Source organism: Rhinatrema bivittatum, chromosome 19 (assembly GCF_901001135.1).
Source record: "Rhinatrema bivittatum chromosome 19, aRhiBiv1.1, whole genome shotgun sequence".
In the NCBI taxonomy this organism is placed as follows: domain Eukaryota; kingdom Metazoa; phylum Chordata; class Amphibia; order Gymnophiona; family Rhinatrematidae; genus Rhinatrema; species Rhinatrema bivittatum.
Window position 1 is genome coordinate 23,807,177 of NC_042633.1, and position 140,558 is coordinate 23,947,734.

The 140,558-nt window shown below is 49.9% G+C and overlaps 6 protein-coding genes across 18 annotated transcripts in view; 3 read left to right on the plus strand and 3 right to left on the minus strand.

Annotated features, from left to right (window-relative positions):
• The window catches only part of LOC115080300, a 226,983-nt gene extending 222,307 nt beyond the window's left edge, over positions 1 to 4,676 (plus strand). Inside the window, exons 120-123 of the mRNA XM_029584450.1 lie at positions 1,545 to 1,653; positions 2,312 to 2,404; positions 2,690 to 2,760; positions 3,712 to 4,676. Of these exons, the coding sequence (XP_029440310.1) occupies positions 1,545 to 1,653; positions 2,312 to 2,404; positions 2,690 to 2,760; positions 3,712 to 3,936 (498 nt within the window). The 3' untranslated portion in view covers positions 3,937 to 4,676. The remainder of the gene's footprint in view (positions 1 to 1,544; positions 1,654 to 2,311; positions 2,405 to 2,689; positions 2,761 to 3,711) is intronic.
• Positions 4,677 to 31,358: 26,682 nt separating this feature from the next.
• FLT3LG (fms related tyrosine kinase 3 ligand) lies at positions 31,359 to 58,556 on the minus strand. 3 transcript variants are annotated; one of them, XM_029585433.1, is made up of 10 exons: positions 58,254 to 58,556; positions 51,417 to 51,539; positions 50,401 to 50,499; positions 44,585 to 44,638; positions 38,029 to 38,172; positions 36,136 to 36,283; positions 35,223 to 35,357; positions 34,547 to 34,779; positions 32,486 to 32,556; positions 31,359 to 32,233 (listed from the first exon to the last, which is right to left on the minus strand). In XM_029585433.1, exons 2-9 carry the CDS (start codon positions 51,483 to 51,485, stop codon positions 32,527 to 32,529), a joined length of 912 nt encoding a protein of 303 aa, XP_029441293.1. In that variant the 5' UTR covers positions 51,486 to 51,539; positions 58,254 to 58,556; the 3' UTR covers positions 31,359 to 32,233; positions 32,486 to 32,526. The 3 variants fall into 3 exon arrangements, with proteins under 3 accessions (XP_029441293.1, XP_029441294.1, XP_029441292.1); XM_029585434.1 differs by lacking the exon at positions 58,254 to 58,556 and adding an exon at positions 53,663 to 53,925 and having other exon boundaries at positions 34,649 to 34,779; XM_029585432.1 differs by lacking the exon at positions 58,254 to 58,556 and adding an exon at positions 53,663 to 53,921.
• On the plus strand, positions 50,436 to 104,561 carry PIH1D1 (PIH1 domain containing 1). 7 transcript variants are annotated; one of them, XM_029585440.1, is made up of 11 exons: positions 50,436 to 50,538; positions 95,010 to 95,095; positions 95,507 to 95,573; positions 95,917 to 96,102; positions 96,410 to 96,471; positions 96,789 to 96,870; positions 97,222 to 97,318; positions 97,610 to 97,657; positions 97,804 to 97,894; positions 97,996 to 98,139; positions 98,271 to 98,306. In XM_029585440.1, the coding sequence occupies exons 2-11, from the start codon at positions 95,012 to 95,014 to the stop codon at positions 98,304 to 98,306; spliced, it is 897 nt and encodes a 298-aa protein (XP_029441300.1). In that variant the 5' UTR covers positions 50,436 to 50,538; positions 95,010 to 95,011. The 7 variants fall into 7 exon arrangements, with proteins under 7 accessions (XP_029441300.1, XP_029441295.1, XP_029441301.1 ...); XM_029585435.1 differs by lacking the exon at positions 50,436 to 50,538 and adding an exon at positions 93,433 to 93,522; XM_029585441.1 differs by lacking the exons at positions 50,436 to 50,538; positions 98,271 to 98,306 and adding exons at positions 93,650 to 93,788; positions 103,514 to 104,561.
• Positions 62,771 to 93,986, minus strand: ALDH16A1 (aldehyde dehydrogenase 16 family member A1). 5 transcript variants are annotated; one of them, XM_029585428.1, is made up of 17 exons: positions 93,830 to 93,986; positions 87,142 to 87,244; positions 86,788 to 86,914; positions 81,959 to 82,137; positions 81,534 to 81,611; positions 81,076 to 81,260; positions 80,758 to 80,910; positions 80,129 to 80,326; positions 79,864 to 79,962; positions 79,527 to 79,663; positions 79,317 to 79,422; positions 75,892 to 76,061; positions 75,505 to 75,672; positions 74,407 to 74,611; positions 74,122 to 74,307; positions 63,550 to 63,675; positions 62,771 to 63,046 (listed from the first exon to the last, which is right to left on the minus strand). In XM_029585428.1, the coding sequence occupies exons 1-17, from the start codon at positions 93,926 to 93,928 to the stop codon at positions 62,873 to 62,875; spliced, it is 2,493 nt and encodes an 830-aa protein (XP_029441288.1). In that variant the 5' UTR covers positions 93,929 to 93,986; the 3' UTR covers positions 62,771 to 62,872. The 5 variants fall into 5 exon arrangements, with proteins under 5 accessions (XP_029441288.1, XP_029441287.1, XP_029441289.1 ...); XM_029585427.1 differs by having other exon boundaries at positions 86,788 to 86,938; XM_029585429.1 differs by lacking the exon at positions 81,534 to 81,611 and having other exon boundaries at positions 86,788 to 86,938.
• LOC115080592 (prolactin-2-like) lies at positions 99,055 to 102,859 on the minus strand. The gene is made up of 3 exons (XM_029584848.1): positions 102,614 to 102,859; positions 99,489 to 100,079; positions 99,055 to 99,243 (listed from the first exon to the last, which is right to left on the minus strand). Exons 1-3 carry the CDS (start codon positions 102,857 to 102,859, stop codon positions 99,055 to 99,057), a joined length of 1,026 nt encoding a protein of 341 aa, XP_029440708.1.
• A 27,840-nt stretch (positions 104,562 to 132,401) lies between the features above and the next one.
• Positions 132,402 to 140,558, plus strand: part of SLC17A7 (solute carrier family 17 member 7) — a 26,768-nt gene continuing 18,611 nt past the window's right edge. Inside the window, exon 1 of the mRNA XM_029584451.1 lies at positions 132,402 to 132,463. Within this exon, the coding sequence (XP_029440311.1) occupies positions 132,402 to 132,463 (62 nt within the window). The remainder of the gene's footprint in view (positions 132,464 to 140,558) is intronic.

Genomic DNA, 140,558 nt, shown 5'->3' on the forward strand with positions numbered 1-140,558 from the left:
CTCATGTGCGTGAAGGCCCACAGAACCAAATCCAACGTGGAAGCCATGGACCCCAGGACCTGCAAATAATTCCAGTCCGTTGACACAGACATCTGCAACAGACACGTCACCTGCGCCTGTAACTTTGTCAACTTGTCCGGGGTCAGAAACACCCTGCCCTTCTGGGTGTCGAACACCCCCAAATACTCCAACGACTGGGTCAGTATTAGCTGACTCTTTGCCACATTTATCACCCAACCCAACGACCGCAAGGTGACCATGACTCGCTGAAGCGACCGCACACATTCCTCTTCCGTCTTCACACGAACAAGCCAATCGTCCAGATATGGATGCACCAAAATCCCTTCCTTTGTGAAGGTTTGTGGCACTGTGGCCAAGCTGAAAAGGAAGAGCTTGAAACTGGAAGTGCTGTCCCAATCCCATGAACTGAAGAAATGCCTGATGGTTCTTTTGAATAGGAATATGGAGGTATGCTTCCGTCAGATCCAACGATGCCAAGAACTCTCCTCTGCGGACTGCCACAATCACAGTTTGCAACGTCTCCATTCGAAAACACAGAACCCTCAGGGCCCTGTTCACTTTCTGCAAGTCGAGGATGGGCCGATAAGCTTCCTTCCTTCTTGGGAACCACATAATAAATGGAATACCTTTCCCGCCCCTGCTTCTCCCGCGGGATGGGGACTATGGCGTTTAACACAAGAAACCTTAAACCACACTCGCAGTGAGTGAAGAGGTTCCCTGACGCCAGAATCGGCGCGCTCAAGCCCTCCCTCAAAACCCCCGGGGAGAAGGGAAGCCCCCTGAATCTTCCCCTCCTAAAAATGCCGACAGCTACAAGGCACAAATGCCGACAGCTACAAGGCACAAAACAGGGTGTTTCCCTGACAAAACGGTGAACCTTCAGGAGGAGACCTCGGAAGTCCTGAGTGAGCCAGTCCCCTGGCTATCAGGACCTCTGGCCAGCTGAGGACGAGCACCAGCCAGGGGTTTCCAAGCCCCCAGTCGCCCTGCTCCACCTCCGGGATGGTCCACGAAGGAGCCTAACACCTCAGTGAGCCAAACGTCTCTAAACTGTCTCTCAATTTCTTTTTCTTTTCCTATTCTCAGACTGCAGGTTTGCACCTCTACCATCTGCTGGAGACAGAGAAATCCTGAGGGGGCACTCTCGGTCATGTAGCAGTGCCTCAAAGGTTTTGTTCTCTGTCTCCACCTGCTGGTAGGGATGCAAAACCCACTTGTCTGGACTGATCTGGGTATGAACAGGAACACTCCTATGCTTCCTTCCAACATCCCATACTGAAGGTCTGGTTTGCCATCCTTTTTTTTGTAAGTAATGTCTGTGACAGTACTACCTGGCTTTTCTAGTTCTTTATGACATCCATAATAAGGTGAACCCTCCCCCCTGCAAAAAAAGATCACTTACTGGTAGTGTCTGAGACCCCACCGCTTCCTCCACCAAAGTTAATGGGCTCAAAACATCTGGAGGAAGATTCCTTTAGGTCTGCCTCGCCACACTGACACTTTCTCCCTCTTCTTCCCTTCAGCCGGGATGCCAGAATGCCACCTGCCTTCAGACCAAGGAATGCCCCTTTGGCAAGAACCTGGTCAAGCGGCCGAATCCTTTCGATGCCTGCTGCCCACTGCTAGATTGCAGTAAGTAGAGTATCACATGGCCTAACAGTGCATTATAGATATTCAGTGTCTCCACTCTTCTATGCTACCTGATAGAGAATAATTTAGGAAGATAATGACCACAGGCACATCCAGTTTCTGCATGTTCTCCCATCTACAACAATACTGCAGATCCCACCCCAGCTCCCCCACCCAAGGATCCTCTATGCCTGATCCAGATTCCCCCACCCACCATTAAGGATCCTCTGTACTTATCCCAAGCTTTACTTCTCACTGCCCTCACCACTTAAGATCCTCTGTACCTGTCCCAGGGTTTACCCTCACTCCCACCACTGAGGGTCTTTTGCTTCTGCCCCAGGCTTTAACCTCACCTCCCCCATCCTCAAGTATCCTTTGTACCTGTCCACGACTTTATCCTTCAGCTCCCTACCACTGTGCCCATCCCAGGCTTTCCCCCTCACTCCCCCACTACTGAAATTCCTGTGCCTGTTTCAGGCTTTACCCTTCACTCCCTTACCTCTGTGGATCCTCTGTGCCTGTCTCCTTGTCTCCTCTCCGCCCTGCCCCCTCACTCTGGCCCTTCCTTTCCAGCCAGGACAGTGTGACTTTCCCCAGCCAGTGGCCTGCTGTGCCAGTTGCAGGCTAGACTTACCCCTTCTTTTTCCCCCACTCCCCACAGAGTGCAGCTGTGACTCAGTGCCAGCATGTAACAGCGATGAGAGGCTGGTTCCCGTGCCCCAGGAGGATCAGTGCTGTCCGGAATTGAGATGCGGTATGTATGTATAGAGTTACCACTTCCCCCAGGACAACTCAAACAGGTTGATTTAACCTTGTTTTCACTCCAGGGCTTGCAGGAAAATGTAGTAATTCCTACTTAGGGAAATCAGGACTACATTTACCTGCATGCATTGAGGGCCAAATCAGGACTGATTCAACCTTTGTAGGTTGACCTAGGTGAGCCCTTTCCCGAGTGACACAAGCTATCTGGCTACCTTCCTACATTACCCAAAGCCAAGTGTCTTTGCTCACGAGCGCCCGCCTCTTCTTCCCTTCGCAGAACGAAAGAATGATGAGTGCAGCCCCGTGTACCAGGAGGTGCAGCTCACAAATGGCCCATGCATGGCTACGGTAAGCGGCTATCTCCAGAGCTCACTTGGTAGCAGGGTGGCATTCATAGCAAGCAGTCATTTGCACATTAGCTCCGTCGGTAGTACTACAGAAACAGTAAACAGGTGCCTTAGGAGCCGAAGGTGCCCTGGAAACTCTCCAAACTTTAAAGAGTTTAGAGGTGGATTCTGGATCTCTTTATAGGGGTGGGTGGATGAATGTCCGGAACTGGACTTTTGCTCGACTCTCCTCGGGAATTTATCGATATCCCCTGGCCAGCTCTGGACTGTAATCCGCAAATGAGGGATATTTGCATCTTTTATTTTGGGTGGGAGAAGAGTGGTATTTTGATAGTGAATTTGGTGTTGGTCCACAGTTGACTGAGCTGAATAGTGAAAACAGGAGCAGTGAAGGTGCAAGCTCCTTCCTTTCCTATCACCTTGCCAGATACCCTTCCCTGGAGGCACTTCCTGCAGTGTAGGAAGGGACCTCAGTCTCCATGCCAGTCTCATCCTGCCTAAGGGCACTGCCAGTTCAGGTGCCAGTAACACTGTAGGTTTCTGAAGAGTTCCCATCGGGGACTGTTTATAGAGGGTGCCACCTGCTCCCAAGGGATGCTTCACCTTCAGGATTCATCAGGCACATGGTGGCTAGGAGTTGGATCGAGAGAGTTACAGTTTATTAAATTTTACAAATCACCAGATGCACAATGGCTCTTGGCTATATGCATAGTCATTAGACATACCCATAAAATACAATAAAAATAAGATGCTGAGAATACACAGACCTGCCTCTCATTGCAGATTATTTGGCAACAAATTTTGACCACTATAAACCTTTGTCATTTCTGAAGTAGATGAAGTCGTCCCGAGCCACATGATGATCCATTATGTCAAGAAATCCCCTACGGCCCCATCCTTCTCATTTCCCCATACTGACTTCCCTCCCCCCCTTCTCGCTCTTTGTCTTCAGGTGAAAGTTGCTGTCTGTGGCGGCTACTGCCACTCCAAGTCCCGGTACAATGCCTTTTGGAAGCTTGAGCCACAGTGTCGCTGCTGCTCGGCCATCACTACCCGCTCCACTGACTTTGAAGTCCCCTGCCCCAACGACACACACATCCAGCTGAGCGTGGAGGAGGCCGTAAGCTGCAGCTGTGAGCCCTGCTCGGAAGACGGGACGCACAGCAGAAGAGGGTGAACGAAGGGAGACTTACCGGGATGAGGTGGGGTTACCAGGACTATGAAACAAGAAAGCACATTTTGATCCCATAGGAGGTGGCTCAGAGAGTAGATACAATTGTTGACATAGAGACTGGAGTAAATAAGCTTCAAAAATTTTTTCCTGGAAAAATCTGGGTGCCTTATTGATTTGGAATAAAAATTCCTTCTAGAGCACTTCTGATATTGGCTGCATGGATTACATGTAATTCTTGTACTTTTAGGGTTTATCTGTATCCCCCAGGTTTTAACATATCACTGGACAGCTGCTCCTGCACTTAACATTTTGGAAAGTTCCTTGTCAATGTTTTTTCTATACTGAATGACAAAAAGCAGCAGGAGGCCTGTTCTCTAGGATGGGATCCATTGACTATAGGAAGTATCCCCTCTCCTTCCTCTTAAACTGGCTTTAAAGGGCCACAGCCTGCTGTGATCACATAGTTTTAAAAGCTTTGTAAGTTATTGGGTTAGCACAGTGCTGCCCACATCAGCTAACAGTGAAGCTTAGTAGCTCAAAGCCCAGTGCGTGATCCAGGGTACCAATCAGGTGCATCTTGATTTTTCCTGTCCTTATGGCTTAGTTAATTTTTTTTCACCTTTCTGCTCTTTAAGTACTGTGGAGAGAATGTTACTGATCAGGGCATGGACACTTGTAGCAAGAACATGTTCAAAGATGTGTAAAAAGCAGTTCTATTTTTCTGTACTGGAATAAATATTTTACAGCACCCAAAGAGTCTTAAGGTGTGGTTTATAAAAATGACTTTTTTCCCCAACGTAGTTAAAAAAAAATTATTTTTTTTTTCTCATGTACTCTTGCAGGGTTTTGAAATTCACCCCCACAATAAGAGCAATACCTTTCCTTCTAAATCAGTCCCCCTTTCAATCTTTCTTTTCTTGTTATATGGTTGACTTTGTTATTCCCCTCATGTTATCTGTAAACCGATCTGATATGAATTCTCTTTCATGAAGGTCGGTATATAAAAATGTTAAATAAATAAATAAAATAAATAAATCCTAGGGGTGGCCACATTGGAAGATGTCCCTGCTGAGTGCAAAGATAGCAGACCTCACACATCACCTAGATAGGATTTCAGAGACTGCTGTCATGGTCTGTGTGGGCACCAATAACATAGGAAGATACACGAGTGAGTTTCTGGAGGATAGACTTTTAGGTAATAAACTAAAATCCAGAACCTCCAGGCGGTGTTCTCGGACCACTTGCAGGACCTTAGAGGCAGGCAGAGCTTTGCAGTCTCAATGTGTGGAGGCGATGATGGTGCAAGGAAGGGCACTTTAGATTCATCAGGAACTGGGACAGGAGGATGGTATTGGGCTTCATCATAACCAAAGGGGAACCTGGCTGCTGGGGCTAACCATTAAAAAGGAAATACAGTGGATTTTATACTAAACCTTGGGGGAAAGCCAACAGTAGTTCAGAAGTGCATGATTTGGAGTGGGGTATCCAAAGGATACTTTTAAATAAAGGAAATTAGATAATCATGACCAAGAAGCTGTGGAAAAAAGTGATTCCACATTACCTAGATCAACTGCCAGTAAGAGGAAAAGTAAAACATTTAGATGTCTGTATACAAATGCCAGAAGCCTACACAATAAGATGGAAAAGTTAGTGTAGTCTCCCAATCAAAATTTACTAAATTCTAAAAAAATCACATAATAAGGAGAAACGGTATCACAGAATCCAAGTGCCTTCGATTTTAATCCACTGTCTCTCGCCCACAAAGGGCCCCAGGCAGTATCAGCTTTTATGGCACCATAAATTTTAATCATGTACCATCTCCCTAATGGGATTTTTTAATTTTTATTCATTTTTTATTTCGTTGTATTTAATTCTTTTATTAATCTTAATTACCTAGAACTTTATTTGTAAACCTATAATTTCATAAAAATCAGCATATAGTTGTGCTATTCGACACTGTATCAACCTGATTGATAAAGTTAGTGTATTGACATAATAGGAATCTCAGAGACCTGGTGGAAAAAATGCAACCAGTGGGACACAACGATACAAAGGTAGAAATGATACCAAAATGACAGAGCAGATAGAAGTGGTGGTAGTATGGCATTATGTGTCAAATTGTGACATGCTTAAACAGATTAGCTATCCTACTAAACATGGAAAAGCAGTAAAATGGGGGATTTCAATTACCCCACTATTGATTGGGTGGATGTCTCATCAGAGCATGACAAGGAAATTAAGTTTCTAGACCCGATTAATGACTGGTTCTTGGAGCAACTAGTCCTAAAACAAACAAGAGGGGAGGGCTACATTAGATTTAGCTTTTACTGGAATGCAGGATCTGGTACAAGAGGTAACAGTGGTGGAAACACTTGGTAGGTGATCATAATGCAATCAAATTTGAAATAGCCACTGGAAGAACAATACACTAAAGGGGAGATTATGACAAGATGAGGAAGCTAATCAGACAAAACCTAAAAGGAGCAGTTTCAAGGGTCAAACGTCTGCATGAGGCATGGAGACAGATTTAAAAGATCATTTTGGAAGCCCAGGTAAAAGTATTCCACAAATGAAAAAAGGGCAAAAGAACAAGCACAAACCAGCATGGCTAAATGGTGTTGTGAAAGAGGCTATCAAAGTGAAAGAGGCATTTTTCAAAAAAATGGAAAGCAGGACTTAATGGGGAAAATAGAAAGTCACACAAGCACTGTTTATTAGATGTAAAAGACTAATAAAGCAGGCCAAGAAGATTTTGAGGAAAGATTTGCCAAAGAGGCAAAAGCAATAATAAAAATCTTTTCAAGCATATTAGAAACAATACATGTGCAAGGGCCACTAGATGACCAAGGGATAAAAGGAGCATCAGGGAGGATAAGGCTATAATGGAAAAACAATTTTTCACTGCTCACCTGAACCATTTTTTCTAGGTAATGACTCACAGGAACTGAATCAAATTAATGTGATCTGTAAGTAGTGCTAGGACAATATGACAAACTAAATTGAATTTAGTTTGTCATATTTAGTTTCAAATAAACATTTGAATTGGGAAATGTTTTACTATGTTATTCTCTGCCTTTACTCACATTGTTAATTGTAAACCGGGTTGATGTGATTCCTATCATGAAACTCGGTATAATAAAAATAATAAATAAATAAATAAATAAATAGTAGCAAATCTCCAGGACCTGATGGTATTCATCCCAGAGTTCTAAAGGAATCAAAATATATTTCAGACCTACTACTGGTAATCTGTGACCTATCATTTAATTCTACCTCTACACCTGAGGATCGTAGAACTGCAAATGTAACATCAATTTTCAAAAAGAACTCCAAGGGAACCCAAGTAATTGCAGACCAATTTGCCTGACATCTGTGCCTGGAAAAATGGTGGAAGCTATTAAGAACAAAATTGCTGGTCATATGAATAAACAGAGCTTAATGGGAAAGAGCCAGCATGGATTTAGCAAAGGGAAGTTATTCCTTACTAACCTATTAGAATTCTTTAAGGGAGTAAATAAGCACATGGATAAAGGTGAGCCAATCGATACAGTGTATCTGGATTTTCAGAAGGTATTTGATAAATTCCCTCATGAAAGACTCCTCAGGAAAGTAAAAAGCCATGGGACTGGAGGAATGTCTTACAGTGAATTAGTAACTGGTTAAAAAATCTCCCAGCAGAGAAAGGTAAATAGTGGAGTACCCAAGGGATATCTCTCCGGAAACTGGGTTGTTCAACTTATTCATTAATGATCTGGAAAAGGGAGTGACAAGTAAAGTGATCAAATCTGAAGATGATACAAAAACATTCAAAGTAATTACAATACAGGCAGACTGTGAGGAACTGTGAAGGACGATTAACTTTGGGGGAGGGGGGGCACTTTATGTCCAGGAGGGTATAGAGTCCAACAGGATAAAGATCATACAAGAGACTAAATGCTCAATAGAATCTTTATGGGTAGAAATCCCGTGTGTGTTGGGTAAGAGTATAGTGATAGGAGTATACTACCATCCACCTAGCCAAAATTATGAGACAGACAAAATGCTAAGAGAAATCAGGGAAGCTAACCAATTTGGCAGTGCAGTAATAATGGGAGATTTCAATTACCCAAAAACAACAGAAGCAACCTTGCACATAAGCAAGTATCCACATAAACAGGTGCAGGAAAGACAATAAGGTCCCATTCAAAATTTCACCATGTATTTATTATATGTCCAAAAAGATCACAGTTCGTTCAAAACGGCAACTCCTTCAAGTAAACAAAAAGATTTTTTATAAATCTGTCCCCCGACACGGTCCGTGTTTCGTGTAAAAAATCTTTTTGTTTACTTGAAGGAGTTGCCGTTTTGAACGAACTGTGATCTTTTTGGACATATAATAAATACATGGTGAAATTTTGAATGGGACCTTATTGTCTTTCCTGCACCTGTTTATGTGGAGATTTCAATTACCCCAATATTGACTGTGTAAATGTAACATGCTAGAGAGGTAAAGTTCCTGGATGGAATAAATGACTGCTTCACAGAGCAATTGGTTCAGGACCAATGAGAGAAGGAACTATTTTAGATCTAAGTCTTAGTGCAGTGCAGAATTTGGTGAAAGAGGTGACAGTGGTGGGGCCACTTGGCAATAGTGATCATAACCTTCAAATCTGAACTAATGATTGGAAGGGGGACAATATGTAAATTCTACAGCTCTAACACTAAACTTTCAAAAGGGAAACTTTGAGAAAATGAAGAAAATAGAAAAAAACTGAAAGATGCAGCTGCAAAGGTTAAGAGTGTACAACAGGCGTGCACATTGTTTAAAATTACAATCTTAGAAGCGCAGTTCAGATTTAATCCATGCATTAAGAAAGTTGGAAGGAAGGCCAAACAATTGCCGGAATGGTTAAAAGGTGAGGTGAAAGTGGCTACTTTAGCCAAAAAACCTTCCTTCAAAACTTGGAAGGATTCATCTGAAGACAATAGGAAAAAGCATAAGCATTGTCAAATTAAAGGTAAAACATTGGTAAGACAGGCAAGTGTTGCAACCGTCCCTTCCCGACGGCTTCACTCCACCTACCTTTCTTTCTTTGCTCCTCCTCTTGTTGTGGTTGGATGCCTGGCTGCTGCGGCGTCTGCCTGCCATCCTCTCCTGCGTCCCCGGACCGGCTTGGGCGTTGCCTCCCGCCATGCTCTGCTTGTTCCTAAGGGCACGCATGCCGCGTGGCCCTCACTCTTATTTCCTACTCGGCGCGTACCTCAGGGGCTATTAATTGCATCAGTAGCATGGGATCTTCTTGTTGTTTGGGTAATTGCCAGGTTCTTGTGGCCTGGTTTTAGCCTCTGTGGAAACAGGATGCTGGGCTTGATGGACCCTTGGTCTGACCCAGCATAGCAATTTCTTATGTTCTTAATGGCCCATCCACCAATAGATTGATCAGCTCTGCAAACCCTGGCCGTCAAAGCCACTCTGGTGCCAGATTAATCTCTACATATTGCAATATTTTGCCCACCAGCGGCCACAGCAGAAATACATAAAGGAGAATACCCCACAGCCAAGGAAGAACCAAGGCATCAACCCCTTCTGCTCCGCATTCCCTTCTGCGACTAAAGCACAGTGTCTTGGCATTTTGCTGAGTTGCTATTAAGTCCATGTGAGGTCTTGCTCCATCTGCAACGGATGAGATGCCTTGCTTCCTCTGACAACTCCCATTCTCTGGGATCCAGCTGTTGTCAACTGAGAAAATCTGCTTGCACATCGTCTATCCCAGCTATGTGAGAAGCCACTAGTAACGCCAGATGCTGCTCTGCCCAGCAAATTAACTCTTGGGCTTCCTGAGCCACTGTTTGACTTTTGGTACCACCCTGTCAGTTGAGGTAAGCCACAGTCGTCGCATTGTCTGACAAGATCCTTACTAGCTGCCCGCGCAAGAGGGGTAGAAAGTCACACAGCGCGAACCACACTGCTCTAGTCTATAAGCAATTGATAGATCACAACGCTTCCTACGCCGACTGAGCTTGGCATACAGCTCACCATCCGGAGAGACTGGTATCGGTAGTAACAACTATCCACTCTGAAGCTTCCAAGTCCACTCCATGACACAACTGGTCCCAAGCCAAAATTAGGCAAAAAGTTCCCTCCTTCGTTGGAACCACGAAATGAATGTAATACCAACCCATCCCTTGTTACTCTAGGAGGACAGGAACAATGGCCCCCAGCATCTATAGGCAGCTGATGGGTTCCTGCACCACCCACCTTTTTGCCATGGAAGCACAAGGGGAGACCATGAATAAGTCCATTAATGGACGAGCAAATACTAAAGCGTAACCTTGCCTTATCACGCTTAAGACACACTGGTCCGACGTGATCTTGGCCCACTCCTCGTAAAAAAAGTGTCAACCGACGCCCTATGACCGGAATTGAGGAGTGGGCAGGCCTCGCTTCATTGGGCGGACTTGGCTCCACCACCATCCTGGCCAGAGCCATCTCCATTTGGCTTTCAACTGGAAAAGGACTGGTTCCAGGACTGCTGCCTCCCCGAGATCTGCATCTGGATGCCTCCTGAAGCCCTATTCTGCCGAAAATGCCTATTCTCTCTGAACCGAGAATGCAAAAGAAAAGATCCTTTTCCCCCTTTTGGCTTATCCTCAGGTAATTTATGTCCTTTATTCTCTCCCAGATTTTTTTTTATCAACTCCTCCAAGTCTTCTCCAAAAAGCAGCTTTCCTTTGAAAGGTAACGCTCCTGAGACTTGGATGAAACAGCCGCTGACCATTTTTTCAACGAAAGAAGTCGCCTGGTCAAGACCACAGACATCATTGTTCTAGAAGAAGTTCTAATGAGGTCATATACACATTGGCTCCATAGGCCACCACAGCCTCCAGCTGCTCCGCCTGACGCAGACATTGATTTATCCGCCTGCAACTGCTGCACCCACTGCCGCCCAGCCCGACGCACACTGCAGCATGTGTGCCTAAGGCAGACACTTCAAAAATCTTCTAGAGATTGTTATGGTTTTGAGGTGTTGGAGTGGATTCTTGGGTACTGTGGTGATGGTCACTCCCACGGGGAGGAGCCCTGTGAGGATCCACAGTACTAGGCTAGACTCTAGACACGCAGACACAGACATTTGTCTTTTATTATACAGCAGAATGATACCACCAGAGGTGGCAGTAGTGAGGTGACCCAGAGGTAGCAGTCCAGGGGCCCTCGGCAGAGGAGACCCGTCTCACAGTGATAGTATAGGGAGTTCCAGATGCAGGTTCCCAGTGCTGAGCTGTAGATGAGACAGACTGACAATGTTAGATTACTCACTAAGTTGGTAGCTGTATAGATGGAGATCCCAGCAGGCAGAGGTAGTTGAAATCAGGCACTGAGCCAGGGAGAGCAGGCCCTCGAGAAGCGAGAACCTGATCCCTGATGGGCACCTGAACCTACAGTCATCTTCTATTTCCCTGTATGTACCCAGATCAGTCCAGACTCCTGGGTTTTGCCTCTCTTCCAGCAGATGGAGACAGAGTTTTGCTGAAACTGCCACATAACCTGGTGTGCCACCTGCAGTCCCTCAGTATTTCTCTGTCTCCAGCAGATGAAAGAAAGCAAAGGGCCCCCGAGGAGCGGGTACCCAGGTTACAGAAATACCCTGAAGGGCAGAGAGAGCTTCCAGCGGCAGCAGGGAAGCAGCAGAGTAGCTTAGACCGGACAAGTCCAATCCTTGCTAACTCGATTTGTTAGCAAACGAAGGGCAGGCTAAATACCCGGATGGCATGACGTCGCTCGAGGGGGCCGTCCCCGAGGTTCCCCCCATGATGTGGATAAAGACGTGGGTGGCATGCGCGCGCACTCCCTAGGAGGCCCTCAGGAGAAACATGGCGGATTGCCTTGCCATTGCCGTTCTGGGGACGCCGGAGAGAGCGGCATGCAGATGCGGCGGTAGCCATCTTCCCAAGGCTAGTGGGGAGAGCAGAGAGAAAGGTGAGGCACAGAGGTCGAAGCCGTCTGAGACCGACGGACACAACAGAGATGAACTTCCAAGCTTCCTATCCTGCAGATCCTTCAGCGCTGCAGAACCGTCCACCCGAATGGCTGTCTTTTTAGTAACCGCAGACACTGAGGCATCCACCTTTGGTACCCTCAACAGCTCAAGCCTGTTTTCTGAAGCAGCTGCGAGAGAAGATAAAATGGCTGCCGTTCCTGCGCTAATCGGGAAGGGGCCCACTGCTTCCCCCGAGAGCCTCCCAGGCCCATGCTGCCTTTCTGACACTGCCACGGTTGTCCCCAAGCTGCCCTCTCCCCCAGAGAGGCAGCGGGAACAAAAGCCGGCCCGAGAGATCCACGCACGGCATGCTCTCAGCCCATCCAGACGACGAGTGCAGTCAGCCACATGAGGAGCCTAAGATGCAACAGCCGCTGCAGCTGAGCCCCTGCCGAGCTTCAGCATCACTCTCACTCCAATTTGACCAATAAGAGAAAAAAAATAAAGTGAACTTTTTTTTTTTTTAAATAAACTTTACAGTTTAGAAGAAGAGTGGCAGCAGGCTCTGCAAGTCCTCCTGGGGGAGAGAGAACTGGCCCCACCAAATTTCTACCCCCAGCAGTGAAGGACTGAGTAATATAAGGGTTCCCAACCACCTGCTCATCCACTTCAGAACCAGGAGGATTGGCCCCAGCAGGACCTGCCAATCCCTGTGACCTTGGGCAAGTCACTTTACATCCCCCATTGCCTCAGGTACAAACTTAGGCCTGGATTTATCAAAATGCGGTAAGCACCGCATGCGATAGCAAAAGGGGTGTGTTTTATGTTAATATAACAATTTGTGGTAATTACCTGTGTGAAGAGCTAAGTTAGCGATACCCTTTTCAGATTCTGCGATAAGTGCTGACCTGTTGTATTTCCTGGCCGTAATGTCATGGTCCATAGGTAGGTATTTGTATCCCTATGGTAGGCCCACCTAGTAACTCGAGGTGGGGATTAGGTAAGAGTGTAGGGGGTTAGGGGCCACTTTACCTAATCCCCACCTCGAGTTACTAGGTGGGCCTACCATAGGGATACAAATACCTACCTATGGACCATGACATTATGGCCAGTCTCTCTCTCTCCCTCCAATTCACCTGAAATCAGTGTTACGGCAATAGCTATTTGCATTGCACCATATGATATGATGCAGTAATGGGGCTTTTCGCATGCAAAAACACCTATTGCATTTTAATAAATGACCCCCTTAGATTGTTAGCCTTCTGGAGACAGAGAAATAATTTCAGTACCTGGATGTAATCCGCTTTGAAGTGCTGAAAAGCAGAATATAAAAATCTGATAAATAAAACCTCCTGGGAGAAAATCTCCAAGAATTTAACCTAGTTTCCAGACTGCAGGTTTTGCACCTCTACCATCTGCTGGAGACAGAGAAATACTGAGGGACTGCAGGTGGCACACCAGGTTATGTGGCAGTTTCAGCAAAACTCTGTCTCCATCTGCTGGAAGGGAGGCAAAACCCAGGAGTCTGGACTGATCTGGGTACATACAGGGAAATAGAAGATGACAGATGAAATTTAATGCGGGTAAGTGCAAAGTGAAGCACCTAAGGAAAAATACCAAAAGCTGGATCCCACATTAGGCATTAACTACTAAGGAAAAGAATCTTGGAATCCTTGTGGACAATACATTGGAATCCTCAGCTCAATGCACGGTGGTGATCAGAAAAGCAAAGAGTGCTAGGAATGATCTGAAAAGAAAAGGCAAATGAAACAGAAAATATATTGCTTCTGTATCAAGCCATGGTGTAACTGCACATTGAGTACTGTGTGCAGTTCTGATCATCCCATCTCAAGAAAAACAGTGCAGGACTAGAAATGGTGCAGAGGAGGGCAACCACAATGAAAAAGGGGTTGGACCTACTCTCCTATGAGGAGAGTTCTTTGGCTTGGAGACGAGATGATTTGAGAGGAGATACAATAGAATTTGATAAAATCATGAGTAGGGTGTAAAAGAAAAACAGGAAACAGTTATTTATCCTGTTAAATAATACTAGTAGAGAGCACCATGAAATTGGATCTAGTTTTTGCAATGGGCCACTTTTGAGAGACAGGATGCTGGGCTCGATGGACGTTGGTCTGACCAGGCATGGAACTTTTTATCATTACTAGGATGGCCAGAGTAAGGCTCCGGGCATGCCTGGAGTCAGCAGAGTCTGGCATGGTTTTACCCCAACGCATCTGTGGGATCGTGGCTCCTGGGTTTGTTTTTATCACACACACTGGAACCTCAAGTTTATAGATGGGCAAAACTAGGACTGACCCGACTGGTCCCTGCTGGCTCTTTCAGTAATACCATGTATCCTCTGTTTGGTAGGTGGGTTCCAAGCCCTGCCTAGGTTACGGCTCCCACCCCAGGGAATCACTCGCAAACTGGACCCCTCTGAGCATCAGCAAAGGGGGTAGAAATGGTGAAGGACCCTCCCCCCTCCCAGGGTAGAATGGGTGAGGGTCCTTCACCATTTCTACCCCCTTTCTCTGTCCTGGGCCCTTCACCAGTTCTCCCCTCATCTGGCTGGCTGTAGGCCTAGGAAACAGAGGACCCGACAGCGACAACGGAGAAAGCCGGCGCGGGGCCTCCATCCCCAGCTTTCCAGGTAACATGAGGAGGGAGTGGCCCACGGCCGGGCCCTCTGGAGAGCTAGCCTTCTAGACAGAGGAACACGGCCCCCCCGGTATGCCATACGGCTCCAACTCGTACCGTGTCGCGGCGACCGTAAACCGCCGGTTTCACCACCACCTGCCAGAAGCTGAGCGTCTCCTCAGCGCTGGCCGCGCAGCCCCTCCCCCACCGCCTTCCCTGTGCAGTGAATGGAGGGGGCGGGACTCAGCGAGTCCCGCCCCCCGTCCCCCCGGGTTTCCTACGTGTCCCGCCCTCCCCGTGCCACGCGATTGGAGGGCATGGAGGGAGGAGGCGGGGGCCAGCGCCGCTGCCGGTGGCTCCGCGGGTCTTCGCTCGCCCCACTGCCTCTCTACTCCAGCACAAGGCCAGGTTGACAGGAAATCCAGAGGTCCCAGGTATGCAGAGCGGGGGGATTGAGTTTTAACTGTCGGATGTCATTGCTGGTTTGCAATATTTCTTCTTTTTCTTCCTCCGCTTTTACTGTCGTGATTGATGTGTCACACAATGCTCCTGTAACGCCATGGAAGATGCAAGAAGGTACATTCTTACCCTATGACGTGTCACGCTGTACTCGTGTCGCACCACGGAACGTGCGCAGCCTGTGACATTATAACCGTATAACGTGTCACGCTGGACTCGTGTCGCACCACGGAACGTGCGCAGCCTGTGACATTATAACCGTATAACGTGTCACGCTGTACTCGTGTCGCACCACGGAACGTGCGCAGCCTGTGACATTATAACCGTATAACGTGTCACGCTGGACTCGTGTCGCACCACGGAACGTGCGCAGCCTGTGACATTATAACCGTATAACGTGTCACGCTGTACTCGTGTCGCACCACGGAACGTGCGCAGCCTGTGACATTATAACCGTATAAAGTGTCACGTTGTGCTCGTGTTGCACCACAGAACGTGCACAGCCTGACATTATAACCGTATAAGGTATCACGCTATGCTCGTGTCGCACCACGGAACATGCACAGCCTGACATTATAACCGTATAAGGTGTCACGCTATGCTCGTGTCGCACCACGGAACGTCCACAGCCTGTGACATTATAACCGTATAAGGTGTCACGCTATGCTCGTGTCGCACCACGGAACATCCACAGCCTGTGACATTATAACCATATAACGTGTCACGCTGTATCCGTGTCATACCATGGAATGTGCACAGACTGTGACATTATAACCATATGTGTCACACTATACTCATGTCAAACAAGGAAACACGCACAGACGGTGACATTACTACTATATAACGTCACACCACAAGAGGTGCACATTCTGACATTCTTACCGTATATATCATACTATGATACATGTACAGACTGTGACATTCTTCCCATACAGCGTGTCACGCTGTACTTCTGTTATACCAAGGAACATGCAAATACCTGACATTCTTAGCATATCACACTATACCCCAGTAATGCCATGAAATATGCAAGGAGGTGACATTCTTACCATATCACATTACACTGTATTCATGTCACACATGCACACACATTCTTACAGGCACACACATTCTTACTGTATAATGTTTCACACTATATACCATATCATACACCTTGGAACATGCACACACATGGCATTCTTACCATGTGTCACACTATATCCATGTCACACCATGAAGCACACACAGCCTGTGACATAACTATATGTCACACTAAATCCGTGTCCCAGCATGGAACATGCATACAAACCTCCAACCTCAAAAAGATATATAGTAATACAAGATTAGTATTTGAGTGACTTCATACTGGGCATCATCGTGAATGCTTGATTGCATATATGGACTCTGCCGTTCTTTATAATCATAGGTCAGACGGGATATAATTTTTCAAATTGCTTTACATAGTGTTAAATTAAGTGAATATCTCAACTTCTTCGTAGTGCAAAAACATTTTTTAATTTTTCCATAGGGTTATTATCACCAGACTTCTTTAGTAAAATAGCCACTTAGCTTTTATGGAGGAAACACATCAAAGCCCAGCGTTTAAAGAGGCTTAGTATGGAAGTGCCCCATTTTTTTTTTGCTCTACAAAGAAGTTGAGATACTCACCAAATCTTTTTTGTTTTTCAAATTTTATTGCATTTAGTCAGAACATAACATCATGTGACAAAAGTAATACAAGTGTAGAGAAGTAACAAGCCAATAATTTGTTCTAAGTTATATAACTCTTCATCATTCTGGTCAACGTGATATCCCCACAGTTCCTGACAAAGTTATGGTCTGAAGTTTAATTCCCCCGCCCCGGTATTGTATATCAGTCCATCTAAAATAGATTGCTATAATCGGTATGACACTTTCATGATGTATCTGTGTGGTTCCATCCAGTAGATGCAAACTGATCTTACTCATAAGCAGTGGATGGAGGCATTGATGTTGTGCTGCATTATTTTGCAGGATCGTGTTCCCCGAGTGTGGAAGAATCGTTAATATATCAGACCACTCATTCCAATTCTCTTTCAGTTCTTCAAGAAGTAGATAAGATAATTAGTTATTTATGGTGTTATGAAGTGATACCAAGAACCCGCAGGTATAAGCCAAACTGCTGAGATTATATTTTAGGACGATAGCTCCAGGTGCTATGATAGGAGGCTAGCCGGTTTCGCCTGGTGGCCGTTAAGTAGTCTAGTCTCTGGTGTTGGCGCAACAAGGTGATGACTTCTGCTACGGAGGGTAGAGTCTTGGTTTTCCAATGTCACGCGATGAGAAGTCGCGAGGCTAGCCAAATCTGTCTGCCAAATCTTTGTTGGTTCTTGTCAAATTCTGGGACAGGGCTGTAGAGCAGAGCCACTTTTGCAGTCAGCCTTATTTGAGTATGAAGGAGGTTATTCACCCAGTTTTCCAGATTCTTCCAAAGCAATGCTACACTTGTGCAGGACCACCAGATATGTAGGAACGTTCCAATAGAGCCACAATCTCTCCAGCAAAGAGGGGATTGCTGGGCGTAAATAGTATGTAATCGCTCTGGTACCAGGTGCCATCTAAAAATTAATTTGTAGCAATTCTCTTGAAGTCTCGCAGAGATGGAGCTTTTACTTGCCATTTAAAATATAACTTCCCACTCCTTGGGGGCCAGGGTCTCTCCCAAGTCTGTTTCCCATTTGGTAAGATGTGGCAAAATAATTTGTTCAGAATTGCATAGCAGGCTATAGATTTTTGAGGAGGTCTTGGTTAATTTATCTGCTCCCATGCAAAAGTTTTCAAAAAGAGTCCGTGTTGTTTTCAGCTCGTTCATTTGAACCAGGGAGCTTATGTAGTGATTAACCTGCGCATAGGCTAGGAAGTCGACCTTGTCCAGACCATATCATGTGCAGATCTGCTGTATGGACAATAGCTTCCCTCCCTGGCACAGATGGCCAATGGTAAAGATACCTGCTCGCTGCCATAGGCCAAAAGTTACTGATTGGATCCCTGCCGGGAACTTAGTATTGTGGAATTTATTTATTTATTTATTTATTTAAGGTTTTTATATACCGGCAATCATGAGAACATATCTTGCTGGTTTACATGAAACGGGAGTGCATTAAATACATCAAACTAGAACTCAGGTGACCGAAAGTACAGTTACAATTAACAAGGGTGGCAGAACTTGGTGAAGAGGAAGAAAAAGGAAAGAATAAATGGTTAAACGATATACAAGTCACATTACAAGTTATGTACAAATGGCATGATTAATGGCTGAATGTTTTGAGGAATAAGCTTGATTGATAAAAATAAGAGAAGTTCCCGACGATCTTGGCTTTCCAAGTTGTCCAGTCCTTTAAGGTGGTCTGAAGCGCCCATGGGATGCAGTTGGTTGGTTGCCAAGTATGGCGCAATTGCCAAAACATGGCATTAATAGGCATTTTGCCCACCATTGCTTGCTCAGCTTGTGCCCACTGTTTGGGTGCAGATGTTTTGTCTAGGTCTACTATAGCCTTTAGCTGGGAAGCTGCATAATAGTATGGAAGATTAGGTACTCCCAAGCCTCCTGCCAGTTTGGGCAGAAACAACGTTCGACGTGCTATTCTGGGAGGTCAGCGTCGCCAGATGAAATCAAACATTTTTTTTCTGTATTCTTCTCAACAGGGAGGGTGTCAGGAACACTGGTAGTGTGGCAAATAGATATAGAAGACGGGGGAGGACATTCATCTTTATGATGGCTATCCTTCCTAGCCAAGTGAAAGGTCATTGATACCATTTGATGAGGTCTCTGTCGATGGCCTTTAGCAGCGGGGTATAGTTTAAGGTGTAGAGGTCCTCTAAGGATGAATTTAAGTAAACGCCTAGATATTTTATCGCTTTTTTTGCCCATTTAAAAGGGAATATGCTCTTAATAACTTCAATTTCGGTTTGGTCGAGGTTAATATTGAGGAGTTCCGATGTTTCAAGGTTCACCCTGAATCCAGAGACTTTACTAAAAGCAGCTATTTCATGTCGGACCCCTTCCAGTGATTTGGCAGGATCAGAGAGAGTGAACATAATGTCGTCCGCAAAAAGTGAGAGGAGGAAGTTGTGGCCACCCAGTTCTATTCCTTTAATGTTCTGAGACCGACGTATGCGGGTTGCAAATGGCTCTAAAAATATGGCGAAGAGTAGAGGCGACAATGGGCAACCCTGCTGGGTGCCTCTCCCGATCTCAAAGCAAGGTCCATATCTTCCATTAACTTTCACTGTTGCTTTCGGTGAGGCATAAAGCTGGCTAAGCCATTGGAAGAAGGGTGTGCTGAAATTCATTGCTTCCAAGGTATGGAATAGGAAGGGCCAATGAACCAAATCGAAAGCTTTTTCTGCAGAGCAGAGCTGCCGGAGTATGTTCGCATTTTCCCACCACATAAGGTCTAAGATCTTGTGGACGTCTGCGGCCATGCGTTGGGGAATGAATCCCACTTGATCTGAGCATATTAAGCCTGGCATATGTCGGTTGAGCCTCACTGCCAGAATACGAGCCAAGATTTTCAGATCTTGATTAATGAGCGAAATAGGTCTGTATGACCTGCAGATCGAGGGGTCTCTTCCCGGTTTAGGAATTATTGTTATGCCAGCAACGTTGGATTGGGCATGAAAAGAGCCCCTTCTCGTATATAGTTGAAGAGGTCTACTAATTGGTCCACCAGTGTATCTGATAACGCTCGATAATATTCACATGGCAATCCATCCAGTGCTGGCGACTTTCCATTTTTTAAGAACTGGATTACCCATCTTACTTCTGCAGCATTAATCGGTGAATCCAGCGAAGATTGCTGTTAGGCCATCAATGAGGGAAGCAGTACGTCTGCCAAGTAGGACAGAATGTCGGGTTCTTGAATGTCCACATCCTTGCTATAAAAGTGAGCATAAAAATCCATGAAGCTTTTCCGAATCTCGCTCGGATCAGTAGTAAGAACGTCATTCTGTTATGGTTGTGGGGTGTTGGTGGATTCTTGGGTACTACAGTGATGGCCACTCCCACGGGGAGGAGCACTGTGGGGAATTGCAGTACCAGGCTAGACTCTTGGCACACACACAGATAGGATAATCTTTTATTATACAGCACGGTGGCACTGCTCGAGGAGCAGACAGTGGTGATGATAGTTAGCTCCAGCAGTATCAGTCCAGAGATCCTCAGCAGGGAGAACCCGTCTCACAGTAGATAGAAGGAGACAGCGCAGAGAGCAGGAACAGGTCCCGGATGTAGCACTGTATCTGTAGGTGAGATAGACTGAAGATAGTACTCACTGAAGCAGAGGCTGTATCTGTGATGGTTCCAGCAGGCAGAAGTTGTTGAGTGGCAGGCACCAGGTCTAGGGAGTGCAGGCCCTCGAGGAGCGAGTACCTGGGATCCCAGGATAGGCACCTGAAAAGAAAGTAGAAGGGCCCCCGAGGAGCGGGTACCCAAGTTAGTAGCAAAGCCCCGAAGGGTAAGGAGAGCTTCCAGCGGCAGCTAGGAAGCAGAAGAGCAGCTTAGACAGGAGCGATTCCAATTCTTGCTAACTTGGTTTGTTAGCAAATGAAGGGTAGGCTAAACACCAGGATGTGATGACGTCACTCGAAGGAGATGCCCCCGAGGTTCCCGCCATGACGTGGATAAAGATGTGGGTGGTGTGCGCACGTGCACCCTAGGAGGCCCTCAGGAGAAACATGGCGAACGCCGTCGCCGTAGCCAATCTGGGGGGCCGGGGAGAGCAGCAAGAAGATGCAGTGGCAGTCAACTTCCCAAGGTTTGAGGAGAGAGCAGGAAGAAAGGTGAGGCACAAAGGTCAAAGCCATCTGAGACCGACAGACACAACAGTACCCCCCTTCAAAGGGCCCCCTCCAGAGCCCCAGCTGGTCTTGGTTTTTGGGGATGCAATCGATGAAATTGACGAAGCATCTCTTTGTCCATGATATTAGCCAATGGTTCCCAAGAGTTTTCTTCTGGTCCATATCCCTCCCATGACAGGAAGTATTCCCAAACTCTGCCTCTCTTTCTTACATCAAGGATGGCATCTACCTTGTATTCGATGTCTTCTTCTGCATCAACAGGTGTTGGATCAGGTGTCTTAGTAGAGAACTCACTAAGAACAAGCGGTTTCAGCAGCGATATGTGGAAAGCATTATGAATGGAGGAAGTTTCAGACTATAGGTGAGTGAGCCCAACCATCGGAGAATAGGGAAGTGTCCGACAAAGCGTGGAACAAAACGAGCACATGGAAGCTTGAGTCTCAAGTGTTTGGTAAAGAGCCAGACTTTATCACCAGGCTGGAATTCAGGAGCCTTGCTATGGTGAACGTCATAGCCTTTTTTTGCTCTTTGTCCTGCTTTTTGGAGCATCTCTTTAGTCTTTCTCCAGAGCTGCTGTATATCTTTGGCAGTAGATTGAGCTGCCGGGGACGACACTGAAAGTGGAAGTGGTAAAGGTGGTAATGGTTGTCGTCCCTATACCACTTCAAAAGGTGTAGATCAGGTAGATGAAGCTGGATGAGAATTGATGGCAAATTCAGCCTAGGGCAACAGTTCAGCCCAGTCATTCTGGCATGAACCGACATAGGCGAGGAGGAACTGTTTGAGAGTTCTATTCATTCTCTCTGTTTGGCCATTCGACTGAGGATGGTACGCTGAGGTGAAGTCAAGTGTGATGTCGAATTTCTTACACAAGGCTTTCCAGAACATCTGTAAGAACATCTGTAAGAACATCTGTAAGAAACAATATGTTTAGGCATGCCATGAAGGTGAAAGATGTGGCTGATGAATAACTTAGCAAGTTCCATGGCTGATGGCAAGCCAGTGAGGGCCATGAAGTGAGCCATCTTAGAGAATCGATCCACTGTAACCCAGATGGTATTTTTACCTCCAGAGAGTGGCAGGTCTACCACAAAATCTGTTGCAATGTGGGTCCAGGGCTCATCTGGTGCTGGCAAGGGTTGAAGCAGGCCCCAAGGATGTCCAGGCGGAGGTTTCTGTCTGGCACAATTAGAACAGGAAGCAACGTAAGCTTGAGTGTCTTCCTTCATGGTGGGCCACTGTTATTGTTTGTAAGGTTTTGGGTGGACCCTTGGACACTGTGGCAGCTGACCACGCCCATGGGGGGAAGTCCCGTGAGGGGCCACAGGTCAGGCTCAGCTTTGGGACACACAACACAGAGTTATATCTTTTATTAGACAGATTTGATAAGCCACCAGAGGTGGCAGTAGAGAGTAGAGATGAAGCCCGGCTGGGCTAGGGTTACTCAGGATACTGGAACAGCAATTCCCTCTATGGCTGTGCTGTAGTGGAGAAAACTGAGATAGTGAGTACAGTGGAGCATACACAGAGTTCTGGTATGGAGCCTCATTGGTAAAGTTACTCACACAGCGGTTTCTCCCGGAAGGTGACACAGAAGCTGGAATAGAGGCAGGCCCTCAAGGAGCGAGTACCGGTTCCTGACAGCGACCTGAAAGAAATGAGAGAGGCCCCCGAGGAGCGGGTACCCTGTTAGGATAAAGTCCAAAAGTTGGAGAGGCAGAGTAGCTAGGTACGGAGAGCGAATCCCATCCGTAAGGAGATCCCGACCTTGCTAACTCGATTAGCTAGCAAAAAGTGTAGGTTTTTGTATCCGGGATGCGTGACGTCATCACAGGGGGATGCCCCTGAGGTTCGCGCCAAAGAGGGAATAAGAAGCAGGGCCGCGCGCCCTATGGTACCTGGACAACATGGCGGGATGCAGTGCCCCAGCTGGACCGGGGACACCGGAGAGGACAGCAGGCAGACGCCGCGGCAGCCAAACGTCCATCAACCGTGGGAGGAGTCGCAAAAAAGGTAAGGTGGGCAGAGTGGAGATGTCGGGCAGCGACAGTTGTAACAGCCACCAGTAGTACTTTTGTAGCTTGGCCAGTGTTCGCTGTTGTCCAGGGTGTCCAGCCAGTTTCAAATCATGAGCCCATCTTAGAAGTTTCTTCCTTAAGTTGTGAGGTACAATGGTCTTGCCTGGGGGTACCAGATGTGTAGCTGAAAGGACCACTCGCTTCGGGTCAATGATATGCTGTGGTTCATCAGGAATGTCCTCCAAGAGGAAGGACCGAGATAATGCGTCTGCTCTGACATTCTTGTCACCAGGGCTATATTTCAGTATGAAGTCAAATCTGTTGAAGAACAGGGACCATCTCATCTGTCTATGGTTGAGGCGTTGAGCGTGACAGAGGTACTCCAGATTTTTGTGATCAGTATAAACAGTAATCTGATGTTGTGCACCTTCAAGCTAGGGGCGCCATTCTTCAAATGCCATTTTTATTGCCAAGAGTTCTTTGTCCCCAATGCCGTAGTTCTTCTCCGCAGGCAAGGAGCGTCGGGAAAAGAATGAACAGGGGTGCAGAGTCTTTGAATCTCCAGTCTGGCTTAGCACGGCCCCAACTCCTACAGCAGAAGCATCGACCTCCACAATGAAAGGTCGTGTAGGGTCAGGATGTCGAAGGCATGGCTTGCTTTGAAAGGCATCTTTCAACTTCTGGAATGTGGTCACCGCTTCCGTAAACCAGTTAGCGGTATTGGCTCCCTTCTTAGTCATTGCTGTTAGTGGAACGGTCAATGAAGAATAATTCTTGATAAAGGTCCGTAGTAGTTGGTAAATCCCAAAAATCGTCTTAGAGCTTTCAGACCAGTGGGTTATGGCCATTTTTTAATACTCCAGCTTCTGAGGGTCCATTTGAAATCCCTTGTTTGAGACGATGTACCCTAGAAAAGGCACGGATTCTTTATGAAATTCACATTTAGCCAACTTGGCGTACAAGTGGTTCTTGCGAAGTCTCTGCAGAACTCTTTTGACATCTTCTTGATGGGAATGCAGGTCCTGAGAAAATATCAAGATATCGTCTAGGTAGACAACGACACATCGGTAGAGTAAATCACGCAGAATATCATTCATCAAGTTCTGGAAGACAGCTGGGGCATTGCACAAGCCGAAGGGCATCACCAGGTATTCAAAGTGTCCATCCCGGGTATTAAACGTCATCTTCCATTCATCGCCAGAGCGGATGCGAACTAAGTTATACGCTCCTTTGAGATCAAGCTTGGAGAATATCTTGGCTCCCTGAAGTCTATCAAATAGCTCCGAGATGAGAGGTAAAGGATAGCGGTCCTTTATGGTGATCTCATTCAGACCTCTGAGTCAATGCATGGACGTAATGTTCTGTCCTTCTTTCCTACGAAGAAGAATCCTGCGCCAGTGGGAGACTTAGAGGGTCTTATGAAGCCTTTCTGGAGATTCTCCTGGATGTACTCCGACATAGCCTTACTCTCCACAACGGAAAGGGGGTAGACCCTTCCTTTGTGTGGCTCTGTATTGGGCTTCAAGTTGATTGTGCAGTCATAGGATCTGTGTGGCGGTAACACATCAGCGGCTTCTTTTGAAAACACATCTTGATAAGATGTATACTGAGGCAGCAACCCAGGCAACAATGGGGTAGTTGGCATGCATGGTATGGGAAAGACATCCATTAAGCATTTGCCATGACAGTCTGGACCCCAACATGAAAGTTCCAAGGTGGTCCAATTGAATTGTGGCATGTGTATCTGTAGCCACGGTAACCCAAGTACCACAGGATGCATGGCCTTCTCTAGCACAAAGAAGGAAATAGTCTCTGTATGAAGAGCTCTGGTGCGCAAGCTCACAAGCTCAGTAAAAAGGGTTACTTCACCTGGTAAAGGCTCTCCATGAATAGAGGACGTAGTAATGGAGACATCATGGTAGTGGTAGGGATCCGCAAGTGCTCCACTAGACATTTCAAAATGAAATTTCCCCCTGCCCCAGAGTCAAGGGTCTGATATTCCAAAGGCCCGCAGATTAAGGATACTGGAAGAGAGAGTGGAGGAGAGGGTGCAGTTAGACCTAAGAAGAGTCCTCCCACAGGACTTAGGTTTGCTAGTTTCCCGGACATATAGGGCATGTTTGTACAGCATGATCAGCTTGTCCACAATACATACATAGTCCCAACCTCTTTCGGAATCTTCTCTCTTTAGAAGTCAGATGGCTGCAGCCTAATTGCATTGGTTCTTCTTCGCCAACAACAGGTCCTGAGAGTGTAGGCTTGGGTGCGGGCTTGACTCGAACTTCTCCCTGGACTAGTCTACTGGGACTCTTGACCTCTTGAACTTTGTCACGAATTCGGCGGTCAATCTTCTCTGCCAAATTCATAAGGTCTGCTAAGGTCTCAGGCATCTCACGAGTCACCAGTTCATCTTTCAACCGGGAGTTCAGGCCTTTAAAGAATAGTGTCTTCAAATACCTAGGGTCCCAATGTACCTCAGAGGCCAACGTCTTGAGTTCTATGGCAAAGTCTGGCAAAGGTTTGTTACCTTGTTTTAGATGAACCAAAGCTGATCCTGCAGTTGAATACCGGGCAGGGTCATCAAATACTGACTTGAACAGTTCAAGAAACCCGGTAAGATCCTTCAGGATAGGATCATTGCGTTCCCACAGTGGGGAGGCCCAAGCCAGCGCTCTTCCGTCCAGGTACGACAGAATATAGGTAGTCTTGGCATACGCTGTAGGGAATTGGTTAGGTTGCAGAGAAACGTGCATGCAACATTGATTAATAAATCCTCTACATTTTCATACTTCACCCGCGAAGCGCGTTGGAGCAGATAGAGGCACTGTAGTCTTGACCGTCACTTCTGGTGGTGGAACTTCTTTACCTGCAGTAGCCAGTATATTCACCTGTGCGTGCAACTGGTTAAAGGCAGCAGTCAAATTATCCAGCGAATTCTGTTGTTCGGAGATTCGCTGGGCCAGGCCCGGAATGGCCTGCAAAGTGGTGAGCTGAGCCGAATCCATGGAGTTAGCAATCTGGTATGGTTGTGAGATGTTGGAGTGGATTCTTGAGTACTACAGTGATGGCCACTCCCACGGGGAGGAGCCCCATGGGGAACTGCAGTACCAGGCTAGACTCTTGGCACACACACAGATAGGATAATCTTTTATTATACAGCACGGTGGCACTGCCCGAGGAGCGGACAGTGGTGATGGTAGTTAGCTCCAGCAGTATCAGTCCAGAGATCCTCAGCAGGGAGAACCCGTCTCGCAGTAGATAGAAGGAGACAGTGCAAAGAGCAGGAACAGGTCCCGGATGTAGCACTGTATCTGTAGGTGAGATAGACTGAAGATAGTACTCACTGAAGCAGAGGCTGTATCTGTGATGGTTCCAGCAGGCAGAAGTTGTTGAGTGGCAGGCACCAGGTCTAGGGAGAGCAGGCCCTCGAGGAGTGAGTACCTGGGTCCCAGGATAGGCACCTGAAAAGAAAGTAGAAGGGCCCCCGAGGAGCAGGTACTCAAGTTAGTAGCAAAGCCTCGAAGGGTAAGGAGAGCTTCCAGCAGCAGCTAGGAAGCGGCAGAGCAGCTTAGACAGGAGCGATTCCAATCCTTGCTAACTCAGTTTGTTAGCAAATGACGGGTAGGCTAAATACCAGGATGTGATGATGTCACTCGGAGGAGACGCCCCCGAGGTTCCTGCCATGACGTAGATAAAGACATGGGTGGCGTGCGCGCGCACACCTAGGAGGCCCTCAGGAGAAACATGGTGAATGCTGTCGCCGTAGCTGATCCGGGGACACCAGGGAGAGTGGCAAGAAGACGCAGTAGCAGCCAACTTCCCAAGGCTTGAGGGGAGAGTAGGAAAAAAGGTGAGGTACAAAGGTCAAAGCCGTCTGAGACCGACGGATGCAACACATTCAAGTCTTTTATCTTAGGTATCATGCTCTGTAAGGTCCGCAATTTAAGTTGACGTGCTAGTAATCTGCCTGCTCTGTCGCTACCTTCAAAGTAGACTTTTTGGTTCTTTCAGGCTGGTAGGCTGTCAAGTCTACATGCAATTGTTTTAGGCGATTTCAAGCATCATTTAGTTTGATATATGTTTTTGGAGATAAAGATGCATGTGTTGTTTTGCCAGTTGGTCTATTTCGGTCTGCAGGGCCTTGTGTTTTGCTTCTCGTTCTTTCTTGATGGCAGATGCTCTGGAGATGCACAGTCCACGTACCACCGCGAGCACTCCCAAACAGTGCTAAAGGGGACTGAGGATGCGTTATTGATTTGAAAATATTCCTGAACATGTGTGGTGAGCGTTGCCTTGAAGTCTTCATCTTTGAGTAGTGAATTATTTAATTTCCATTAAATTTGTCCCCCGTCCCCCCCCATCTTATCGCCGAATTCCAAATCTAGCTCTACTGCTCCATGGTCGGACAAAGTAATGGGTAGGATGTCTGTTCCGGAAGTGTTGGGCAGGAGGCATTGATCGAGCAAGAAGAAGTCAATGCAAGAATAAGAATTATGGGGATTTGAGTAAAAAGTGTATGTCCTCGTGAAGGATTGCGATGCCACCAAATGTCAGAGAGCTTCCACTTGCGCATTATAGCTTGCAGGATTGAGCGGATTTTATTGCCTGCATTCAAGGAGGCTTTACTAAGGGTATGAGAATTATCCTTTTCCGAGTTTAATGTTATGTTGAAGTCTCCTCCCAGGATGAGGTAACCCCCGACATCTGTTTCTAATATGTTCAGTATCTGCTGCCAAAAAGGTATCTGGTCTTGCACAGATGCATAGATAGATAAAAGAGAAAAGATATCATGTCCTATCTTGAGCTTAAGAAAGATAAACCTGCCTGAAGCGTCGATTTTCTGAGATAATGTTTCAAAAGTTACTGCTGCTGAGATCAAGATCCCGGTGCCTGCATATTTGGAGGTCTTACTGGCAGCCGCTAAAAAGGTTTGCGGGTATTCTTTGTATCGTATCAAGTGTTCATATCTCTTACGGATGTGGGTCTCCTGGATGAGGGCAATGGCAGCTTTCCAGTCAATCAATTCCCTGCGGAGCATATCTCGTTTCCTGCGGGTGTTGAGACCCTTCACATTAATCGTAATAAATCTTATCATTGTGAGATAATGGGGTTAGAGCGGTGACCTCCCTGCTGAGCACGCGAAATAGTGGCAGCTGTTGCAACAATGCCTGAGAGACTCCTTGTATTGTTTGCTTCTTGCTCTCATCCCTCTCTAGGGACATGAAAGGTGTCATTGATAAGTTTGCCGTTCCAGGATAAAGAATCCCCCACTTTGAATCCATACATCCTCCCTCACGGATTCCCTCCTTAGGGGTTAGTTCACCACTACCCAAGTGGGCCCCACGCCCCCCGTCCCCCTCACCCCGAACAACTCTTCAACAGCGAAACATAGAAAAAAGCTAAACAGCCAGATAACACATACTGATATCTGAATTTAACAACTTTCAGTATAGACATTGCATATAATCGGATACGGCACCTCCTAGATGTTGGTACTTGACATAATAAATGTTTTTGTATATGGACTAGCGAGGTTCATCCCTGGTCTGATAGAGCCTCGGCTGGTGGTTCAGGTTGATTTGTGTGCTTGCGCTTCGCCTTCCCAACTCGTTGCAAGTTTGTCTTGGCGCCCTGGGCATTGGCCCGTGGGGCTGGTGGGGACGTGGGGATAGTGAGCTCCAAACCCGCTTGGCGGAAAGCTGTCACGGCTTCCTGTATCGTTTTCATCCGGTGTGTGATGCCCTGGTGTTGAAAAGAAAGGGCAAATGGAAAATGCCAGCGGGAAGGGATAGCGGCGTTGCGAAGGGCCTGTGGAACGGGCCTGAGTTCGTACCTCTTTTTCAATGTTGCTGGGTGCTAAGTCCTGGAAAAGAGCAATCTCTAGGCCTTTCCACGGCCAAGTTTGTTTGGTTCTAGCGATCGTCACAATTTTTTCTCTTTGTAAATAATTATGTAGATTAATTATTTTGTCTCCTGGAGTATCAGGTCTGCGTGGCCCTGGAGATCTATGCGCACGTTCAATTTGAATGTTACTATCCCCGTGCTCTCCTTCCGGAGTCACTTCATTTGGGCCTTGTGCTGTAATAAAGGCACAGATCTCCCTGGCACTTGCCAGGCAATCAGTGTATTCAGCGGTCTCCGGGACACCTTTAATTCTTATATTAGACCTTCCGATTGCGGTTCTCCAATTTGTCATTTAGGGTATTAAGTTCATGCTGCATGTCAGTGCTGGTTTTAGTTAATGCACAGTCGCCTCGTGGCCCTCCACCCGCGTGTCTAATTTGTCAACTCTCTGCCCCAGCGCTCGCATCTCCTCCCGGTTCTCAGCAAATGAGTTGAGAAGCTCTTCTTTATGCTGCCTCATTTCCGATCTAAGGTCCATTAACCATTCCCGCAAAAGGGATTTGGTGGGCAGGTCGGAGGAATCTGTTCCCTTGCCTGGGATTTGTTGCGGGGACAGGATCGGGGCCTCCGAGTCTGAGCTGTCCGCCTCCCCTTGCTTGCCGTTTGCTCGTTCCGGCCCAGGGTCCTGCAGCTCCATCGCGGCTTTATTTATTTATTTATTTTTAGTTTTTCTATACCGATTTTCCTGCATAAAATGCATATCAAACCGGTTTACAATAAAACTGAATAAGCAGGAAGTAAAATTCCTTAGTCTAATACATTTAAACATCTGTAACGAAATAATTTTTTTTAAACAGTGCAAAAAGATAAACAACATTAATAAAGATTAGATTGTTAACCAGAACATATACATACAGTTATGATATAAGGAGCACAAAGGTTAGCACGAAGGGGAAAACCCCTTTGTCGCGCCCCTTCGTCGTGCGACGCCCGGCGTGCGACGCCTGGTGTAATAGCGCCGTTAATCGGGTCGCCGCTGGCTGGTCATCGTGACGTCGGGGGGGGGGGGGGGGGTGTCTTCACATCGCTGGATTTCCCTTTCTCACATTTCACTTCAGTTTTTCAATTTTTTTGTTTTTTTCCTTTAGTGAAAGGAAACCGCTGGCGCTTGCTGATTTTTTGTTTTGCCGATATCGGGGCGCAGGCACAGTAGCCGCGTGTGCAGATGGTGAAGCACTTAAGTTGTGCAGGCTCTTAAATCAGGCGTTCGGGGTGAGGTTGTATCGGGAGCTTCAGGCACGCGCAGCCATCTTGTTTCGCGGCGAAACCACACCCCCGAGATACTCACATAATTTAACACTATGTAAAGCAATTTGAAAAATTATATCCCGTCTGACCTATGATTATAAAGAACGGCAGAGTCCATATATGCAATCAAGCATTCACGATGATGCCCAGTATGAGGTCACTCAAATACTAATCTTGTATTACTATAAATCTTTTTGATGTTGGAGTTGTGCTAGTTACATTGTTTCTGTTGGCTATTGTAATGACTACTACCTCATACACAAGTCTTCATAGAGATTTGGACTATACACATGCATACACATGACATTCTTAGTATATCACGGTAACGCTATGCAATATGCAAAGAATTACCGTAGCATGTGTCACACCCGCGCAGATTGTGACATTATTACCATATAATGTATCACACTCTACCCGTGTCACACCACAGAACGTGCACACACTGACATTAATGTATAACGTGTCCCTCTGTACTCGTGTAACAGGTGTGACATTCTTACCATGTCACAATCACATTCACAGCACAATCCACCTTCCTCCCTCCACAGCACTCCCCTACTTATCAAACACCCAATATCCCTTCTATCCACCCTACTCTCCCTGGTATGCCCCTACTCTCCACCCTACTCTCCCTGGTATGCCCCCTCCCCAGTCTCGCGACACTAGTCACCTCGATTGCCGTGCCAGAACATCTGTATCAGTTTTATCCTCTTGCTATTCCGTCATGTCCTGTTAAGTTATTATCGCTTGTCATAGTTACCCCTGGATTCTAAGACTCTCAGTTACCACACCCCTCACATAACTGTTATATATTATACTTATAAGTTCTTACGTATAATACTGTTCTTGATTTCTCATGTATAACATTCTTGAATTCTCATGCATAATGTCCTTGAATTCCTATGTACAATACTGTTATTGAGTTCTCATGTATAATATTACTGAGTTCATATGTATATTGTTCCTGAGTTCTTATGTATAATGTTGTTCAAATGTGAACCGGAGTGAAGGCCAACACTAATACTTCGGTATATAAAAACAAACAAACAAACAAACAAACAAATAAATAAATAAATAAATAAACAAATGTGTAGCATTATACCCAAATAACACCAAAGAAGATGCACAGACGTGACATTATTATCTTATAATGTGTAACAAGTCTGCAACATGCACAGACGTGACATTATTACATAGATATAGTTTATCCTTGCAAAACCCTGTGAAAGTGCTCCAATCAAGGTGGTTATTTTTGTGTTATCAGCAAATACTTCCATCAGAAAAGGAGGAAAAGCACATTTTAAAATCATTTATTTAAAAAAAAAAAAAAAATGTAAGCGCAAACCAAGAAAAAAAAACCAAACAAACAAACTCAAGCCGGTGAGGAAAAAAAACACTTTATAATATAAAAATAGCTTCATCTATCTTTGTAAACCAAGAGGTGCCATGTGCTTCTACGAAAGGGACATCAGGACTGTCCCATGGCAGCGAAGGATATTAGAGAAGGGGAAAAGATGGCAGGGCAAGCAGCAGGGAACAACCCTTGACCCGGCCTTCCCTGGTGTTGGACAGACTTCTGATGCTGAACAGCGCAGTGGCACAGCGAACAGTGGCTTAAGAGGCGGGGGGGGGGCATCCAAAATCCAGCTCGATGGCTCTCCTCGTCAAAGGCTGTCATGGCAGGGGGAGCCCCCACCCTCCTGTTTCATGTCCACAGGAATGAGCCAGCTCGGAGAGAACGGCTGCATGGTGTGAAAGTGTCCTGGGTGCAAGAAGCAGAACTCTGCACAGGCCACAAGTAGATTTTTTTTTTTTTGGTCTTTTCAGAAACGCCCTTTCGGCCTGTAGGAAAGGGACAGGCGTCCTCAGCTGGTTTCCAGATCTGTCCAAGGGGTTTTTTTAATGGGTTTTTTTTTACTAAATATATCCAGGGTTCTGAGAGTATACTGCAACCCTCCAGGCTTGAATCTCATCCTCCTCTCCGCTCTGCCTTCTGTGATGGCCTAGCCTCTCCCCTGTGGAACTCGTCATCCCTCAGCAGGCGGTGAGGAGAAGGCTGACGCAGCTTTGCAGTCCTTCAGGGTGAGGAGGGCTCATGGCTGCACAGAGGGGGCAAACAGCGCACGCCGGGTGGCAGCTCTCCTGGAAGGGCGTGGAAGAAATAGATGGGGGGGGGAGAGTTTATTTCAGCACAGCTCTTGCCTCAGTGGGACTGGTTGGCCGTACCAGACCTGGCAGGGACAGGCTCCAGTGGCTCTGAAAGAACGCAGAAAAGAGATGAGAAATGTGAAAGTCAGGACATTAAAATACAGGAGTCCCAAGGCAAGCAAGAGGAAAACATAGCAGTTTATAAAAGCTGCACCATACCCTGTAGGCACAGGGTGATGATTCTGAACGATGCCACTGCTTGCTGAACTGTTAGTAACAGGGTGACCAGCACCCCAATCACCACCCGCAGCCATGTTCAGAAAGTGCAGTGTACACAACACACCATCCAGGAGTAGGTACCTGGTTCCTCGGCTCCATCTCGGCTCCTTGTCTTCCTCCGTTCACGAGAGCGAGTGTAATTCCAGTGTGACCTGAAGCAGGAAAACAGGGCATGAGTGGGGCAAAATTGCCAGCCGCAGACAGTGAAACCCACTCCAGGTCCAGAGCAGAGACTCATAGACTGGCTTACAGCCCCAGCAACTGGGCTTTGATAAGGGTTTCATGCAGTGAATGGTCACAAGGCATCAAGCTCAATTGCAACAGACAATTTGCCTTTCTAATTCTATGTTCAAGGAGAAAAGAACTAGCAATTTCTTTGAAAAAGATAAACATGTCTGAAGATGGTCTTTATTCCCTGCACCGTGTGATGCCGTGATGTACTTGGACCAGTGCTTTTCAATATATTTATAAATGATCTGGAAAGGAATACGACGAGTGAGGTTATCAAATTTGCGGATGATACAAAATTATTCAGAGTAGTTAAATCACAAGCGGACTGTGATACATTACAGGAGGACCTTGCAAGACTGGAAGATTGGGCATCCAAATGGCAGATGAAATTTAATGTGGACAAGTGCAAGGTGTTGCCTATAGGGAAAAATAACCCTTGCTGTAGTTACACGATGTTAGGTTCCATATTAGGAGCTACCACCCAGGAAAGAGATCTAGGCATCATAGTGGATAATACTTTAAAATCGTCGGCTCAGTGTCCTGCAGCAGTCAAAAAAGCAAACAGAATGTTAGGAATTATTAGGAAGGGAATGGTGAATAAAACGGAAAATGTCATAATGCCTCTGTATCGCTCCATGGTGAGACCACACCTTGAATACTGTGTACAATTCTGGTCACCGCATCTCAAAAAAGATATAGTTGCAATGGAGAAGTACAGAGAAGGGCAACCAAAATGATAAAGGGGATGGAACAGCTCCCCTATGAGGAAAGGCTGAAGAGGTTGGGGCTGTTCAGCTTGGAGAAGAGACGACTGAGGGGGGATATGATAGAGGTCTTTAAGATCATGAGAGGTCTTGAACGAGTAGATGTGAATCGGTTATTTACACTTTCGAATAATAGAAGGACTAGGGGGCATTCCATGAAGTTAGCAAGTAGCACATTTAAGACTAATCAGAGAAAATTCTTTTTCATTCAATGCACAATAAAGCTCTGGAATTTGTTGCCAGAGGATGTGGTTAGTGCAGTTAGTGTAGCTGGGTTCAAAAAAGGTTTGGATAAGTTCTTGGAGGAGAAGTCCATTAACGGCTATTAATCAAGTTTACTTAGGGAATAGCCACTGCTATTAATTGCATCAGTAGCATGGGATCTTCTTAGTGTTTGGGTAATTGCCAGGTTCTTGTAGCCTGGTTTGGCCTCTGTTGGAAACAGGATGCTGAGCTTGATAGACCCTTGGTCTGACCCAGCATGGCAATTTCTTATGTTCTTATAGGATGGGATAGAAATGTCTGGAGCTGGTCTTTACTCCCTGCAACGTGTGATGCCGTGAGATAGGAAGGGATAGAAATGACTGGAGATGGTCTTTATTCCCTGCACCCTGTGATGCCGTGAGATAGGAAGGGATAGAAATGTCTGGAGATAGTCGTTATTCCCTGCACCGTGTGATACCGTGAGCCAAAAGGAATAGAAACACCTGGAGACAGCCTGTATTCCCTTCATAGAAACATAGACATGATGGTAGAAGAAGACTAAACGGCCCATCCAGTCTGCCCAGCAAGCTTTCGCACTTTTTTTTTCTCTCACATACTTATCTGTTTCTCTTGGCTCTTAGTAACCTTTTTTTATTCTTCCCTTCCACCCCCGCCATTAATGTAGAGAGCAGTGTTGGAACTTCATCTAAGTGAAATAGCTTAATTAGTTAGGGGTATTAACCACCGCAATAAGCAGCTACACCCATGCTTATCTGTTTATTCAGACTATGTAATTCAGTCCTTCTTGATTGTTGCCTGAATATAGATCCACCTTTCTTCATTCCCCCCTGCCGTTGAAGTACTGAGGCTTTTTCCCTAAGGCTGAACAGGGACCCCTGATATCTTTTCACAGTGGTGGAGGGGCCAGAAGCACTTTGCTTACTGAATTCCAGTTTTTTCGCGATGACCAGAAACGATAGGTGGCGAGAAACAGGATGATGAAGGTGAGGAGGAGGAGGATGGGAGTGGAGAGCCAGGCACGTACTCGCCACCCCTTGGGACCTGCTGTGGCCAGGTTTCTCCAGGCGTTCTTGTCTCCATCGATCTCCAATGTCCTCCGCTGGCGTGACCCTGCTATGCTGGAAGTTGTGATCCAGGTTGCAATGATGTCAGTAGCTGAGGAGACAGAATGGCGAGAGAGAGGAGAAGAGAGAGACACAAGCATTTTATGTCAAAAATACTCATCTTTCATTACTCAGGATGGCTCCCCCTATTATGTGTGAGGCCCCTGGGGAAAAAAGGTTCCCCTTTCTGACTTTGACTTTACGTGGGCACCCACACTGGAAAAGACATATTAGCCACAGTCAGGCATTTCTCCAGTAGTGCTGCCAGTTGACTTCAAGTTTTCCCCTATGGCTTGACCCAGGCCTGGCTTTTCCCTATTCCATGCTGTGATTTGGTTTCCCCATGCAGGTAATGGCAGGAGGTAAAACAATATGACACAGCCTTGTTGAGAGGGGAGCTGAGAGGGAGGGCGGGGGAACATTGAGCCAACTGGGAGCCCTCATGCCGGATAGAGTGTGAACGCAATGGGAGACCCGTTAGTTCAGGGCATCAACCTGTGTTTGCTTGATAATCCTCCTGGTTGAGTGGGGCTTCCTCGCCATCGCTCATCCCTTCCTTGTGAGGCCAGCCTGGTCCAGCAGAAGTCATGGAGTCAGAGCCAGGCCTCTCCTCCACTGAGCCATTCAGGGCTGGGGTTAGGGGCAAGAAGAAAGACAAACAAGACATCAGAAAGAGGTTGAGGCATCAGGTTTTCAAAATCCAAGTGTGGTTGTGTGTCAGGAACACAGATGTTTATCCAACCTATGATGTATTTGGGGGAAGGTGGGGAGGACTCTAAACATGCACATAGTCAAAAACTTAACCAGGCTCAAGTCAAGGGTCTAAAACAATGGACAGGATGGAGGTGTGGTGGTTACAGTTTTAACAGCCATGGTAAGACTGCATTGAGTTTCCAAGAAGGCCAGGGCAACCTGCATGGAGGGGACCCTAGTTAAGATCCAAACAGCCATGAGTGTGAGGGAGTACAGTGTTTCTGACCAAGAGCCTCACTGATTTTGATGACTCTGGCAATTACTACAAAACTGGATAATGAGAGATGGAAGGGGGCCTGGGTGTAACAGTCATAGAGGAAGATGAACAAGGCCTGAAATGGCCACCCAGGGACAGGCTTGGGACCACTATGTAGGGCAGTGGTAGGAAAGGGGTTGAAAGAACAAGTAAAAGACTTTGGGAGGAGTGGGGCATTGAATATGGGTGCTGTAGGCATATCTAAGCAAAGCAGGAGAATCTCAGTTGGGCAGACTAGATGGGCCAATCTGGACTTTTTCTGCCATCATTTACTATGTTATGAACATGAGACGGGCAAACATTAAGCCAAATTTTCAGTCACTTGGACATCTAAGAGATACATTTATGTACAGGGCAACAACACAAGCCTGTGCCTCCACCTAGTAGCCAGGAGCATACCTGACACGCATAGGATCCGGGTGCAGTTAGAGAAATCTAATGTACTGTCCCCTGTTAACTTGCTCTTCAGGATTTTTATCTGTTGCTCAAGAAGACCGAGGAAGCGGGAGATGTTTATTCGCTCTGCCATGAGGCAGTCGGCAGATACCTATCAAGGGGAAAGAAAAAAGGGGAAAAAGTAAACATTAAGAGGTAACACAGTGAACACAAACATGGGCCTGCTGAGCTGTGGCCTCCATCTGTACTCCATCTACATGCACTACAGATTCTATATCCTTCACACCAGTAATCTGAGAATCAGAGAGAGGAACCTCAGGGTGTCAGCTGGAATCATAGAAAGATGGGGCTGGGAGGGAACTCGAAGGTGGCCTAAAATCAGAGAAAGAAGGGGTTGGGAGGGACCTTAGGAGGTCATCTAGAATTAGAGAAAGATGGGGTAGAAAGGACCTCAGGGGGTCATCACGAATCAAAGAAAGATGAGGCAGGGAGGGATCTCAGGAAGTCATTTAGAAGGATGGGTGTGGGGTTCATCTAGAATTAGAGAAATATGAGGCTTGGAGGGACCTGAGGATGTGACCTAGAATTGGAGAGAAACAGGGCTAGTAGGGGACTTTGAGGCCTCATCTAGTCCTCCCCCTACCATCAGCAGGACCCCTTGAACCTAAATTCTCTCAGACCTGTATCAAATCTGCTTTCTAAAACTCTCCAAGGACAGCCATCCTTTTCCTGGGTAAGTCCTTCTGGTGCAGGACTCCCCTAACATCCAACCTCCGTCTCCTCAGCAGTGTTACAAGGCTGTGACTTCTTGCTGTTTCCTGCATCACAAGGGGCGCTCTGCCACTCGCAGCCTGCCACTGCCCTCCAGCTTGACCCAGCGCAAGCACTCCTTAAAAGCCAAAAAGAGTTTCTGTTCCTAGCCTAGAGGCAATCATCCATGCAGGGAGGGTCTATTCTCATGGGTCACGTGCTAGGTCCAGGGGTAGGCAGAACCAAACTGAGTTTTACACCTCAGAATTCCAGCTTACTATCGGGGCGATACAATAAAGTCCGCGGGAGAGCAGACGAACGCCCGCTCTCCCGGCGCACGCACCGGCCCTTCGCCGGTGCGCGCGATTCTCTATTTAAATTAGGTGACGCGGTAGTTCCGGGTAAAAGGAGGCGCTAGGGACACTAGCGCGTCCCTAGCGCCTCTTTTTTGACAGGAGCGGCGGCTGTCAGCGGGTTTGACAGCCGACACTCAATTTTGCCAGCGTCGGTTCTCGAGCCCGCTGACAGCCACGGGCTCGGAAACCGGACGCCGGCAAAATTGAGCGTCCGGTTTTCGGCCCGACAGCCGCAGGCCGAATTCAAATTTATTTTTTTTTTACTTTTCGGGACCTCCGACTTAATATCGCTATGATATTAAGTCGGAGGGTGCACAGAAAAGCAGTTTTTACTGCTTTTCTGTGCACTTTCCCGGTGCCGGAAGAAATTAGCGCCGACCTTTGGGTAGGCGCTAATTTCTGAAAGTAAAATGTGCAGCTTGGCTGCACATTTTACTTTCTGTATCCCGCGCGCATACCTAATAGGGCCATCAACGTGCATTTGCATGTTGAGGGCGCTATTAGGTGCCGGGGGTTGGAAGCGCGTTTTCCTCCCCTTACTGAATAAGGGGTAAGGGAAAACGCGCGTCCCAGAGCAGGCTAACAGTGCTCTCCGTCGGAGCGCACTGTACTGTATTGGCCTGTATGAAAAGTAGTAAACTACAAGTCCCAGCATACAGTGTGGGAAAAGAAGGTCTGGATCATTCTGTCTCTTATGACCCTTTAGAGAGCTATATCTCAGCTCCAGCACATGCAAACGTCACTGGGAATATGGTCAGGACACCGTGCATCACACCCAGCCGAGTCTTACGGTGAAATTGCAGCGGCCCAGGAAGGCGATTTCTCTCCACACGGTCTGGAGCGTATTGTTCAGGTACTCGCCGGCCACAGCTCCCATCCTTTCCAGCTCTTCCTTTACGAGCTGCAGCTGCCATATCTCCGAGCACCAGCTGTCCTGGGGCCAAAACAATGCAACAGATAGTAAAGCGAAGCACGGGGGAAGAGCTGTGTGTGTCTTGGGGCGGGGGGATCTCTCTCAGTACTGGAATAGCAGGAGATGCTGCAGCTAGACTGAGGTGCATTGGCAGTGCCATGGGGGGGGGGGTCTACTGGCATAGCAGGGGGTGCTGTGAGCAGGAGTGAGGTGCAGTGACAGAGCGGTGTGTGTGTGTGTGGGGGGGGGTGTCAGTACTGGAATTGCAGGGGGAGGGCTACAGGGCAGGCGTGAGGTATGTTCCTTGTACATACCCAGCTCAATTCAGACTCCTGGGTTTATGCCTCTCTGCTAGCAGATGGAGACACTGCTTCATAATCCCTGCCTCTCTGCTAGCAGCTGGAGACACTGCTTCATAATCCCTGCCTCTCTGCTAGCAGCTGGAGACACTGCTTCATAATCCCTGGTGCCACCTGCAGTTCCTCAGTATTTCTCTGTCTCCAGCAGATGGTGGCTGGTGCATAAACCTGCAGTTCTGCAGTCTGGCGATTTTTTTTTTTGTATTTTTTTGTGAGCCTTTCCTCCCAGGAGTGTTTGGGTCCTGGTGGATCCTTCCTTATTTGGTGGAGGAGCTGGAGATCGGTGACGTTTTTGTAAGCTCGCTCCGTTAGTCCGTGGGGTGTAAATCTGGTGGTCCAGATCCCTCTCCTTTACAAGGCTGCTCAGGTGGCTGTAGGCTCAAGGCGGCTGGTATTTTTTTGCTCCTTTAAGATTCTGGTTTCAGCCTCTCTCCTTATTTTTTGATTTTGGCTGAACTCGAGTTGGACAACTCTATGTTCCATACTGAGGAGAGGCTGGCCAGATTTGTAAAGTTGTTTAAAAAAAAAAAAAAAAGGTAAGGCTGTTTCACACAGGTGATGCTCTTCCTCCCATCCTTGCTAGTAGCTGGGGGACAGGCTTTGTTTGTCTCTCCCAATCGCTGTGTCGCTCTGGGCTCAGCAGAGGGGGGGGGTTTCCCGCCGAGTAAAGCATGGTTTACTCGGCGGGAAATATAACTCATGTTATATTTATACACGTTTATAATGTATTGATCACCCCTGTTTTATGTAAACCGACATGATACGAATCTCCGTGAATGCCGGTATAGAAAAACTCAAATAAATAAATAAATAAATAAAATGGTTCACGTCTCCGTTTGCCGCGCGTGTGGAGTGGAGCGGTGCCGGCGTGGCTGAGCCATTTAGGCCTATGTGCGGCCTACATTTCAGGGGGAGAGGGACCATCGGAGCCCCCAGCGGGCGCGAAACGTAGGAAGCGACGTTCAGACTCCCCCACGATGGCTACTTCGAAGCGCCGAAGTGCATTCCTCGTCAGGCCCCCGATGTAGGAATGGCGGCCATCTTGGCTGCTCCTGCAGCACTGCCCGCACAGGACGGAGGAGGAGGGAGATTTTCCTCTGCGGCTTTCTCCGGCCCACCTGAGCGCTGTAGAGGGCCTGGGGAGGGGGTTGATGCAGATCTGCCCGTACCTGCACCCGCTGTTACTGCACCCACACAGCTCCCACAGGCTCCTCGCACTTTCTCCGCGGATTTTGTCCTCCTGCTGCATGAAGCTTATTTAGCTCAGCAGGCAGGGCTGGGTAGCCCTCTCGGGGTCTGGGCTGTACTTTATTTATTTATTTAGAATTTTATATACAGACATTCTCGATAGACATATCGAATCAGGTCGGTTTCCATAAAACAAAACAGTCGCTGATACCTCTAGGCCTGAGCAGTCCCGTTGTAAAAGGCCTCCTTTGGGGCAGCGTTTGCTGCATCCTGTGCTTGCTGGTGAGAACTTGGATGACTTTGTTGGGTCGCAGGAGACCCCCAGGGTACAGGAGGCATTGTTGTCGCTGGACCAGGGTGTTGATCCAGATGTGGCCGGCTTGTCTCAGGGGGATGATCCGAATGATATTCCAGTTTCAGAGGGAGATGACCCCCAAGGTCCTCCGCTTGTTCTGGAAGGAGGAGTTAGGCCCTTTGATTCCTCAGGTCTTAGAGGAACTTGGGTTAAAAGTCCTACAGGAAGACTCAGATATGGAAGAGGTGGATCCAGTCCTGGATGGGTTTCGGGATCCCCCATGAGCCTTTCCCTATCATAAATCGGTGAAAAAAAATGGTGGATCGAAAATGGGGAGCTCCAGACTCTGGCTTGAGAGTGGGAAGGGCGATGGCTAAGCTCTATCCCTTGCCGGAACAGACATTGGAGCTCTTTTCCCTTCCAAAGGTGGACGCTGCAGTTTTGGCGATCACAAAGAAGATGACTATCCCCATCGTGGGTGCTGCGGCGTTGAAGGATGTTCAGGATCAGAAGTTGGAGATTCACCTCAAAAGGATCTTTGAGGTATCGGCCCTGAGTCTGCGGGCGGCTGTCTGCTCCAGCTGCATGCAAAGAGCTTGCCTGCTGGGTAAAACAGCTCCAGGATGGGCAGGCAAAATCTGGTAATGAGGCGGATAAAGCCGAGCGTTTGGAGCCATCAGTTGCTTTTGTGATGGATGCCTTATATGACTTGGTGAGAACTTTGTCACGTATTATGGGATCTGCTGTGTCAGCCCGGTGGTTATTGTGGCTACATAATTGGGGCGGATATTTCGTTTTAGTCACAGTTGAGGTTGTTGCCTTTCAAGAGATGCCTCTTGTTTGGAAAGGATCTGGAGCACTTGATGAAGGATCTGGGGGAGAATAAGATGCATAAGTTGCCGGAAGACAAGCCTAAGGGCAAGTGGCCTTTTCAGTCTCGGTTGCGTTTTCATGATATTAGGAGGTTGCATTATGCGAGAGGAGCCCCAACCTCGCAAAAGCAGTTCTCTTCCCAAGGTCAGTCCTGGAGCAGTCCTTACGAGGCGGTTGAAAGCCATTCAGGGCTTTCTCAGGAAGCGGGGCTGCAGGAGCCAAATCCTCACAATGAGGCGAAGCTGGTTCATTCCTCTGTTTCTTTTATAGGGAGTCGACTAGCACAATTTTATGGGGAGTGGGCCAAGGTCACTCAGGATCAGTGGGTCCTCAGCATAATGAGACTGTTACGCATTAGCATTTGACGGCCTGTTCGCAACCTGTTTCTAGTTTCCTCCTGCGGGGTGTTGGAAAAGTATCGGGCAGTGCGGGCGACGTCAGACAGGTTACTGGAATGGGGCAAAGGTCGGTATTCCATTTACTTCGTAGTTCCAAAGAAAGAAGGCTTTTTCTGTCCCATTCTACATTTAAAAAGGGTAAATGTGGAGCTAAAGGTCTTGAGGTTCTGGATGGAAACTCTACGGTCGGTAATCGCGGCAGTGTGCAAGGACGAGTTCCTGGCTTCTTTGGATCTGACGGAGGCGTGCCCACATATTCCCATTCGCTGGGATCACCAGTGGTTTCTGGGTTAGCATTTCCAGTTTCAGGCTCTCCTGTTCGGGCTAGCCACAGCACCCCGCAAATTCACCAAGGTAATGGTGGTGGTTGCAGCAGCATTGCGGCGCGAGGGAGTGCTGGTGCACCCTTATCTAGACAATTGGCCCATCAAGGCAAAGTTGGAAGACAGTTGTTGTTCTGCAGTGCAGAAGGTAATAAACACTCTGGAATCTCTAGGCTGGGTAGTGAATTTGGCAAAGAGCCACCTGATTCCGTCTCAGACTCTTGACTATTTGGGGGCTCGGTTTGACACGCTGAAAGGCAAGGTGTTTCTGTTGGAGGAGAGAGAGTGTGCAAGTTACAAAGGCAAATCTGGCGCTCATTGGCTTTGCAAGTCCCTAGAGCCTGGGATTTTTTGCAGGTGCTCGGCTGAAAGGCTTCAATGCTGGAGTTGGTAACGTGGGCCTTTGCACATAATAGACCGCTACAGAGAACTTGTTGGCACAATGAAATCTGTTGTCAGAGAAGTTTCATATGCCCGTCTCGCTCAAGGGTTATGCGTGGGACAGTCTGTCTTGGTGGCTCCTGACGTCCAGTCTAATTCGTGGTGTCGACGTGGAGGTTCCAGACTGGGTAATTCTTACTACTGATGCTAGTCTTTCTGGATGAGGAGCGGTATGCCAGCGACAGTCAGCCCAGGGCTCATGGTCAGCGGAAGAAGCCTCTTGGTCTATCAATCGTTTAGAGACCAGAGCAGTGAGATTTGCATTGCTTGCTTTTCTGCCTTTGGTTCGAGGCCGATCGGTGAGAGTCTTGTCAGACAATGTGACGACCATAGCATACATCAGTCGGCAGGGAGAAACCAAGAGTCGATCGGTGGCTCAGAAGGCTCAGGAGTTTATTCTTTGGGCCGAACAGCACTTGGTTCAGAGAGCGACCTTACACATCGCAGGTGTCAAAAACATCCAAGTGGATTTTCTAAGTCGCAGGATGCTAGATCCAGGGGGACTGGGAGTTGTCCGAGTCAGCAATGCAGCTCATCTGAGAGGTGGGACTGTCCCCATGTGGATCTAATGGCAACTCGTCTCAACGCGAAGGCATCTCACTTTTACAGCCGAAGGCGAGAATATGGGGCTGAGAGAGTTGACGCTCTGGTCCTACCCTGGCCACGGGGATTCCTGCTTTACATTTTTCCCCTTTGACCTCTGGTAGGCAAGATGTTGCGTCAAATAGAGAGGCACCCAGGTGAAGTGGTGTTGGTAACCCCGGAGTGGCCACGTCGGCCATGGTTTGTGGATCTGATCAACATGGCAGTGGACAGACCGTTACGCTTCAGTCATCTTCCACGCCTTCTTCGGCAGGGACCCATATTTTCAGAACAGGCAGATCGCTGTTGTCTAGTGGCTTTGCTTTTGAGAGGCGGTGTTTGAGACAAAGAGGGTACCCAGAGGCAGTCATTACTACTCTACTGCAAGCTAGATGGACGTCTACTTCGTTGTCGTATGTCTGAGTCTGGAAGGTTTTTGAAGCATGGTGTATATCTAAAGGCGTACAGGCCTTACGGACTTCAGTGTCTCAGATTTTATCTTTCCTTCAAGAAGGTTTGATCAAAGGCCTGGCTTTCAATTCTTTCAGAGTTCAGGTAGTGGCTCTGGCTTGTCTGTGAGGTAAAGTTGAAGGTTGCCCGTTGTCCTCTCATCCCGATGTGGTTAGGTTTCTTAGGGGAGTTAAAAATTTGCGCCCTCCAGTGAGAAGAGTTTGTCCATCCTGGAATCTTAATCTCGTTTTCAGAAGTTTGTGTGAGGCTCCTTTTGAACATCTTCGCAGAGCGACACTTAAGGATTTAACTTTAAAGGTTGTCTTCTTGGTAGCCATTTGTTCTGAGAGGAGAATCTCTTGAGTTGCAGGCTCTATCTTGCCGCAATCCATTCCTTCAGATCTCGGACTCAGGAGCATCCTTGCGGACAGTCCCCTCATTTCTTCCAAAGGTGGTATCAGCTTTTCATGTTAATCAGACCGTGGAGCTTCCGGCTTTTCCGGATTTGGATGTTTCTACGCCTCATGCACAGGAGCTTAGGTTGTTGGACGTCCGTAGGGCTTTGCTGAGGTATCTCAAGGTCACAAATGATTTTAGGAGATCTGATCATCTTTTCATGTTATGGAGTGGTTCGAAAAAAGGTACCCAGGCTTCCAAGGCTGCCATTGTGAGGTGGTTTAAGGAGGCTATTGGGTCAGCATACATTCTCAAAGGCCGTCAGGTACCAGAAGGTTTGAGGGCTCACTCTGTTTCAGGCGGCTTCGTGGGCAGAGACCCAGTTGGTTTCACCACAGGAAAATTTGTAGAGCAGCGACTTGGAAGTCGCTACATAACTTTGCAAGGCACTACTGTCTAGATGTAGGAGATCCAGAGTCTCGGTCATTTGGCGAAAATGTCTTGCGAGCGGGACTCTCCAGGTCCCACCCTGGTTAGGGAAGCTTTGGTACATCCCAGGAGTCTGGACTGATCCGGGTACGTACAGGGAAAGGAAAATTGGTTATCATCTGCTAATTTTCATTCCTTTAGTATCACGGATCAGTCCAGAACCCGCCCAATCTAGGAAGGGGGAGAGTTGTCCGCTCAGCTGTAATTTTTTGAACTGTGAATTTTTCAATGTATGGAATACAGACTTGTTGGTAAAGTTTTTGTTTCAAGTTTTTACAAGTTTTGCAAGTGTTTTGTGCTTGGGTGCAGATCAATCCTGAGGAACTGCAGGTGGCACCAGGGATTATGAAGCAGTGTCAGTGAAACTTTCTCTGTCTCCATCTACTGGCAGGGATGCGTAAACCCAGGAGTCTGGACTGATTCGTGGTACTACAGGAACGAAAATTAGAAGTTAAGAGCCAATTTTCCTTTGGCAGAGCTGTGTGAGGTTCTGAGTACTGGAATAATGGAGTGCTGTGGGCAGGATTGAGCTGCATTAGCAAAGCTGTGTGGAGACGGAGGGGTCTCAGTACTGGAATAGCAGGGGTTGTTGCAGGGCAAGAATGAGGTGCATTGGCAGAGAGGCACCCTGGTACTTACCGGTTTGAGATTAGAGGTTGTAGAGACAGGGTAGTCCAGGAGTAGGTTCTTAGACTGAGAGAAAAGACAGAAAAGGAGACTGTTATAAAAACTGTTTTGTTTTTGTCTTTTCAAATTCTGGAGTTTACATGAGGACATGCTTTCTGGCAAGTTTTGCCCTAGTAAGGGAATAGGAAAGGACATGGAAGAGGAGAGAAAGACAGGGAGAGGACAGAGGGCAAGGAGGAGAGGAGGGAGGGTGGGGGAGGGCATTGTGCAAGAGGTAGGAAAGCTTTTTCCTGTTTCGCAGAGCATCCAAAAAGCTGTGTTGCCTGTGAGGAATATACATTATCAAATCAGCAACTTCTGTGACCAGTGCACAGTCCCTGCTGCCTCCTGACAGGATGTATCATAGGGACACTCAGTCCTTCTGCACAGTCCCTAATGTCTCCTGGCAGGATGTATCATAGGGACACTCAGCCCTTCTGCACAGTCCCTAATGTCTCCTGGCAGGATGTATCATAGGGACACTCAGTCCTTCTGCACAGTCCCTAATGTCTCCTGGCAGGATGTATCATAGGGACACTCAGTCCTTCTGCACAGTCCCTAATGTCTCCTGGCAGGATGTATCATAGGGACACTCAGTCCTTCTGCACAGTCCCTAATGTCTCCTGGCAGGATGTATCATAGGGACACTCATTCCTTCTGCACAGTCCCTAATGTCTCCTGGCAGGATGTATCATAGGGACACTCAGTCCTTCTGCACAGTCCCTAATGTCTCCTGGCAGGATGTATCATAGGGACACTCAGTCCTTCTGCACAGTCCCTAATGTCTCCTGGCAGGATGTATCATAGGGACACTCAGTCCTTCTGCACAGTCCCTGCTGCCTCCTGACAGGATGTATCATAGGGACACTCAGTCCTTCTGCACAGTCCCTAATGTCTCCTGGCAGGATGTATCATAGGGACACTCAGTCCTTCTGCACAGTCCCTAATGTCTCCTGGCAGGATGTATCATAGGGACACTCAGTCCTTCTGCACAGTCCCTAATGTCTCCTGGCAGGATGTATCATAGGGACACTCAGTCCTTCTGCACAGTCCCTAATGTCTCCTGGCAGGATGTATCATAGGGACACTCAGTCCTTCTGCACAGTCCCTAATGTCTCCTGGCAGGATGTATCATAGGGACACTCAGCCCTTCTGCACAGTCCCTAATGTCTCCTGGCAGGATGTATCATAGGGACACTCAGTCCTTCTGCACAGTCCCTGCTGCCTCCTGACAGGATGTATCATAGGGACACTCAGTCCTTCTGCACAGTCCCTAATGTCTCCTGGCAGGATGCATCATAGGGACCCTCAGTCCTTCTGCACAGTCCCTAATGTCTCCTGGCAGGATGTATCATAGGGACACTCAGTCCTTCTGCACAGTCCCTAATGTCTCCTGGCAGGATGTATCATGGGGACACTCAGTCCTTCTGCACAGTCCCTAATGTCTCCTGGCAGGATGTATCATAGGGACACTCAGTCCTTCTGCACAGTCCCTAATGTCTCCTGGCAGGATGTATCATAGGGACACTCAGTCCTTCTGCACAGTCCCTAATGTCTCCTGGCAGGATGTATCATAGGGACACTCAGTCCTTCTGCACAGTCCCTGCTGTCTCCTGACAGGATGTATCATAGGGACACTCAGTCCTTCTGCACAGTCCCTAATGTCTCCTGGCAGGATGTATCATAGGGCCACTCAGTCCTTCTGCACAGTCCCTAATGTCTCCTGGCAGGATGTATCATAGGGACACTCAGTCCTTCTGCACAGTCCCTGCTGCCTCCTGACAGGATGTATCATAGGGACACTCAGTCCTTCTGCACAGTCCCTAATGTCTCCTGGCAGGATGCATCATAGGGACACTCAGTCCTTCTGCACAGTCCCTAATGTCTCCTGGCAGGATGCATCATAGGGACACTCAGTCCTTCTGCACAGTCCCTAATGTCTCCTGGCAGGATGTATCATAGGGACACTCAGTCCTTCTGCACAGTCCCTAATGTCTCCTGGCAGGATGTATCATAGGGACACTCAGTCCTTCTGCACAGTCCCTGCTGTCTCCTGACAAGATGTATCATAGGGACACTCAGTCCTTCTGCACAGTCCCTAATGTCTCCTGGCAGGATGCATCATAGGGACACTCAGTCCTTCTGCACAGTCCCTGCTGTCTCTTGGTAGGATGCATCATAGGGACACTCAGCCCTTCTGCACAGTCCCTGCTGTCTCCTGGCAGGATGTATCATAGGGACACTCAGCCCTTCTGCACAGTCCCTGCTGACTCCTGGCAGGATGTATCATAGGGACACTCAGCCCTTCTGCACAGTCCCTGCTGTCTCCTGGCAGGATGCATCATAGAGACTCTCAGTCCTTCTGCACAGTCGCTGATATGGGCTGGCAGGATGCATTACAGGAACACTCAATCCTTCTGACGGCCTGTACATAAGTCCCTCCTGTTGTCACTAGGGAGGAAGTTAGTTAGTTAGTTAGTTATTTTATTAGGTTTTTCCAAATATAATACAAGGTTAAGATATAGGAACACAAAATAATAGAAATCAAATTACCAAAGCAATTATTATTCATCCTTAAATTATCTTCACCATTCATAATGCAAAGTAAATAGAGACATACATTACATTATACTGGAGCAGTTCATTAGGAAATAATGTAGCAAAACATAACTGTCTATTCTTCATCTTACTACAAATATACCCATCTTCTATGAGGTTCTTTAGGAGTGAGAATCCAGGTAACCCCTTAATTGTTCTGGCTGATTAAAAATATATCGAGAACTTTGGTATATGATTAAACATCGGCAAGGGTATCTCAATATAAACTTTGCCCCTCTCTCAAGAACTTCTGATCTCATAGTGATAAATTTTTTCCGATGTAATTGAGCAGTAGATGTACTGCTTTATGTGTTTCCTCCTTGGCCGCTCATAGGTCGAACTCTTTGCAGAATAGAATTACATCCGGCGGAGGTGATTTTAGTAGCTCCCGAGTGGTCGAGATGACCATGGTTTGCGGATCTGGTCAATATGGCCATCGACGGTCCCCTCAGGTTTCCGGAGATACCGGACCTACTCCATCAGGGTCCGATTTGTTTCGACCAGGTCGAACGCTTTTGTCTAGCGGCATGGCTTTTGAGAGGAAGCGATTGAAGTCCCGGGGGTATTCGGATGCTGTGGTGACTACATTGTTGCGGTCCCGTAAGGTCTCTACATCTTTATCTTACGTCCGAGTCTGGAAGGTTTTTGATGCTTGGTGTCTCGCCAGGAGTGTTGTGGCTACCCGGGCGGGACATCTTGAGCTTCCTTCAGGATGGTTTGTCAAAGGGCTTGTCATGGATTTCCTTGGGAGTACAGGTGACCGCGATCGGTTCTTTATGTGGTAACATTCATGGGGTGGGCCTGGCGGCTCATCCGGATGTCTCCTGGTTTTTGCGGGGAGTGAAGCATTTGAGACCTCCGGTGAGAGCACCATGTCCGTCTTGGAATTTAAACTTGATTCTTAAAGCCTTGTGTGCGGCACCTTTTGAACCCTTGCGTAGAGCTACCTTGAAAGATCTCACGTTGGTGGTATTTCTGGTGGCGATTGCCTCTGTGCGCCGGCTGTCGGAGATTCAAGCCTTGTCGTGTAGGGAGCCCTTTTTGAGAATTTCGGATTCTGGAGTTTCCCTGCGTACAGTTCCTTCCTTTCTTCCCAAGGTGGTGTCATCTTTCCATTTAAATCAGTCGGTGGAGCTTCTGGCCTTCTCTGATCTAGAGAGGTAGGATCCCTGTTATAAGGATTTGCGGAAGCTGGATGTTCATCGAGCTTTACTGCGCTACCTGGAAATTACTAATGGTTTCCGGGTATCAGATCATCTCTTTGTGCTCTGTAGTGGACCTCGACGGGGTAATACGGCTTCTAAGGCTACGATAGCTCGCTGGTTGAAAGAGACCATAAATTCTGCTTATTTGTTGAGCGGTCGGTCATTACCCATGGGCCTTCAGGCTCATTCTACTCAATCTCAAGCAGCTTCCTGGGCAGAATGTCAACAGGTTTCCCCAGAGGAGATTTGTAGAGCGGCTATGTGGAAGTCGCTACATACCTTTGCCAGGCATTACCATCTGGATGTTCAGGCATCAGGGACAGGGGCTTTCGGAGCAGGTGTACTGTGAGCGGGCCTCTCTGGATCCCATCCCAAGTAAGTGCAGTGCTGGTACATCCCAGGAGTCTGGACCGATCAGAGTACGTACAGGGAAAGGAAAATTAGTTTCTTACCTGATAATTTTTGTTCCTGTAGTACCACAGATCAGTCCAGAGTCCCGCCCTATTTTGGGTCTTATCGGAATTTGGAGAGTCCATACTATTCTGTCATGAGTTGTTATCTTTTCTTGCAGATCAGTTGAGTTCTTCCGAGTACCTTGGGTACTGTTCCCATTTGGGGGTTTCATGAGTTGGTTTACAGTTGTTAGGTTACTGTATATAGTTAGTTTGGGTTTTTGGAATCCATTCTGCTTTGACATTAAGTAATACTGCCAGACTGTAGGTGGCACTCTCCTAGATAAGGTGGAGTTTTGTTGGTAAACTTCTGTCTCCATCTGCTAGAGGTGGGGCAAAACCCAGGAGTCTGGACTGATCCGTGGTACTACAGGAACGAAACTTATCAGGTAAGAAACTAATTTTCCTTTACTGGTGGTCAGGAGATTCCAGAGGGCTTGCGAGCTCATTCTACGCATTCGCAGACGGCCTCCTGGGCAGAGGCGCAACTGGTGTCTCCTCAGGAGATTTGTAGGGCAGCGACTTGGAAGTTGCCAAATTCCTTTGCGAGACACTATCGTTTGGATGTGGGAGATCCAGGCTCCCCTTCCTTTGGTGAGAGCGTTCTGCGAGCGGGACTCTCCAGGTCCCACCCCAGTTAAAGCGGCTTGGGTACATCCCAGCTGTCTGGACTGATCTGGGTACGTACAGGGAAAGGAAAATTGGTTCTTACCTGCTAATTTTCGTTCCTGTAGTACCACGGATCAGTCCAGAACCCTTCCAATTTGAGGAGGTGGAGAGTCACCCGCTCAGCTGTAGTATTGTTCTTATGCATACAGATTTGTTTGAAGCAGTTTAGTAGTTTTGAATCTTTTACACTTAGTTGTTTTGCATTGGCTTTTCTACTGAATTTTCTGCTTTATGCTTGGGTACAGATCAATACTGAGGAACTGCAGGTGGCATTGGGGCTTATGAAGCAGTGTCAGTGAAACATTCTCTGTCTCCATCTGCTGGCAGGGAGGCATAAACCCAGGAGTCTGGACTGATCCGTGGTACTTCAGGAACGAAAATGAACAGGTAAGAACCAGTTTTCCTTTATATGAATTATATGAATGCTTTCATATGACCCCATTATATGAAAGCATTCTCCAATACAAGTTAAGTACTTGTTTCATATGAAAAAGTTTTGAAAATGTAAAAAAATATATAAATCAGACCAAGAATTACTTATAAGGCGAAGAAAGCACATGTATGCTGGTAGAGCTTATTATGAGGTCTAAAGAGAATACTTTTGTTAAAGATAACCAATATTTTCTCCTACAAGGTTGTTAAAACAATTGTTCACAATGCAATAGCCAGAGGATTTCCTGCATATATCTATATATTCCTTGGGGTTGGACATCTTGTATACCAGTAATTAGAGCATTTATTTAGTTATAATAATTTATATATACCGCCCATTTCCAGAACCTGTTCTGGGCGGTTTACAGCATATTGACAATAAGCATTAGAAACATAAAATGGTAAACTATAAACATATGCATGGGATACTCACCAGGTTCTGGATCTGCCGGCTGAAGGTGGTGGATATCGGATTTTGGAAGTGACAGCTATGGCAAGGATCCAGCAGTGACACCAGTAAGAGGGCTGCCACCTACAGACAGGAACCAGAACAGAGAAATTCAGGATGGAGGTAGGAATTGGCCTTCAGACACAGCAAGAGCTGGGCCTTAGAAAGATCAGAAAAGAGAGTTTTGGGGAAGAAATAGCAGATCTGTGCCTCAGCTCTAATCCCTGGCTCTGTCACTGACTCTCTGTGTGTGACCCTGGGGGAGTCACTTTATCTCCCTGTGCCTCAGCTCTAATCCCCGGCTCTGTCACTGACTCTCTGTGTGTGACCCTGGGGGAGTCACTTTATCTCCCTGTGCCTCAGCTCTAATCCCCGGCTCTGTCACTGACTCTCTGTGTGTGACCCTGGGGGAGTCACTTTATCTCCCTGTGCCTCAGCTCTAATCCCCGGCTCTGTCACTGACTCTCTGTGTGTGACCCTGGGGGGAGTCACTTTATCTCCCTGTGCCTCAGCTCTAATCCCCAGCTCTGTCACTGACTCTCTGTGTGTGACCCTGGGGGAGTCACTTTATCTCCCTGTGCCTCAGCTCTAATCCCCGGCTCTGTCACTGACTCTCTGTGTGTGACCCTGGGGGAGTCACTTTATCTCCCTGTGCCTCAGCTCTCTGTCACGGACTCTGTGATCTCAGGGGAGACCCTTTCTCTCCCTGTGCCTCACTTTTCTGCCTGACTACAACTGGAAAACCTGTTTAATTGTCAAACTAAGAAAACCTCTTTGTTACTATGAACCATTTGTCAGGGCAGAGGGATAACAGTGACAGAGATGAGATCAGCATCCAGAAGCGTGGGACGCCTCTTCCTCTGGGCAGCGCACTGGCACAGATGCTCACATTCTTGGGATGCCAGCCCTGCAGGGAGTAACACGTGGCAAGCACACTCTGTTACTTTATCTTAAGATAGGGGGATTTCTCCAGAAGGGATCGGAAACAATTGTGTACTCACCGGGAAGAATCTGAGGGTCACGGAGCCAACAGGAGAGAGTGTGTCCTGCGAAGCATGACACAGAATCATCTCAACATTGCCCACTGGGATCACATCCTGGGACTGGAGCCAAGGAGCAATGACCTGCAAAAGCAGGGGGAGGGGGAGGGGAGAGAGAACAAGACGGAGTGTTTTCAGGTTCTGCTGCCCCTGCTCAGATCCCGGTTCAGACCCCCACAGATCCTGCGGCTCTGGCTGCTGTTTCTCCTCTTTCCCCCAGGATCAGACGCAGTTTGTCCTGCTCCTTCCTGGCTGGGAAGTCCTGGATTTTCTCTCTCTTTTCTCAGTGCAGGAGGAAATACATTTCTGCTTCTCTTTTATCTTACTGTTATTCTTGGGATTATGCAGATGTATTTTGTCTCCATGTTAACCACACTGGGGGAATTTTTAAAGTCGCCGCAGGCCAGTAATGATAATGCACTGTGGACTTTCCCATTGAAAGTTTGAGTTGGCTCGCACCGCGGAGGGCTTGAAGCAGAGGCAAATGTGTGAAATGCAGGGGGAGTTTCAAAATGCAGGCCCCAGGCTTATTGTCCCCTCTGCTGACCGGTGGAAATGGGCTTCAGAATTGTCACCTCAGTGGGCAAAGGGTCAGTCCAAGAATGATGGCTGAATCTGAGACAGAGAAGGAAGTGCAAGAAGAGAGTGAGAGAGAGGAAAAAGAATGGAGGGAGTGAGGAGACTAGAAAGGAGGGAATGAGGGAGAGAGAGGAGAGAGGAGCGAGGAGCGGAAGAAGAGTGATAGGAAGAAAGTGAGAGAAGTAGGGTGGGGGAGAAGGAAAGAAGAAAAGGAAGGGAGTGAGAGAAGGAAAGATAACGTGAGAGAGGAGGAGGGAGTAAGAAGAAAAGGAGAGAGAAAAGAGTGAGGAGGGAGTGAAAAAGAAGAGAGAAAAGAAAGAGAAGGAAGGAGTAAGAAGAAAAGAGAGGGAGGAGAGTGAAAGAAAAGAGGGAGGGGGAAGTGAGAAGAAAAGAGTGAGAAGGAAAGAATGAGAAGAAAAGGGAAAAGAGTGAGGAGGGAGTGGAAGAAAAGAGTGAGAAAGGGAAGGAAAGAAGGAAAGAGCTGCCCAACTAGACCTGACGATCGAGGCCCTTCTCTTCCAGATAACCTAACATTCTCAAGAAAGCCCTTCCCATTTACCTCTTTAACCACGAGTTGCTGCTTTTTCTTTTCTACTCTTACACATTTTATTCTTGTTGCACTTTTGTTATTTACTCTGCATGCACCTTGTGTAAACCACTTAGACCTACTTCCATTGCCTTAGCGGCAGATGAAGCTTTCTCTAACCCAAAGAAATAAAAGAAGCGTGAGAAGGAGGAGTAAGAAGAAGCGAGGAAAGAAAAGGCAGCGTAAGAAGAAAAGAAAAGGAGAAAGTGAGAAGAAAAAGTGAGAGAAGGAGAGGAGGAAGTGAGAAAGGAAGGAGAAGAGAGTGAGAGGGGATTTCTTGAGGGAGTGATGGGAATTAAAAAGCTGAATTCATTGGGCAGATGGGCAGACTGGATGGGTCATGTCTCTATGAGAAAGGAGGGAGTGAGAAGAAAAGAGTGAGAAAGGAAGAGGAGAGAAGAGAAAAAGGAGGGAGGGAGACAAGGAAAGGCATAGGGAAGGAGGGAGTGTGGCAGACAGACAGCCACAGGTCTCACTAGTCCCCGGGGTAGGCAGCTCCGGTCCTGGAGCGCCAGGTTTTCAGGAGATCCTCAATGAATATGCATGAGAGAGCTTGGCATATAGTGGAGGCAGTGCATGCAGCCTGAAAACCAGGACCGGAGCTGCCTGCACAGCAGCGCTGCTCGGCTTTAACTCAAGGCGCAGCGCCCTTCCCCCCACCCCGGGAGCAGAAACCCTGCAGCAATTCTCAGAAACCGGTTTCCAGGTACAGAAAGTGGCAGTGGCGGAGCGGATGTGGGAAGGTACAAGGGCTACAGAGAACAAGAGCAGAGGAGCTTAGGGTTAAAGGACAGCATCACAGGACATTATAGGCCCCGGGCTCTGAAGGCGGAGGGGGGGAGACGGGGAACACCTTCCTGGCAAGTTTTCACAGCTCCACTACCCCGGGGAGGTACTTTCCCCAAAAGTCAAGCCTTAACAGAAATCAGCCCCGGCCAGGCTCCCCACCTAGCTAAGAAAGTCATTATCCCGGGACTCGGCTGGCACTGGCTCCCACAGACCAGAGAAATACACGTGAACACACTTCTAAAGAGGAAAGTACCGAGTATCCCAAGTCCATTCCATCCACCAGACCTGCAAAGATTTCACAAGCTTCAGCTTCTCTCCTCCGGCACGGGATTCTCCAAAAGAAGGCAGTGTGCCTGTCATCAAACTAGCAACAATCAGGACTCCATAAACCCTGAAAGGAAACTACATTCCGCCACAGTTCTGATTTGAATGGATCACCTTTACAGCAATCCAGGCTGCCAACAACTGCCTGGAGACTACTCATCCAGTGTCCCAGCCTGGTGTTAGGGGTCACTCTCCCCTCTGAGCCAGCACTCATCCAGTGTCCCAGCCTGGTGTTAGGGGACACTCTCCCCTCTGAGCCAGCACTCACCCAGTGTCCCAGCCTGGTGTTAGGGGACACTCTCCCCTCTGAGCCAGCACTCACCCAGTGTCCCAGCCTGGTGTTAGGGGACGCTCTCCCCTCTGAGCCAGCACTCACCCAGTGTCCCAGCCTGGTGTTAGGGGACACTCTCCCCTCTGACCCAGCACTCACCCAGTGTCCCAGCCTGGTGTTAGGGGTCACTCCCCTCTGAGCCAGTGTCCCAGCCTGGTGTTAGGGGTCACTCCCCTCTGAGCCAGCACTCACCCAGTGTCCCAGCCTGGTGTTAGGGGATGCTCTCCCCTCTGAGCCAGCACTCACCCAGTGTCCCAGCCTGGTGTTAGGGGACGCTCTCCCCTCTGAGCCAGCACTGACCCAGTGTCCCAGCCTGGTGTTAGGGGACGCTCTCCCCTCTGAGCCAGCACTCACCCAGTGTCCCAGCCTGGTGTTAGGGGACGCTCTCCCCTCTGAGCCAGCACTGACCCAGTGTCCCAGCCTGGTGTTAGGGGACGCTCTCCCCTCTGAGCCAGCACTGACCCAGTGTCCCAGCCTGGTGTTAGGGGACGCTCTCCCCTCTGACCCAGCACTGACCCAGTGTCCCAGCCTGGTGTTAGGGGACGCTCTCCCCTCTGAGCCAGCACTGACCCAGTGTCCCAGCCTGGTGTTAGGGGACGCTCTCCCCTCTGAGCCAGCACTGACCCAGTGTCCCAGCCTGGTGTTAGGGGTCGCTCTCCCCTCTGAGCCAGCACTCACCCAGTGTCCCAGCCTGGTGTTAGGGGACGCTCTCCCCTCTGAGCCAGCACTGACCCAGTGTCCCAGCCTGGTGTTAGGGGACGCTCTCCCCTCTGAGCCAGCACTGACCCAGTGTCCCAGCCTGGTGTTAGGGGACGCTCTCCCCTCTGACCCAGCACTGACCCAGTGTCCCAGCCTGGTGTTAGGGGACACTCTCCCCTCTGAGCCAGCACTGACCCAGTGTCCCAGCCTGGTGTTAGGGAACGCTCTCCCCTCTGACCCAGCACTGACCCAGTGTCCCAGCCTGGTGTTAGGGGTCACTCTCCCCTCTGAGCTAGCACTGACCCAGTGTCCCAGCATGGTGTTAGGGGACGCTCTCCCCTCTGAGCCAGCACTGACCCAGTGTCCCAGCCTGGTGTTAGGGGTCACTCTCCCCTCTGACCCAGCACTCACCCAGTGTCCCAGCATGGTGTTAGGGGACACTCTCCCCTCTGAGCCAGCACTGACCTAGTGTCCCAGCCTGGTGTTAGGGGACGCTCTCCCCTCTGAGCCAGCATTGACCCACTGTCCCAGCCTGGTGTTAGGGGTCACTCTCCCCTCTGAGCCAGCACTGACCCAGTGTCCCAGCATGGTGTTAGGGGTCACTCTCCCCTCTGACCCAGCACTCATCCAGTGTCCCAGCCTGGTGTTAGGGGACACTCTCCCCTCTGAGCCAGCACTGACCCAGTGTCCCAGCCTGGTGTTAGGGGACGCTCTCCCCTCTGAGCCAGCACTGACCCACTGTCCCAACATGGTGTTAGGGGACGCTCTCCCCTCTGAGCCTGCACTGACCCAGTGTCCCAGCCTGGTGTTAGGGGACGCTCTCCCCTCTGAGCCAGCACTGACCCAGTGTCCCAGCCTGGTGTTAGGGGACGCTCCTCCCCTCTGAGCCAGCACTGACCCAGTGTCCCAGCCTGGTGTTAGGGGTCACTCTCCCCTCTGAGCTAGCACTGACCCAGTGTCCCAGCCTGGTGTTAGGGGACGCTCTCCCCTCTGAGCCAGCACTGACCCAGTGTCCCAGCCTGGTGTTAGGGGACGCTCCTCCCCTCTGAGCCAGCACTGACCCACTGTCCCAGCCTGGTGTTAGGGGACGCTCTCCCCTCTGAGCCAGCACTGACCCAGTGTCCCAGCCTGGTGTTAGGGGACGCTCTCCCCTCTGAGCCAGCACTGACCCAGTGTCCCAGCCTGGTGTTAGGGGATACTCCTCCCCTCTGAGCCAGCACTGACCCAGTGTCCCAGCATGGTGTTAGGGGACACTCTCCCTCTGAGCCAGCGCTGACCCAGTGTCCCAGCATGGTGTTAGGGGACACTCTCCCTCTGAGCCAGCACTGACCCAGTGTCCCAGCCTGGTGTTAGGGAACGCTCTCCCCTCTGAGCCAGCACTGACCCAGTGTCCCAGCCTGGTGTTAGGGAACGCTCTCCCCTCTGAGCCAGCACTGACCCAGTGTCCCAGCCTGGTGTTAGGGGACGCTCTCCCCTCTGAGCCAGCACTGACCCAGTGTCCCAGCCTGGTGTTAGGGGACGCTCTCCCCTCTGAGCCAGCACTGACCCAGTGTCCCAGCCTGGTGTTAGGGGACACTCTCCCCTCTGAGCCAGCACTGACCCAGTGTCCCAGCCTGGTGTTAGGGGACGCTCTCCCCTCTGAGCCTGCACTGACCCAGTGTCCCAGCCTGGGGTTAGGGAACGCTCTCCCCTCTGAGCCAGCACTGACCCAGTGTCCCAGCCTGGTGTTAGGGGACGCTCTCCCCTCTGAGCCTGCACTGACCCAGTGTCCCAGCCTGGTGTTAGGGAACGCTCTCCCCTCTGACCCAGCACTGACCCAGTGTCCCAGCCTGGTGTTAGGGGACGCTCTCCCCTCTGAGCCAGCACTGACCCAGTGTCCCAGCCTGGTGTTAGGGGACGCTCTCCCCTCTGAGCCAGCACTGACCCAGTGTCCCAGCCTGGTGTTAGGGGACGCTCTCCCCTCTGAGCCAGCACTGACCCAGTGTCCCAGCCTGGTGTTAGGGAACGCTCTCCCCTCTGACCCAGCACTGACCCAGTGTCCCAGCCTGGTGTTAGGGGACGCTCTCCCCTCTGAGCCAGCACTGACCCAGTGTCCCAGCCTGGTGTTAGGGGACGCTCTCCCCTCTGAGCCAGCACTGACCCAGTGTCCCAGCATGGTGTTAGGGGACGCTCTCCCCTCTGAGCCTGCACTGACCCAGTGTCCCAGCATGGCGTTAGGGGTCACTCTCCCCTCTGACCCAGCACTCACCCAGTGTCCCAGCATGGCGTTAGGGGACACTCTCCCCTCTGAGCCAGCACTGACCCAGTGTCCCAGCATGGTGTTAGGGGACACTCTCCCCTCTGAGCCAGCACTGACCCAGTGTCCCAGCCTGGTGTTAGGGGACACTCTCCCCTCTGAGCGCTGACCCAGTGTCCCAGCCTGGTGTTAGGGGACACTCTCCCCTCTGAGCCAGCACTGACCCAGTGTCCCAGCCTGGTGTTAGGGGTCACTGTCCTCCCTCTGAGCCAGCACTGACCCAGTGTCCCAGCCTGGTGTTGGGAACCTCTTCTTTTAAAGGGGGGGGGGAGCCTGGGACAGTTCTGAGGAAGCAGGAAAGTAAATAAAAAGCAGGAAAGTAAATACAATTTTGGTTCTTGTAAAAACTCTGATCTCTTTGTGACTGCCGATTTTATAAAGTGCATGTTGTAGTTTGTACTGCCAAGCTTTAATACTTAGTGAAAAACAAATAGCATTTACTGGACCCTGGTGCCCTGTGCAATTTGGAAACCATCTCCCAGGATCTTGCCAGAGGATCTGGAGCAAAGGCAGAGCTGGAAGAAGTGAAGGGAGACACAGTAAGGAAGTTAGGTAGAGGATTGCGGAAAGAGACCTGGCTCATGCAATGTGCCCCAGTTTTCCCAGTGCATGCGGCCAAGGATCTATCCCAGCTGCCAACCTAGGCGCTCTCTCCGGGACTGCAGATGGAGGGATGTGACTGGGGTGGGGGGCATGACGATGGAGGGGGGGTCAGATTACAGCCCAGCCTCCGCAGGGAAGGTGTGAAGGGTGCAGGTCCCACTGTCCCTTTTAGGCAGTGCTGAAAGTTTATGGGTCGCACTATCGGGTGTTAAAAGCAATAGATTGAGCAGAAGGCTCTGCCGTGTGTGCGTTTGCACTCCCCACCCATGGCCCCAGGGGCTCATGGACAAGAGTTGAGCTCCTATCGTGCTCCAGTGCGGGTTTATCGGACTCTCCCCCTCCCAGCTGACCACATTACTCCCCCTGCACCCCCAAACGCCCATCCCTTCTGACACCCCCCCCCCCCCCGTCCCTTGTACTGTAAAAGAGCTACTGCCCCCCCAAGAAGTGCCACTCTGCTGCCATCCCCTACCCACTTCACGATCACCGGCACGATCGGCTCGGAGGGGGGGGGGGGAGTTCCCCCCGGGGTGCGATGAGCACCTGGCAGCGCGCTGGGGCGACCTCGGCAACTTTGGGGACTCGGCTCACCTGCAGGGCCCGGGACCGCGCCTGGTGCCGGCTGAGCTCTGCTCCTGTCCCGGTGCCGCTTCCCGATCTGCTGCGCTTAGGGGCCGCGTGGCTCGGGCCGGTGCTGCTGCTGCTGCCGCCGCCCCCTCAGCCTCCGCCGCTGCCACCGCCTCATGCTGCAGCGGGAGCACCGCCTTCTCCGCCGCGGCCGAGCGGAGAAAGCGAAAGTGAGAGCCAAGGTGGGCAGGGGTTGAACAAGACATTAGGGCAGGGAGCAGCCCAAACTATAGGGGGGGGGGGGGGGGGGATATGAAAGCGAAAAGGATAGGAGGGGAGGGGCTGAAAGGCATTGGAGTAGGGAATAGAGGGGATAGGAAAGCAAAGAGGAGGGGAGGGGCTGAAAGAGACATCAAGGCCGGGATCAGAGGAGCACAAAGGGGAGGGGCTGAGCGAAGCATTGGGGTAAGGAATGGAGGGGATAGGAGAGCAAAAAGGGGAGGAGGGGAGGGGAAGGAGCTTGAGGACAAGTAATAGGTGAGAGGGCAGAGAGGAAAGGTCCTTAGGGTAGCATTAGCAGGGGCACAAAGCGGTCAGCATGCAGCTCGTTCAGGGCTCCGGTGCAGGCAGCTTCACCTCCCCCCTCCCCTCAGCACCTTGCTGGCGGAAGAGCGCAGGCCAGGACTACATTATCCACAATGCACTCCGGGCCGTCCACTCCAAACTCCAGTCCTGGCCTTATTGGTTAGAGCGCAAGGACCCGGCCGGCAGGATGCTTAGTGCTGAAGTGGAGGGGGAGCTCCGTCTGCTCAGGAGCTGGAAAACATGGACTGCAGCTGGCAAGGAGCCGGCTGACTCGAATGAGACCCTGTCCCAGGGAGCAGAGGGGCAGTGGGAGAGGGGATGGCCAGACAGCTACAGCTCATGGTCTCTCTGCTGCGGAGAACAGGGGCTGAAAATACCAGAGATTGCAACACGAAGCAGGCTCTCTTGGGTCCGCGTCCCGGGCCCTGCGCTTCCCTTCTTGTCTGCTTTCTGGCAGGAAAAGAGAAGAGAACAAGACAGGGAGCTGGAAGCTGAGCCGTGCAGCAACGGAGGGTGGAAGAATGAGGGGAAAGCGCTCTTAAGAGGGTCTCCCACATAAACCAACTTTTCCAGACTTGGCCAGAGTCTGGAGCCGCAGCAGGCAGAAGCCGTGGAGCAAGACAGCAGCGTTCTGCAGTCAAGAGGCATCTGTGCACATGGCACTTTGCATGACTGCAATGCCCATGCCCCAAAGACCTTCCAAGGCAGTGTAGGAGCATGGGAGGAGTTCAGAGGCAGGGGCTCCAGGCTGCTTTCCCTCTGGCTGGTTATAGATTAGCACGCTGGGCCTTTGGCTAGAGTGCCTTGTGCCAGTAGTTGAACCTTTGCACACTGTATGAGGAACTATTGTTAAAGCTCCAAGTCCATCACCGATAGAAATCAAAGGCCAGATCAGCGCAGAAGGAGCTGACCATGTAGGCTGCAGAACAGCAGCAGTGTTCATTTTCAGAGCTAGGAGTTGTAAAGTTTAAAAAAAAAGAGAGAGAATGAGGGAGAGGTTGGGTGTTGGGGCTCTGCCAGCTCTCACGCAATTATAAAATCCATAGGTAATGGCTGGTACGTCCAGCCTCAGCCCCTCCTTTCCAGCTCTGGAAATATGCACATGCTAAAGTAGCAGCCGTCTCTAAGGGAGGTAGGGTATGAACAGGGTCAGTGGAGTCCTGGTCTGTACGGGCGACTCCACCAAGGCAGGGGGGGTAGTGTAGTGGGGCAAGGGATAGGGATTAGAGAGGGGCCCCTCTGCTTTTCTGCTGCTGTCCTGCAGCACTTGTGACTTGTGAAACACCTTCTTATGACAAAAGTCGTCCCTTGCTCCATCTCCAAAAGCAAACTGAGCTCCTTCCCTGGGAAACACATTTTGGTTCCATGAAGTTTGAGTAGAGCAAAGCAGACCAAGGGTCGATCAAGCCTACTAGCCTGTTTACAACAGTGGCCAATCCAAGTCACAAGTACCCAAACCTTAAATAGATCCTATGCTACTAATGCCAGCAACAAGCACTGATTATTCCCCATTGCTTAAAAGCAGTTTACAGACTTCTCCAGGAAATTATCCAAATCTTTTTTAAACCCAGCTACATTAACTGCTTTAACCACATCCTCCAGCCATGAATTCCAAAGCTTAACTATGTGCTAGGTGAAAAATAATTTTCTCCAATTTGTTTTAAATGTGCTACTTGCTAACTTCATGGAGTGCCCCCTAGCCCTTTTATTGTCAGAGTAAATAACCACTTCACATTTACCCATTTAAGTCCTTTCATGATTTTGTAGCGCTTCTGTCATATGTCACGCTTGAGTGGCTTATCCAGTCCTGATTTAGGCCTCACCTGTTGCATGCAGGAAGAGGGGAGGGCACCGGATCCTCTGGGCCGAGCTGACATGGTGTCACCGTAACTGAGCACGATGCCATCCACACCGATCATGCTGTGTGAGTCCAATGCTGACCACAGTGCAGTAAGACTCCCAGCCCTGCCTGCTCTATTTCTGGCCTTCCTGCTCCTGCAGGGGGGACTTCTGCTGCTCACAGTCCAGCCTCTGTGCTTTACTTCTCCCTTTCATCCTGCAGCAGATCATGTTTATGTACTTATTTGGGGAAAAATTGCTGAAGTGCGGAAAAAGCTCCAGGGCAATGCTCGCTCCCTTCTACTGCTCATTTCCCAACCTCAGCATCACCACGGCGGACACATTTTAAAAATTCTGATAGCACTACAGGCTGGGTTGGTTTCTTGTTTTCTTTTTTGGTGGATTTGGCCATGGCCCCTGTGGCTCCTAGGTCAGGTACCAGCACAGAGTGCTGGGTAAAAATAACCAGCCCCCTGCCTGCCCAGCATGGCTTTTATTCAGGCTTTAGGGCTTTTCCAGGCTTGCTGGCTAGCTGCACTTTGCAGTTCACCACCAACCCTGCACCCATAGGTCAGAGAAGAAGGGGGGGAGGGGGAAGAGGTCACTCACCCAGAAAAACCCAAGTCACTTCCTACATAAAACAGAAAAAAATGCCTCTGCTCTGGCTGGTGGAACAGCACAGAGGAAGGACGAGAGCGGAAACTCTAAAAAGGCAGGCGCTTCATCAGTCACCCACACCCCTACCTGTCCCTCCTCCTCCCTCGTAGTCACTGTGAGGCCTACGCACTTTCCCTTGGCCCCGAGAGATGAGTCACAGCCGGCTCAGCAGAAGGAGCCTTGTACCGTGTGCGTGCAAAAGTGCTAGGCCTCAAGGGAACCACAGCAGAAATGAAGCACCTCAGCGCTGCCCACCGCTCTCCTGACCCCTCCCCGCTTAAACCATGCACTTTCCTAGTGCTAAAAACTGACAAGAATGAAGCAAATTAAAACAAACTCCTGCCTCTCAGGATGCCTGCACTTCCCCTCACTGAGAATTCATGAAAACAGAGAAAATCCCGGGGGGGGGGGGATCCATTTAGCTCCAGCATCTAAGGGCACTTTAACTATCTTATTACCGTGCACTGGCCAGGAGGCGGCAGCTGAGTGCGTAACTGCCCCCCTCTAGGCACAGGGCAGCAGGGAAAGTGTAACCCCCCCCCGTCCCCAAACTATGTATGGGGAGAGAGTGTATTCCCCTACAATGTATGGGGCAGCAGGGAGAGTGTAACCCCACACACACACACACACTATGTACGGGGAGAGAGTGTATTCCCCTACAATGTATGGGGCAGCAGGGAGAGTGTAACCCCACACACACACACACACACACACTATGTACGGGGAGAGAGTGTATTCCCCTACAATGTATGGGGCAGCAGGAAGAGTGTAACCCCACACACACACACACACTATGTACGGGGAGAGAGTGTATTCCCCTACAATGTACAGGGCAGCAGGGAGAGTGTAACCCCACACACACACACACACTATGTACGGGGAGAGAGTGTATTACCCTACAATGTATGGGGCAGCAGGAAGAGTATAACCCCACACACACACACACACTATGTAGGGGAATACACTCTCTCCCCGTACAATGTATGGGGCAGCAGGGAGAGTGTAACCCCACACGCACACACACACACACTATGTACGGGGAGAGAGTGTAACCCCCCATCACCTCTGCCACTAATTTGCATTGTCTACGTCGTGGGAAGCATTGAGGGCTGTTGGAAACCTTTACCAAACATGGTGGAGGTTGCCTTAGCATCAAATCTGAGCTACACTCGTATTAAAAGGACTGCAGGTAAATGCAGAATGCAGCTGGAAGGTGGAAGGTACCGGATGAGGGAATTGCATTACGCCACTGCTCGCCCATGGTCTGGTAAATTCCTCGAGCTAGTTCATAAAGCACCAAGCACCGAAGTGCCAGTAGGCGAGAGGACAACATTTATCAGCCATGAAGAGCATCAAGATCTGCAGGGAGCCCGCTGCCAGGTCATGGTGAAAACACCACCCACCTGCAGCTTGGATCCCACACACCACCACAAAATATAAAAAAACTTACAGGACGTTTGTGCGCATTTGACAGGGCTTTAATTCTTTGCTTGCACAGCACTGGATGTCACGGAGGCAGAGAAAGGCCCCTTGCCGTCAAAAGCTCGGTCCAAGGGGGTGCGTTAGTTGGCAAAGATCTCCCCCATGGGTATCCAGATGTTCTTGCACTGGGTGGCGTGATAGAGGAACTCTTCGCCTGCCCCCTGCTGCGGGTCAGCCCAGCTTCTCGCAAGTCCGTAGCTTACCCAGGTCCGCTTCACGTTCTCCGCTGAAGACCACTCCACAAACTTGGAACCCTGTAGGCAAAAAGATGGCAAGTTATGTCCAAAAGGCACACTGCCACCAGCCCTGGGGAGCAGCCAGCTCCTCCGCACGCTGTCTAAACCCAGGAAGGAAAACGGGGCTCAGAGCACAAGCTCAGCAGGAGGGAGATCGGCCAAGAGAAATCAACATCACCCTGACACCCAGTGGCCAGACTCCTTTACAGGTACCTCGTTACTATTCTCCGCACTGGGCTGAGAAGGCCTACGGGGCTCAGAACCGCAGTCCACATTATACAGCTCTGGTGTCTTTGTACAACTGCTCATGTGTGTGTGTGCAGTGCTGAGTTCACAGAAAGCACTCCCCCCCCCCAGTGAACTCCACCTTGGACGGGAAGAGCACACCAAGGTTCCTGGCCACTCTGCACTCCAGCAAGTCACAGGCCAGGGTCCATTCTGAACCAGATGCCTTCACAGGAACTTACAGACTCCCATCTGTGCCAAGCGCATGGCAGCTACTGCCCAGAGAGGGCACGCACCTGCTCAGAACCGAAGTACCACATGGCCTGCACGTCCTGGTGCTCCACCAGGTACTTGGTCAGGTGATCACGGCTCCCGGTCAGGATGTTCACCACGCCCCCGGGGAGGTCCGAGGTCTCAAACACCTAATATAAAACAGGGGACAGCGAAAGTCACACGGAGATGCTTGTGAGGCGATGAAACAAGTTCTCCAGGGAGATAGGGAAGCTGCCATTGAAAGGTTACAAAAGCAGCCCAAGCACACATCTGTCTGGGAGGGATTCATGTTGGCAGGTAGGGGGATGGATTACATGAACCCCCTCTCTCAGATTCTAGGTGACCTCCTTCGGTTCTTCCCAGCCCTAGTCTCCCCCACTGTGTCCTTAGCAAACCGGGGAGCTGCTGTACTGTTAGTCATGAGGCACTTTTATCTAACAACTCTCCCCCCACACTGCATCCCAAGTCCAAAACACAAGAGAAGCAGGCAACTGGGGGGGGGAATGACCCGAAAGCTTTTTTCCCCCTAATAGATTTTACCAACATGGAAAGCTTGGTATGTGTTTGCATTTCAAGACTTCACACTATCAAGATTGGTTCCAAATGACTGCCCTTTCATCACACAAAGATGTAGTCAGAACACATCCAGAATTTCCTGCTCTGTTTCGACAAAGTAGCAAAACACATGCACAAATAAGTTTTTGTCCCGAGGGTGGCTACTAAAACAGTCAACGGCCTTCATCACAAAGCACATGGGGGACAGACTTCAGATCCAAACATGTCCACCCTACAGGAACGGGGAGATACAAGAGAGAGAGCATTTAAACACCTCCCAGGTTTCCATGCACGGGAGGCTGTGGCAGGAGGGTGAGAGGAGGGCAGATGCAAGAACGGTAGGACGCATGGAACAGGCTCCCAGAGGAGGTGGTGCAGACAGAAACGGGCTGAAGCAGTAAGGCGCGCACTCAAAATGGGTACTCGTAACACACACGCAGCCACATCCCCTGGGTACCTGACGCGGTATTTAAACGAGAGGGAAAGCGGGGCAGCGTAAAATGAAGGCACGCTAAAGGAAAACGGGCTCTTCCCTGCTAATTTTCATCCTGTGGTACCACAGATCAGTCCAGACTCCTGGGTTTGGCCTCCCTGCCAGCAGATGGAGACAGAGTTTCGCTGACACTGTACATAACTCAGTGTGCCAGCTGCAGTCCCTCAGAACGGACCTATACCCAAACCAAGATAGCAACAATACAAATACCAACAATGAAAAAATATCCCCTGAAGGAACAGTGGGAAGTGGAAACCTGTAACAGATAACCTTGCCCACAGTAAAAACCTGCAGGACTAAAAAAAACCCTGTGCCATTCTTCAGATCACTACAATAACACATCGCATGGACTCTCAGATTTTCCCCACATCAACTGGGCAGGACTCTGGACTGATCTGTGGTACTACAGGGACGAAAATTAGCAGGTTAACAACCTATTTTCCTTTCCCTGTACATACACCCAGATCAGACCAGACTCCTGGGATATACCTAAGCTTCCCTTAACTCGGGTAGGACATGGAGAGTTCTGCTCAGAAACCTCTCACTAAAGCATAAAAACATAAATTACCATTCTGGGTCATTCCAAAAGTCCATCAAGCCCAGCATCCTGTTTCCAACAGATGCCAAACCAGGCCATAAGAACCTGGCAAGTACCCAAACACCAAGAAGATCCCATGCTACTGATGCCAGTAGAAGCAGAGGCCATTCCCTAAGTCAACTTGATTAACTAACAGCAGTGAATGGACTTCTCCAAGAACTTATCCAACCTTTTTTTTAAACCCAACTACACTAACCACATCCTCTGACAACAAATTCCAGAGCTTAATTGTGCGTTGAGTGAAAAAGAATTTTCTCCAATTAGTCTTAAATGTGCTACTTGCTAACTTCATGGAGCTCCCCCTAGTCCTTCTCTTATCCGAAAGTGTAAATAACCGATTCACATCTACTCATTCAAGACGTCTCATGATTTTAAAGACCTCTATCATATCTCCCCCTCAACCATCTCTTCTCCAAGCTGAACAGCCCTAACCTCTTCAGCCTTTCCTCATAGGGGAGCTGTTCCATTCCCTTTATCATTTTGGTTGCCCTTCTCTGTACCTTCTCCATCACAACTATATCTTTTTTGAGATGTGGCGACCAGAATTGTACACAGTATTCAAGGTGCAGTCTCACCATGGAGCAATACAGAAGCATTATGACATTTTCCGTTCTATTAACCATTCCCTTCCTAATAATTCCTAACATTCTGTTTGCTTTTTTGACTGCTGCAGCACACTGAGCCAATGATTTCAATGTATTATCCACTATGATGCCTAGATCTCTTTCCTGGGTGGTAGCTCCTAATATGGAACCTAACATTGTGTAACTACAGCAAGGGTTATTTTTCCCTATGTGCATCACCTTGCACTTATCCACATTAAATTTCATCTGCCATTTGGATGCCCAATCTTCCAGTCTCACAAGGTCCTCCTGTAATGTATCACAGTCTGCTTGTGATTTAACTACTCTGAACAATTTTGTATCATCTGCAAATTTGATTATCTCACTCGTCGTATTTCTTTCCAGATCATTTATAAATATATTGAAAAGCACTGGTCCAAGTACAGATCCCTGAGGCACTCCACTGTTTACCTCTCTCCACTGAGAAAATTGTCCATTTAATCCTACTCTCTGTTTCCTGTCCTTTAACCAGTTTGCAATCCATGAAAGGACATCGCCACCTATCCCATGACTTTTTAGTTTTCCTAGAAGCCTCTCATGAGGGACTTTGTCAAACGCCTTCTGAAAATCCAAGTACACTACGTCTACCGGTTCACCTTTATCCACATGTTTATTAACCCCTTCAAAAAAATGAAGCAGATTTGTTAGGCAAGACTTCCCTTGGGTAAATCCATGCTGACTGTGTCCCATTAAATCATGGCTTTCTATATATTCTGTGATTGCGATCTTTACAATAGTTTCCACTATTTTTCCTGGAGCTCAGTCATCCAAGCAATAATGTCTAGCAAAAGTGGGCCACGACTTCCCAGTAGGCACCCAACAAATTTCATGTGGAGACACCTGATGATGTGACTTAGTGCAGGTAGTTGCCTGAGAACACGTCAAGTGAGCCCCTAAACCCCCGAGCAGCGGGCGCCTTTTAGAAATAGAAGTTGACTCTATCGCCTCCTTCAGCCACCACACTATTGTAGGATTAGATGACTTATTTCCCTTCTTTGGACCACTCCACAGTACAAAAAGGTGATACAATCTATGGAAATCATAAGTGACCTTTAGATATCTCAGTAATGTATGCTTCCAATCTAGGAGCCTAAGCTCCCCCACATGAGGCTTAGAGGAATCCCAATCCTAAAAGCTGAAAACTCTAAGATGGAACGCAGAGACTACCTCAGGCAGAAAAGAGGGCACCTGCATAAAGATACCCCCGAATCAGACATCTGCAGGAAGGGATCTCAACACGACAGCACCTGGAGCTCTGAAATTCTCCTGACTGAACAAATAGCCACCAAGAAAACCATTTTAAGAGTCATGTCCTTAACCGTAGCTCTCTTTAATGGTTCAAACACAGCCTCACACAATCCTCTAAGGACTAGATTCAGATTCCAAGATGGACAAATGTTCCGCACCTGAGGACACAAGTTCTTAGCTCCTTGAAGGAACCATAGAACATCCGGATGTGCAGACAGAGGATACCCTTGCACCTTACCCCAGACACAACCCAATGTTGCTACCTGGATACTCAGAGTTAAAGGCCAGTCCCTTGACCAGAACCTTTCTGTAAAAAAGCCAAAATATGCAACACCTTAGCCTGAACAGACTGAGGCTGCACGCCATCAACGGCAGACAAGACTCTAAGATCCTCCAAATTCGCAAATACGTCAAGGATGTAGAAGGTGAAATAACTGCTTTGGAATATCCCCTCCATCTCAGTTGTCTCCTCTCAGAAGCAAAGCTACCTGACCCAAAAATATTGGACCCTGGTGGAAAACAGTCAACCGATGTACAAACCTCAGGGGCCCATCTATAGCCAAGTTGATCAGATCTGGGAAGCATGGTCGATGTGGCCACTTTGGAGCTACCAGGATCACGTTGCCTGGATGTTTCTCTATTCGCCGTAACCCCTTGTCCACCAGAGGCCACAGGAAGTAAGAAAGAATAATCCCTCGAGTCCACGGCAGCACCAGAGCTCAGATTCCTTTGTACCGTATTCTGTTCAGTGGCATAAAACCGAGACGCGGTGTTCTCTTTGGTTGGGATATCCCCATCTTCTGTGAATGAGACACAGCGCCGCCTCCGACGGCACCCAATCCTTGGGGTCTAACATTCTCCAACTGATAAAATCCACCTGAACGTAGTTCACTCCGGTGATAAGAGACACTGCCAGCCCCTCCAAGTGCTGTTCTGCCCAGAGAATCAACTCCCAGCCTCTTGAGCCACTGCCCAATTCTTGGTTCCGCCTTGACAGTTGATGTAGGCCACCATCATTGCATTGTTCTGATAGGATCCATACTGGAAGGCCGCGTAACCTTGGCAGACGGCAAGCAACAAGAAATACACCGCTTATCTCTAACCAATTGTTAGACCATGAGGCCTCCTGTTTCGACCACTGGTCCTGCACTGACTGATCTTGCCACATCGCCCTCCATCCAGAGAGGCTTGCATCAGTGGTGACTATAGGAAAATTGGTTCTTACCTGCTAATATTCATTCCTGTAGTACCACAGATCAGTCCAGACTCCTGGGTTTTGCCCCACCCCTCCCCCCTCCAGCAGATGGAGACAGAGAAAGTTTTACTGACACCGCAACAAAACCCGAGGTGCCACCTGCAGTCCCTCAGTATTGATAAGTACCCAAGCCAAGATGGAAACACTAAGCACAACAACCAAGTTATATTCCCCTAAATGAGCAGTGGAAATCTGAAAACTCAGAACAGATAACCTTGACCTCAATAATAAAAATCATGCAGAACTACATACAAAAACCTGCGCCATTCTTCAGACTGATTACTATAAGAGATTGAGCGGACTCTCCAAATCCAAGACCTCCTCTGGGCGGGACTCTGGACTTATCTGTGGTACTACAAGAACCTATAACGGATTACAGCAGGAGAAGAGCCCCCTACAGAGGCTGTATACGTGCCAATGCCCAATGCATTAATTCCAATGTCAATGCTATAGAACCCAGACCTGTAAATAGTCCCAGATCCTGGGCACCGAAAGCTCTAGCAGAAGCCTAATCTGACTCTGCAATTTCAGCACTCTCTCTCCGTGAGAAATACTCTCGCCGTGAGCTCCCAGATACGTCAGAGTTTGTAAGAGGACTAAATGACTCATTACTAGATTCACCACCCATCCTAGAGAGACTTCAAGCGCATCAATACCTTTTGTACTGATTGTCGACAGAGGTCATTTGATTTCGCATGAATGAGCCAGTCGTCCAGACACGGATGCACCAACACACCCTGCTTTTGTAATGTGGCCACCCCCACCACCATCACCTTGGTGAAGGTAAGCGGAGCCGTCGCCAGCCGAAGGGAAGAGCTCGAAACTAAAAAATCTTCCCTTAGGACCATGAACCTCGGGAATCTCTGGTGCTCCGGCCTGATGGCTGTGTGCAGATTCACCTCTGTCATGGCGAGGGATGCCAAGAGCTCTCCCTTGGGAACCACCGCTATGAGGGACCTCAGAGTCTCCACATGGAAACAGGGAACCTTGAGCGCTGCATTTACCTTCTTTGAATCCAATATCTCTTGAATTGGATACAGGGGGAGAAAGAAACAGGACGCTTAACTTAAAATTGACCTCCGGCCACACCGAGTGTGTTCAGGGTCTGAGCCAACAAACTCAGCAAGACATCTCCGTGAAAAAAAGAAAAATCTGAGCAGAGTCCGAAGCGGCTCTCAATCATAAGCAATTTCTCCCTTTTCTAGAGGTGAGAAAGCCAATTCTCCATCTGAATCCTCTGATGTCTCATGATCCACATCCCCTTGAACATTGCCAGGGACAGCCTCCCTGCGGTGTTTGCCCGCCGTGACTGACAAATGGGAGGCCCGAGCACGCGATCCCTACATAGTAGGCTGCTTCGCCTTCGCTGGGCGCTCCTACAGAAAAGGTCTGCAGGCCCTGGAAACATTTCACCCAGGAGGAGGATGGATCTGTACTGGAGCCCATAGGCCCAACCTTGCTCTCTCCAACCTTTCTCTCTCAGGGAAGTTTCTGCCCTCAGGAACAAGGGAGAACTAATCATTGCCTCTCCTCCCACTCCCCCTCCAGACACACCATAGGCCGAGGGGGATGTCCCAACACGGGCAAAAGCTGTAGTAGCAAGTCGCTTTGAGCATCTAAACAGCGCTGACACAGAGCGTGAGGAGTGAATTGCTATCAGACCGCAAGCCTCACAGATAGCAAGGCACGTGGACCTGTTCGTCCCTGGTGCCGGCTCTCCTGAACTTCGGCTCTTCTAAGCAGCCTCCTGTTCGCATACCAATGCCACTTGGGCATACACGCACACCCCTCCAGGACGCATGCAAATACGCGCTCAAGACTAGGTCACGGTCATACAAAGCACAAGTACATGCGCAAATACGTGCTCGTATAGGCCATGGTCGTACGCGCACAAGTAGCTGCGCAATCACGCGCTCAAGCCTGGGTCGCAGACGTACGCGCTCAAATCTAGGCCACGGCCTTACACGCACAGGCCCCAGCACGTGCAACCGCCACACGGTGAGAATGCGGGCACACACCTACGCCCGTGAGAAAAGCAGCGTTGCAGTGGCCTATCACACGGCTAAGTAAAGCCTGCCCGCACCTTCAGCACGTTTAGGCTCGGATCCGTTTAACATCCAATAACGAAAATCATCGGCCTGAAGAGCTTCTCAACAGCTCAGGCCTCCTGACTGGCCGAGAATCCACAGAGACTGGGGCCGAGAGCCAGCATCCCGCTAAATGCGCATAAGCAAATTAAAACCGGCAGAAGACCTCTACTCTTCCTCAGTGCAAGTGCCTCTCTGCGGGACAAGGAACTGCCAGCGATAGCTGAGGAGGGAATTCCCCTGCCTCTCTCCCCACAACGCTGCTAGGGAACTGAAAATGGCCGCCATTTCCCCGCTGATGGGGAAAGCCTCAGCGCTAGACCCTGTCATCCGTGAGCCTTGTTCTACCGGCGCGGCCATGCTTGACCCAGACCCCTGAACGCTTTTGCTGCACGCACACGCTTTTCCCCCCCTGCACCCTTGGCTCCACCAGCGCCTCAACAGCAAGCAGGGGAACAGTCCCTCAGCACCACTGAGCCAAAACTCGGTCTCCCTCCATAGGCCGAGAAGCTGCTGAAAAACCCCATTGCTGTGCTCGGTAGCTTCCCCCCCTGGAACCTTGCTGCTGGCACAGATTCCTCTATTTAGTTCTTTGTTTGCTCTTTTTTTTTTACTCTGAGAACAAATAAAGATACATAGAAACCAACACTTTTTTTTTTTTTGGTGCAAAATTTCAGGTTCCAGGAGTGCAGGCCGCATGACAGATCAGAAAAAAGCCAGACCTTTATTTCTTCAAAAAACTTTACCAAAATTTACAATCCCTGCGCCCTAGAATGGAACACAGAGCTGCTAGCAGAAAAAAAGAAAAATCCGTCAAATTAAAAAAAAAAAGGTCTGACTAAAATCAAAGAGCTGCCCTGAGCCTGTAGCTGCCTCAGCAGCATCGTGAAAGGAAGGGATCTGGACCACCAGATTTACCCTCCACGGAAGAAAGGAGCGAGCATACAAAAGGGTCACCAACCCCCAAGCTCATCCACCTCAACCAGACAGGGAAGGACCCACTAGGACCCAAAAACCCCCTGGGAGGAAGGCTCATAAATCCAAAACAGTCTCCTGACTGCAGAACTGCAGGTTTTGCACCGTCTACCATCTTGCTGGAGACAGAGAAATACTGAGGGGACTGCAAGTGGTAAAGTAGTAGCATCAGTGAAACTTTCTCTGTCGCCATCTGCTGGCAGGGAGGCAAAACCCAGGAGTCTGGACTGACCTGGGTACGTACAGGGAAAGGAGGAATTGTGTGCCCGTTAGGGATGTGCATTTGTTTTTCACAAAATTAAAAACATTTCAACGATGGGAGACAGAGAAAGTTTTACCGACATTGCCACATAACACGGAGGTGCCACCTTACAGTTCCCACTCGCCGGGTTCAGAAAATCCACCTGCACGGTGTCTGTGCCAGCTATGCGAGAGGCCGCTAACCGTGGTAGATGCGGCTCTGCCCAGCTGATTAATTCCTGGGCTTCCTGAGCCACTGCTAGAGACTCTTGATGCCTGCTTGTCCGACAAGACTCTCACCGGCTTCCCCCTCCAACAGGAGCAGAAACGCCTGGCGTGCCAAACGCACCGCTCTCGACTCTAAGCGACTGATGGACCACGAGGCTTCCTCCGTTGAGCACTAACCCTGTACGGACTGGTCCCGACACCCCACTCCCCATCCGGAAAGACTGGCATTGGTGGAAACGATCTTCCCTCATCTCAACTTGTCCGGAATGAGCCACCATGAGAGACCTGGACCTGGCAAGCTCCGTAAGAAGAAGTGGCAGGTGAAACTGCTCCGACAACGGGACCCAGCGGGATAGTAAAGCAAACTAGAGAGGCCTCATACGAGCCAATGCCCATGGAACCAACTCCAAAGTGGAAGCCATAGGCCCGAGAACCTGCAAGTGATCCCAAACTTTGGGCACCTGCTTCTCCAAACAATCCATGAACGTTGAGCTTGTAATTTGGAAATCTGCTCTTTCATATTGAAATGCGCCCCCAGAAAATTCCAAAACCTGTGAAGAGGAAAGAGGAATCTTGGACAGATTAAGCACCAGAGAACTAAGTCCACTGCCTCCCAGTAAAAGGAACTCTGCTCGAATCAGCCAGCCATCCGGATAGGGCTGAACCAAGACCCCGTCCCTCCAGAGAGCTGCAGCCACCATGACCCATCACCTTGGTGAAGGTCCTGGGCGCTGTCGCCAGACTGAAGGGCTGGGCACAAAACTGAAAATGCTCTCCCAGAATCCTGAATCTTAAGATCTCTCTCTGATGGTCGGGCCAGATTCTTATGTGCAAGTACGCGTCGGTCAAATCCAGAGACGTCAGGTACTGCCCTTTCTGCACCGAGGCAATCGCCAAACGCAGCGTTTCCATCCAAAACAGAGGAACCTTCACAGAGCCATGTTCAGCCTTTTTAGATTGATTACTGGGCAGAACGTGCCCTCCTTTATTCTTTATTTTTTGAGGACTATGAAATAAATGGAATAGCGGCCTGTCCCATCTGGGGGGCAGAAGCAATGGCTCCCAGCATGCAAAGACGACAGAGTTTCCTGCACTGCTAACTTCTTTGCTTCGTAAGTACACGGGGAGCCCATGAACAAATCTCTTAGTGGCCAGGAGTCTGGACTGATCCGGGTACGCAGTTGTTAGGGCACACGGTTTTGGACGTGCTCATTTTCAAAAGCATTAGGCGCTAGTCTTGTGCGCCCGACTCTGAGTAAACCTGACCGTGTCTGAATTCAAGAGGACACGGGATAAGATTGGGGGGATCTCGGAGGGAGAGGAGCAGATGCAGACTGGATTGGCTTTTTTTTTTTATTTGCCATCATGTTCACTGGTGCTCAGGCTGGCTGTGTGCAGGCTCCAGGAATTCGGACCTGAACTAGACCTGATGAAAGGGCAATCATGCAGTGCAAAACCTACAGCAGCTGGCAAGCAAGCAGCCCGCTGCTTGCCAGTTCCTGGGGCGGTGCTCCCTCCCCACAGACCGCCGAGGAAGGAAAGTCCCTCCCTCGGCCTGTACAAGTAAGCCCATGTTGGGCGGAAAACTGTGGTCAGGTCTTTGAATGTCCCCCAAATTTACCTCTAGTCCTAACGTTACAGTCAAGTTCCTCAGTCACCACAGACAGAAAAGGGCAGGAGGGGGAAGCCACAAAGGGAAGGGGGTACGAGGGTAGCACGGGCCTTTAGACTGAGCACAAGACCTCGTGCTCCACACACAGGGCAAAAAAAAAAAAAAAAAATAATAATAATAATAAGCGCCGAGTGAGCAGGGATCTCTCGTGGGCAGAGCATGAAGAAAGCAGACGCTGCTGGAATCCGTCCTTCCCCAGAGCACTGCTGGGAGGATGGGCTCCAATCACTGCCCAAACTGTGCTGATGCCAACCCCACCCCCAGGGGCCTCCCTTCCCCCACCCTCAGACCCTGCCACTGATTGCTTCCCTCACGACACCTGTGCCGGCTGCTCCCCTGCGTGTATGGGCACGCTCACGGTCCAGGCGGGCTGGGCGTGAGCCTGTGCAGGCAAACGTGCCGCGAGGACCATCACTGGCAGGGAAACGTTTTGTAAAAGGCAGAGAGAGTTCACTTTGGCCTATGCAACTGTCTGGAAGGAGACCAATACATTAAAATAAAAACAAAACCCAAGAGAGAGAGAGAGATGCACACACACACACACACACACACACACACACAGAAGCAGGTTGCATCTGGGGAGCTTCCCTGCCCGGTGCCGTGGAAAGCCCGAGGGGGTACCTGATAGAAATCCAGGGCCGGCAGAGGGTACCTCTCGCTGGGGATCACCACCACAGTGTTGCCCCTCACCACAGCTGGGGCAAAGAGACTGACGAAACTCAGCAGGGGGCTCTCGTCCGGGCAGGCGATGGCCACCACGCCCAGGGGCTCGCGGATCAGCACCGTGGCGCCATAGAGGAGGGTCTCCTGTGCCGTTCAAATCACAGACAAGAGTGAGGGAGATCAGCGGTAGGAGCGTGCTCCCGCAGCCCACCACCCATCCCCGGGGGGTGGGACGGGACTCACCTGCACTGTACCCCCATACTTGTCACAGTAGGCACCCCAATGGAAGAGGCGCTGGATGCTGGTGTCCACCTCCCGCAGGGACTCCGGCTCGGGCAGCCCCGTCAGGGCACTCAGCCTGCGCGCCATCTCCTCGCGCCGAAGCTCCAGGTTCTCTGCCATGTAGTACACAATCTGGGCCCGGTTGTGCGCCGCCCGCTTGCCCCAGCTGGGAAAGAAGCAGGACGGGAGGAAGGGGGTGGGGGAAGGTCACTGCCCACCTGAGCTTAACAGCAATCCTCAAGACACCCTCGCCTCGACATATCTACTCCCTCTGCCTTATCCTTTCTGCCCCCTCCCCCCCTTGACGAAGGCACGACATTTACCGTCTACCCTAAGGGAGTCCTCCCCGCTGACCAGAGAGCAGCATTAGGAATTGGCCAAGATTCATACCATAACAACGGGCAGGGTCATGGCTCTTTCCTCTAACTTCTGGAATGGGGGGGGGGGAAGGAAAACTGTGCTACAGTGACCGCACAAAAAAAAGACGTCAGCTAAATCTTTGTGCAAAGGTTGCCGCGGATCTGAAGCCAGCCCGGTAACCCAGTGGCCCAGGCCAGGGCTCTGCTAGGCTGCTGACGGAGGACTCTTAGCCCCCCTTCTCCTGGGCCCCAGGAGCGGGCCTGATCTCTGCTCTTGGTTAGGCAGCCAAAGTTCAGGAAGCAGGGGAGGGCAGGAGAGAGAGAGAGAGAGAGAGCGCGCTGCAGCAGGAACGGAGGCGGACTTCAGCCAGCCGGCTCAGGCCAGTCCCTCCGTGGATTCCCAGAAGCTGAGAATCTGGCTGGGGTTGGGTTTTGATTATTTTTGTGAGGGGGATTTTTTTTTTTTTTTTTAAAGGGAACTTCCTCTTAACGTTTGCCTGTCCTGCTGCTCTTGGGAGGAGACCGTGACAAGGCTGTAGGGCTGCCAGGCAGCCAACCGCCCTCTCCTAGCCAACGCTTGTCAACGGGCAGCAAGCTACCATCTTTACTGTGGCACCCCCTCCCCCCCTTCCTGCCGTGACAGATTCGCCTGGGACTGCGCCGGGGAGGGGGGGGGGGCAGCCGAAGTGTTTGCACTCACCCCGGCGCCGCCTTGTGCGCGGCCTCCACCGCATTCCGCACATCTTTCCTGTTGCCGTCAGCCACGTACGCCAGGACCTTGTCGCTCGGGCTGCAGATGGGCCGGGAGTACATCGCATCCGGCCGCTTCTGGGCGCCCGCGCAGTACAGTTTGTAGGTGCGGTCCACGCTGCAGAGACAAGCAAAGGAGAAGCGGGAACAGCTCAGCAGACCAGAAGATGCCCCAGTGAAGGGAGAGAGGAGGGGGGGTCTCAAGGATGCACCAAGCAGGGAGGGGAGGCAACTGGGAGGAGCAGGGAAGTCTTCCAGAGAGTCTGCTGGGAATGCACCGGCAAAGTGAGGGGAGAGATGCAAAGCACACAAAGGAGAAGAAGAAGAAGTCCATTACCTGGGGATCTTTGCTTCCTGGACACAGACCCGGGAGTGGCTGACCACCTTCTGGCCAGGAACCGGAGGCAGCTCTGTCCCATAGGAGGCACCAAAGGTTTTGTAGTTGACGTCTCCAGGGTTAGGATGAGGCGCATCCTCCCACGCTGGTCTCACATACTCATACAGGCCCTGCCAGAAAAGTGGGAAGAAGAGAGCGAGACTGAGGGAGGCTCTCAGCCAGAACTTCCCCAGCCCCTGGCCAGAAACGTTGAATTTAACAGACGGCATTCTCCCTGCGGAGAGGAGAGCCGCTGTGTTTACACGACACCCTCACCCAGCTCCCGCCCATGCCAGCACCCTCAGGACCAGGACACCTCAATGCACCAGGGACATGGGAGACCCGGGACCTCCACCCTGCTAGGTGAACTGAATTCTCCGCTGCCCCGGCCCCTCCCCGTGCCTCTCTGGCTCCCTCTGCCCTACATGGGTTGTAACCACCCCACTGCCTGTTCTTGGAAATAACGCAGGCATGGCCAGCTCCTCATACAATGAAGCAAACTAAACATAACGAGGGGAGAAGCCTTCCCTCAAGAGGCAGAGACGGCAGCTTTAGAAGGAACAAAAGGAGAATTTACTACTTAGCTGATAATTTCCTTTCCTCTAAGGAAGGCAGGCCAATCCCCACCAGTGGGTTATGCACTCCTACCAGCAGACAGAGAAGGAGTAAAGCTGACTCGCTGATGTCACGGACATATAGCCCTGCCATCAGCCCGCCAGTATCTCTACAAAAGCCAAACTGCGGACAAACTGACTACACTTGAACATAACTATTAACCACTCATGCTTCCAACCAATTGGGAAACCCTGAGTTTAGTGCAAAAAAAAAAAAAAAGTTAACACCAACTAATCTGAGGAGCTGATTATGTCACCAGTCCTTCAAACAAATGAACAGAAATAATACTGTTCATTGTCAACATATAAAGGACAAACTAAAAGCAAGTAGGCAGCCCAGGGTGGGTTGTGGATTGGCCTGCCTTCCTTTGAGGAAAGGAAATTATCAGGTAAGAAGTCATTTCTCCTTCCTCTGCACTCAGGCAGGCCAATCCACACCGGTGGGATGTACCAAAGCTACTCCCGAAAAGAGTGGGATTCTGATCTGTGGTCCCGTCAACATGGCACGTGCGAAAGCCGCGCCCTCCCGAGCCCTAGTGTCCAAGCGGTAATGCTTGGAGACAGTGACCAAATCGCTGCTCAGCAAATCTCAACGGGAGACAATCACCGAAGCTCCACCGACGAAACCACCTGAGCTCTAGTGGAATGCGCCCAGACCTGTCAAGGCAATGGAACATCTGCATCCACATAGGCAGCCGTGATGACTTCTTTCACTCAATGGGCTACAGTCACCTGCATCGATGGTTCTCCTCGTTTACCTCCACCATGGAGCACAGTCGATGAGACTTACTGAAAGAGCAAGTCATTTTCAAGTACACCAGATGCCGCTTGACATCCAAGACATGCAACAGATGATAATCACACTCATCCCTATCCCTGTCCAGCGTGGACAGGGAACTAGACTGATTCAAATGAAATTCCGAAACCACTTTTGGCAAAAAGGAAGGTACGGTCCTAAGCTGTACTGCCCCCCAGGAGTCATTTGTAGAAACAGCTCACGGCAAGAAAGAGCTTGCAGCTCGGAGACCCATCGTGCCGAACAAATTGCTACGAGAGAAGGAGAAATTACTACGTACCTGATAATTTCCTTTTCCTTAGTACAGGCAGGTGAATCCAAAATAGTGGGTTATGCACCTCTACCAGCAGGTGGAGACAGAGCAAAGCTGATATCATACCCCTGCAGTGACATCAGCCTGCCAGTACTCTCTGCAAAAGCCAACTGTGAACAAACTAGCAAAATTTGATTACTAACAGACAACCATTCCAGCACTCAGCCAACAGGACACATTGAGCTCAGACTAGCCTGCCCCAATTTGTGTAGGAAGAGTACCCCCCTCAGCCACCCTAGGAGAGCATCTCTTCCAAACATATTGGAATTTTTTCCTGTGGAGAGTTCGGAAGAAGGTCTGTGGAATCTCTATTGAGAGAGTCTGAAAAGGTATAGCCATTTAGGTAAAATATTAATTCTGATGGAGGCAATGCCACCCAACCATGAGATATAAGGGGACTATATTTCCATGTCCCTGGATGCGTTCTCCCAGAGTGGCAAATAATTGCTTCTCGTCTGTCCCCACCTGAATTCAGAGATATTCAATGCTTTGTCTTGCCCATTTAAAGGGAAAACTCTCTTTGATTGATCTGTTTGAGTTGAGGAGAGCGAGATAGTTCATATTTCTGATTTCCCCTTATTAACTTTAAAACCAGAGACTCTGCTAAATGTATCTAGTTCTTGGATTACAACTGGCAGGGATAGGTGTGGGTTGGCTATGGTAAATAGAACGTCGTCAGCGAAGAGAGAGAGATTTTATATTGGGTTTGGCCTATAGCGATACCTTTGATGTCGTTGAGGCACCTTATTTCTTCTGCTAGTGGTTCCATGACCAGGGCAAATAGTAAGGGTGATAGGGCTGCCCACTATCTTGTGCCCCTGCCTAGTGAAAACATATCAAGAGTACGAGCCATTTACTTTTATGCATGCCTTTGGGTTGGAGTACATGGCCTTCAACCAGGTTATGAAATTGGGCCCCATTCAAACTTTTTGTAGTACTTTGAACATGAAGGCCCAGTGAACCTGGTCAAATGGCCTTCTCAGCGTCTATAACTAGCAGAACTGAAGGGATTTTCTGTCTTTTAGCATTCCATATTAAATTTACAATTTTTTGGATGTTGTCTGCCAGGCATGAAGCCAGATTGAGCAGTGGGCTATGAACCAGGAGACCTTCACTGCCGAGCCTTCCCTCGACCTTGTTTTTGCTTTTTTTTTTTTTTTAGTCTACGCCAGTCAGGCTTCCAGACTTAAAAGCGCTCAACTGAGGGAGGGACCAAACAGGTGTCACACCTCGGGAACTCAAGCAAGCGGTCGTCTTAGGTTTTTGTTTTGTTTGTTTGTTTCAACCACAAGCTATCCCCACTAGGGAGAGGCATGCCCACCATCTGCTGGAGACGGAGAATACCAGCAGGCTGATGTCGAAGCAGGTCTGTGGGTCAGTGATCCGGCTTTACTCCGTCTCCGCCTGCTGGTAGGAGTGCATAACCCACTGGTGAGGACTGGCCGGCCTGAGTGCAGAGGAAATTCTTCATCTTCGGAAAATAAAAGCGAGAGAGAGAGAGAGAGAGAGAGAGGAGAGTCTCATGAGATCTCTGATAACTCGCAGTACAAGGGGGGGGGGGGGGGGGGGGATCATGCCCAGAGATAATCTTCAAACCCACATCTCTTTCTACCAGACCAGGGCCTTCCCATACCTCAGAAACCAGGAGGAGGCCCATCCTTACCTCTTTACCCCCATCGCGGCCAAACCCGCTTTCCTTGTACCCGCCGAATCCTGCTGCGGCATCAAACATGTTGTGCCCATTCACCCAGACGGTGCCCGCTTTCAAGCTGGGAGAGGGGGGGGGGAAAAAAGGAAAAAGTCTGAATGGTGCAAATTCACAAGCTCCGACTACAGGACGCGGGCAGGAGGAGTAAAGGGAACGGGATATTACCTGAGGGCCACCTCCAGGGCCAGAGGCAGGTTCTCCGTCCAGACGCTGGCCGCCAGCCCATAGGGCGTGTTGTTGGCCAGAGCTATGGCCTCTTTGGCGGTTCGGAAGGTCATGGCCACCAGCACGGGCCCAAAGATCTGTGACACAGTAAGAGAAAGAGAGGGGAACAAGCTGCTCTGAAGCTGAAAGGGTAGAGGCAGCCTGCCCGAATCAGAGACATGGGAACAAGCTCAGGCCCTCGCTCGCTAGACGCATCGTGTTTGCGTTTACGGGGTCCCTCGTCCAGTCTTGCAAAATCTACACAGATCAGAGGAAGGGGGTGAGATGCAGCTATTACCTCCTCTCGGACACAGCGGGAGGTGGAGTCCACGCCGGTGATCAGGGTGGGAGGGTAGAACAATCCGGTCCTCGGGAGAGAGTCCGACGCTTGGAAAACCTGCAGGGGGGACAAGGAGGCGGCAGCCACTGATCCGTGCCCATCAGCAGTGAGTCAGGAAAGAGGAAAAAAAGGGGGCCGGGCAAGTATTGCACACCGAAGGGAAGACGCCCAAGGGACAGGAGGAGTAGAAAAGAGAAAGGGTCCCCCCTCCACCCGTGGGTACCTCGGCTCCCTCTGCCCGGGCCTCCTCCACAAACTCGCCGATGGTCTTCCTCTGCGACTCGTCCACCAGGGCCCCCATGTCCACTGCCTTATCCAGGCTGTCGCCCACCCGCAGGCGCCCCATCCGCCGCTTCAGCCTGGGCAGCAGGTCGCCGGCGACGGCCTCCTGCATCAGGAGCCGGGACCCGGCACTGCACACCTGCGGGAAGAAGGATGTTAGACAGAGAGCCTTGGCCGGCAATCTCCCCGCCCCTCCTCCTTTCAGGAGGCACAGATCTAAGAGCTCGGGCAGCTCGGCTGCTTCTGAACCTCCTCCTGCTGCTGCACTGCACGATCAGTCACCGGCCTACACCTTACAATGCAGAGAGTTTGATTGCAGGAGAGACACGGGACGGCCTGAAGGCCAGAGAGCAACGGATTCCCAAGGCCTTTCAACTCCGCAAGTCCAAAAGGTGCCAGTAATAAGCAAACCCGATTCCTGGCTCACTGGGCAATACTGGTACGGCGTCCTGAGAGAGACCGAGGACAGGCTGCTGCTGCCCATGGCATCTAGGAGGGGGGGGGGGGGGGGGGGGACAGAGGCCAGGTCTGGTGACCTCATGCCCGCTGCCAATCGCCAACGCTACTCACCTGCCCCTGATTGAACCAAATGGCATCCACCAGCCCCTCCACAGCACTGTCCAGGTCCGCCGTGTCGAAGACCAGGAAGGGGGACTTGCCCCCCAGTTCCAGGGACAGCTTCTTCCCCGTGCCGGCCGTTGCTCTCCGCAGCATGCGGCCCACCTACGACGACAAGAAATCCCCTCTGTGTGCGACACAAATGGGTCCCAGTCTCCACCCGGCTCCCTCCAACATCCTTTCTCCTCGGGTCTGGGGGGACGCAACCACGTCACTGCTTTCCCCAGAGCAGGCAGAGCGCCGGCAGAAGCCTCTGCCAGGACGGCTTACCTCTGTGGATCCGGTGAACGCCACCTTGTCTACCCCGGGGTGCATGGCCAGCTTGCTACCAAATGCCCCGTTGCCCGTGACCACGTTGAAGACGCCAGGCGGGAGGCCGGCCTCGGCGCAGATCTCGGCCAGCAGGAGGGCGGTGAGCCGGGTGTAGGTGGCCGGTTTTAGCACCACGGTGTTCCCTGTGCAGGAGCGAGAGCACGGCAGGGCTTAGGCAAAGGGTTTGAGAAGGGGAGGGGGGGGAGAGCTCTGCAAGACGAGGGTCCTCTATCTCCCCGTGCCTCAGCTCGGTCCCGCACCCCAAGCGTGTGGCAAGAGGACGCAACCAGCTGGGTTATCATTTGAGATTTTAGCACAGATGAGAAGGAAGAGATATCGCTGGTGGTAACGGGGTGCAGTTTGCTTTTCTGTGATGAACGTGTGCTGTGTGTGTGGCGCATCAAATCACAACCTACCCATGGCCAGGGCCGGGCAGATCTTCCAGGTCAGCAACATCAGGGGGAAGTTCCAGGGTACAATAGCGGCGACCACACCTGTGGGGGGGGGGGGGGGAGGTTGGAGGAACAATGAGCCGTGCTCGGTCAGACGCCAGCATCCTAAAGCCATCCGGTATAGGGTTACAGAGATTCTTCGCAGGCCTGACGCCGCCAGCGGAACCAAGAGGAAAGAAGAGACCCTCGTATGAAGATGGACGCAAGACCACATGGGCACCATTCGCCCAGAGGGGCCAGACCGTGCAGGCCAAGCCACTCCCCCTCCTCATGAGGGGGCCAGACCATGCACAAAAATCCACTCCCCGTCACCAATACGGCAGCTATGCCTCGGCACCAGCCACTCTCCCCACGACCGACACCACCCTGAAGGTGCAAAGGAGACTCACCGAGGGGCTTCCACTCCCTCATCTCCACCTCACGGAGCTGGGCCCAGCCGGCATGGTGATAGAAGTGGCGCACCACGAGCGGCACGTCGCAGTCCCGGCTCTCCCGGATGGGTTTCCCGTTGTCCAGGCTTTCCAGTACACTCAGCAGTCGCTGATGCTTCTGCACTGTCCGGGCCAGGCTGCAAGGGGAGCAAAGGAGGAGAAGTTACTCCTTACCCGATGATTTCCTTTCCCTGAAGTAAGGCAGGCCCGTCCACACCAGTGGGTTGTGCACTCCGACCAGCAGGTGGAGACAGAGAACAAAGACGCGCTGATGTCACCCTCTTAGCTCTGCTCAGGCACCAGCCTGCCAAAAGCAGACGGTGGACACTAACAATAAGATCACATCCTACAAACATCATTCAACTTAACCTTGTGGATTTTTTCCTTTAATTTTTTTTTTTTCTTTTTAAATGGAAACACTGGACTCCGCTAACAATAGTCCCTTAGGACAATCAGAGTTTCCTAGATAAAGAACGGAACTCACTTACCCAATTTGTGGGAGCCCAGCTGCTTGAAAGATCCTGGAACCTCACTCCTTTCTGGACAAGGAACTAGCAACACAAAAGAAAGAGTCGACAGCCTCAAGGCAGCCCCGGGCAGGAAGGTGGACTGGCGTGCCTTACTTCGAGGAAAGGACATCGTCAGGTAGGAAGTAATTTCACCTTCCTCTTCATCCAGGCAAGCTGGTCCACACCAGTGGGATGTGCCAAAGCTACTCCCCAAAGGGCGGGAGGCTGCCCTAGCAAAAGGTAGAATCCTCCCGCACTACCACATCCATAATATCTGGCAAACCCTCTAAAAATCTCTGCCGGAGAAAGCAAAACGCAATTCTGCCCAAGAAACCTCCTGAGCCCGGGTCGAACGCGCTCCGACGTGTCTCGGAAGAGGCTTCCCGGATTTCAACATAGGCCGCTGACTCGACTTCCTCAATCCAACGAGTCACCTTGCCCCGTGAAGCTGCCTCCCCCCTTCTTCACCCCTCCCCCCAGAACAAAAAGCCTATCTGATTTCCAAAACTTGTTCGTAACTTCCAGATAAAGCAATATGTGCCGCCACACTTCCTATGGCCGCAATTTCCTGTATTCCTGACCATCCACATCCTTATCCAAGGATGGTAACACAACTGGTTGCTTTAAATGAAACTCCGAAAGGCCAAGTACCGTCTGAATCTGCACCTTATCCGGAGTGAGGATAATAAAAAAAAAAAAAAAAACAAGGCTTGCAATTCCGAAATCTGCCTTGCAGAACCATAGTGAGCAAACGCACTACCTTCAGGGTCAGAAAACCCAAGGAAATAACCAGCCGAGGACGAAAGGTCGGCCTCACCAGAAAGGAGAGAACCAGATTCAAATCCCGCCCCCCCCAAGGGTACCAGGAAATGCAAGAGAGGTCCAAGGCGTTTTTCTCCCCTCAAGAACCTAGATATATGTCTGGGTGAGAAGAGAGCGGTCTCCCCTGCACACGGCCCCGATAACGCACTACAGCGGCCCCCTGCACCTTCAGCGGGTCCAAGGCTAATCCCTTCCTCAGACGTTCGTGTAAAAATTCCAAGATTAAAGGGAACAGATGCTGAAGCCGGCAAAGAGGCGGGATTCTGACACCAAGGCTCAAACAGCCGCCAAATGCGAATATGCGCCAAGGAGGTGGAAAACTCGCAAGCTCTCAAGAGCGTTTCCACCACTGTCCCCGAGTAACCTCGCTTTAAAGAGCTTCGACCTCTCAAGGGCCAAACCGTAAGACAAAACTGACTCACATTGTTGTGAAAAACTGGACCCTGCCGTAACACCCCCCCCCCCCCCCCCACCCGAGAAGAGGGAGTTGCCAAGGGGCCCCCATCAGAAGATGACGCGGATCCACACACCATGGCCTGCTCGACTAATCCGGGACCACCAGAAGCACCATGCCTGGATGTTGCGCTCTCTTCTAACAAATGGCTGATCACGGGATATATTTTTTTTTGAGATGCGGCGACCAGAATTGTACGCAGTATTCAAGGTGTGGTCTCACCATGGAGTGATACAGAGGCATTATGACATTTTCCATTTTATTCACCATTCCCTTTCTAATAATTCCCCACATTCTGTTTGCTTTTTTGACTGCCGCAGCACACTGAACCGATGATGTCAATGTGTTATCCACTATGACGCCTAGATCTCTTTCTTGGGTGGTAGCTCCTAATATGAAACCTAACATCGTGTAACTACAGCAAGGGTTATTTTTCCCTATAGGCAACACCTTGCACTTATCCACATTAAATTTCATCTGCCATTTGGATGCCCAATCTTCCAGTCTCGCAAGGTCCTCCTGTAATGTATCACAGTCCGCTTGTGATTTAACTACTCTGAATAATATTGTATCATCCACAAATTTGATAACGTCACTCGTCGTATTCCTTTCCAGATCATTTATAAATATATTGAAAAGCACCAGTCCAAGTACAGATCCCTGAGGCACTCCACTGTTTACCCTTTTCCACTGAGAAAATTGACCATTTAATCCTACTCTCTGTTTCCTGTCTTTTAACCAGTTTGTAATCCACAAAAGGACATCGCCTCCTACCCCATGACTTTTTAGTTTTCTTAGAAGCCTCTTATGAGGGACTTTGTCAAACGCCTTCTGAAAATCCAAATACACTACATCTACCGGTTCACCTTTATCCACATGTTTATCAACCCCCTTCAAAAAAATGAAGCAGATTTGTGAGGCAAGACTTCCCTTGGGTAAATCCATGCTGACTGTGTCCCATTAAATCATGGCTTTCTATATGCTCTGTGATTTTGATCTTTAGAATAGATTCCACTATTTTTCCCCGGCATTGACGTCAGGCTCACTGATCTATCGTTTCCCGTATTGCCCCTGGAGCCCTTTTTAAATATTGGGGTTCCATTGACCAACCTCCAGTCTTCAGGTACAATGAATGATTTTAATGATAGGTTACAAATTTTAACTAATTGATCTGAAATTTCATTTTTGAATTGCTTCAGAACCCTGGGGTGCATACCATTCGGTCCAGGTGATTTGCTACTCTTTAGTTTGTCAATCTGGCCTACTAAATCTTCCAGGTTCACAGTGATTTGGTTCAGTTCATCTGACTCATCACCCTTGAAAACCATCTCCGGAACTGGTATCTCCCCAACATCCTCATTAGTAAACACAGAAGAAAAGAATTCATTTAGTCTTTCTGGAATGGCCTTATCTTCCCTAAGAGCCCCTTTAACCCCTTGGTCATCTGTCCAACCGAATCCCTCACAACTCCTGGGCAGCCTTGTGCAAAGGAAAAAACCAGGATGCCTACCGCAAGCCGATCATTACAAGGTTCCACTTCAGATCTTTGGCTGCTGCCGGCAAGATCCCCTCATACCCACGGGTTTTCAAGTTCTGAAAAATTAAACTGGACATGTCGTCCCTTTGAAAAAGCCGCAGCATAGTTCTATGAGGCTCAGCGTCAGGGGGGGGAATCTCCCCCTCTTCCAATAATGGATTGTCAGGAACTCCCTCCGAGAATTCTGACTCACCACCTGAGAGTCTTCCAAAGGATCCCTGTCCTCGCCTTATTCTCCCTCTGTCTGCCTCCTCCTCTACCTGGGAGGAGACAAGGACTCCTTGGAACACTTCCTAGGTCCTAAGGAGGGAGACTTCTGAAGTGGGCGATCCCTAGCCTCTTCCCGGGGAGCCCCTCGCTCCTGATAAAAGGCCTGGAGGCCCTTAAATTCCACCCACGAAATGGCAGAAAGATCCATCCCTGGCATACGCAAAACCCTCTCCGAACCCACTCCCGAGGGGGATTGGCAGGAGAGGGGGGTGGCGAGGAAGGCTCCTGAGCCGCTCTGGGAGGAGTCGCAGCCACAACCTCTGCCTGTAAAGTGGGGGCCTCTGAGGAACAGACTCTCCTGTAGAGACATCCCTCTAGGCCTGTACACACTTTGAGACCTCCTGGGACCAAGGACCCTCATATGGCATGCTGAGCAGATGCAAAGCTTCTTCCCGCCCTGCTCCCCCCCGATGCCACGTCACACTCTCGCTCTAAACGCTGAGCGAACGCATGTCCCCCCCCCCCCCATCGTGCCTCAGCAGCTCCTGCCAATGAAAATGGCGTCTGCCGCGTGTGGCTTTGCTGCTAAAACTTTGCCGGTTCTAAAGTTAGCCCCGCAGCCCTCTGAATCGCGCAGCTCGGCGCGGCTGCCCAGCCTGCAAAAGATCACGCAGACACCTGCTCCCAGCACTGCTCGACGTGTACGTTTTTTTTTTTTTGTTTTTTTTCAAATAAACTTTCTACAGGAAAGAAAACAAACTGCAAAATAAGAAAGACAGGGAGAGAGCAGAGGGCAGAAAGCAGGAGCAGACAGAGAAGAGGACCATGCAGCAGGGCTGAAGCCAAGGCCTCCTTACCCTACCGGATCTCCTCTCCTGTCCATAGAAGGGCTACGGCCACAACCTTCACCTCACTCCTGTCCTGTCTGTCTCCTGAGATTGTTTTCCAGACGCTCAACCGAGGGAGGGAGCTACAGGAGGTCAAACTGGCCTGTTCCAGCCAGGCAGGCCAAGATCCACAAGCACGGTCGCATGTCCAGCACCTTCTAGAGATGGACAAAAACAAGCTGGCTGGCGCCTGAGCAGAGCTATACGAGGGTGACGGCAGCGAGCGGTCACTCTCCGGCTCCACCCGCTGGTTGGAGTGCACAACCCACTGGCGTGGACTGGTTTTGCCTGTCTGAAGAGAAAAAAGGGAGCATATTAACGGAAGGCTGCGCGGTCCGACTGGGATACTGCCACGTGCGGTTTCTCACCTGTATAGGTGCCTGGCCCGGACATGGCACGGCAGCTGGCTCCAGGACTCCAAGGCCTTCCTTGCCGCCTGCACCGCTATCTCCACATCTTCATCCTCCCCCTGAAGGGTAGTGGCCAGAGATTCACCTGTAGGAAGAAGGACCAGGAGAGCTGGAGCAAAACAAAAAAAAAAAAAAAAAAGCAAGAGTTCCCTCTCTACCCACCTACCACCCCCAAGTCTAGACAGAGTGAGATTTATGAGAATCCAGAGACAAAAAAAAAAAAATAAATAAAGATTCTGCACCTCCCTCGCCTCAAAACCTCTGCAAACGCAGCCAGCGAGGACGGCAGAAGCCCTGCACCTGGCAGATTACCTGTAGCAGGGTTCTTGGTGGTGTAGGTCCGTCTCCCCTCAGGCTTCAACCACCTGCCATCCACGAAGTGGCCCAGGCTGCGTCCATGGGCATCCAGCCATGCCTGCAGGGGGAGGCAGAACAGGTGCGGTGAGCAAACGGCGGCACGTCTAACTGCAAAACCCCCTTCGCTTTCTCAGGAACACCCCCCCCCCCTCCCCCCTTCTCTCGTTCCTGCTCACGCACCCGAGGTGCCTTGCTGTACGAGAGAAGGCCAGACGACGGTATCCAAGGAGAGCGTTTCAGACACGCACTCTGTGCCTGGAGTACCAAGAACTTCAACAGTGAAGCGTGGTGGATGGGGGGGGGGGAGGGCGAGGATGTGCTGTACAAAGAGACAGGATATGGCTCTCGCACATAACCACCGACAGCACGCCTTCTGTGACCCTGGCACGGGGCTGGTGGCGTGCGTTGCAGACGCATCCTATCCCGGCTCCAGGAGCATCATGTAGCGAGAGAACCATCTTGCCGCCATGTCCCGGGTTTAATTTTGATATTAAAACAAACAAACACAAATAAAACAACAAACATTATTTCAGCAGACACACAAATTAAGCAGCTTGCAACCTTTTGGCTTTTCTTAGCTACTCCCTGGGTTCTGCCACACTTCCTGTAGCAGGCTCTGAAAGCCCTAGTTAGCTGCCCGGCAGCCTTCTCTGCCCTAGCCTCGGCACTTCCTTCCTCTGGCCATAATCTTGACACACTTTCTCTCTCTCTCTCACCCACAACTGGCACATCTGCCTTTTGCAACTCTGATACATCCGCTAGCCAGATAAATGTGAAGCTTCCGGAGTTGGGCAAGCAGCACCGGTCCATTCTGGCTGTTTGTACTGTGGCTCTGCGCTGAAGTCAGTCCCATACGTCAGCCTGTAACTCCCTAGGCCCTATTGGTTGCATCAGGTCCGTATTGGGGCTGTGCCATGAACCGGTCTGTAAGTCCGCTTGTAATTACTTGGACAATGGTGCCTGTCTCGGAGGACTGCTCTGTATATTGTGGTTCGACCTTGGATCAGTCAATATGGTCAGTCTAAGTACCTGGGTGATGCTGGCTGTTTCAGGGACCAGTCTGTACTGTGGACTGGTCTATATTATTATTTTGCCTCTGTAATTTGGTAGTTGATGGTCCTGATCTCAGGGGACTGGTCTGTATTGTAGCTCTGGATCAATCCTACGTCAGTCTGTAAAAACCTGAGCGATGCTGGAGAGAGGCGAGTAGTAGAATGCCCCAGGGACATTAGTGATTTGCTACTCTTTAGTTGTCAATCCGGCCTACCACATCTTCCAGGTTCACAGTGATTTCGTTCAGCTCGTCTGACTCATCACCTCTGAAAACCATCTCCGGAACTGGTATCTCCCCAACATCCTCATTAGTAAACACGGAAGCAAAGAATTCATTTAGTTTTTCTGCAATGGCCTTATCTTCCCTAAGAGCCCCTTTAACCCCCTCGGTCATCTAAACAGTCCAACCAACTCCCTCACAGGTTTCTTGCCTCTATGGCCAACTTCATTTCAAATTCTCTCTTCGCCTGTCTTATCAATGTTTTACACTTAACTTGACAATGTTTATGCTTTTTCCTATTTTCTTCAGGTGGATCCTTCTTCCAATTTTTGAAGGATTTTTTTTGGCTAAAATAGCCTCTTTCACCTCACCTTTTAACCATGACGGTAATCATTTTGCCTTCCTTCCACCTTTCTTAATGTGTGGAATACATATGGACTGCGCCTCTAGGATTGTATTTTTAAACAAACAATGTCCAAGCCTGTTTTAACCTTTGCAGCTGCACCTTTCAGTTTTTTTCTATTTTCCTCATTTTATCAAAGTTTCCCTTTTGAAAGTTTAGTGTTAGAGCTGCAGATTTACTTATTGTCCCCCCTTCCAGTTATTAGTTTAAATCTGATCATGTCATGATCACTGTTGCCAAGTGGCCCCACCACAGTTACCTCTCTCACCAAATCTAAGAATTAAATCCATATATTTACAACATTTAGTAAATTAAGTTTTGCTTTACCAGATTGTGTGTAGAATGTTCTATGACAGAATATAAAACATACCCCCCATACAGCCACCACGCACAGTTTCCCTTTAAAAGGCAACACTCCTAACTGAGACTTGGACCAAAGGAGTCGGCTGGTTCTGGAAGAAGCTCTGATGAGGTCACAGAATGCATCTGCTCCATAGGTCACCATGGCCTCGGCCTACTTTGCCTCTGATGCAGACATCGCTTTTTCAGCCTGCAACTGCTGTACCCAGCACAGGCCAGCCCGAAGCATAAAGCTGCTGCAAACCGCAGCACGTATGCCTAGGGCAGACACCTCAAAAATCTTTTCGAGATGGTCTTCCAGCTTCCTGTCCTGCATATCCTTCAGCGCTGCAGAACTGGCCACTGGCCTGGTCTTAGTGACCGCAGACACTGAGGCAGCCACCTTTGGCACTCTCAACAGCTCAAGCCTGTCCTCCGGCAACGGATATAGCTTATTCATTGCTCTACCAACCTTCAAACTGGTCTCTGGAGTCTCCCACTCCCTGACCACTGACTTACGGAAAAGCTTTCACCGGACCTCTTAAGCCATCCATGACCGCCTCCACCTCTTCCTGATCTGATTCGTCTCATGGAACCTTTACCCCCATTTCCTTAAGGACCATAGGGGATCAGGGGCCACAGCTCTTCCCTGTGGAAAAGAGGAACCACCTTCAAATCGTCCCCCTCCGTTGCGGCTTTTCCCAGCCCCTCTTCCGGATCCTGTCCTTCCGGAGAAGGCTCCGCCTCAGGAGGGTCCTCTGCTGGAGGATCCCCGTCCTCTGAGTCCTCGTCCGCAGTGTCCGATTGTGTAGAACCTACCAAGGACTTGCCGAATTCTCGTCGCACAGTTAGCCTGCGAAACCCTGGACCTCTTCCCGGGCCCGTTGACCCCTCTTGCCTGCAAACACACCGTCCCGCAGCTTTCCTGGCCAGGTACGCTTTGGGCATCAAAAGGACAAAGCCTGATGAGAAGGCTGCAGGATCTTTGGAATCCTCCCCCTGACTGAGCTTCCCTCACGGGGCTCTGATCAGCCAGGGACAGCGGCAGAGAGAGATCCCCCTCAGCACCCCCCCCCCCCCCCGGGTTTCAGAAGCAGCCACGAGTAAAGACAAAACGGTCACCATTCCCACGCTAACCGGGAAGGGGCCCCGCTGCTGCACCTGCGAGCCCTCCAGGCTCTCGCTGCTTCCCCGACACTGTTGCCAATGATCCCAAACCGCCCTCTCCCCCAGGCAGCGGGAACAGAAGCCAGCATGGGACCAGCTGCGCGGGCATCACCGCACGCGGCGCACTTAGTGCCACGCGGCATTAATTCAGCCTGCCCGATCACATGCGCAGGCAGTCGCCCAGAGGAAAAAATGCTGCGAGAGCCCCTGCAAAGCTGCTGCTCCGATCTCCACCCCATGAGGACTGACACAAAAAAATTTTTTATTTTTTTTTTAAACTTTAAAATTACTTCCCTTTAAGATGAAGAAAGGCCGCAGGCTCTGCAAAGTCCTCCTGGGGGAGAGGGAACTGGCCCCTACAGCTGTCTCCCCCAGCGGCGAAAGGACCGAGCTATATAAGGGTCCCTGACCCCCTGCTCATCCACCTCAGCACCAGGAGGGATGGTTCCACCAGGACCTGCCAGCCTCCTGGGAGGAAATCTTCCAACAATCTCCTCTGTTTCTCTCTTTTTTTTTTTAAACTAATTTCCAGACTGCAGGTTATGCACATCTACCATCTGCTGGAGACAGAGAAATACTGAGGGGCTGCAGGTGGCGCACACCAGGTTAAATGTCAGTGTCAGCAAAACTTTCTCTGTCTCCATCTGCTGGAAGGGGAGGCAAATCCCAGGAGTCTGGACTGATCTGGGTACATCCAGGGAAAGCTGTTTAACACATTCCCAAGAGAGGCAATTAGCTTTACAGATTAGTTAAAACCCAAGCAGATTGTGAGGAATTACAGGAGGGACCGGGCATCTAAAAGACTAATGACATTTAATGGGGACAAGTGCAAAGTGATGCACTTGGGGAGAAATAATCCCAATTACAGGTACACAATGCTGGATTCCGTATTAGGAGTCACCACCCAGGAAAAGGACCTCCGGAGTTCTTGAAATCCTTCGCTCAGTTTGCGGCAGTGGATGAAAAAGCAAAAACGTGAGGAATTATTCAGAAAGGAATGAAGAATATCAGGCTCTCTCTGTACTGAGCCACGGTGCACCTAGAGTACCGCGTGCAGTTCCGGTCGCCCCCATCTCCAGAAATCCAGAGATGGACTAGAAAAGGTGCAGAGGAAGGTGACAAGGGGATGGAGCAACTTTCCTATGATGAGAGGCTACAGTCTGGGGCCCTTCAGCTTGGAAAAGACTGCGGAGAGGGGACCCGATAGAAGTGAATAAAAATCATGAGTGGGGGTGGAATGGATAAACAGAGAACGGTTATTTATCCTTTCAAATAGTACTGGAACGAGGGGACACTCCATGACACTAACAAGCTTATAAAGCTGGTATTTAGTGATTTAGCTGCTTTCTGGTGCAACATTTAGTTCGTTCTGGACAGGATCCAGCGTTTTCCTTTGCTCCCCAGACAATTGCTAAATGTGCTTACCTTTCTCAAATGATGATAATTTGGACAAGCGCATGATGTATTCATTCTTGCAACATAAGCAATTATGTCTCTCCTCATGACCAATTGTCCTGCTTCCCATAGGAAAGCTGGAGAGATAGGCTGTTTATTAAATTTGGGATCATTCTCCCAAGTTCCTATCTTATTTTTCTATCTTAAGATAGACACCAAATTCCTCATTATGGATCAGCCTCAGAGTGATGCCTTCACTAAAAGCTGTGCTGTTTCTCTCCGACCTCTACCAACACTGCAACTGGCGCTTGATCAGAAATGGTTATATTACCTATGCTTGTTGACTGCACCACTAAAACACGAGGAATCAGACACTGAGATATAATCCCATATGGAATAGAGATTATGTGGGATTGAACTGAAACTGAAATCATAATTACCATAATTTATCCTCATCAACAAGCCATTTATGTACATATGTTATATACTATAGTCTAATGTTCCATGTACTCCTGTTAGTTCTGTTACAACTTGTTATATTTATTACCATGTTATAATGTAAAATATTCTTATATCTATTTAATACCATGTTTTAATGTAAAATAGGGCTGTTATCACCCTATTCCTTTAGTTATCTGGAAACCGATGTGATATCTCGATCGAATGTCGGTATACAAAAGAAATAAATAAAATAAATAAATAAATCAAATTGCCCAGAGGCAGCACCTTCCAGACATCTAACAGACTCAACTCTAACACCACCAAATTCACTCCTCTAGAAGCATTCAGGAGGGCTTTGCTAGTTTACAATCAGGAATTAAATTAAAATGACCACCTAGTACCAGTTTGTAATCTGGAAATTCTCAGAATTTTGGCCACCACTTTAGAAAATAGTGTTTATAGATATGATTCTTTTGCCTCAATCATTCCTATGCTCATCTGCTGAGAAATCCCTGTAAGAACCAAACAGCACCCGAGCCAAACTGCTCACCATCCAGTGGTTCACATTTAACTGCCATCCACAATGGCATGCTTGCAACGGCCTTGAAAAGCTTCCACAGTTATTGATAAAGATCATAACCTTTGATCTTTCATATTCCAAAGTCCCATCAGCTCGAGTATTTTAGTCTTATCAGCCCAGTTCAAAATTCGGGACCGGGGCTCTGATGTTGTCCTCCGATCCTAGGAACCCACTCACACTTTATGGGATCCTCACCACGACGCTCAGGCCCCATGGCTTCCGAGGAGATCTCTTTCGATAAGCCTTTCCGGAATCCCAGGCTGGCAACAAGTGGCGTTTCCTACCACCGATGCTCTCGATCTCCGATTTGTGGTCTCCTTTGGAATTTGCACATCTGCGCGCACTTCCTGCACCGCGGCAGTCCTGGATGGACGCTTGTGACTCACTCACCCACCCATGGTGGATGCAGTTTCCTGAAGAGCTCGCCAAACACTTTTAATATCTGGGCATCAGATACCACCGCCGGGGAAGCCGGCACCCTTTGGCTCTCGGCTGTCTTAGGTTTTTCCCCCAGGTCGTTCTGGCTTGTCTGTGTGCTCAAAGCCCCCCTTGTTGTTTAGCAACACAATGGTCCATGTGACCAACTCGAAAGCCAAGGAGTGCTTGCTGTCTAAAGTGCACTGCAACTCCATCGGACTGACGTTCCGCAGGGTTTCCCTGGAGCTAGACTTTCCCGCGGTTGCTCGGGGCAGCCTCCATCAGCGGCAGTCCCCAGATTTATCACCGATTGCAAAAAAAGTTTCTTTGTCAACCAGCGCATAAGTAATTGGGTGGGGGGGGGGGGGCAGAGAAGATGCTTAGGGCCAGTAGTACAAGTGACTGGAGAGCAGGTTTGGACAGGTCCATTAGCAATCATTCGCCCGGCGGACGTGCTCGATTGCTTGCTTCTGGGACAGGGAATAAAGCTCCACCGAAGGATCTAGCGGGTATCTCCGGGAGAGCGGCTCTGGACACTGAGCCGGAATGACACTTTGCATGTTCTGATGCCTGCCTCAGGGGAGCGAGTACGTGATTACCTGGGGGGGCGGGGAGGGTCCCTCATTACCTGGGCGATGCCGGCTGCCTCGGGGGCCGGGCCGTACTCCATTGAGCTGAAGATGGTCCTGACCGAAGCCTCCCCTGCGATCCCGGAACAAGCAGCCATGAGGGCAGAGAGGGCTGAGGGGGCAGCTGCTCAGAGACGGGAGGGCGCTGTAAGACGTCAACATATGAACGCCGTGCGTGTGTGCGTGCCGTGCGTGCGTCCTGTGCGTGCGTGGTCGCTTAGAGCCTGGGAACAGGCGCTGTGCTGTAAATAAGCAACCGCTTCAGGGCGACTGGGAGTGCAAGAGACTCCGGGGTAAAGAAGGGACTGGGTCAGGGGTCTGGGAGTGGGGAGACTGCGGGGTGAAGTAGGGACTGGGTCTGGGAGTGGGGAGGCTGGAGTAAAGCAGGGACTGGGGAAACTCTGGAGTAAAACGGGCTAGATCACGGTGTCTAGGAGTGGGGAGACTGGAGTAAAGCAGGGATGGGTCAGGGGTCTGGGAGTGAAGAGTCTCCGGGGTGAAGTAGGGGCTGGGAGTGGGGAGACTGGAGTAATGCAGGGGCTAGATCAGGGTGTCTGGGAGTGGGGAGACTGGGGTAAAGCAGGGGCTGGGTCTGGGAGTGGGGAGACTGGAGTAATGCAGGGGCTAGATCAGGGTGTCTGGGAGTGGGGAGACTGGGGTAAAGCAGGGGCTGGGTCTGGGAGTGGGGAACTGGAGTAAAGCAGGGGCTAGATCAGGGTGTCTGGGAGTGGGGAGACTGGGGTAAAGCAGGGACTGGGTCAGGGGTCTGGGAGCGGGGAGACGGGTAAAGTAGGGGCTAGATCAGGGTGTCTGTGAGTGAAGAGATTCTGGGGTCAAGCAGGGACTGGGTCTGGGAGTGGGGAGACTGGGGTAATGCAGGGGCTAGATCAGGGGTTTGGGAGTAGGGAGACTCTGGAGTAAAACAGGGACTGGATCATGATTTCCTATAGCTGGAAGACCCTGGGATGAAGCCAAGACTGGATGCTGCTGACTGGGAGTAGGGAGTCTCTGGGTTAAAGCCATGATTGGATCCGGCTGACTCCGGGGTAAAGCACAACTGGATCAGGATGTTCAGGAGTGGAGAGAATTTGGGGTAAAGCTGGCTGACTGGGATCGGGGAGACTTTGGGTCCCGGTGAGCATCTGGAAAATGTTTTCTGTTACTCTCTTCCTCTTCCAGTGATGGCCTCCACCACAGACCAGTCCCTACTGTCCAGCGAGACAGCAGAGGATGAAGAAGCGCCTTACAGATCGCTCCTGCTGCAGGTGAGTTATTTTGCATCTTACCTGATCCATTCTGCCTCTTCTACAAAAATGGATTCCAGAGATAAAGTGAGGCCAAACCTGACCTGCATTGGCCTGGCAGGATTGATCTGGGTCACATAATCTCCCTGTTGGGATATTGGAGCTGGTTCTGCTCTAGATGTCTCCCCTGGGAGACTCTGGTACCATACAGTGGCAGCCTTGGATAAAAGCGAGGGGGCCGGGCCCTGCGGATTTCTCAGCCCTGGGCTGGCACTGCCACGCTACAGACCAGGCTCCAGCATATGATGGAACTTCCATGTAAAGTTTGTACAGTGCACTCCCAACTGCATAGATAGCATCAGCATAGCAGTGTTGTGATCTCAGCCTGTAAATAAGAGAATGGTGTTTCTTGTTTCCCCTCTTCCTTTACAGGCCACCCAGGAAATGCAGGGGGCAATAAGCAGGGAGCCCCAATCGAAACAGATCCGCCCGCAGCCAGGTAAGGAAGGAAGTGAGGCCCCTCTCCCCAGGGTGCTCCATTATCTGTGCCAGGGCTCCCATGGTGCTCGCTGTTCCTTGCCAGCGCTGCTCTGTGCATTGCATCAGATTCCCTTCTTCCCTCCAGCCCTATCCTCCTTGAGGCTCATGAAGTTGCAAGAGAGGTTGAGATCCTGAGCTGGGGAAAAGGGATGACAGAGAGCCCAACCCCGCTGGAAAGGATTTGAAGGAACCTGCCCGGAACCTATGGGTGCTGTGCGCAGTTTTTGGAGGGCAGGTTGTGTGTGGGTTTCTCTCTTCCTCCGTGATCCGCCCCACGTTGGGTTCATGCTTTCCTTTTCAAGGTTTCTGCCTGAAGACCCGGACCTCGCAGAATGACAAAGTCTTCGTTAATGTGTGCAAGTCCGAGCATATCCCAGCCCCTCCGGAGCTGTCGGAGCAGGGGCTAGTCAGCCTGCTGGAGTCAGAGGATCCCTCGGGCTATCGGGTCCCCATCAGCCTGGGCGAGCCCCACGCGGAGGTGGATAATAGTGAGTAGCAAAGAGCCCAGGGGGGGTGCTCATCGCTTCTCGTCCGCTGCTTTTTCACATGAGGACAGGCTAAGCCTGCAGAGTCTTGTCTGCCTTCAGTAGCTCTTATCCTCCCCCCCCCCCCCCCCCCCCCCCCCCCCGACTCGCTTTTCCTTGGTGGATAAGTGAGGTAGGAAATGATTACAGAATGGGAAAACTGTAGCTCCGGCAGAGCAGGCTCTTGTACCCCTACTCCGAGGTCTGCAGCTCTTGTGGCCAGGTGGGGCGTGGACCCGCTGCCTTAACATCCTCTTGTTGTGCTCCACAGGTGGGAATGGCTGCACGGCCTATGACATCGCTATTAACACATCTTTCTTCGAGAAGATCCAGGTAGGACCTTGACCTTTGGGGAAGACTGGGGAGAGGAACCACCCCCCCCCCCCCCCCCCCCCCCCATTTTTCCCTGCGAGCCGCTTCCGGTTTAAGGAACGGACGCTTTTGTGTCGTGAGTCAGTAACTCTGGGACGACGCTCGCTCGCTGGGCAGACCAGTTCTGTAATCCTGTTCCGTCCGCAGGTGCTCCCCCCAGAAAGGGCAGCTTTCTGCACTTACGTTTATGGCCATGAGCCAGCTCGGGATCCTCATTGCCTCTTAACCTACTGCCTTGCAGGCATGGTCCCTGTAATGCCCTGTCTCTCTTTCCCCAGGCAAACCCACTGTTCATGGAGTTCCTGGTCACCGTGGCCCTGGAGGGACTGGAGAATAAATATGGCCTGGAGTTGTCCCGAGGTGAGAGGGGGTGGGGGAGGGAGGGGGCAGTAGTAAAGAACTATAGGATGGATGGGGGTAACATTTCTGCACGGAGCAGCAGTTCCTACCCTAAACAACTTGCTGGGCAGACTGGTTGGACCGTTTGGGTCTTTTATCTGCCCTCATGTGCTATGTGACTATGGCTGGAAAGAACCCCCCCCCCCCCCCCCCTTTTCCCTTCTCCTACTCGTGCTGTGTCCTTGAGACCAGCACTTAACCTCCCTGCCTGCTCTTGAAGAGTGGGACACTGCAGCCAGGTCAGCAGTGCCCTCCTCGCCTCCCTCTGCCGGGACGGGCCCTGTGATTCTAACACCTCCATCCCGTCCGCAGAGTGGCGCGTGCTGAAGAACCGCAAGTTCATGGGATTGGTGATGGACCAGAACATCCGAACGAAATCTCAGCCCATCATTCAAGAAATCGACAAAAGGTGAGCAGCTGCCAGGTGAGGGGTGACAGCAAAGCTCGGGCTGTGTCCTTCCCCTGAACCAGCAGCTTTCTGGGAGCACATCCTGCACTTTGCTGCCCATTCTCCCTGGGCAGTAACTGGTAAGCCCCCTTGAGCTGGGAGGCCTAGGGCTGAGGATTACAGGGTGGCTCTTATCAGTGGGTAACTGGCTTCTCTGAGACTGCCCTGCCCGTGCTCTGGTTCTGAGGTGACACGGCACAGAGTCAGCATTGTTCAGCCTTAAGATGGACATGTTTTTTTGTTTTGTTGCAGTGAGGCACCAAAGCTGAGCAGCGAGACACGGCTGTCTGAGCCGCAGAGGTAGGGAATCAGCCTGGGTCCAGCCCGAAGGCCCTTGTAGCAGAGGGCCGGGATTCAGGGGGTGCTCCTGGGCGCCTTAATCTTCTCTCTGCGTCCTTGAATGACAAACTAACCCTTGTGCGTCTCCTCTGCTGGTTGGCCCACAGCTCTCCCGAGGTCCCTGTGTCCAGAATCCTGGCCGAACCTGCTGACGGCCACCCCAGATTCCTGGTGGCAGAAATTGCTCTGCCCAAAGTGGTGAGTGGGGGCGGGGAGGGGGGCTGAGGTCATTCCTCTCGTCTCTTTGGAGTCTGGGGGCCCCCATGGCAAACCGCTCTTCTCTGTCCTTTTCCTTCCAGCCCTCGGCAAGGTCCCTGGTCCTGGACCTGGGGGAGGACCGCATTGTGCTGTGGGCTCGGCCCAGCCTCTATCACTTGGATATCTTCCTGCCTTACAACGTTATCCAGGAGGAGTGCGGAGCCCAGTTTCAGAGGAACAGAAAGGTACCCGGGGGAAGGCGGGAGGAGAAAGCACGTCTTGCTCCCTGCTTGGGGGAAAACACATCCATAAATAGGGTGGGGATGATAGGAAGGAAGGGGGCCAGCTTTCTGTCTGATGCCATCCTGCCTTATAGGTGCTGACCCTCACCATGCCTGTACGGCCGCTGTAGCAGAGAGAGAGAGCGGGGCGTACCCAACCCCCCCCCCCCCCCCCCCCCAACACCGCAGCTGCTCGCTGGGATCCTGGAGTGGGATGCGGCCGTCCGTCCGGCTCTTAGTGCGTGCCTGGGGCTGGCCACCCCACCCCCACCCCCACCGCAGGATGCAAGGCTGAACTTCACCATCTTAGCGCAAGCTTGAAGAAAGAGCAGGCCTACGACCGTGGACAGCGTTTTGGTTCTTCTCTTTTTATTTTGGTTTCTGGCACCCTGGCGTGCCGTCACTTTGGAATGCAACTTACAATGAACTGCACGAATGAAAGAAGCTGAGAGAGAAAACAAAACAAACCATGCTCCCATCTTTGTCTGCGTTTGCCCTTTCTAGCAGAGAAAGCCTAGCGGGGGTCACTCTGCTGAAGGGGCTGAGTGCTGAGAGAGGGAGGTGGATTGAGAGAGAGAGAGAGGGAAATGCACACAGTGCAGGACATAACCGGACCCCCTGTAACGGCCTTAGAGAGAGGGAAATCTGCAGGGAATACACATAGGAGGGCCTGGGGGCCCCCGGAACATCCGTAGAGAGGGTGGGGGAGGGGCCTGAGAGATACAGAAAGAGGATACACAGGAGGGAGCCCCCGGAACATCCTTAGAGAGGGCGGGGGGCCGGGCAGGTACAGGAAAGGTGCTGATTTAAGCTTCTCTGTTTAGGTGGAAATGTTTGCTGCAGGCAGCCCCGCAGGGAGGGGGTGATCAGGATGGGCCCCTAGCAGCCGCCACCGTTCACCATGCGGCACTTGAGTAGTTTCAGGTAGTTGTCGATCTTGTGGGAGTCCCTGCGGAAGCAGTGCAGCAGGTGATAGAAGGTGAAGAGGCGAGCGTCGTCGTCGGCTGCCGGCGAGTCCTGGGGTCCACTCCACTGCGGGAAGAACTCGTTCCCTGGGTCGCCCTGGATCTGACATGGGGGGGGGGCAACAAAACACAGTCCTTGCGTGATTCGCCCTTCTCCCCCCCACTAGCCCAGGGTTCTGCTAGGTCCTGTCCCAAACTGTGTGCTCTGCTCTCTAGGGCACCCTGCCCATGCCGGGGGGGGGGGGGGGGGGTGTCCCAGCCGCTGCTTCTGGAGAGGAGCAGCTGGGCCAGTGCCCAGGCCACCTGTGACATTTGGTATCTTCCTCACCACTTGCCCTCCCCCCCCACCTCTATAGGACCTGCATGCACATCCCCCCCTTGGGGAAGGGAGGGGGACGGGACAAGTGGGTTTTCGCCGAGATGCCTTACCCGCCTGGCAATCTTCTCCATCCCTTCCAGGAGGCTCTTGGCCTGCTCCTCGACCTCCATGGCTTTCCACAGGATGGTATCCGGCGCCTCCCCAATGCTCTGGGCCTCCGAGGTCAGGTGCAGAAGAGGGTCCCGCCAGGAGCGCAGCAGCCGCAGGGCCAGGGTCAGCAGGTCTCCATGCTGGGAGGGGGGAGCAAGAGGCAGTTTGTAAACACAGGAGGGCACGGCTCTTGCCCAGCTGACTTGCCTGCTGCTCTCCTCGTTCGGCTCCCGCTGCCTGCCTTTCCTCTCCGCTGCCTCCCACCTGTCTTCCCTCCCTCCCTCTCGTGGACTCACGTGAATGTGCAGAGCCTGCTCCTTGTCCTCTGGGGTGCTCAGGGAGGCCGTGTGGCAGGCGTTGATGGCTTTGGTGATGAACTGGTGCCCTCGGTTGTAGCGCTCGTCCTGGAAGGGAAGCAACCCAAAAAAAAAAAATCTTGCTCTAGGCAACTGCACTCGCCTGGCTCCATCCTGGTGAAGAACGGAGGCAGCGCAGCCTTCCCCCAACCTCTGCCTACTGCAGCCCCCACAGACCTTAGCGCAGCTCTGGCTTCCCCAGTACTGAAGGGGCTTTGGACGTTAGTGAATGTAGCCCTGTCCGAAGGAAGGGGGGGGGGTCCCACGACACTCAGATCAGCAGTGCTTCTCATCTGGATCCTCGGACTTGCAGTAATTACAGGCCAGCGGAAGGTGATTGGAACAGATGACAACGGGAAGTTAGCTGCATCCCCAGCAGGATTTAGGAGAGGGTGCAGCACCGACGTGGTTGGGAACAGTGCCGCAGTACTTAGCTAGAGGCCTCTCAGTTCTGCTTATCTCTTTGGATCTGTCTGGCTCGTTGGATGTTGGGGGCTCATGCGAGGTTATTGCCTGGTGGGGAACTAGGGATGAAAGGTAAAGGTTTTAAAGTGGCTGACTTTTTTTTTTTTTTAACCGACAGAAAGCAGAGGGTGTATTTTCAAGGGGAATGTTCTTCGCTCCAGAAAGTGGAGTGTGCGGTCCCTCGGGGAGGGGGGGGGGGGGGGGTCCTCTCTGTCCCCGCTGCTTTTCAATATCTGTCTGTCTCTGCTGGGATGACTGCTTCGCTCATTTTTGAAATTTTTTTTTACACACAGACGACATACAGACTTTAGTAAGTGTGGGGGTCCGATCCGCCGAGAATTTCAAAAATGTGGGAGGATTGTTATTTCTGCAGTGCGTGATCGGTTGGACCGGAATGGCTTAGTTTGAAATTCTAAAAAAAAAAAACAAAAAAACTGAAAGCTTTTACAAATTGGAGGCGACCTATCACCTGACTATCGCTGGCATGAAGCGCCCAGCGAAAGGTGAAATAAAAGCATTGGGTGCAGTGCTTGGTGAGGACTGGCGTTTGGAGAGACCCGATTTCGAGGGTGGTGCGGATGGCGTTTATACGCCTGAGAATGGTCCAGCAACTGAGGCCCTTTCTTAAGGGGACAGGTACGGAAATCCAGTAGTAATGAGCACCGTAGGTTACTGCAGTGGGATCTAGTGGGGGACTCAATGGATCACTAATGAGGCGTTCACAAATCATGGCAGCTAGGGTGACCACAGGGCTCTTCAAGACGTGACGCTGCAGCCCCTTTATTGGGAAAAGTTGCATTGGCTTCTAATAAGGGCTAGGTGTACATTTGAAAGCGTTGGGCTTAGCTTTCCAAATAACGAAGGGTTAAGATCCACCGCACTTAGCGTGAGCGAGCGACTTGGCGAACAGCGAGTAAGCCCCCACAGATCACAGCAGCACTGTCGGGTGCAGTTAAGGCCCTTTCGCCCATGCCAAGGTTTGTACGAGGGCGTTCTCTAAGGTCCTCCCCAAGCGCTGGAATGAGCTGCCTTATCACTTAGGGGGAGAAGAGGATCTGTTTACAAATGCGTAAGAAATGAAAGACATGGGCTAATGACTAAAGGTGACAACCAAAGAAGGATCTTTAGAGATGGGATCAAAACAAAATACAGACTAGCTCAGCCTGTGTGTAGTACAGATATTGGATGTTTTATTGATTGTTGTATTTAACTGTTTTACAGTGCCTTGGATGATTTGTTTAAAGCAGACAGGCGCTTTATAAATAACGTATAAATAAATAAATGATCCCCGGAGCTTGTCCCAGGCCTTTCTGAATTCCCTCACCGATTGTGTCCCCACCACCTCCTCCTTGCCTCTCCTCTTTATCTGGCGGGAGTAAAAAGAACGCACACGCGCCCATAAACGTGGGTATCGGCACGTAAACAAATTGGAGAAAATTCTTTTTCACTCGGTGCACAGTTAAGCTCTGGAATTCATTGCCAGAGGATGTGGTTACGGCAGTTAGTGTAACGGTTTAAAAAAGGTTTGGATGGGGTTCTTATGACTCGAACCCACCCTGAGCTGAAAGTGCCCCTCTTACAGTGGTAGATATATAGAGTGTCTCTCTCTCTCTCTCTCCCCCTCCCCTCCCCTCGCTATTTCAGCAATCTTGAAGACCCCTCTGGCCACCCACTTCACCCTGAACCCTCACGCTGTGCTGAAATCCCTAAAACTTGAGATCTCCAGACTTGCTGCTCAGCAGGACTAACAGTAAAAGGTACGTCGGCTACCACGCCGACGTACACCGTGGTCAGCTTTTCTAAAATTCGGAGTTCTGCGTGCAAGTCTCGGGCCCCGCCCCTTTTCTACCCCCTCCTTCTTGACACGCACACGGATATGTACACGTGCACTTCACGGCTTCTTAAAATTCAATTTGCTCACGGGCGGCCCACATCTGCGTGTATGGGGCCGTTTTTTGCGAGCAACGCTTTTTACAGTCTGCGTTAGAGGTGAGGAAATGGTTTCTGCCAGACGAGGTAGGAAGGGGTTTCACCTTGCAGGAGCGCCAAACAGCTGTCTAGGAATCCCCAGGTAAGTGAAACGAATGCAACCGATGGACAAGACACCTCCCTTCCCCGGGATGCTCCCCGCCGTAACCCCTGGATCCGTGCGGGATGTAAATCTTTTAAAGGAAGCAACTTACAAAGTCCTTGAACATCTCCGTGGAGAGGGAGTGGATATAGTGTGAGAGCGTGACTGCCCGGTCAAAGAGGTCTCCCAGCAGGATCGGGCAGCCGTGGCCGCTGCCGCCGTTGGCACAGATGGGCGAGGAGGCCACGCCCGTCCTGGCCCCGAAGCGGTGGGAAAGCAGCAAGAGCGTCAGCAGCGTGCCTGGGGAAGAGGACAGAAAGTCAGGGAGCGGGCACAACAGCACGAGCGCCCCCTTCATCCCCCCCCCCCCTGCTCTTGACGCACAAATGTCTTACTTGTTTAACCATGCAACACACACATGCCTGTGGAACAGCTTTGGAGTTTGTATGCTGGGCTCGAGCCCAGCAGATCGGGATTAGTCAAGAAGCCCGGGCCATAGCAGGGTGGAAAATCCTGTGGTTTATTGGCTGTTCTTGAAGCAGAATTGCTCTAACCAAGCTAGCATTCGGGAAAGCGACCGTCAAGCACAGGTCCTCATCCCATGCCAGAATGTGCCACCCCCCGCTGTATGAGAGACATTTCATGCCTACAAGGTCCCTGCTACCCTCCCTCCCTCCCGCTCTCCACCCAGCAAGCCAGGGTTCCATGTACTGGAGACAGAGCAACCTGCTGGAAAGCAAAGGTGGGGTGAGGGGTGGGATTTGGGGTTCTGGCTTGTTTGGGGGGGGGGGGGTCTGTCTGATCGAGTCGCTAGGCAGCATGGCGTGTTTGAGCTGTGTCGCTAGGTGACCCTGAGCAAAGTGGCAAGGCTTGGAGGGTAAACTAAGGAGAAGGAGCTTCAGAGCCATGCAGGGTATTTCATCCAGCTTTAGGTGTGCGCTGTTTTTTTTGGGGGGGGGGGTTTCCTCGAATCATGCTGTTATTTATTTTGATGGTTCCTGTATCTTTCTAGTTCAGCAAGGTTGTTAGAGGGCCATAGGCGACAGATCGCTGCTCCCACCTGGCAGCCCATTGGCGAGCAACGTTGAAACGGAAACCCTGCACGATCGCCTACTGAGCTGAGCTGCGCCCTCATTCTTGTCCCATGAGGGTTGGCACCCACCGCTCGACCTTCTCCCTACCCAAGGACAAATGGCTGCCCCATGAAAGGGGAGGCATTACCCCCCTACCTGTAAAGGACCGTCCCTTGGCAGCAAGCATGACTGGTTCTGACATCCTCCACAACAGCTGCGATGCGCTCAAGGTCGTCTCAGTCTCTTGTTCTCGACCCCCTTCCATGCGTTGTGGGTCCGAGCTTTATAGCCCCAGGGCACCCACTGGGCCCCTTTGGTGACATCAAGGCCGATAATCAGAAACATCAACTCTCCATTCCCTGCTGTTTCATATTCAGGAGGACATCTATAGGTTCAGCGCCTTTCTGCTACATCTGTGCATTTATTGAAGAGACTAATTAGAGAAACTTAATTTGTGTCTTAAAGCCTCTGAATTAAATAGGGGCCCTTTTTGCTGTGTTATGGTTTGATGCCGCCTTTCTCCCACTCTCACGGAAAGGGCCTCGAGGATGTACTGACTGGCACCATGCACACACACACACATACACACAAGCGTCCAAACCTGTATCCCCTGCCGACCGATCCTGGACCCAGTGCAGCCAGAAGGTTTGGCTCGGCTCCGTCCTGCTCCGGCAACCTCACCGCACCCCCCTATCAGCTGCACGGGGCAGAGCGTGCCTTCCCCACCAAAGCTGGAGGTTGCGGCAGCCTCCTGCGCCTCCGTTAACTTGCCACTCATTTTCCCACACCCTCCTCCCATGCAGCTTGGCTCTAACGATGCCCTAGCTGCTGTTTCCGCCCGTGGCTCTCTGAGCGGCAGCAGGGGTGCCTTGCTCATGCCCTGTTTGGGTCTCTGTTGGGTCCTTCCCCCTAAGGCAGTAGTGATGCAAAATACTTTGCAGCCTGTGATCGCTTTTAAAGGCCCAAACTAAGGTTCAGCCAAACAGGTGTGTTGCAGAAGGGCTTTTGAGACCCGACAGTCCCCTTCTTTGTAGTGGATCTCTGTGTAATTCTTAGGCTGACTGAAGCAAAAGTGTTAGTCATTGAAGACCCCTGGGCTCCATGTATCATTCTGACCAGGTCAGGATGGCGTACAGCTCCCCTAGGGAGAAGGGTGTTCTGTATCCAACCTGGGCTGGAAGTTGGCTCTGTCACAGGATTCACTCTTGTAAAAAGAGCTCTGAGAATGTTAAAAAGTCCTCAGCCCAGTTCACAGTGGCATCTACACAGCATTTTACCCCCCTAAGGCCATGCGTGGACACTGGGTCAGAGAGGAGAGTGTCCCACCTCGCACCATTTATTTGAAATATCTCTTTCCTGCCCTTCCTACAGTCAGGGCGGGGTACGAAACAACAACCAGAACAATACAATTAAAACGAAACAGAGTTAAACCAAGCCAACAGGAGCTGCAGCAGAAGTGCTGGAGGACTCGGCTATCGAGATGTCCCAGATACGTTCATGAGGAATGTGCCTTTTGAAATAAGTATGTTTCGAGAGCCCTTCTAAAGCACTTTGTCCCAGGCTGGGACATTGGTTCAGTTCTGGCTCAGATGAAAGTGTGTTCCCTACCCCCGAGGCTGGGACACTGTCAGTACTTTGTAAGAGGGAAGAGTAGCCCCCTACCACCACGCTGGGACACCAGGAAGAGGGTTATGTAAGAGGGGTGGTTATTGCATATAATATACATGAAAGATAAAGCTCTCATCTACGCCTCAGGTCCATTTACCTGGCAGGAAGGGGCTGCCTTGACTCATGAAACGCTGAGATTCCCATGAATTTTAATAGCATTTTAATGACTTTGCTGATGAGCGTGTGGGAAACCTGAGCCCCCACCCCCATCCTCAACTCTTCCCCCCCCCCCCCCCCAGGCCCCTCAGGCTTTCATGTTTTGGCAGCAACTCAATTCTTGCTCCCATTCCTGGGTGAGCAGTTGCAGAGGGATCACTTGGACAGGGTAAACCAGCACGGCGGAAGGCGAAATAATAAAGGATAGAACGGGAAGGGATTATACAAGAGAACATGGTGAAGGGCGGATGAGGAGGGACACAGGGGAGGTGGTTGAGGGGAGCTGAATGAGAGAGAGTGCAGTGGAAGGGGGATGATACAGGACAGAGCGTGGTGGTGGAGACTGTACAGTAGACAATATATGGGGATTGGGGTACAGAATGGGGATTAGAATGGGATACAGAGCGGTGGAAGAGGAGTATACGTGATAGAGCAGGGTGGATGGGGAGTACATGGCATTTAGCATGGCAAAAGGGAGAGAAAGTATAGGATATAGTGAGGTGGGTGGGGTGATGACATGGAGTAAAATGTGGAAAGGGGATGGAGAATGGGGTATTATATGGGATACAGTGTCAGGCATGAGAGGGATTATATGGGATACAGCAGGGTGAATGGGGATTATATGGGATACAGTGTGGAGGATGAGGGGATTTGATGGGATACAGTGAGGAGGATTATATGTGATAGATTGAGGAGGATGAGGAGATTATATGGGATAGAGTGAGGAGGATGAGGGCATTATATGGGATACAGCAGGGTGAATGGGGATTATATGGGAAACAGTGAGGAGGATGAGGGGATTATATGGGATACAGTGAGGAGGATGAGGGGATTATATGGGATACAGCAGGGTGAATGGGGATTATATGGGATACAGTGAGGAGGATGAGGGGATTATATGGGATACAGCAGGGTGAATGGGGATTATATGGGATACAGCGAGGAGGATGAAGGGTATTATATGGGATACAGTGAGGAAGATGAGGGGGATTATATGGGACACAGTGAGGATGAGGGGATTATATGGGATACAGCAGGGTGAATGGGGATTATATGGGATACAGTGAGGAGGATGAGGGGATTATATGGGATAGCGTGAGGGGGATTATATGGGATAGATTGAGGAGGATGAGGAGATTATATGGGATACAGTGAGGAGGATGAGGGGATTATATGGGATACAGCAGGGTGAATGGGGATTATATGGGATACAGTGAGGAGGATGAGGGGATTATATGGGATAGCGTGAGGGGGATTATATGGGATAGATTGAGGAGGATGAGTGGATTATATGGGATACAGCAGGGTGAATGGGGATTGTATGGGATACAGTGAGGAGGATGAGGCGATTATATGGGACACAGTGAGGATGAGGGGGATTATATGGAATACAGCAGGGTGAATGGGGATTATATGGGATACAATGAGGGGGATTATATGTGATACAGTGAGGATGAGAGGATTACATGGGATAGAGCAGGGTGAATGGGGATTATAATCCACACAGCAGTTGGAATGGTGGATTTCATTTCCCTCTGAGCACATCCGTGTGCCAGGCCAGCATCTGGAGCAGGTTTCAGTGTCCCAGGGTTGCAGAGAAAATCTGAAACCGGGCAGGGTACACAATAGGCTTGCTCTGCTCTTTTTCCAAAGGATCCGCCTGTGGAAATGGTTGACAAGGCTTTGCAGCACAGGATGGGGACCTGTGGGGGAAGGCAAGAGGCTGGGATTTTGAAACATCGGGGTGACAGAGCCATCTCTAATCACCCCAAGGCCTCGTGAGGGTTGCCAGCCTGTAGGCAAAGCTCAGCAAGGATCCTGTGAAAAATGCATTTTAGAAAAATGACCACTGGGTCTGCGCTCGCTAATGAATGAATGTGCATCTTTTTCACACAGCAGTATCTTCATCCCTGCCATCGCCTCCCTCCGGGGCTGAACCCACATCACATGCCAGGACTTGCTCTTCACATGTCTCTGTGCAAAGTCCTCTAACAGTGGGGACTGAGCACTGAAAACGCTGCCTGAACCCCAGGGATAGGAAGATTGCTTCTTACCTTCTAAGTTTCTTTCCTGTTCGTACCCCAGATCAGTCCAGACTCCTGGGTTTCGCCTCCCTGCCAGCAGAGGGAGACAGAGAAGAAGAGCTTTACTGGCCCTGCTGCTTAACCTCCATTGCATGCATTGTATGCAAATCTCTCTCATGCATATTCATTGTAGATATCCTGAAAACCTGGCCACAGCCACGGGTTAGGGAAAGGGACGCTCGTGAACTGAGTGTCCCTTTTCCTAACCTGACCGCCGGCACGCTTTTTTTTTTTTTTTCTAACCCCTTTTTCAGTTCCTCCGACCTAATATCGCCACAATATTAAGTCCGAGGAACTACAGAAAAGCAGTATTTTCTGTCAACTATAGGGGGCTCCTCAAAACGTAACGCCTGCTCCGGGGCAGGCGTCAATTTCTGAGGGTTAAAATGTGCACATTTTTTTTTTTCAATTGGGAGGTAATATAGCCTCATTAACATGAATTTACATGTGATGAGCACTATTAGCTTCACGGGGGGAGGGAGTTGGGTGCGCATTTTGGATGCGCTAATCCCATTATTGCATAAGGTGTTGTGGACACGATGCACTGTATCACATCGGCCCCTGTGTCTGGAGAAAAGGTGTAACGACTTCTAAGTAGCCGCCCCACAGCCTTCTTGCGGAGAGACCAGCCGACAGTTGGCCCCTGAGGTTGCCTGAGTCGAGTGAGCCTCACACCCTCCGACACTGGACGGCCTTTACAAATATACACCAAGCTAATGGCGACCTTCGGCCATCTCGCAATAGTAGCCTTTGATGCCCTGCACCCCTTTCTTGTTCCATTCCAAAGCACAAAAATATGATCCGACCTCCGGAAACTATTAGTCACCTAGAGATACCTTGACAACCCCGCCGCACATCCAGCACATGAAGTCCCTTCGCGTGCGGCACAGACAAATCCAAATTCGGAAAGGCGGGAAGCACCACTGTTTGACTAAGATGAAAGGCCGAAACCACCTTCGACAGAAGCGAGGGCACCATTCGCAAGGACTCCCCATTCTCCGTAAATTGATCTCTACAAGACAACGCCTGAAGCTCTGAAATTCTTCTGGTCCAACAAACCGCCACAAAAAAAAACAAACCACTTTCTGGGTTCAATCCTTTAGAGTCGTCCTCTGCATTGACTCGACCCGAGCCTCACACAACACCCTCCTCATCAAATTAAGATTCCACGAGGGACACACCTTCCGCATTGCGGGCCGCAAGGGTTTTGCCCCTCGAAGAAAAACAAATCACAGCCAGATGAGAGGCCAGGGACATTCCCTGCACCTTGCCCTGAAAACAGCCTAAAGCCGCCACCTGTACCCGGAGGAAATTATAAGCTAGACTCCTCACTAGACCTTTTAGTAATGAGGTCAAGGGATAGGAAATTGAAGCCTGAGTAGGCCCTACACCCTGTTCAACTCACCAAGCCTAAAAAATCCTCCACACCCTAACATAAGCCAAGGATGTGGACAGCTGTACGGCCTGCAGTAAGGTGACAATGACATCTTCGGAATATCCCTTCTATCTCAAGCGGTTTCTCTCAAAAATGAAGCCGCAATACAGAAGCAATCCGCCTGATCCGTAAATAGGGGACCCCGAGGCAACCATTTCGGAAGGTGACAGAACCTTAATGGACCGTCCATCACCAAATTTACTAGGTCCATGAACCACGGCCAACATAGCCATTCCGGAGCCACGAGAATCACTTCGCCCGAGTGTCTCTCTATGCGTTATAGCACGCTGCTCAGCAACAGCCATGGGGGAAAGACGTAAAGAAGAATCCGCGGTGGCCACGGTAGCACCAGAGCATTGATTCCTTCTACTTCGCGTTGTCGCCTGCGACTATAAAAGCGCGCTGCCTTGGCATTTTGTCTTGACACCATCAAGTGCATGTGAAGCGATCTTCACCTGGCCCGAACGAGAAGCATTGCTTCCTCTGACAGCTCCCATTCTCCGGGGTCATAAGAACATAAGAAATTGCCATACTGGGTCAGACCAAGGGTCCATCAAGCCCAGCATCCTGTTTCCAACAGAGGCCAAAACCAGGCCATAAGAACCTGGCAAGTACCCAAAACCTAAGTCTATTGCATGTTACCGTTGCTAATGGCAGTGGCTATTTTCTAAGTCAAAATTAATAGCAGGTAATGGACTTCTCCTCCAAGAACTTATCCAATCCTTTTTTAAACCCAGCTACACTAACTGCACTAACCACATCCTCTGGCAGCAAATTCCAGAGCTTTATTGTGCATTGAGTGAAAAAGAACTTTCTCTGATTAGTGTTAAATGTGCCCCATGCTAACTTCATGGAGTGCCCCCCTAGTCTTCTTATTATCCAAAAGAGTAAATAACCGATTCATATTTACCCGATCTAGACCTCTCATGATTTTAAAGACCTTATATCATATGCCCCCTCAGGTATCTCTTGTATGACCCTGGGGGAGTCACTTTATCTCCCTGTGCCTCACCTCTAATCCCTGGCTCTGTTACTGACTCTCTCCATATGTGATCTGGGGGGACTCTTTATCTCCCTGTTTTTTGGTTCTATTCCCTGGCTGTGCGTCTGACTTGGGTAAAAGTTTAATGCAGATTCTGAGGGAGAGTGTAGAAGGAGCCTGTTTGCCACTAGATGGTGATGGAAGAGAAGAAGTGATAAAACAGGTTGGAAAAAGATCTCTGCACAGAACCTCCACGCTGGCAGCCTCCCTCACCTCACTCACACACGCAGGACACAGACAGACCCTCACCCAACACAGAATAAGAAAGAGAAAGGTGCAGACAGAAAGTGAGCTGGAAACCCCCAGAAGCCCAACTCTGCCTGCAGTGCAGCCCCGGAGAAAGAGAAGCAGAAATGCATTTCCTCCTGCGCTGAGAAAAGAGAGAGAAAATCCAGGACGTCCCACCCAGGAAGGAGCAGGAAAAACTGCATCTGATCCTGGGGGAAAGAGGAGAAACAGCAACCAGAGCCGCAGAATCTGTGGGGGTCAGAACCCGGATCTGAGCAGGGGCGATCCCGAACCGGCAGCAGAACCCAGGAGCCATCCCTCTTACTGTCCTGTCTGCATGGTGTCATTTTATCTTATTGTATTTTCACTATTATACATTTCTTCCTCTTATTTTAATTATGTTGTATGTTTCTTTGGCAACACATACAAATTCTCAAGCCAAAAATGTTTCATGAATCCGAGAGGAAGGGATGCACAGACAGTTACCACTGTGCCTACACCTGGCTCTCTCCTCTACTTCCCTACTCCCCTCTCTCCATCTCTCTCCTGCCTTATCTCCCTCTCTGGCTCTATTTTATTTCATGCCAGACTCCCGGTCCTGGTTTTATCGTGGTGCGGGCAGGGACTTGTAGTTCTCATTCATTCCCTTAAGAAAAGCAAAGCCAAAGTCTCTGCATTCAATGGGTCAGCCTGACCTAACATGGTTACGCTCCCTCCATCTCTCTTAATTGCTCTGTCTTATCACCCTTTCTTTCTCTCTCCCTCTATCTATTGCCATCTCTCTCCCCGCTTTCCTCTTGCTGGTTACTTCCTTGCTTTCTTGTTGGCACTGGGATGATCATTTCTTTCCACACATGCTAGTGGGAATTGTCTAGAGCAGATGTATGCAAACACACATACACTATCTCTCTCTCTTTCACACACACACACACACTCTCTCTTTCTCTCTCTCTCTCACACACACACACACACACACACACACACTCTCGCTCTCTCTCTCACACACAAACACACACACTCTCTCTTTCTCTCTCTCTCACACACACACACTCTCGCTCTCTCACACACACACTCTCTCTCTCACATACACACACACACTCTCTCTCTCTCACACACAAACACACACACACTCTCTCTCTTTCTCACACACACACACACACACTCTCTCTCTCTCTCTCTCACACACACACGCTCCTCTCCCAGGTATGATCTGTGGTGGGGATTGATGAGGTCCAGCATGACACTGCTGTCTGCTCTACAGCAGGTAGCACCCCTTGGTCCATGAGCTGGGGGTACACTTCCCAACTGTTCTCAAATCTGCTGCCAGTTGGCAGCTTGTGGAGAGACAGGGCTGAACGTGAGGCTTTTATAAATGTTGCCTTTTTTTATGTACTTTGCTCTGTAATTATGCTTTTGACATCGCGACAGAGCAGGGTCTTGGCAGGGGAACATGCCTCTTCGGTTGACTCAGCCCAAGCCAGTGGTGGCCAAAATGTGCTTCTGTTTCCCAGCCTACATGCAGAGGTGCAACAGGTTGGACACTCTTAGTTCATGGTCCAGAGGCCAGAGAATCTAGATCACCACAGAGCACTATCATCACTGGTGGAGAGGGGCCATGGGCTGGATGGCCATGGAGTAGGCCTGAAGCAGTCAAAGGATTCGCTGTTCAAACATGGTCTAGTGAGTCATATGGTCTCCATTCTGACTTTTCCTGCACTGGCTTTAACATGGGCCCTTACATTTGACCCTGGGCATCCAGGAGAATCCTCGGTCTGGGCCACAAGGGATTCCCGGAGAGAGATGAGTGCCTGCTCTCTAGGAAGATCTATTCATGTCTTCCCTCTTAGTAATGCCATGTTATCCTGGCCTACCCTGGCAGCAATCATGCTTTCTTGAAAGAAGCAGAGTGGCCTGGCACTGGCCAGACATACTTGGTCCACATTGACTGTGATATAACAGTGATATTACCCCTCCTCACCCCCCCCCCACGCATACAACCTGAGTGCGACAGTGTGAGATGGCTGCTTAGTCTGCCTCAACACAGCTGCTCCCCTGGGGCATTTAAATCCCTGGGCTTTACATACTAAGTTCTGGTGCATTCCTTCATCGATATTTTTTTCACCTCAGCCTTTCCTGTTCTATTCTAAAGCACAAAACCCTGGCTAAGCATTTCATGCTCACAAGAGAGAGAAGAGGAGCAGGTGGTGGGGGTAGGTAGAGTCTCAGGCCAGGCCAGGGGGAAGATGCTGGCTGCGTTAAGAGGAACTGGATATCTCCACTCTCTGCAGTCGGGGGGTGGTGCCACCCTGGGGAAATAGAGGAGCACTTAGCTGGCAGGATGCAGAACTGCACTCAGCAGTCTCTCTCTCTCTCTCTCTCTCACTATCCCAATGTCCTCATGCCCTTCCAGGCCAGCTCAAATATCACTCTTATGCACCAAAAAACGTAGAGGCACGGTTATAGCATGTGACTGGGTGTTAGAAATGCATGCATTCTGATCTTTGGGTGTGCCATAGATTGTATGTGACCCTGCGCCTCAGCTCTAAACCCCGGCTCTGTCACCATCACAATGTGTGTGACCCTGGGAAGTCACTTTATCTCCCTGTACCTCAGTTCTAATCCCCGGCTCTGTCACTGACTCTTTGTGTGTGACCCTGGGGAAGTCAATTTATCTCCCTGTGCCTCAGTTCTAATCCCCGGCTCTGTCACTGACTCTCTGTGTGTGACCCTGGGGGGAGTCACTTTATCTCCCTGTGCCTCAGTTCTATTCCCCGGCTCTGTCACTGACTCTCTGTGTGTGACCCTGGGGGAGTCACTTTATCTCCCTGTACCTCAGTTCTAATCCCCGGCTCTGTCACTGACTCTTTGTGTGTGACCCTGGGGAAGTCAATTTATCTCCCTGTGCCTCAGTTCTAATCCCCGGCTCTGTCACTGACTCTCTGTGTGTGACCCTGGGGGGAGTCACTTTATCTCCCTGTGCCTCAGCTCTAATCTCCGGCTCTGTCACTGACTCTCTGTGTGTGAACCTGGGGGGAGTCACTTTATCTCCCTGTGCCTCAGCTCTAATCCCCGGCTCTGTCACTGACTCTCTGTGTGAGACCCTGGGGGGAGTCACTTTATCTCCCTGTGCCTCAGCTCTAATCCCCGGCTCTGTCACTGACTCTCTGTGTGAGACCCTGGGGGGAGTCACTTTATCTCCCTGTGCCTCAGCTCTAATCCCCGGCTCTGTCACCGACTCTCTGTGTGTGACCCTGGGGGGAGTCACTTTATCTCCTTGTCATCACTTCCACTCTGTCAGTACTGCAGTTGAGGGACAGCTCCTTCTAGGCCTTAACCTTCCCTAAGGGGAGGGGCTGAGGATGCAATCCCTCTGTCCTCATTGGGAGAGTTACCTGTGAGCGAGGGGGAGGAACCTCTTAGCACTTGATGCTAAGTAAAGATTTGTGCGAGAAATCCCCCAGGGTGTCAGTGGTGGAGGGGAGGGGGGAGAATGGTGCAAATGAAAAAAAAAAAAAAAGAAGGGTGGGAGAGGAGGCAGTCACAGAGACTTAAATTGTGATAGCTGCTGAATTGGCTCTTCTACTCTTTTCCCCCTTCTGCCTCACCTCAGCATCTCAGGTCTTCTGCCGTTGAGCTGCGAGCATCCTGGAGATGGTGCCAGGAAGTGGCACTAAATTCTCAGCCACAGCCTCAGGCCTTCTGTTTCCTGCAGCGGTGCTGGAGGTAGCCTGATGGGTCTCTGCTCCGGATGCTGCAGCAGCAGGTGGCCCAGGTTGCAGGGCTATGGCCCAGACTTAAATGGTTCCCTTGGAAGCTAGAGGGGGATCCTGAGGCTTTCCGTAACCCCCCCATCTCTTTTCTATTGCTTGGGTGTGCTTGTGTCTGGGAGCAAGGTGTGCCCAGATCAATCTGGGCATTCTCCCTTCCCTAGGTCCCGCTGCCAGTGCCTGCGGGCCTGAGCAGGGCTGTTCTTTATTACACCGGCTGCTGGGGTGGGGCAGGGTGAGGAACCCGTGCATCAACCCCAACTCCCACAGAGATGTCAGACATCCAGGACTCAAAAACCCAGGAGCAGTTGGATAACAGCGGGAAGGGATGCCCACTCTCCCCACTGTTACCCCTACAACATGCTTTTTCGGCATTGGAGAATGAAGAAACCCCAGTAATCGATATTGAAGAGATTTCTAAAAGTGAAGTCACCCAATGCACCCAGAAGCCCTGCAACACAATCAAATGTTATGAAAGAAAGCTGCTTCTGCTGGGAGACTCCGTCATCGGAGGAGCCAATTTGGGAGCACATTTTGATGGAGACACAACACTTAACTGCCTTCCAGGATCCTTAGCTAGTAGAAATGCAAACCAGATAGTCCAAGTCTTTGAAGGAGAAAGGAAAAACTTTGATATCACTGTTATCATCCATCTGGGAACCAATGACCTCAATAGAAATGGTGTTATGTTCGCCGGCCGCAGAGCCCCGCAACAGGTCTCTCTTACCCACCACTGCAGTAGAAACAAGTTTGCTCTCCCTGGCAGTGGCAGGGAGCCACTGCCGACGCACTTTGCCCCTTTTGCGGCCCTCCTCATGGCTCTGAACGCCACCGTTGCAGTGCTTCACCTTCGACCCCTAGACGCACACGCGCGCCTCTGTGCCAGATTTAAAGGGCCCGCGACGGGAAAAGGTCCGTGGGCCTCATCGATGACATCATCTTCCAGGGACTACATTAGGACAGTCCCTGCCTTCATCAGGTGCCTTGGCAACAGGTCTCCTTGCTTCCTGCGATCTGCGGGTTACTCCGGAGTTCCTTGGACTGCCCTGGCTTTGACTTCAGACTGGTTACTGACTACGAGTTTCGCCGCCTGCCTTGTCCCTTGCCTGGAGCCTGCCCTCGTACCTCGCTGCCCAATCTAGTCCAGCACCTACTCTCCGGCACCTCTTCTTCCCCTGGACCTCCATCATTACAGAGACCCCACATAAGTCCAGCTTGCCCTGGCACCCGAGGGCTCAACCTAAGGGGAACATGGGCTGGAGGTGGTGAAGCTCCAGCTGGGCCTCTGCTTCCCACCAGCCTCGCCTACCGATGGTGGGGACCTGTAGGGCTTCTCCCCACAGGGAGCGTCAACTCCACCTTGGTCCAAGGGTCCACCAGTGCAACAAATGGCATCCATGAAGTACAAAAAGATTTCCAAAATCTAGGAAAGATGATAAGACACACTGCAAAGACCATTGCCTTTTCAGAAGTATTACCTGTTCATGGAAAGGGAAATGAGAAGCTATGCCATATAGATAATTTCAATTCCTGGCTCAGATCCTGATGTACAGAAAGTGTTTTGGATACATTGAAGGCTGGGGTCGTATATGGAGCAGTAAAAGGCTATCTGGTAAGGATGGCCTACATTTGTCTGTAGCAGGAAGGAGGATGCTAAGTGAGAAATTCAAATCATATATTATCAGACATTTAAACCTTGGGGTGATAGTGACTGGTGATCTGAAGATGGTGAAGCAATGTGACAAGGCGATAGCTAAAGCCAGAAGAACGCTGGGCTGCATAGAGAGAGGAATCACCAGTAAGGAAAAAGAGGTGGTGATCCCCTTGTACAGGTCCTGGGTGAGGCCTCACCTGGAGTTCTGTGTTCAGTACTGGAGACCGTATCTCAAAAGGGACAGAGACAGGATGGAGGCGGTCCAGAGAAGGGCGGCCAAAAGGGTGGGAGGTCTCCAACAAATGACTTATGAGGAGAGGTTGAAGGCCCTAAATATGTATACCCTGGAGGAGAGGAGGAGCAGGGGAGATTGTTGCGTCCGTCGGTCTCAGACGGCTTCGACCTCTGTGCCTCACCTTTCTCTCTGCTCTCCCCGCTAGCCTTGGGAAGATGGCTATCGCTGCATCTGCATGCCGCTCTCTCCGGTGCCCCCGGAACGGCAATGGCAAGGCAATCCGCCATGTTTCTCCTGAGGGCCTCCTAGGGTGCGCTGTGCGCACGCCACCCACGTCTTTATCCACGTCATGGGGGGAACCTCGGGGACGGCCCCCTCGAGCGACGTCACGCCATCCGGGTATTTAGCCTGCCCTTCGGTTGCTAACAAATCGAGTTAGCAAGGATTGGACTTGTCCGGTCTAAGCTGCTCTGCCGCTTCCCTGCTGCCGCTGGAAGCTCTCTCTCTGCCCTTCGGGGTATTTCTGTAACCTGGGTACCCGCTCCTCGGGGGCCCTTTGCTTTCTTTCAGGTGCCCATCAGGGATCAGGTTCTCGCTTCTCGAGGGCCTGCTCTCCCTGGCTTGGTGCCTGTATTCAACTACCTCTGCCTGCTGGGATCTCCATCTATACAGCTACCAACTTAGTGAGTAATCTAACATTGTCAGTCTGTCTCATCTACAGCTCAGCACTGGGAACCTGCATCCTGCACTCCCTATACTATCACTGTGAGACGGGTCCCCTCTGCCGAGGGTCCCTGGACTGCTACCTCTGGGTCACCTCACTACTGCCACCTCCGGTGGTATCATTCTGCTGTACAATAAAAGACAAATCTCTGTGTTTGTGCATCCTGAGTCTAACCCAGTACTGTGGCTCCCCGTGGGGCTCCTCCCTGTGGGCGTGGTCATCTGCCACAGTACCCAAGAATCCACTCCAACACCTCAAAACCATAACAGAGATATGAAACAGACCTTCAGATACCTGAAATGATTTAATGATGTACAAACATCAAACCTTTTCCTTTGGAAAGAAATCAGAAGAACTAGGGGTCACGAAATGAAACTCCAGGGAGGACGACTCAGAACCAACGTCAGGAAATATTTCTTCTTGGAGAGGGTGGTGGATGCCTGCAATGCCCTTCCAGAGGGGGTGGTGAAGACAAAAACAGTGAAGGAATTCAAAGGGGCATGGGATGAACACTGGGGATCCCTAAAGGCGAGAGGATGGGAATGAGGAAAAGCTTGCATGGGGGTAACTTGATGGTGCGGGGTCACTACCCTTAGCAGAAGCACGGGGATTACTGCCCTTAATCAATAAACCTTCTTACTGTTAATGCACCTCCATCATTGATCTCTGCTTGCATGGCAAGGCATAATGGGGAATTGGACTCAAACAGCAAGCAACGAGGGCCCTGACTTTCACGGTCTGGGAAACAGATAAGCAGGGGGGTAACCTGCACGGCGCAGCAGATACTACCAGAAGCGTGCTGGGCAGACTGGATGGACCATTTGGTCCTTTTCTGCCGTCATTTCTCTGTTTCTATGTTTATTAAACCCTCTAGGTACTGCTGCCAGTGCCTGCGAGCCTGAGCAAGGCTGTTCTTTATTACACTGGCTCCTGGGGTGGGGCAGGGTGAGGTTATTACACCCTCTATCATCATTGGGTCCCCAGCACTGTCCTGGAAAAGTCATCATTTCTTATTGATGGTGAGGTGGGAGTGGGAGTGGGAAGACGAAGGGAATGATGGGGTGGAGGCAGGGAAATGCACACAGTCTGCTTTTCTGCCGCCTCCTCTTGTGAGTAATCCATCCAGCTCAGAAGCGGCAGTCTCTAAACACTTGTGTTTGGCCACCAAACAGTTGCCTGGGGCCAGGACACCCCTCCCCCCCCCCCCCCCCCCCTTCAGAGAGGACTTGACCTGTCACAGCCCTGCCAGGCCCCTGTCAAGGGACACCAGCTTCCTTCCCGAATAAACAAGATGCAAAAATTCTGTCTGTCTGTCAGTCACACCACGGAGGCTTGTGATCCCTCAGCCTGAAACAGGAGACAGACAGGGGAACAGATGCAGCCTTGCAAACACACAAATCTCCACCATCTCCATCCTACGTTCCGATGAGGAAACTGTGAACCCGTGTTCCTTCTGCCTTTCCAATTACTCAGGGGAACAGATGCTGAAATGTTTTCTTGGAAGCTCTGCCTCCATTAACCCTGGGAAGCCCGAACGATTCAGAGCTCCCTTGCTTGGGTGCTGGGATTTTGTGGTTGGGGGGAGGGGGATTCACACTCGTGACTCTGGCAGTCAGATCCTTAACATTTTTTCCCATTGCCCAGTGGCCAGGGCTACTTAGCTTGACCTGGTCCTCGCCTGCAGTCATGGTGGGCAGGCACTGGGTCTTCAGCCGTCCCTGCAAGCACTGGTGAGCGTGGTGGCCGGGAGTGCATCCAGCTGGCCAGCCAGTTACAGAAGCATCCTGGAAAGCAGCCACAATCTCAAGGGGTTTGCCATGGCAGGGCTGCAGTGGGGAAGCAGCTGACATGGGTGCACTGCTGTCCTTAACTGCAGTGAAGCTTCTGTTGGAGTTTATGCCCCCGTGGCACAAAGGAACAGTCTTGAAAAATGTTCACACTACGGACAAATTCAGAGCTGGAGTTGGTGCATTTTTCTCGTCTGCCTTACTACAATATTTTGCCACAAAAAACACAACTCAGGGGCTTGCTTCTTTGCATGGCAGGAAATCGCAAATCCCTGTCCTCTGTCCATGAGCTGATCTGCTTCTGATGTATTGCACAGGGCGAGGTGCCCGTGTCCGATGGGAATGGAGGAACGGGAGTGGCCCCGGGCCAGTATATGAGCATGGCTGACAAGCCCAGCAGACTCCTCTCCTTTCAGCCTTTGCTTCACAGAGGGCCCAGAGTACGTCGGTACAGTCATCCTGGGAGGAAAACAGAAGCATAGACACTCAGAATCTAATGACAGAGAGCGGCAAAGAGCCCATCCAGCTTCTGCACATAGGATCCATATCTCTGGCATTTCCTTCATAACAAACAAGCCGATTCAGTAAAGTCCGCGGGATGCAGTATTTAAATTAGGTCCGGCGGTAGAAACAGGCAAAAGGAGGCGCTAGGGACACTAGCACGTCCCTAGCGCCTACTTTTGACCCGGAGCGGCGGCTGTCAGCGGGTTTGACAGCCGACGCTCAATTTTGCCGGCGTCGGTTCTCGAGCCCGCTGACAGCCATGGGCTCGGAAACCGGACGTCGGCAAAATTGAGCGTCCGGTTTTCGACCCGACAGCCACCAGCCAACTTCAATTTTTTTTTTACTTTTTTTACCCTTCGGGACCTCCGACTTAATATCGCCCTTACTGAATAAGGCATAAGGGAAAACACGCGTCCAATGACAGGTTAACAGTGCGCTCCATTGGAGCGCACTGTACTGTATTGGCCTGAAAGGCTTCTCTGTGTTTATCCCAGGCTTTATCCCTCACACCTAAGCATCCTCTGTGCTTATCCCAGACTTTATCCCTCACACCTAAGCATCCTCTGTGCTTATCCCAGGCTTTACCCCTCACACCTAAGCATCCTCTGTGCTTATCCCAGACTTTACCCTCATACCTAAGCATCCTCTGTGCTTATCCCAGGCTTTACCCCTCACACCTAAGCATCCTCTGTGCTTATCCCGGGCTTTACCCCTCACACCTAAGCATCCTCTGTGCTTATCCCGAGCTTTACCCCTCACACCTAAGGATACTCTGTGCTTATCCTGGGCTTTACCCCTCACACCTAAGGATACTCTGTGCTCATCCCAGGCTTTACCCCTCACACCTAAGCATCCTCTGTGCTTATCCCAGGCTTTACCCTCACACCTAAGCATCCTCTGTGCTTATCCCAGGCTTTACCCTCACACCTAAGCATCCTCTGTGCTCATCCCAGGCTTTATCCCTCACACCTAAGCATCCTCTGTGCTTATCCCAGGCTTTACCCCCCACACCTAAGCATCCTCTGTGCTTATCCCAGGCTTTACCCTCACACCTAAGCATCCTCTGTGCTTATCCCAGGCTTTACCTCTCACACCTAAGCATCCTCTGTGCTTATCCCAGGCTTTACCCTCACACCTAAGCATCCTCTGTGCTTATCCCAGGCTTTACCCTCACACCTAAGCATCCTCTGTGCTTATCCCAGGCTTTACCCTCACAGCTAAGCATCCTTTGTGCTTTTACTGATCTTTAATCTTTTTGGCCATCATCTTCCCTGGGCTGCTGTTCCATGCACCTATCACCCTTTCTGTCTATAGTCCTGGAATCTCATACTCTGACCTCTTCTTTTAAAAAATGTATTTTACACTAGAAAAGCTTTGCTTCTTGTCCCTGATTTCTACCTTTGCTGAGCCTGAACGTCTCTATCATACCCTTTGTGTCTCTCTTCCACTCTCGAGTATACATGTTTAGGTCCTCCATATAACCATTGTTTCACATCTTTGGATAATGCTGACTGTCAGCAGGAGCGCGCCTGTGCTGTAATGAATCATGACCCGATGACACATGATTTCCTCTGTCAGGGGAGTCTCCAGAATCAGGAGGTCCCCAAGGCATGCACACAGCCAAGAGATGCCCCATCTGTTGTGTAGTTTGGCAGGTCCCCCAGTGCAGCCTCCCACCTCCTTCTAGCCTTCATTATGGAGGTTTTGGTTAATTGCACCTTGGACAGCTTACACGGCATGTTGATTTGTCAAATATGCTTAGAGAAACCCTTGATCACCCTTAGCACAAGCCTTTTGTGGGCCTTTCCCTGACCCCCCACCTTGATTGCATCAAATCTTCTCCCTTATCTGATGCTTTGTTGTTCTATCAGACGGTCTGCCTTAATTGTATTTCATTTTAATGATCAAATGAAGCTTCAGAAAAGACAAAATCATTATCTAAGACTGCCTTTTTCCTTGGCCTGCCCCCACGGCTGGATGCACCTAGAACACGTCTGCCATCCAGATCACCGGTACTTACATCTCTTGAAAGGATGTGCAGATGGGGGTGGGCAGCTAAATCTGCATATTAGGATTTTATTTTTAAATTGCATTTGTCCAAGTGTGTTTGGTTTTTTTTTTTTTAATTTAAAATAATAATGACCCCCTTTCCCCTATTTTAAAGAAAAATAGACACTTAGGGGGTCATTTTCAAAAGGAGTTACATGCGTAAATGTAGCTACTATTGTAGCAATTTTCAAAAGCCATTTACTCAAGTAAAGTGCACTTATGTGAGTAAATCCTATAGACAAGTCAATGGCAGATATTGTAGCAATTTTCAAAAACCCACTTACTCAAGTAAAGTGAATTTACTCCAGTAAACCTGGTTTTTACTCGAGTAAATGCTTTTTAAAATCAGGCCCATTATTAGTATTCAGTTATGGCCAGCTAGTATTTAGGCCACTGCAGGCAAACATGTCGGTTACGGCTATCCCCAAAAGCCAGACCCATTGAGGATCCTGAGGGTTGAGTCTGAGGGATTCCCTGGTCTGTAGTGTAGCCTTTTGGCTCATATATATAGATATAAGATATAGATACTGCTTTGGCTTGCATTGGTTCTGAGGATAGTCCTTTCTTGGTTTTGGTTATCCTGAAAAACAGGAATCTGGTAGCCTGGGAAGCTGCTGTTAGTGGAAGGTGCTTAGGGGAGGTGCCCTAAATGTTGACTCACAACAGGAGATAACATTGCAGCATAGGTACTTCAGGCAAGGGTCATTTGAGGTCCTGCTTGCCTCTCATACGCTTTTGAAACATTGCTCATGCCTAGATGTTCTTCCATCATCATCATCATCATCGTTTATTTATGGCTCAATTTTCCAGTGAGGGCGATCAAAGCATGCTACAACCAGAGGTCGGTTACAGCGTGGTGTCTTACAGTACAACAGCGGAAAGGTACAGATTTCGGAATTTGTGAGCATGACACAAAGTAGCTGATAAATATAAAGAATCGCAATTGTACAGGGTACAACAAATATTAGACAATAACCAATGTATACAGAACACAGCAGTGAAGCGGAGCTAGGCTAAAATCATGAGAGGTTATGGGGGAGGCAGGAACAAGTCGAAGCATTCAGGGTGGGGGGGGGGGTTATTTATTTATTTATTCGTTTTTATATACCGGCATTCATGCAGAACATATCACATTGGTTTCCATTAATGGGCAAATATCAGTTAAAACATTTGCAATTCAAAATTGGCAGTCTAAAATATAATTACGTAATTTCAACATGTCATAAAATCTCTTAAGTAAACGACTAAAATCAATACTAAAATTAAAATCATTAAAAAAATTGGTTTGCACCCAAAACTGCCTCAAATAGCCAGGTCTTCACTAATTTTCTGAAAGAGAAGAGATCCTGGACCCGTCTGATGTGAGGTGGCAGGGAGTTCCAGATGGGTAGGAACTGATCCTGCAAAAGTTCTCTTTCTAGTGTTGGTGAAGGTGATTTCTCTGGAAGAAGGCACTGTTATGTGGGCCTGGGGTTTTGAACAAAGGGTTCGGGTGGGCTCATATGGGGTTAGTAATTTGTTTAGGTAGGTGGGTGCCATCATGGATGGTTTTGTAGGCTAGGGTCAGGAGTTTGAATTTAGTGTGGTACCTTGTTGGTAAGCCAGGGTTGGGATTTTAGGAGAAGAGTAATATGTTCAGATTTGTCCATGTTCAATGATCAAAATAACTGCCACATTTTGTACCAGGTGTAGGTGGCAGTTGAGGGTTTTTTGGGATTCCAGCACATGGCGCATTGCAATAATCCAGGCAAGAGGGCACAGTGGCTTAGCCGGCCACCACAAAAGCTGTAAGGTCTAGGAGGGGATGAGGATGGCGAAGAAGGTGTTGGAAAAAGGTGGCTCTGGTCACTGCTTGAGTCATGGGGGGTTTGATGTTGAATTGGGAGTCCAGGGTGACCCCTAGGCTCTGGTCTTGGGGTTAGGGTCCTTCCCTCCAGAATCATTTGTGGAGGGAGATGGCTGGGTCCATGTTTTCCAATATATAGCATCTCCATTTCCTTTGGATTTAGGCTGCTTATTTTGGTGTCGCCAATAGGCAATTTTTCCCAGGCAGCTATTTAGGTTGGTGATGGCTGCAACGTGATTTGTTTTAAGAGGAACCATCAGCTTGATGTTGTCGGCATAGAAATGATATGTGATTTCATGGTCTTTGATAAGGTGTCCTGCGGGGGGGGGGGGGGGGGGGGGAGGCATGTAGATATTGAAAAAGATAGGTGATAGCATGGATCCTTGTGGAGCCCCATAGGTGATTGGTTATGGTTCTGAGAGAGCCATTCCTAATACAACAACTTGCATGTGGTCTTGTAGGAAAGAGGTGAACCAGGCTAGTGCAGGGCCAGTGATTCCTACATAGTTTAGTTGGGAGATGAGGATATTATGGCCAACCATGTCAAAGAATGCTGATGTCAAGGAGTATTAGTAGGGCTTATTGACCATGGTCCTGGTACATGGGGAGTTTGTACTCCAGACTTACGAGTGTTGTTTCCATGCTGTGATGAGGTCAGAATCCCGATTGATAGGATCTAGTGTGCTAGTGCTGTGTAGGTGATCGGAGAGTTGCATTTGGACCACTTTCTCAATGTTTTTGCTGAAGAAAGGGAAGTTAGAGACTGGGTGGTAATTGTTCAGGTCATTTGGAATGAGAATATAAGAACATAAGATATGCCATACTGGGTCAGACCAAGGGTCCATCAAGCCCAGTATCCTGTTTCCAGCAGTGGCCAATCTAAGTCACAATACCTGGCAAGTACACAAACATTAGAGACAGATCACAAGCTACTATTACTTATTAATCACCATCATAGCAGTTTATGGATTTATCCTCTAGGAACTTATCCAAACCTTTTTTAAACCCAGCTACACTAACTGCTGTAACCACATCCTCTGGCAATGAATTCCAGAGCTTAACTATGCACTGAGTGAAAAATAATTTTCTTTGATTTGTTTTAAATGAGCTACTTTCTAACTTCATGGAGTGCCCCCCAGTCCTTCTATTATCTGAGAGAGTAAATAACCAATTTACATTAACTTGTTCAAGTCCTTTCATGATTTTGTAGACTTCTATCATATCCCCCCTCAGTCATCGCTTCTCCAAACTGAACAGCTCTAATTTCTTTAGCCTTTCCTCATACGGCAGCCGTTCCATGCCCCTTATCATTTTGGTCGCCTTTCTCTGCATTTTGTCCAGTCCAGCTATATCCTTTTTGAGATGCAGTGACCAGAACTGCACACAGTGTTCAAAGTGCGGTCTCACCATGGAGCGATACAGAGGCATTATGACATCCTCCATTTTATTTGCCATTCCCTTCTTAATAATTCCAAACATTCTGTTTGCTTTTTTGATTGCCACAGCACACTGAGCCGATGATTTCGATGTATTATCCACTATGACACCTAGATCTCTTTCCTGGGTAGTAACTCCTAAGATAGAATCTAACATTGTGTAACCACAGCATGGGTTATTTTTCCCTATATGTATCACTTTGCACTTGTCCACATTAAATTTCATCTGTCATTTGGATGCCCAATCTTCCAGTCTCACAAGGTCCTCCTGTAATGTATCACAATCCGCTTGAGGTTTAACTACTCTGAACAATTTTGTATCATCCGCAAATTTGATCACCTCACTCGTCATATTCCTTTCCAGATCATTTATAAATATATTAAAAAGCACCTGTCCAAGTACAGATCCCTGAGGCACTCCACTGTTTACCCTTTTCCACTGAGAAAATTGACCATTTAATCCCACTCTCTGTTTCCTATCTTTTATCCAACTTGCAATCCACAAAAGGACATCACCTCCTATCCCATAGCTTTTTAGTTTTCCTAGAAGCCTCTCATGTAGGACTTTATCAAACGCCTTCTGAAAATCCAAATGCACCACATCTACTGGTTCACCTTTGTCCACATGTTTATTCACCCCATGTTTATTCACCCCTTCAAAAAAATGTAGGAGATTTGTGAGGCAAGACTTCCCTTGGTTAAATCCATGCTGGCTCTGTCCCATCAAACCATGTCTATCTAAATGTTTTGTGATGTTATTCTTTATAACAGTTTCCATGATTTTTCTTGGCACTGAAGTCAGGCTCATCAGTTTATAGTTTCCTGGATCACCCTTGGATCCCTTTTTAAATATAGGGGTTACATTGGCCATCTTCCAATCTTCAGGTACATTGGATGATTTTAATGATAGGTTACAAATTTTTGCTAATAGGTCTGAAATTTCATTTTCTAGTTTTTTCAGAACCCTGGGATGTATACCATCCAGTCCAGGTGATTTACTACTCTTCAGTTTGTCAATCAGGCCTACCACATCTTCCAGGTTCACCGTGATTTGGTTCAGTTGATCTGAATCATCACCCATGAAAACCTTCTCCGGAACCGGTATCTCCCCAACATCCTCTTCAGTAAACACTTAAGCAAAGAAATTGTTTAATCTTTCCATGATGGCCTTATCTTCTCTAAGTGTCCCTTTAACCCCTTGATCATCCAACGGTCCAACCAACTCCCTTTCAGGCTTTCTGCTTTGGACATATTTTAAAAAGTTTTTATTGTGAATTTTTGCCTCTATGGCCAACTGCTTTTCAAATTCTCTCTTAGTCTGTCTTAACAATGTCTTATATTTAACTTGCCAATGCTTATGCTTTATCCTATTTTCTTCTGATGGATCCTTCTTCCAATTTTTGAATGAAGATCTTTTGGCTAAAATAGCCTCTTTCACCTCCCCTTTTAACCATGCCGGTGATCATTTTGCCTTCTTTCCACCTTTCTTAATGTGTGGAATATATCTGGTCTGTGCTTCTAGGATGGTATTTTTTAACAATGTCCACCTCTGTTGCACACTTTTTACCTTTATAGCTTCACCTTTCAGTTTTTTTCTATTTTTCTCATTCTATCAAAGTTTCCCTTTTAAAAGTTTAGTACTAGAGCCGTGGATTTACATACTGTCCCCCTTCCAGTCATTAATTCAAATTTGACCATATTATGATCACTATTGCCAAGCGGCCCCACCACCGTTACCTCTCTCACCAAATCCTGCACCCCACTGAGAATTAGATCTAAAGTAGCTCCCTCTCATTGGTTCCTGAACCAATTGCTCAATAAAACTGTCATTTATTCCATCCAGGAACTTTATCTCTGTAGCATGTCCCGATGATATATTTACCCAGTCAATATTGGGGTAATTGAAATCTCCCATTATTCCTGCACTACCAGTTTGGTTAGCTTCCCTAATTTCTCTTTGCATTTCACTGTCCATCTCACCATCTTGGCCAGGTGGACGGTAGTATACTCCTTTCACTATACTCTTCCCCAACACACAAGGGATTTCTACCTATAAAGATTCGAGTGTACATTTAGTCTCATGCAGGATCTTTATCCTGTTGGACTCTATGCCATCCCGGACATAAAGCGCCACACTGCCTCCCGGGTGCTCCTCTCTGTCATTGCATTGAGGTTGTGTTTCTTGAGAGTAGGCCAGACTATTGCTTTTTTGAGGCAATTTGGGAGGTGAGCTTCAGTGAGCAAAGTATTTGTAATGGTTTGGATGTGGTGTAGAAGGCCAGATTTGGCTTGCTTAAGGAACCACAAAGGACAAGGGTCTTCTAGGCAGGTAGTTGCTCTGATGATGGAGAGTATGGAATCTACATCTTCAATTCACAGCTGGGTGAAAGCTGTGAGGGTGATTGATGGTGGCAGCTGCTGTTCTTGTACTGGATTAACTATCTAATTCTAACAAGATGTGTGTGCTCTTTTTAGTGAAACATACGGCCAGTTTGTTACATTGGGCTTTAATTGTGAAGGAGGGGGTAGTGGGGATATGGTATTCATGGCTTGTAACAATTATCTGGGTGATTTTTCCATTTGGTTGATTATATTGATGAGGTTGTCTCTTTTGCCCTTTGTGATGGCATTGTGCTAAGTTGTCTGGTGCTGCCTGCATTCCATTTTGTCCACATGGGATTTCATCTTTGCCTTCTAGTTTTCTGCCTGTTCTTTTTAGTTCTTTTAAAGTAGTTGTGAACCAGAGGGTGAGTCTGGGATTCTTGATGCAAATGCTTTTCCAGGGAGTGATTTCCTCTATGGGTAGCTTGAGGTCTGAGTTCCAGCTTTCATCCAGGGTTGTCCGTGATTTGTTCCATGTCCCGTTGGAGAGCACATAGGAAGGACTGTGGGTTTATGTGAGATGGTGGTCAGACCAGCCTTAAGATAGTCTCTAGGTTGACGTTTTAGAGTGAAAGAGGGCACATTTCATAGTGATTGGTCCAGGAGAGCCGGCTGGTCTGAATGCTTTCAATTGTAAATTGCTGTAGCAGTTGGGTTGGACCTAGTATTAGGTCCAGTATATGTCCTAGTTCATGGGTTGGTTCAGAGATCACTTGGGTCAGACCCAGAGTCTCAAGTGTGGCTAGGAAGTCTTGAGGTGTGGCTAGCTTATGTTCATCAATGTGAATGTTGACATCTCCTAGGAAAAACGTTCTTGGGTAGTTCAGGGGAATTTCCAACATTAGTTGTAGGAGGTTATGCAGGGCTTTGATTGTACTGGATGGTGGGTGGTATACCAGGAAGATCCCCCATCTGGGGTGGGCATCTGCCTATAAGATGAGTTATGTGCCTTCAGGTTTCTGTGTAGAGGAGGACATTATGGAACCAGTATGAAAATCACACCTCCACCTTTTCCAAGCAAACTGAGGAGGGTGAGGCCTTCTTGGAACACGCTAGGGCCAAGTCTATAAAAAGTCACTGCAGTGAGGTTTGCTGATTATGGACAGCAGGAAAGTGCTCTGGGCTGCAGTATTTCTGGGCTGTGATTACTCATCACCTCTTCCATTGACCTTGACGGTGTCTCTTGCGTTATCTTCTGCTGCCTTCCATCTTCATTTTTTCTTCTTCTACAGCAATTTATCAGAAGGGAAAACTCACCTAAAGTTTAATTTTGTGTCCGACACGTACATGGGAGGGGAAGCTCTTTCTGAAATCTGACCTCTACTGACCTGGCAGCAGATTGCTTGAAAGTGATCAAGGTGCATGCCAAGATTTCAGACTGAGCGCATAGTAAAGTCGGTGCCATATGCCAGCTGCACTTAGATTATGTCTTGCTCTGTAAAAAATCCTGAATTACAAAACTCTGCATTAACAGGGTCTCCTGCACTGTGAGATCTTGCAGGAGCTCCCCTAAAACTGCATGAGATACAGTGAATGGCATGGTCTCCTGCACCGTGAGATCCTGCAGGAGCTCCCCTAAAACTGCATGAGATACAGTGAAGGGCATGGTCTCCTGCACCGTGAGATCCTGCAGGAGCTCCCCTAAAACTGCATGAGATACAGTGAAGGGCATGGTCTCCTGCACCGTGAGATCCTGCAGGAGTTCCCCTAAAACTGCATGAGATACAGTGCAGGGCATGGTCTCCTGCACCGTGAGATCCTGCAGGAGCTCCCCTAAAACTGCATGAGATACAGTGAAGGGCATGGTCTCCTGCACCGTGAGATCCTGCAGGAGCTCCCCTAAAACTGCATGAGATACAGTGAAGGGCATGGTCTCCTGCACCGTGAGATCCTGCAGGAGCTCCCCTAAAACTGCATGAGATACAGTGAAGGGCATGGTCTCCTGCACCGTGAGATCCTGCAGGAGCTCCCCTAAAACTGCATGAGATACAGTGACGGTCATGGTCTCCTGCACCGTGAGATCCTGCAGGAGCTCCCTTAAAACTGCATGAGATACAGTGCAGGGCATGGTCTCCTGCACCGTGAGATCCTGCAGGAGCTCCCCTAAAACTGCATGAGATACAGTGCAGGGCATGGTCTCCTGCACCGTGAGATCCTGCAGGAGCTCCCCTAAAACTGCATGAGATACAGTGAAAGGCATGGTCTCCTGCACCGTGAGATCCTGCAGGAGCTCCCCTAAAACTGCATGAGATACAGTGAAAGGCATGGTCTCCTGCACTGTGAGATCCTGCAGGAGCTCCCCTAAATTTGCATGAGATACTGTGGATGGATGAAGCTATGTCCTCTGGTGTGAACTCCTGCAGGAGCGCACACAGACCCACATTAGAAACAGTCGAAGGCATTATGTCCTGCACTGTGAGGTGCTGCCGGAATCCCCAGAAACCTGCGTTAGATCCAGAGGAGGACATGGTCTCCTATGCTGTGAGATCCTGCAGGAAGTGCCAAACCTGCCAGTGACTCACAGTGTTTTGTGAGATTTGCATACAAGATGTAAAGTGCAAGGTGGCATGGCACACACACCTCTGCTCAAATGAATGCATGACTTATCATATTACCTGTAAAATTGTGCCTAGAGGAGAAATGCAATCTGGAAAACTTATGAAGCCCTTCCAAATTGTGTTTTGTCCTAGGCTGATGAATATTTCTGAACAAGGGAAAGGAATCCAAAACTAAAAATCCCCCGAGCTTCCTTCTGGCTCTGACTAAAGCCACGTCCATGAACAGGTTCTGGGCTTTATAAGGCAAGGGCCATTCCTGGAACTCTCATTTTGTCTGATTTCACAATGAGCAGGGAAATCTCCATCTTCCCAGTGACTTCCCCAAGGTGATGCCCGCGGGCATCTTGTAAACCGGCCCAGTTTGGGTGAGAGAGATACACAGGGAAGGAGCCACCCGTCAATGCTTTTTCGAAGGGTTAGGATTTGTGAACAGCGCCCCCCCCCCCCCCCCCCCCAAGGTTCTGTGGATCTCATCCTAATAGATTTTTTTGTTCTTTTTGTCCTTGATATGTAAAGTCAGATCGATTATTGTAATGTTAATTGTTGTGATGAAAATTGAAAATACAAAATAAACAGAAATGTGGCAAAAAAAAAACCCCCAACTTTCAGTGTTTCTTGAGAGGGAGGTTTTACTGATGAAAGGATGTGCAGAAAGTGAGATTCCTCCTCTCCCATCAGAAAAGTCCCTCTGATTAAGTGAGGCCTCTTTGAGTGTGTACAGACTGTAAAATCTGATGGCTGACTCACATAAGGGGCATTTAGGAAGTCAAGCAAGCCATAATGGACCAAACTCTCCAAATCTCCAACCCCTCCCCATCCCCCAGCCAGCATCAGAGGGAGGAGGAAGGCAGAAGAGCGATGTCTATTCCACATTGGTCTTGATTTCCCTGGTGAGGAAAGATATCCAGGTCAGAAACCTGGTCCTAAGCCCCAGAAAGCAGGGGGAGGGGGCCTGGCTGCTGTAACCAAACTTAGCTCTGACCAGACAAAATGGAAACGTGAGACGGGGGGAAAAGAATGAATTGTGTTAATGAAAATGGGTGAAAAAAAAATCCCTGGGTGAGTGAGGAGAGGAGGATAATAGAGCGGGGTTGCTTATAATTACTCTGTACTAACCAACAGGTAATGACATTATCTCTCTGCCAAGGAGAGAAAATGCGAGGGGACCGGAAGGCTGGGCTAATGTTTCATTAGAAAAAGAAAAGAAAAGAAAAGAAAAGAAGAGAGAGACCCTAATTTGTAAACAAGTCTCTAAGAATCCAATTTTTTTTTATTTGGGGGGGGGGGAGCGATTTATTCCAGCAACCAGATCCCAGATAGGAGGGCTCCAACTCCAGGGCTTGGAGAGGATGGTAGTGGTGGTGGGGAGTGTGTGTGTGTGTGTGTGGGGGGGGAATGCATCTGATTGCAGAGACGGCAGTGCCAGGGTGAGTGCTGACAGCTCTTCTGTTGCCATCTGAGATCCGCTCACCGTCTGCTGGGCTGGCTGTCACTGCATTGCCAGACAGACCCCGGGCAGGAAGGTGGAGGAAGGGGGTAACCAGAAAATGACAGTCTTTGTTCAGATGAGATAGTACGGGGTGGGAGATATGAAAAGACCCCGTCCTGGGGTAAAAGGTTGTAAAGGGAGAGTCCTGAAAAGTGACAGATGCCTTGTATGTTAAGTAGGGAGGCGTGGGAGGATGGTAGATGGGGAAGGGGGGAGATGGATGAATCAGTTGAAGAGTTTGAAAAGCCTTGAAGTTGGATGGGATTGCAGCCAGCGGAAGCTGCTGATGGTGGAGGGACTGCAACCAAATTACAAACAAAACGAAAAAAAAAATATATATATATATATGCAAAGAGAGCGAGACAAGAGACAGCTCAGAGGCTGCTTTAATAGAGAAATGAGAGGCAGCCCAGTTTGTGACAGTGCAGTTCCCTGGTGCCCCTGTATCGACCTGCACGGATCCCGGCATCCGGCTCGCGTGTCCTCTAGGCCACTGGTTCCTGGCTACTTAGGGCAGGACCCCCCACCTCCCTGACCTTCCCCCCCACCCCCCCCCCCCCCTCTGCCTCCCGGAATGCATCCAGGCATGAATTTCTCATGAGCACCTCAGCCCCGGCTCTGATGCCCAGGAATCGACTTACACCGTCTGTGCTGGAGAAGAAGTCTGGCAAATGCAAGGAAACGTCCCTAACCAGCCCTTAACCACAGCGAGAAGCCCCCCCCCCCCCAGTACATTAACGAGGTTGGCTGCTGGCACTCACTGGCAGCTTCTTGCCTGCTCCCCCACCCTTGCTCTTTCTCGCCTCCTGTTCCCGTCTCTGATTAGTTAAGAAGCTCCTGGAGCTCTCTCTCTCTCTCTCTCTCTTCCCTGCCCCACCCCAGGGCGAACAGGAAGCCTCGCCCTAATCCGAGGGGGGAGAAAGTTCCGCGGCGCTGTCCATGGTCCTGAAGGCTGGGGCGGAACCTGGCCCTGCTGAGGGGAAGCTGGCCCAAGGTCGGTGGGGGGGGGGGGGGGGGGGTCGAGCTGCCATCGAAGCCACGTGGCTAGGAGCTGGAACTGGAGCTGGAGCCGGGCCCGCGTCCCAAGGTGGCTCTAGGGGCTTGGCGTTGACGTTGGTAGGGCTCGGGCCAGGAGAACCAGACCCGGGAGCTGCTCTTCTTTCTGAAAGTGTCGGGGGGGGGGGGGGGGGGAGGAATTGACGTCACAGGCATGGGAGCTGTTGGTGGTGCTGAAGAGGAGGGAGCGGGACCATAGTTGGAGCGGCGGAAGGTGGGAGCTGTCCCCGGTGCTGAACGTGGCCGGAGGTCGGAGGCAGGCCGGCGACACCCTCCTCCCAAGGAGTGCGACCCAAGGCAATTCCTGGATCCGGGGGCCCGCGAGGTGCTGCCCCCAGGGGCTCTCAGCAGTCGGATGAAGGTGACCTGCGCTTCCCGGAGGCTTGCGCTGGGCTCTCGGTTCCCCCTCCCCTCCAGCCTTCCTTTGATGGCCGTCCCACGCAGGAAGGAGGATTTACTCTGCCCCCCAGCGCCATCTGATTTACAGCCATGATGGCTCGGTCCGCGCAACTTGACTCGAAGTGACTCTGAATTATGTCGTATGGTTTCCCCCCCTCCGAAATTCGCCGTCCCCTTTTCTCTCTGCCTGGGTTAGAGAAAGTATTGGGAATGAGGCATCTTTAAGGCATTTCCCCCCCCCCTGCCAGCCGGAAAGGCGGTGATGAGATTCGGGCGAACTTTGTAAATCGGAAAGCTCGAATCGGCCGAACATCTTGCGCGGAGCAGGATGGAGTTTAAGAAGGAAGAATTTAAGAAGCTGGCCGGCAGTGCCCTGGGACATCTGCACAGGTAACGCCCCTCTGTCTGCTCTTGGCTGCCCCGGTGGTGACTTTCCCTTCCAGGGGTACAGAGAAATGCTTGTCTCCGACTGGCGGGGCTGGGGGTGGATTTGATGGGATGGCCCATGAACCTCTGCCCACCATCAGTGCTGTGACTTGCCAAAGTCTGGGAGCCCTTCCCGTCCTGCCTCCCCCACCCATGCCCAGAGCGGAGGTGAAGAGAGAGTCAAATATCGATGCACCGGGGGGGAGGTGGCTGAGTCCCGATGGCCATTCCTTAATGCATTTCCACACTTCCAGGCCTTAAAGTGTCTTTGATTTACCTTTGTCACTCCAAATTGAATCAAGAAATCGTTCCCTTACTCTCCCCCCCCCCCTTCTTTCCTTCTTTTAAATGTCATCGCCCTTCTTTCTTTTCCCAAGGGGGTTATTATGTTAACCTGCTCCAATAAGGACATGGTGAAGACGTCTGATTTCTATTCCTAGTCACTCATTCGCTTCCTTAAGAAATTCCAATCCTAGGACGGTTATTAAAATGGCTTTTTGCCATATCTCTGTACATGTGTGTGTATGCATGTATCTATTTATATCTATAGATATAGATATATATGGAGGATATAGATATAGATATATGCTCCATATATTCCTCTCCCATTTTTTTTTTTATTTCTTTCTAGCCCCCTTGCTTGTTCGGGGTGTTGTGACTGGGGTGGGATGGGATGGGGGGGACTAATGTGCTTTATAGATGAGAGAAAGGATTGCACCGGTGATTCGCAAAGTACATTATCCTGTAATCCTAGGGTGCACTTGGGGGATAATTTGATGGAAAGGGGGGGGGAGGGGATGAGCGGGAGAGACTTAAATCTGAACTCGGAACCGGAGGGGAGGCACAAACACAGCGGAATGCCAGGAAAGAAGAAGAGAGGGCATTCTCTGCACACATTCAAATGTCATTAAAGGACTCGCCTACTTGTTTTCCATTTATTTGAGGGAACAATCCTTTTTTTTTCTGGGGGAGGGGTTTGTTTTTAGGAATTTAAATGGGTTAAAACTGCTATAGTCCTGGCTATGTGGGTTGGAAGTTCCAAGACTGTTGGGTGATGGCACTTAGGCTAGATCCAGGTGGAAGAAGGAGGTGTGCATGGAGGAGGGAGAGGAGAGGCTCTCTCTCTTGGAGGTGTGCATGGAGGAGGGAGAGGCTCTCTCTTGGAGGTGTGCATGGAGGAGGGAGAGGAGAGGCTCTCTCTTGGAGGTGTGCATGGAGGAGGGAGAGGAGAGGCTCTCTCTCTTGGAGGTGTGCATGGAGGAGGGAGAGGAGAGGCTCTCTCTCGGAGGTGTGCATGGAGGAGGGAGAGGAGAGGCTCTCTCTCTTGGAGGTGTTCATGGAGGAGGGAGAGGCTCTCTCTTGGAGGTGTGCATGGAGGAGGGAGAGGAGAGGCTCTCTCTTGGAGGTGTGCATGGAGGAGGGAGAGGAGAGGCTCTCTCTTGGAGGTGTGCATGGAGGAGGGAGAGGAGAGGCTCTCTCTCGGAGGTGTGCATGGAGGAGGGAGAGGAGAGGCTCTCTCTCTTGGAGGTGTTCATGGAGGAGGGAGAGGCTCTCTCTTGGAGGTGTGCATGGAGGAGGGAGAGGAGAGGCTCTCTCTTGGAGGTGTGCATGGAGGAGGGAGAGGAGAGGCTCTCTCTCGGAGGTGTGCATGGAGGAGGGAGAGGAGAGGCTCTCTCTCTCGGAGGTGTGCATGGCAGGTCGCCCCCAGGAGCCCGGGATGGACGCACTTAGAACAAGCTCTTGCTTTACTGCTGCCCTTCCACCACCTCCCAAAGTCACCTTGAGCCACAGCCTCCAGGGAGGTTTCACCCCAAAGTCCGGCTTACTCGGCAGAGAGAGTGGGATCTCTCCGTCTCCCGGCCGCCAGCCTTCTCTGGAGCCCCAACATCTCCCCACCTTCCCAAAAGATGAAAGCCTTTGGCAATATAGGAAGCAAAGAGGTCGAGTCTCATTGCACTTCTACAAAGAAGGCCGCTCCGGAAAGGAGCTGATCCAGCGCTGGCTTTTTAGCCAAAACGATTTTTCAGTTTAATTCGGTTCTTTGTCTTGGCTTCTGTGAGACGAAGTAGGGGAAACATTCAGCAGTGTTTGGAGAAGAAGTCCTGGCAAAGCTGGATTTTTTTTTTTTTTTACCTTCCTTCTCTGTTTGCACAGAGGACAGGGAGAGAAACCCTACCTGATAGGAAAGCTCAGGCAGTCTTTAAAAACCCCGAAATGTCCCTCGGTAGAAATTCATTGCTGGCATTAGAAGCCTTTGAGGAAAAGGTTAATCTTTTTTTTTTTTTTTTTTGTTTATATAAAAAATATAGAAGGTGATTCAGGGGGAACATTTGGGAGAAATCTCCTCTCCCTCTTAGGGTCGACAAGAAACCTTTCCTCTGTATTTACCTGTATTAAATATTTGTCAAATATCTCCATCGATGGCCACACTCGGAAAAGAAAAAAACAAGATTCTGAGTTAAACGAAGAAAAGAGACAGTTCCGGAGTGGCAAACGAAATTTCAGCCTGAAGTGATTTTTAAACAATTCTTAACAAAGGGGACGAGTGTAAAGCATTTGATTTATCTACCAACATATATTAAAAAAACAAAAAAACAAATCGTCCAAAGCGGTGTTTTATATTGAAAGGGAAATACCTTGTGGGGCGCTTCTTTAATTATTAACTCTGCTCTGATGAATCTACTCTTTTGATGCATGAGGCGCTCCGGTTTGCTTTAAATGAAATAGCATTGCAAGCGAGCTCTTTGCGGGTCTCCCGAGCCGATGGCCCTTCGGTTGGGTTGAGTTGGGTTGACTTGACTTGAGTTGAGTTGATGACTCACTGCGGGGGGGGGGGGGGAGCGGCAGGGGCCAGGTTGCCCTTTACATTCGCCTCGCTTTGCAGAGAAGCGTCTGCTTAATAATTGATTGCTATCTGCTAATAATAAGTGCTTCCCTTTCATTTATATTTAATGCAATTAAAAACCAGCGGGTCTCTCTCGACTGACTGCCGTCTCCTCCTGCACCCCCCAACTCCCCGAGAGCAACGAGAGCCGGGGGTGCGAAGGGAGAGAGAGCCTGGAAATCGTTAAAACAGCATCAACTGGAAGTTTAAAACGAAAAAAAGCCAGGGAGGGCTCCGTGGACAAAGATGCAGGCCTTGAAAACAGAGGGTTAGCGCAAACGTGACGGCAGCTGTCTGGAATTTAGGCGGCGATGCCTCGTTTCCAAAATAGGCGCGATAGATTCCCTTACATTTTGGGGAATGCCGTGTTAATGTTTCAACGCGTTGCCATTACATAATTCAGGTGCGTTTAGATCGAAGGCCTTCTTCTAAATGATTGAACCCGGATTTGTAAGAAAACGTGCAACTGTTGGCCGGGTTTTCCCTTCCCCTCCCTCCTGGCCGGGGAGAAGTTGAGCCCTCCGGGTGTCTGATGGCCAACGAGCGGCGTTTTACGCGCTCTCTCCCTTCCGTTCCCACCCGAGAAGCCTTCAGGCGTGCGGTCCCCGCCATCCACCGGCTCTCTCCCCCCAAATGTCCGGGACCCGAGAAGCGTTTGGCTCATCCTCGTCTTCCATGGCTGGAGACCGAATCTCTGGCCAGGTGGAATCAGCTTTGGGCCCAGCCCTGGGCCAGCAAATCGTTTCTGAGCAGCCTCGGCCCTGCGTTGATGTTGTGTTACCTGTCTCGGGGTTTGTAACGCTTCCCTCCCCGAAAAGGAGCGCCGAGCGTCTCCGTCCCTTGCAGTGGGAAAGTCCTCTCAGCCCTGATATCAGAGACCCCCCCCCCCCCCACCCTGGCAAATCGAAAGGGAAATCCCCCCCGTCCGGAGCGGAGCCTGCCGGCCCGGGGGCCACAGATCGGCTGCGCTCGCCTGCACCAGGAGAACCATGGGACCCTCGCCTTGGGTTATGTCTAGGCATCTTCCTTTTCGTTTTGTTTTGTTATTAATATTTAAATCTTTGTATTTATTTCAAACGATTACAGCAATAGCAGAAGTATTTCGGATTTTTTTTTTTTTTGGCCCGAGAATTAATTCAGTGTTTATTACCGCAACAACACAAAGATTTCCCACCGATTCTTCTGGTTTTTGTTCTTGTCGTAATAACCACTGATACATTTCCAGGGGGGGGGGGGGGAATTAAATTTCGTTGTTTAAACGATTTTCTGTTTGACTTTTCTACTCTTTGTAGAACCTCAGCTCCACGAAGTCAAACAGCAGCCCAGTCTCCTCCTGCCCCCGACCCTCCAACGAGAGACAGAAGAAACAGAAAACACATCAGAGAAAAGGGTTAAGCGTCCCCCGCTTTAGAAGCACAGAATAGGGACCAGGCGAATAGATGCCCCAATGCAACCTGCATGCTAGATGCAGGACAGGGGGGAGAGAGGGGCTTGGTAAAGAGATCTGGGTCCTCTCCCCCCCCCCAGTTTCTGGACCAGTGGCGCAGGGAATGCAGTATAAGCTGGGATGGGAAAGTCTGGTCTTGGTGCTGGGGCTCTCCCAGGCTGAGCAATTTTTAATGCCCACCTCAGGCATCTGGTTCTCTACCGTGACGTTTCAGAGGGGGAAGGGTTACACCTTGCTCTGTAAAAGGGGCTGGAACGATTCCCCTATGAGGAAAGGCTAACGAGGTTAGGACTCTGCAGCTTGGAGAAGAGATGGCCGAGGGGAGATAGGATAGAGATTTATAAAATCATGAGTGGAATGGAAGGAGTAAGCGTTAAGCAGTTGTTTACTCTTTTGAAAAGTACAAAGACCAGAGAACACACAATGAAGTTACTGAGAATTTATATTTAAAACTAATAAGAGAAAATATTTTTTAATCAAGGCATAATTAAGCTCTGGAGTTCATTGCCAGAGGATGTGGTGAAAGCTGATAGTATATTTGCGTTTAAAAAAGGTTTGGACAAGTTCCTGGAGGAAAAGTCCATGAACCATTATTAAGGTGGAGTTGCAGCAATCCCCTGCTTATTCTTGGGATAAGCAGCTTGGAATCTATTTACCCCTTGGGATCCTGCCAGGTACTCGTGACCTGGCTTGGCTATTGTTGGAAACAGGATATTGAGCTAGATGGACCTCTGGTCTGACTCAGTATGGCAAGCCTTATGTTCTCATGCTCTTTTTCCAGTATAATTTTAATGGAATTAAAAAACCCAGCAATCCCTGATTTCTGCTCTCTAGTGAGGGAATATGAGCATGATAGTGGATCCTCTCTCCTAAAGCCAGGGAGTCTGCCCTCTGGCCCATCACTGTGGAGCAGGAATGACCAACTCTGGTCCTCAGGAGCCACAGATAGGCTTGGTTTGCAGGATGTCCGCAATGAATATGCAGAAGATGGATTTGCATGCACTGCCTCTATTGTTTGCCAATCTCTCTCCTGCATATTAATTGTGGCTATCCTGAAAACCAGGCCTGTTTGTGTCTCCTGAGGAGTGGAGTCTGTCACCCTGTTGTAGGAAGTCCCCTTCACAATTTGTTTTCCTGGGGCTGGTAGAGGGGGGACAGTGGTGAATGCAACCTTGTATCAAATCAATGGAAGGCAGAACCCACTGCTTGGAGGAGGGGGAGACCTTCCCCTGAAGAGTAATCAGGGTCCCTCCACATAAAGTTGCCTCCCTTCTCCTTACTGGTTTCTCCCATTCCTTCCAGTTCTGGTCTCCCAGTTCAGACTGTCAGTCTGATTTCCACAGGGTAGGGCCACTATATGGCTCCAGTCAAGGGGGTGCAGCTTAAGTTGGTCCAAGTCTCCCCAACTGATTCCTCTAAGGCAGAGGTGCTCAAACCGGTCCTACGCGCCCCCCTCCCAGCCAGTCGGGTTTTCAGGATACCCCAAATGAATATGCTTTTTTGCGTACACAGGAGATAGTGCATGCAAATACGTCTCATGCATATTCATAAGGGGTATCCTGAAAACCCGACTGGCTGGGAGGGGGGCGCGTAGGAGGACCATTTTGAGCATCCCTGCTCTAAGTTCAGTCCCTCCCCTCCCCCACTACCCCTTGACACAGAGTTATAGCCTCACACCACTTACTTCCCATGAGGGGGGGAGGCAATGCCAGGATCTAGGCTAGCCCTCCAAATGACTGTATTGTGCCTCAGCAGAATGACATGGATTCCCTTTCACCCAGGGAGCTTAGCCAGGTGCCCCCCCCCCCCCACCCCCACCCTCCCGTCATCAGAACTGCAAACGCATTTCAGATCTTCTGGAAGCTCCTCTGGGGCTTGGGAGCCATCTGACTGCACTAATCCCTTTGGGGAAGCTCCTCTGTCCCTGGAAACCTGGACAATCAGAAGCATCACCTGCAAGCCAGCTTTTTGCCTTTCTTCCTACTAATAAATGGCTCTTCCCTGAGAGGAAAGCTGCTGACACACCAGGTCCTGCATTATCCTGTTTAAAGTGATGGAGGGAAGCGTCTGGCAGCTGACACAAGACTTTAGTGGCACCTCTGGGCACCAGGGACCTCTGCCTGCCGTGAGATCATTAGCCAAAGAGGTTTCTGCATAGGTGGGAGGGTGGAGAGATTTCTGCTTTATCCACCCCTGCAAATCTTCTCCAAATGGGTCATAAAAGCTCCTGATGCTTCAGCTTAGGGCTGCCAAGCTTAAGGGGCTGAAAGAGTGACAGTCAGAAAAGGGTTTCTAGGCAGAGAGAGTAATCTCTGCTCTGTCCCCCTCCCTCACAGTTCTCCATCTGTTCACACTTCAGCCAGAGAGAGGTGAAACATCCCATTAGGAAGTGGTGAGGAGAGGTGCTGCCAGGCCCAGGGACACAGCCGGCGGGGGAATACTCCAGAGCTGCTAATCCTACAGCAGACGTGGCCCCGGAAACCCGTTTGCAATCCTGTCCCCTAACCTAAAAATACCATGCCATAAACAATAGAATGCATTTATTTTACATTTTTGTATTCCACTTTTCATACTTCAGAGTGGATTACATTCAGGTACTGTAGGTATTTCCCTATCCCCAGAGGGCTTACAATCTAACGGGCTGATACAGAAAAAAGTGCGGGAGAGCCGGCGAGCACCCGCTCTCCCGACGCGCACACAGGCCACTCTCCTGGGTGCGCAATTTAGTATCGGCCCGCATGCAAATGAGGGCCCGCGGTAAAAAGGAGGCGCAAGGGACACTAGCGCGTCCCTAGCGCCTCCTTTTTGACAGGAGCGGCGGCTGTCAGCGGGTTTGACAGCCGACGCTCAATTTTGCTGGCATCGGTTCTCGAGCCCGCTGACAACTACGGGTTCAGAAAACGGACGTCGGCATAATTGAGCATCCGTCTTCCGACCCACGGGCCGCCGGCTGATTAAAAAAAATTTTTTTTTAATTTTTGGGGCCTCTGACTTAATATCACTATGCGCACTGTACTGTATTGGCCCGTAAGTTTGTACCTGAGATAACAGACAGTAAAGTGACTTGCCCAAGGTCACAAGGAGCAAGAGTGGGATTTGAACCCTGGTTTGTAATCTGCTGCTCTAACCACTAGACTACTCTTCCATCTTAGATAGGAAATCTCTAAAGACAGTTCACTGTGGACCATATTCAAGTACTGTAGGTATTTCTCTGTCCCCAGAGGGCTTATAATCTAACCAGAGGCAATGGAGGGAGAAGGGACTTGCCCCAGGTCACAAAGAGCAGTGGTGGGATTTGAACCCTGAGCTGCTCCTTCACTGATTCAATGCTGACTTGCCCTCCTCCACCAGGCTCGGAGCATGCAAGATTGTCTGTAGTGCCCAGACTTTTAGCTGGACTGTGAGGAGGCGTTCCCAGAAACGTGGACAGGTCTGGGAGGGAAATGGCACCTATGCCAGACATTTGCATGAGTGCCTGTGCACTTTTACCCTCCTGGGTCTCACACATCACTATGCAGGTGGGGGTCACTTGTAGTGTAAGCCCCTTTCCTCAGTTTCCGCAGTTTGGAAAGGTTTCTGAATTTGAAGGGGAGTGTGATTTTCCCCATCTGGCGTGTCTGTTCGAACAGTGTTTTTTTTTTTTACAAACCCTTTCTTCCTGAGATGTGCTATCACTTTCCACTTTCTCACGTTCACAGCAGGAAAAGTGAAAGGAGAAAAGTCACAGC

What these genes read in the sequence shown, in the direction of transcription:
- LOC115080592 (XM_029584848.1), bottom strand. Translation starts at nt 102,859, where the DNA reads ATGAAGGGGGCGCTCGTGCTGTTGTGCCCGCTCCCTGACTTTCTGTCC. An exon ending in CGGAGATGTTCAAGGACTTT is followed by an intron (nt 100,080 to 102,613) that starts GTAAGTTGCTTC and finishes GTTCTTCACCAG; the next exon opens with GATGGAGCCAGGCGAGTGCA. An exon ending in TGCATGCAGGTCCTATAGAG is followed by an intron (nt 99,244 to 99,488) that starts GTGGGGGGGGAG and finishes CCCCCATGTCAG; the next exon opens with ATCCAGGGCGACCCAGGGAA.
- FLT3LG (XM_029585432.1), bottom strand. An exon ending in CAACCTCTAATCTCAAACCG is followed by an intron (nt 38,173 to 44,584) that starts GTAAGTACCAGG and finishes TTTTGGCCCCAG; the next exon opens with GACAGCTGGTGCTCGGAGAT. An exon ending in CCGGATCCTATGCGTGTCAG is followed by an intron (nt 35,358 to 36,135) that starts GTATGCTCCTGG and finishes CCCTAACCCCAG; the next exon opens with CCCTGAATGGCTCAGTGGAG.
- PIH1D1 (XM_029585435.1), top strand. An exon ending in ACAGATCGCTCCTGCTGCAG is followed by an intron (nt 95,096 to 95,506) that starts GTGAGTTATTTT and finishes CTTCCTTTACAG; the next exon opens with GCCACCCAGGAAATGCAGGG. An exon ending in CGGCTGTCTGAGCCGCAGAG is followed by an intron (nt 97,658 to 97,803) that starts GTAGGGAATCAG and finishes GTTGGCCCACAG; the next exon opens with CTCTCCCGAGGTCCCTGTGT.
- ALDH16A1 (XM_029585427.1), bottom strand. Translation starts at nt 93,928, where the DNA reads ATGGCTGCTTGTTCCGGGATCGCAGGGGAGGCTTCGGTCAGGACCATC. An exon ending in GAGGGAGTGGAAGCCCCTCG is followed by an intron (nt 81,612 to 81,958) that starts GTGAGTCTCCTT and finishes CCCCCCCCACAG; the next exon opens with GTGTGGTCGCCGCTATTGTA. An exon ending in AGTATGGGGGTACAGTGCAG is followed by an intron (nt 74,308 to 74,406) that starts GTGAGTCCCGTC and finishes TGAACGGCACAG; the next exon opens with GAGACCCTCCTCTATGGCGC.